The following is a 142,092-nucleotide window of genomic DNA, read 5'->3' as shown; positions in this document are numbered from 1 at the left end:
CAGCGCGCCGTGTCTCGACAGGTGCCAACCCAGCCAAGGCACACCGCAGAACATCGCCATTCTTGGATCCGGACTTCTTTAAGGCACTCGCAACGACCCCTCCCGAATATCAGCTTCCTCCTAGCAGCGCCCTTGGCACCGCTGAAGGTATTGGTGAGAGCCCAGGCGTGATCTCTGCCGGCGCGTCCTCGATGCCATCTCTTGGTCCACGAGTGTCAATACTCAACTCAGCTTCCACCTCTGCCATCACCCCTACTGAGAGACTTCGGGACATTGGTTTCCAAGCAGACTTCGGCTGCGGCTGCACTGCGGATCCTTCGGCCTGGTGTCACTCCCGACATTGCGCTTTCTGCGTCCTGCGACGTGCCAGCACCCCACGTTGTCTTCGCCAAAACCACACTGGCTGCCCGGTGGGTCTTTCAGCCACTCCTGACGTCTCTCCCAGCCATCAAACGGCCTATCGTCGACGACCTTGTCGCTCCATACTCTCCAGCCGCTCGAACTACCCCGGCCGCCGTCTGTCCGTCGCAGCTCGTCTCGCTAGCATACGCCACAGGACTCGTCTCAGATGGTGCTCACGGGATGCAAGGAACGTGCTACCGCCGCTGATCGCACCGCCATAAACCTCGCAGCTCACCGTACGCAGGCAGCAACGCCGGCGCAACTGCTACCGCCGCGGTACCTCCAGACCGCTGCATACTATATGCAATTGCAGAGCGACCTTTCCAACTCTGCAATCCGCCGCCCTCAGAGCTTGGCGCTATGCCAGTCACAAATGAAGCTCGCCTGTGTTTCGCCCCCATGCGCCAGCTACGGTCTCGCCTTTACCTCCAAAACGCTACTCCTCTCATCTCCACCTCGATCGCGGCTCCTACCACTAGCGTGACCTCTCGAAACACTGTTGGGTCCGCCAAAATCCGCTCACCTTGCCGTCTTTTACCGAAACCAGCCGGATCGCTACTCGCCAACAACATCCTCTGTTATCCCACACGACAACGTTGAAGTCGTCTACCTTCAACAATGCACAGACCAATGATGGCATTTGGGTGCCCGCCCAAGAACTCCACGTCAGCCACGACGACTGCAGCCACTGGAAAACTTCTCACACGACGACGACTCAGATCCTGCACAACATCAACGTCCGCTATTCTCACCATTGCCATTCGCCTTGCGTCAAGCGGTCTTTACAAATAACTGCAGCAAGATCAGGCAGGCCCCTTGTCTCCCATTCGAAGGAAATGAACACGTCCTTGCATCCCGAGATCGGACGAGATGGTTCATCTCCATTGAACCCGCGTTCTCCGCCCGATTCTGCGAGCTCTCTTCTGATATTCCCATGCTTTGCGACTTCTCCACTACCGTGCACCCACGTGTCAAGACTCCCCACACCGATGCTGGCATCAGTCGGACTGGCGCATCTCAGCTCTACGTCATGGCTCCGTGCGACTGCCTTTCGCAGGAAGATGTCGTTTGGTGATGTTGGGCAGTTGGACTCCGGACCACCCACACCCTCGAGACGACGGCAGACATCATCGGTCCGCTGATCCCACAGAATGGCCTACGGTTTTGCATCGAGACAGAGACACAGTGAGTATCCGTACCCTGCTGCCCGGTCAGAGCCGATAATGTCAGGACCAACAGATTCAGGAAACCCGATCTGGCCAACGTTCACGCACACCGTTCGCAGCATGGCTGCCCTTTGACACTCGGGCATCGGTGACACAACCCGGCAATTGCTTCGCTCCGATCAAAGCTGGTAAGCTATGACAACCAGGCTCGTTGCACGTATGTATGTTAACACCACCCTGCAGAAGAAGCATAGTCACAGGCTGTCGATCGCTTCCTCATGTCGATACACGATGTCTCCCACGAATCGGCCTGCATATTCATTGCACGAAGTCAGTATCCGACTATGGACAACGACTGGATGACGACGGATGACGATGGTGTGCCGACAAAATCGGCGGCACGTCTTGCTTCAAGGCAGGCTGGTCATGCCAGCACAGGCGGATCCTTCGAAACGCTCGGCTCCATTTCCGTCATCCAGGAAGCCAACAACGTCGCCCAAGACACAACAACCTCACAGTCTGATCTCGTCAGGTGGAGACGCACGCATAAGTACGAGCACAATCAGAAACGAAACCGCACCGCCGAAACCGCCGCCAGTAGCCTCCTCACGAGCACCACGCCCAGCCATGACGAAAAGCAAAATCATGAGCGAGCACTGCAGAAAGAGACTCGATCTCGTTGCGTAGTCCAACAAAGCGCACCGACCGCCGACGCGCAGCATGCTACAACTACTGTCATTAAGCCTTCTACGAGCACGGTTATCCGCTAGGCGCTAAGCACCGGTTTCGAGGTTATATAGCACACCGCTTCAACGACTTACTGCTAGCACCGACTGCTCCTAACTGTCGACTACCGCTATGTACACCGCTACGCTATTCACATTCACATATATAACCTTCGCGCCTTACTACCGCTAGTTAACCGCACCGCATGTTACCTCGCTATCGACGGCTAGGAATAGGAAGTCGCTAGTAGAACAATCAGATACGTTATCACCGAGAACTTTAGAACTAACGACACTTTTAAAGTCTCCTCGACTCGCTTATGCACTTTTTACGTCTTAAGACCGCACTACTAAGACCTAACGTAGCCCTCCTCTTACCAATCCTAGCCGCTCCCCGCGCCGTAGCAGCCGTCTTCTCTGCCGTCTCCCTAATTGTCGACTCCGCGCCCTCTCTCTTCTCCTACAACAACGCTACTAGCTGTTCGCACCCGTAACTCGCCGCAACATAGCCCTACCCGCCGACGTAGCCGACATTGTCGAATACGAACCCTATAAGCTCGCCAGCACTGTCTCTATCGTTAATAAGTCCGCGGATTCCGTAACTAGATCGAACAATCCCGGAACGCGCTCTCCGTGACCAGCTATGCTAGAAGCCTACGCGCTAGGCAAACAAGAGATTAATGTAACCGGTCTCACCTACAAATCGTCTAGATTTTACGCATCACTTATCGCCGAGGTATAGTGCGGTGCTACTGTCTCGTCCTCTACTATATCCGCTGATTTGTTTCTACTAGCAACTCTTAACACCGATGCCCTCAATCCAATGCCTGTCTGGCTCGTGTAGCCTACTAATCTCTGCCTTCGCTCAACCCGCGTCATCTCCCGCTAAAGTGTCCGTACGCGACCGACCGATTCCTTCTAGCTATCTTGCTTGTTCTCCGTTCCACCTTAGCTATGTCTTTCTTCGACCCGTCTCGATACTGCAGCCAAAGCTCTAGACCTAATAGCGTAGTACTTCAAGCTCCTACGCTAGAAGCATAATGGGGCTACAGTTGATGTAAGACCTACTACGACGAATCTTTCTAGGACTGCAAAGCCCGCTGTGCCACCTCGATCCCTTCCCACAAATCCGCCGTCGCCAATAAGGACTTTCCTCCAGCAGTTCAGCCGCAACAACATCTGCCGTCGGGACTTCGAAGACGACCCTCTACGCGTGCGACCGGCTTTCTTCGCCTAGTGTCGACCAGACGGGCATCTCATCGTGAGTACCGTGATCATTACATTCCACCGCCCACCTCCAATCCCGCTGGATTATTCCCACAGCGACACACTCGCACACATCAAGTCCGCTACCCTTTACCTCGAGCAAAGTCAAGACCACTACACCAAGGCTATTGTCCACGAAGCTGACGATGACGACGGCTAGCTGTCCCCGGCCTACGATTCTCTAAGCTGAGTTTGACGTCTGTTTTACCCTCTGCATTGCCGAGCGTCCGAGACAGCGGAATAGTTCTTTACGGCAGCGAGTCATGCCATCTACTCGTGCCGTCCCGAAGACGAGACTTGCAACAAGGTCGACACTCAATTTTGATCAACTTCACTGGTACCTTTTGGGGATGCAGTCGCTGCTCTGATGCAACTTGACCTCCATCGACGCTCAGCACACCGATCTCCTCTTGCCAGGGGTCGTCATTCCCTTGGAGGCACTAACTTCCTGCCGTATCTACTACTCTGTCTCAAAGCACGACATCTCCATCTCCATCTCCATCGAACCTGCGCTGCATCGCGACATAGTGACCATCGCTGTGCCTAAAGCCGTGTCCGACTAACATTCCGGTTCAATTCCTGTCTTCCACCGACGCAATTTCCGCCCACGGCTCGCATCTCGAAAATTCTACACCAAGCCACCAAGCCATTACGAACAAACAGCAAGCGCCTGGCCGGCAATGTTGAGAACGTTATTTGAACCATCCTCAAGCCGCTTGACATCAGCACAGTCACCTCCAGGGTTCGACCGCCTGGGACACCTTGCTTCCCTCGTGGCTCGTACACACTGCCAGATAAATGCCAGACACTGTATCGCAAGTTGCGCACGTGAGGCTTCCAGTCAAACCTGGACATGGCTTGTCCTGTGCAAGGCCACTCTCGCTCCTCGGACTGCATTTTTGGCACGGAACGTTACTGTCTCCATACGCAATCACGACAGACTGATACGCTCTCCTCAAGACATACGCGTTTCTGGCCACGCAATCTCGGGAGCAGGCGGCCTCGCACCGGGCGACTACCGTGTATCTGTCCGAATAACGACAGGCGATCCCACTCATGAACGCCGTCCTGTTATTAGCTATACGGCAGCGATGTGACTGCGCTTCATCCAACCACCCGGACGACCTTGAGAGTTTGCGGTTCTTCTATTCAGAGACGGAGGCAATACTCGGCCAGCTGCGACTTCAGTCGAGCGGACTACTACGAGGTCAGATTAGTCTTATCCACTGTCGAGCCAGCCGCCGTATCGGGTTCACCGGACGATACTAGCCTTGAAGCAGATCGTGGAATTGGCCGCCGAGCTTGTCGCGGCGCCTTCACGAGATTGGGGAATTCAGGCCCAGCCTCCACAGACAGCGACCTTCCTCCGACCATCACAACCTTCCCAATCCTCAGCCAAAAACGACACCTCCCTCCCGCCGAGAATCTCCTATCGCTATTACTACCAGCACTACTAACACCAGCACCGCCAACTCGTCCCAGCGAGGTCGACAACAACCCACTCTTCTGGTCCCACGCTGACGCCATAGACACCGCCCTGACCTCCCCATCCCAAACCTCCGTCCCCCACAATCCCATACGCGAAGACCTCTTCACCGACGAATGGTTCGCCCGCTTCTATTCCGACCTCCGTGCGAGAGGTACCCCGATATAAATCGCCAACTTCCACGGTGCCCTTGCGACCATTCGCCAAACCCTCTCTTCCACGCTCACGCCTTCGACCGACCGGCCTCAGTTCCGCCATCGCCCCTCTCAACGCTATTGCTCGCCCCAAATCGAGCTTCCGGAGATATCAACACCCCCCGCTCCATTCGAACGGCACGCACGCACGACCCAGACCGCCATTCGGAGAGTAACAATCCCGACCGAAGCACTCAGCTGAGCCCAACGAAGCAGCGCCCTGCGAAGATGCGCCGCTCCCTGCCGGAGGATTTCGAAATCGGTCTTGGAGAGATAGGGGAGGGATTTGGGGACATCGAGTAGTCCCAGACTCAGGATCGAGAGCCGAGCCTTCGGAACCGCTATGCCGCCTTTATTGAAAAGAGGTTGGTAGGAAGGACATGGACATTGGCAAGTTCGACTTCTTCCCTGAAGACACGGCGACCCGGATGATCTAAGAGTTCGCATCGAACTTCCAGACCTCCCGGCTGTGAAGCCCAGCCTCTGCACCCTGTCCGGATTGACACGCGATCGGCCAGTTCCGTCGAACCTTAGCCATGCTAACGAAACCTCCGGGCTTCACTTCACCAGCCTGGTCGACATGTTCATGGACGAGCAATGCGCCGAAGTCAATCGAGCCGGCAAGGCCTCTTCCTCGACATGGACGACCTAATGCAAGAGGAGAAGGAGTCGTTCGCTCAATTCTACCTCTGCCACCTCCCTCTTAAGGCCCATATCGACTGGAAGCCGGCCACAGCAATAACCGAATGGCCTTCAACGGTCTCGGACTTTAGCCGGACGTTCTCGTTCTTAACCTAGGCGAGAGGTGACTGCAGACCCTCATACTTACGCAATAGCGCTTTTTCTTCGCGCTGGAGCCTCGCTCAGCCGTGTACGCAGCGCAAGCATGCAACCTCAGTGGCAACGCTCTGGTAGCCAAAAAAGGTGCTGGTAGATCTTTCTCCAATCCGGTTCCTCTTCGTCATTTCTCTTCATTACTCGATGCAAGCCGTTGCTGTTCGAACTTATCTGCGGTGGCCGTGAAGTTTGTATTGATGTCCATGGCAACGACGTTCTCGGAGGGTAGTCGTCCGATCTTGGAGGGTATATCAGCGCGACCGTTCCTCTTGGACCGTAGCGCAAGCGCAAGATTGTTCTTATTGCGATGCGGTGCGTTCACCCAAGGCTGATTGGGGGCAATGGGGCGAGGAGTAGACGTGGTGATCAATGGAGCGAGCAATAGGGTCGAGGATTTTGCAAGGGTTCGTCCTGGCGGAACGGCGGTGCACTTCCTTGAGATCATAGTTCATCTATGATCTTGGCGACCAAAGTATTGGACTGATGGCAAATCTTGCACAAGCTTAGTATCTTAAGGTAGGATCAACTTCTTCGTAGTGAACGCCCAGAGCATAATTCTTGCGTCTGGCGACTCGATGAGTTTTGAGTCCAACGCTCCGTAGTAATCCAGAACCTCTTTCACGCGTTGAGTTGTGTTGTGGCGTTCTTCGGTGCTGATGTCTTCTTTGATCGTGAACATATAGTCGTTTGTTGATGAAATGGAGGATGATCCCAATCGAGTCGATTGGGCAGAGTTATATATGAACAACATGCTGCGCGGTGTTCTGGAGGAGAGGTTGTGTCGATGTTGGGAGATCGTCAATACTGTAAGTATACTCCGAATTTAAGCACTTCCTTCAAGCTCGTAATTGCTCCGTTCTTTCACCCGCGATTTTTCTGTTCTTTCATGTGCTTTCCCGCGATTGCTCTATTCCCTGAGATGCTTCTACGGTTGTGGTGGACATTGCGATGCAGCGAACGGCAGACATCTCGGAGCGGAGCAGTTGACAGAACGGGTGCCAACCCCGAAGCGATAAGATTGGCTGAACGCGGGTTCTTCGCATTGATGTTGAACATCGAGGTACTTAGAGGCGATTTAGAGATCCGTCGTAGCTCTCTTCCGTTATATATATATAGCTTTCCTCTACCTCGTTAGTATTATAAATCTATCCGCTATTAGATTATCGCCTCTAACTACCTAAATACGTTCCTCTTTATAAGTGCTATTAAGTTAAGGTTACACTCCCGCTAGTTATTACGATATATAGACTGTACGTACGTTAAGCGTCGTCGGAACGTATATATATAAGCATTTCTTTATTATTATCTCTGTCTGTTAGTTCCGTTTGTAATTAACACTTACTGCTGCAACGTTTGATTTTCTTTATAAATAGAGTAACAATAGAGCTAGATGCACGAACTATTAATCGGCGAAAGGACATAGTTCGGACTACTATTTCTCCTTTCCGGGCGAACCGCCGACGACGATGACGCAGGAGACACCATGTCCACAGCATCCACGTGTTTTACCCTCCATTACCAAAGGCTACGCCTCACGACCGGAGGAGGAGGAGGAGGCCGACGAGGACGACGACGACTTGGGAGGACAGCTCTCCGCCAAGTATCGCATCATCCCAGGATGACACTACCAACAGATCATCATCGCATGTCGCGGCCGCTTCTATTCTTCTGTCTCTCGCCCGCTGTTACAACTTGGAAACCCAGCAGCGGCGGCAGCAGCAGGAAGAGCAGCAACACACCTTGACTCCCAACCCAGATTCCACCCACAGCTTCCGCCAGAATGTCCGAATGGCCGTGATACTCGGAACTCTCCAGAAGTACCACCTTCTAAATCTATCCTTGTCGTGGCCGGGATTCCAGATCGAGCAGCGGGTGTCCAGCAGCAGCAGCAGAAATTCCTCGTTAAGAAGAATAAAGGGGAGGAGGAGGATAAACAGGAGGAGTCGTACAGCCGGCCGCTATCCCGAGACTAATAATAAGACAGGAGTCTTCTTCTTCCTCTAGCAGCATCGCGACAGTGAGGACCAGGCATAGGAAAAGGAGAGGATGATGTGTCGGTATGGTCTTCTCGATCCTACTACTACTACGGCGCATTATAGTCGGCAGAGAATCACTGCACCACCACCATTTACCTTCGGATGCGTGGAGCACACTCTTCCTTGCACCTCGGGCAACCTCGAAGAGATACAAGGAGAGTTGTTCAAGATCTCGCATGTGGAAGAGGGGTGATCGACGGAGCTAGTCTCGAGCGCCGAGTCGGCTGCCAAGCTGCTCGAATGTTACGTGGCCACCACGTCAAAGTACCGCTTACTTTTTGCATTAAAAAAACAACTCACATTCGAAAAACGTTGGGCCCGAACCCCGTCTTACTTGCGATGATCAGGACGAGCTCGTTGGAGACATCGCCACTACGACCAGCTGTACGTGTGAAGACGGCGTCTGCTCTCCCGGATCTCTGTCAACCTCTCTGGAGATCCACACATATCTGGAGGAAGCCGCTTTTGTAAGCCTCCGTCTCTAAGTTTGCGCTTCAGCTTCAGCATTGGCGATCGACTGCCTTCAGACCACTAAAGCACACAGCACAGTTCTTGAAATCCGCCTTTGAGTACTTGCACGCAGCGTCCTCGACGCTTTAGGCCGAATCCGCTAGTATCAAAGCCCAAGAAGGTACAGCCAACTATTAATCACCGAGACGGAGCGCTTCGTGCAGTATATAAAGCGAAATCAGCAGAATCGCCGCTTCCCCACTTTCCACGTTCCATGGACCTGCGTAGATCTCAATCTCCTCGTGTACGTTGGACTCTATTCGAAGGGAGAGTCGTTTGGACAGCTTGCCGGGAGAAGTCGCGGGTTTCTGGCTGAACCACGAACACGATCAACAAGTCTGCCTCGTCGCTGCTCGACTTGTTGAAGCACCACGCCGCCGATGGAGTTGAACTTTGATGGCTATAGCCATGGCCATGTTTTCGACCGGTCGGAGGTGAGGCGGTTGGCGGAGTAGCCGGACTTCTGTCAGGGTACAGCAGAACGGAAACGTTTGACACATCCCATCTGTCTGGTATGATGAAAACGGATGGAGTGACTGCCATTTGCCCGATTCCTCTGCTCTCCTCCCCACGCTCAGGCTCCTCTATCGCTTCCGCATCCAGCATTCATTCCATCGCCGCCACTTTCACCACCGCCATGTGCCCTCGACCTCGTCATGGGGATGCTGTAGATCGAAAACATGATTCTGCTCGATTGGGCATTCCTCTGTGTCGACCTCATGCCTGCCTTATAATTCCTCGGACTTAGGCTTCGAGTGGCCGTAGCGGCGTCGGCAGAGGGAGTGGTGGCGACTCTGGTTGAGGTTGCTGCCAAAGACGGGATGGTTGATCGTCAAAGGTACGAGCTCCGGGAGTTCGCCGGTGTCGTCGTCGCCGTTGGTCAGGATGAAAGTCGTTGTTGTTAAGGATGAAATAGCCCGTGTAGCGATGCTCTAAGGTATAATGTCGGACCAAGTGGGACGTTGATGGTGTACACGACCACCATGCACGCCGGTGCTGACAAGTTGACTGTTGATCAATGCCGTCGCTCTGATCTGCTACCGCAGCATCTCCGGCTTTGAATAATGCGAGTGTCCCTAGAGGTCGCTGTGGGCTGCTGTTTTGGAGATAGAAAGCAGTGTCCATGTACGCCAAAGGGAACTAATGCTCGCGTTTGTGAAGCCTGAACGAAGTCTCATTTCGCCTCTGCTCAGCCGGGCCGTTCCCTTCCTCGATCGCTTTGTGACCATCTCCGCTCATCGCACACCGCAACGGAGCATTGAACAGGGAGCAATATATTCCAGTCCTCTACAGGACTGCTACACGATCTCCCTTTCAAGCACTGCACACCCCATTTGTGTTGGGTCGGATGACGATTGTGGTTGCTCCACAGAGATTCAGATGTGACTCTGAACCTGTGCTGAAGTCTTGAAGTCTCGAAACTTGGCCGGTTAATGCGAGAACGCCGTTGCGAACATGTTGAATTAAGGTACAGAAGTCGAGTTGGTTCCATGCTTCGTGCTGTTCCACTGTAGACGGCGAAGGCTCCGATGGTATGAAGGCTCTGGCTGATCTTAACGAAGACTCTGGCTGATCTTCACGAGAACTCTAGTGCAATTAACGTGGTGACTCCATCAAGATGAAGGCGTAGAATATCGTCTTCGAGAGCTGGCTCTTGCTACTCCTCGCGCCCACTGCTTCTTGCGACCGGCAATCTGTAGCGCATTCCAACTTCCGACTCCCAACCGCTGCGATCAACGCCTGCACACTTGTATCTTGGAGGATGAACGTGCTAGACTGAAAGTCGAATTGGTGTAGCTCTGCCTTCTCCTCTCAGCTTCCTTTCCTCCGCCTCCTTCCCTCTGCCTCCTCCCCTCTAGCAACAAATTCTCCGGCAACAAATTCTCTAGCACCAAAGTCTCTCCTCGGTCGGAGTCTTGTCCACCTATACCTCCTCCATCTTGCTCGTCCCGTATAGCATAATCGTATGCTCTACTCCGAGATTGTTTAGGAATTCGCGATCGGAGATCTCGTAGATAGGCGTAGTAAAGGAGTCGTACGGGACGCGGAGTAAATAGAACGGATTGTAAGTAATAGTAGAGTCTATTAGCGGTGTAGACGAGGTCGTTCCTATGCAAGGCGGACAGTTATATAGAATCGGTAAGCTACGGTAAGTAGAGGTACATCCTATACTATAGTCTTAGCGAAGTTCGAATGTACGTCACATTTGAAATCTGACCTAGTTCTAACCTGATTGAGATAAGTTGTCTTCCCTTCCTCAGATCCTCCCTTCGCCTTCGGTGCATCGTCGCCAGCCCGTACGTTCGTCCAAATTCCCTCCACGGAGAAAGGCTCCATCTGGTTTTCTCTTCTTTGCCATAGCAAGCAAAACTTCTCGGACGAACTATCCTAGGCTTCGTCGGCCAGCCATTCGACATGATTGACCGCCTCCATAATGGCCCGCTGCCATCGAGTTTGGCCGACAATGTCTTGGTCCATTCCCTTAACTACCAATTTTGAACTCATCCGGTGTAGCTGCTGCACATAGCAGTTCTTCAACGACTTGGTATGCGAACTGCCGAATTCCAGGCATGTCGTACGTGTCTCCAGACTCCATGATACGGGCTTTGAATACTGTATCATCTCCACCAGCACGCGCTGATTCTCTTTCGATCGAGCTTGGATGTCCACAAGCAAGCAGTCGAGGCTGGCCAGCTTGTGGGATCTGGATGCAGGACGCATTGTAATGGGCGATCTGGGAATATACGAGGAGTCGAGAGAGAGAGGATCGAGTTGGTAAGATATAGTCAAAGGCAAAGCTTACGGAGAATGGTCGCAGCACTCACGGCTGGTACTCTTACCATGCACCACTTTCCCTCGTCTCCTCCCCCTCAACCATACATACCGTCCACGACATCTGCGCCATGGACAAACACCATCGTCCACATCACCCCGACGCGCGGCCCGACCGACCTCAACATTCATCACCAACCCCCTCAACCCCGCTCGCTTGCGCCGATGACCACTTATCCCATACCTCCCCGGCTACCAGAGCCGAGATGCAAGCCATGATCAAACACTTCAAGAAGAAAGAGCGAAAAGGCCGGGGCGACCGCGAAGCTGCCTCTTCTTCCGCGCTGACGACGCCTGCTGCGATCAATACCGGAAAGGCCATGCGGAGAGAGGAAAGAAGGAAAGATCGTCGTCAATGAGACCAAGAAGGAGAGCAGGACGAGGAAAAAGAGCACGATGGAAAGGGAAGATGGGGTGAAAACGGACAAGACCACGTTGGGTGGCTACCCGACTCCTTCTCCTGCTTCTCGGCCGCAACCCGGTGATTATCCCACTAACCGTCGAAACATGGAGCCCTCTCAGCGACCTGGCCGGATTGGACACGGCCCAGAGGAGTATGACCGCCATGAATACAACCACCGCAGTGGACACGACCGCAGTGGATTCGATCGCTATGAATACGATCGCTATGTATACAACCGCAGTGGACCAGACCGCAGTGGATACGACTCAGGCGGCTGGCGAAAGGTACATTTGGTACTACTACTCCTACTGCTACTGAAGAGGAGAGGACTGCAAAACCACCACGCCCGGAAATCCCTCGAGCCTCTTCTCCTTCTCGGCATCTTGATCATTGCATTGATCCCCAACCCCGAGAGTCTCCGCCGAAATCCTTCCATCACGAAGGCCTTGCCCCGGAGAAGCGGCCGCACCAAGAATTTGGCCAGCACTTGCCAATCAACGCCCAAGCTCATCAGCAAAAAGTCTCCTCGACGTTGGTGTACTATCTTGTGCTTTCAGTCTGCTTCCTTGTCTTCCTCCTCTTGTATTGGTTCGTCTCGCGATTACCGACCTCTACCGACCAGCCTTTCGATGGCCTCGTCAAGGCAACCTACTCCACAGCCTCTGCGCTCAAAGAACTCAAGAACACGGCCTCTTTACACGCCGAAGCCCGGCTATCTGCCTGCCTGCTGATGGACGTCTCCGCGGAACTCTACAGCGAATCGTACTCCCATGCCTTGCTTGCTCGCGCCTGGGAGGCCCCGCCATACGGATGGGGCTGCCCTGTGCCTCAGTGGTTGAAATCTCCTGAAATTTATCCTCGCTTCAAAACGACATTTGACGAGAAGCTGGGTTATCTCGGCGTCGAAGCCGCGGGGCAGATGTGGTATGTTTTTTTGTGGTCGTTTTTCCTCCCCGCTTCCATTGTTGAGAGCTAACACTGCCTCTTGCGGCACGGACAGGAACATTACCATACTACTCCTCCAATCCTCCTCCGCCTTCCTCGCCGTCGCGCAAAAGGCCGCCCACGCCGCCGCGCAGATCCAACAAGACGCCTTGAACTCTAAAGTCTGCCACAATTCCTACGCGCGGACTTTTCTCTGGCCCACAGCAACCCCCACCGGTCCTGCTCCGCTCGAACTCCTTAATACCCGCCTCTCCATGTTCAAATCTACCCTCGCAGTGTTCGTTGCTTCTCAGTCCTTAATCCTCGCTCAGCTGCCAGTCAGCATAGACATCTTTCGCTACCGCTTCGACACCGCTTCGACACCTGGACGCAACATGCGGCTGGACACGGCGCCGGCGACGAGCTCGGCCTCACCGAAACAGCCGGTGAGGATGTGAAACGCTACGTCCGCGCGGTATCCGCTGCGCTTCACGGGTTGAGCGAGGAAGACGAAGTCTCTGATCTATGGCGCGAGATAAGAAGGAAAAGCGTGCATACTCGTCCTTCCCCGCCGCAAAGGAGGAGGAACGTCTATCGTCATCCTTCCTCGCCGCGAAGCAGGCCTTTAACAACGCTCTTGTCCTGTTGACAAATCATACGTCGGCCGGCCAACCCGTCCAGTGGATCGATCGTCCGGCTTGGCAGTGGCTCTCCTGATTTGGGAGTAGAGGAGGACGGGAGGCGGAGGCGGCTCGGGCTCAGAGACGCCGATGCTGGTTGCTAGACCAGGGTGTTGACGATGACTGGACGGACGAGGACATTGGGACGTACGACGAGGTCGATGAGGACACGAACAACTCGGGAAGCAATAGGCAACTGCCGGACACACTCCCTTAGATCGCCCGCCGGATGTTAAGAGCAGCACTGCGGGCGCAGTCCGTTCCGTTCTTGGGAAAACGAAGATGAAGAGTGAAATACTATGCAGAATGTGCTGTATCATCAGGGAGAATCAAAGGTATTCACTTGTCATGTATTTCCTCGCTTGAATGGAGTGGTTCTTTCTTACCTTGGCTTACCGCTACCATTTTCCATCTCCCCCGCCTCGCGGACCCAACTCCGGTCCAGCTTCTCCGCATCGCACGCGCCTCGTAACCTTATGGACCTCTCCCATCACCGCCGGCTCGGCCTCCACCTCCATGGCCTCCACCACCCCCCTTAACGCCACCAACACGTCGTCCAACACCCGTAGTGCCCCGGCCAACTAACCAAACTGCATGTCGATTGTTACTACCTGCAACTGCCTCGTCCTCCGCGCCTCTCCGACCCCTTCCTCTACTACCGTCGTCTCCGAATCGTGTACCTACAACGACGGCTACCTACTAATCCGCTACGCGACGCTCCTTACTAACTACCTAATAACTCTTTCCCGCTCCCTCGCCCGCTTATCGCCCTCGACTACCTTACGTATTCCTGCCTCCTATATCTCCTACGCCTCCTCTACGACCCTGTCCCGGATTGCATCGTTGTCCTCTTCATCACTCGCCTCATCGGCGCAAAAGCCTGGATGCTTTGAATTGTCGAGGTGGAAGTGTAAGACGTGTTGCAATCGAGATCCACCTCTGGGAACTTGGGTACCGCGGGGAGTGTCGTGATATCGAAGAGATATCGTGACGAATGTGTGGCTCCGAACGACAGTCCGTGATGGTCAATGCATGCGAGGCCGCAGCCGAGGATGAGGACCAGCACCAGAAAGAGCATGGAGATGATGCTGGTGGCGGCGTAGAAGCCATGCTTGGGTAGTACGTGGTGAGGAGAGATGGTCATATCCGGCACATCATGGACGCCAAAGTTCGTTGATGCCTTCTTCCCGTCCGCATCCTCTTTCTGGTGTAGTTTGATGTGACGATGCTCTCGCTGCAGTCGCTCGGATCTCGGCAAAACGCCCTCGCGGTGGAGGTGGCGCTTCTCCCGCTCGACTTCGTCCGGGGTTCTAGTATTGCCGCCGATATCGGTTTGCTTCGGGCGAGAAGGCCCAGGAGGAAGAGGACTCTTCGCCGGACATAATGTCGTCTCCAGCCTGGATCTGGATCAAGTGTTAATAGTGTCGCTGTCGCTGTCGAACATGGAGAGGAGACAATCGAGTTACCGTGCGGCGAAACTTAGAGGAGCCTGGGACGTGGGTAACTTGCACCATCTTGGAGTAGAGGGTAGGCGGTCTGGCTGGTTGGATCGGACTCATTTTGCTGGCGCTGGAATGTCTGTCGTTGCTGGATTGATGCTGCACGATTGTTGATGCTGCTGGATTGATGCTGCACGATTGTTTAATGTTGCTGAAACGAGCCCGTCGGATAGGTGCAGGATTCATTCTAAGGTACGATTGAACATACACCCAGGCTTCTTGGCACTGTGCAGCATGCATCCAAGGATTATTATCCCTCCGACCGGACCAAAACATCCCCATTCCCGCCGTTCGGCCGTGCTCGGTCTGCCTTTACACTACGTCGCATGTTTTGCACACTGGCCAACAAGATCCGCTCACAAATACCACTACACACTCGTCTCTACAAATGAGCTCGTCGGGATCCCCCAAAGTTCAATCGAGAACCAACCACCTCTGTTTCACCGAGTGGCTCGAAACCCCCGAGTACACCGCCATCTCCGTCAAAGCCGCTCTGTCCTCAACCAGAACTCCTCGTCTTACTACGAAAGATTGGGAGTCTTTCCATCGCAATCTCGACAGTGCAGAGATTTCACAGACGACTCAGACCGACTGGAAGAACGTGAACTCTACAGACCGACAGACAGATCGATACAGCGATACCATACACGACCGGCCAACAGACAGAGACTTGTACGAGCCTACGACTGCCTCAGTAAGCGCCCGCCTCAAGCGACTACAGGATCAACAGTCCACGCTCCGAGGAGCCTACGGAAGACCAGCCAGAGCATCTTTGTGGACACCTTCCATCCTTCATTTGATGATCTTCGTGCTCCTTCTTCAACCCATCCATCTTCTCCACCACCGCCGCAAAATCTACACCGTTCCCATCGATCATCCTCTTTGTCCAAGGCACTCACCCCTATGGCCGAGCATCCGTCGCCGACAAGGTCCGATCCTATATCGAGCCCAGAGCGCTGCTATCCCGGCGCTCGTCCTCTCTAACGACGGTCTCAATAATTCGCTCGCCGCCGCCAATCAACCCTACCCTAATCCACCTTCATCATCCAACGAATCCTCTTCTCCGGCTTCACCTTTAGACATACCTAGTATGTAGGATCCGCTCGAGGAAGAATTAAAACAGAAGGAGGGTAAAGAGCTATCTATAGAGGAGAGAGAGAAGTTCGCGCATTTACAAAACTAGTAAAAGCTGTAAAAGGTGCAGTTAAGAATAGAGTAGCAGTATGAATCACTTTAGAACAGACTCGATTCGATACTCTCTCGGAAGGAGGAGATTCTACGTATCCTTATACTACGGGCGCAATCTGGCTTAAACGAGCTCAAAAGGCCCTAGTAGGGGTGTATATGCCGCTAAGGTAGGGGATTAGATGCCGATTGTCGGTATTCGGCGGAGGCAGATGTAATATAGCCCCCCTCCTTACGCAGAGCGTCGCGCTCTAAACAGTTTTACCTCGAGTGAATTCTTTTTAGTGTTTGCTAAGTTTAATAGCCTAAGGCCTTAATCGGGGTCTACTGCGGCTTTAAAACCTAGGCTCGGATCCCTCGAGTTCTTCTCTTCTTTAACAACCTTGTGCAGACTTAGTAAGTGTGACTTAACCCTATCCGATGGCTAAATAGGTCTAAAAGTGCCCCCCTAAGGGGCATTTGTAGCCTGTATAGTGCTAACGTAGCGTTTAGTTCCCTTTTAGCCCTATTTTCTACCGGACGACCTCGACTTTTATCGAAAAACCGCTATTCTTACTAAACGACCCTATCCGCGACCGAACGAGCCTATTATGACGTAACCCGCCTCTATCGCGACCTAACGCAAGCAATTCGCCGCTAACGGCATCTTTAAGGGCAATCCGTGCGTTAACTGCCTTAACAAGCCCTTAAACAAGGCCGATTTGGCCTAGTTCTGCCTCTTTGCGCGCGAATCGCCGGACAAGTGGGCAACTAATAATAAGGACGAATATTACCTAAAGTGTTACAATTGCTCCAACCGCGATTGTTTCTAGGTATGTACGGGTTTAAAAGGGGGCTTTCGGGGGCTAATGTAGTTAAAAGATGCCGGAACTAGTTAAAGGCGACATTACGAGGGCTAATAAGCTCCGTAGGGCCGCTATTGCCGCCGATAGTACCGGAGCGATAGCTGCGGCGGCTTGTTCGGCCTATAAGGCGGTCTACGTACGCATTCAGGGGTATGTGTAGTTAGTTCGGGTCTGTTTGGCTCCGTTAACCCCCTTTTAGGCGCTTCAACTCCTTTACTAGTGTTAACGGCCTCTATCTGTACTAAGGCAAGGCCGAATTCGACTAGAAGGGACCGCTTATGTTCGGAAAGCGCGAGAAGTTGCTCGCTAAGGAGGCTGTAAAGCGAAAGAGGGAGCTTATAAGTATTTAGGTCCCTTCTTGCCCAAAAGTGCCCTACTAACCCTAACAGGGTAAAGACATGCCTAACACCCCCCGTAAGCGACTTATTCTAGCCTAAGGATCTACCGAGGACCGCCTACGGCGTCGCGTTTAGGCCCTTTCGGCCGCTCTAGACACCGTCTATACCCGTGCGGGCGCTAAGAAGGGCTCGAAGGCCTCCGTTATAGAGGGAGTGCTCCGTCCGACCGAGTACGACCTCTCTAGGGACCTTAAGCCTAAGGAATAAGCATATAAGCGCTTTTTCGTGTTTCTTTTATCTCTTTTAGCCTCTTTTAGGCTCGTTTTAGGACTAATAGGCGCGGTAACGCCCGGGTTGTTTCTTTTTGCTACGACTTGGCGACTTATAGATCAGATAGAATTAAAATGACTTCACTGTGCTCGATTGTCTCTCGTTGTGTAATAATGTCGTCCTTAGGGGCCCGTTTAGCCCCTAATTTCCCCCCCTAGGATTTTATTAGATTAAAATTCTTCTAAGGTAGAGAAAAATTTTAGGTAACTAGGAACCGGACTAAGGAGTCTATATAGTGTTAACTAGTGTCTTTTAGGCCTTAATAGTAACTAATAACGCGTTTGTATATCTATCGTGCTAGTCTACCGCCCTTAGTACCTCCCGTGCTTTTATTAAATGCTCTTATCGCAGTAGGGCTAATGTAAGTCGTAGGTTCCTAAGTGTTTTTAGACGCGGGCTAGCCCTTCCACGCGATCCTGTATATCCATCTGCCGTGTTGTTTCTTACGCTTTAGGATCTTGTCTACTACGTAAACGTTAGGTTCCTCTAATCGGATCTCCTTTAGGCTATTCTAGGCCCGTTCGGTGATTTTAGTAGGTTTTTCCTCCTCTAGTAGGGAGATGTAGAACGTAGGATAGATATTTATCGTTTCCGGCAGTTCTAGCGTATACGCGACGTCGTTTACGGCTCGCTTAATCCTATATAGGCCGATATACTTGTAATCGAGCTTTTCCGACGGCCGGATAGACTTCAAATATCGAGTAGAGAGGTACATACGGTCGCTAACCTTGTATGTTTTCGCAGTTTTGCGAGCATTGTAGTATCGTGCGTGTCTCTCCTGTAACGTAGCTAGTCTTTTATATAGCGTTTTCTATAGGCCGATTACCCTATGCGCTATTTCCGCCGCACTAGGAGCTTTGCCCTCTAATTAGGGCAGGTCGGGCCATCTGGCGGCAATTAGATCGCGAACGTTATATGCTTAGAATAGTGTTACCCCTGTTGTCGCATAAACGCTATCGTTGTAAGAGAATTCGGCTACCGACAGCATCTATGCCTAGTCGTCCTGTTCGTAGTTGTAGTACACTCGTAGGTATTGCTCTAGCGTTTAGTTCTAACGTTCCGTCTAACCGTCCGTTTAGGGGTAATATGCGGTACTTAGGCCCCTTCGGACCCTAAGGTAGTAGCAAAGCGTGCTCTAGAACTTAGATATAAGGATTAGTCCTCTGTCGGACGTAATTAACTTAGGAGTTCCGTAAAGGCGGAAGATTTCTCTTAGGAAGACCTCCGCGAGGGTTTCGGCGTTAATATCCTTCCGTATAGGAATATAGTAGGCTATTTTGGACCACCTGTCTATAACGACGAGGATTAAGTCGTATGTATGCCCTATAAACGTACTTAGGGGCAGATCGGTAATAAAATCCAATGTTAGGTCCTCCTAGGGCCCGTTTAGTAGAGCTTCCGCATAGAGTTCTCTATATAGGCTATATCGCCGTAGCTTCGCCCTGTCGCATATCTAGCAGCTGTTTACGTAGTCCTTAACGTATTTTCTTATGTCTAGCTAGTAGAACGACCGTTGCAACAGCTCTAGGGTCCGTTCAAAACTAAAGTAGCCGGCTAGGGGATCGTTATAGCACTAGCGGAGAGCTGCTAGGCGTACTAGGCCCGCAGGCACGTACAGTTTCCGTTCGTAGAAGAGGAATTCGCCTTATATAGCCTACCTTTAGGTCTATTCTAGCGGATCCGGGTTATTTATAGCTAGTTCGACTGTTAATGCTATAGGGTTATGTTTCAGGCTTTCGCGTATTGTATTAATTAGCGGGGAGTCTAATAATTCTTCTATTAGAGTGCTCGCTATTATATACGTTTTGCTGTAGTAGGTCGTGGCGAGCTGTAGATAGTAGGTTATAACTGCTATTATAGACTAAACGGGGCTAGATTCGGCCGTTATTCCCTCGGATAGACCTAGTTAGTGCCGAAGGGTGTCTAATGTAGGAGCACTGTCGCTTTCGTTAATCCACCGTTCCGAGTAGTCCCTATCTTCTAAGTCTAGGCGTCTACTTACTCCGTCCGCGGCGGCATTAAGCGACCCCGGGTTGTACGTTATGCGGAAGTCGACGTTTAACAGCTACTCTGCCTATCTTGCCTATCTTCGGCTTAGTTGCTTAGTTGTTATAAACTATTTTAGGTTATAATAGTCTGTTAAGACCTTAATTTGGTGCGAAGCGCCCTTAACGTAGTGTCTCTAGTGCTTAAAGGCCTCGACTATAGCGAGAAGCTCTTAATCGTATATGTTATAGTTCCTTTCGGCCGCGTTTATCTTGCTAGAGAAGAAGGCTACTAGGTGCTAGTGCATTTTGCCCTCCGTTTTATGCGGTTGGGACAGTACTGCCCCGACGGCGAACCTAGAGGCATCTGTTACGACGCGGATAGGCAGTTTTGGGTTAAAATGCCGTAAGATAGGCGCTTTAATAAACCTAGTCTTTAACTGCTAGAATGCTTGTACTGCGTTAGGTAGGAGTTCGAGGGGAACTAATTCCTCCTTTCTCTGTCGGTGTCCGCCTTTGGCACTATTTAGGCCTCTCTCTGTTAAGCAGTTTAGTAGGCTAGCTATGCGGGAGAATCCCTTAATAAACTAGCGGTAGTAGTTCGTAAATCCGATAAAGATGCGAATGTCCCTAACTAAGGCCGGAAGGGGCTAGTTAGCGATAGCTTGGATCCTTTCTGCCTCTATTTCGACCCCTTTTAGGGTTACTACGAACCTAAGGTAGCCGACTTGCCGCTTATTGTTTTGTTTGTTTGTTTGTTCCATTTACGTCCTGTAGGAGTCTATGACTATGTAGGACGGCTGTCTCGCGACAGTAGTCTATCTATGTACAATCGTTGTTCTCTCGTATCTCTTGACCTTAGGGAAAGACCCGTACCTAGGATAGTAGCTAGCTAGTATCGAAGGACTTTAAAGAAAGACAAATAAGGAAAAGTAAAAGGAGTGTAGGCTAGACGGTCTCGTCTTCGCCTCTTGCTAGGTGCTAGGACCTAGAAGCAATCTTTGTATCCGAGAGAAAGGTAGTAAGGTGTTTCCGGAGTTCCTTATCTTCTACTATTTCTAGTAGAGATTGTGCTTGTCGTAGCGGTAGTGGCCTAAATACATCGTAGATAGGGCAGCTACATACGAGGTGTTCTACTGTTTCTCGTCGTCCGCAAGGGCAGTCTAGCGTCGTTACGTGTCTAAAGCGATAGAGATAGGACTTTAGGTATCCGTGTCCTAATAGGATAGTATAGAAGGCACTAGTTAAAGCGCGTCTTCCTCCTATTCTATGTTTTCCTAGCAGGCTCTATAGAAATCGACTAAGGTAGCTATTTGTATTCCTAGGTACCTTATTAATCTCCTATTGTCTTACTATTTCGTATCGGGTTTTCTAGACGCTAAAGAGATCGTCTTTTGCGTAGTTAGCCCTCTCGTGTTCTACGAAATGCTTATATTGTCGGAGTCGATAACAGAGTAGTTATATCTATGTTCTCTATCGTTTTTGCGGAAGTATCTCTCTCGAGTCCTCGTGTTGGACTTCTCGCGTATCCGAAGGCGCGCTTTAGATAGCGAGTCTTACAGGGTAGTTTTCGGGTAGCTTTGCTACGCGTAGAGAGTATAAAATTGACTGTCTCTCTAGGCGTAGATCCGGGGGGAAGAGATTTGACTCTACTTCGGACGGGACATTTGGGGCGGTACGGAAAACGCCTAGGATCTTTCTATAAGCTTTACTTTATAGAGATACTAGAGGTTTTATACTCTTTTTCGACCGCTACCAAACCGGGGCCCCGTAGTCTACTATTATAGTAACGTAGGCTAGGTAGATCTTTCTTAACGATATAGAAGATAGACCGCGTTCGGTATTTGCTAGTCTTTCTAATCGATAGAATGCTGCTTATGCTTGTGCCGATCTTATTGCAATGTGCTCCTTAAAGGTAAGACCGGCGTCTAGCTAAATCCTAAGCTACCTTATCGCTTTCTTTGCCGGGCGAACAATATCGCCGTTTAGAAGAATTACCGGGCAATCGGACCCTTTCCCTTTTAAGAAGTGTACTAGGTCTATCTTTGCTAGGTCGAAAGTAATCGAGTTCTTCTTTCCTAGGTCTATTAGCCTTCTTGCCTTACGTTCTAGTACCTTAGAGTTCTTCTTAAGGGACGTAGACGAGGTAGATAGTCTAATGTCGTCGACGTAGGAACTAGGAGTAACTCCTTATAGCGAGAAGAATATATCGCGCGTATAGATTAGAAAGAGGATAGGAGACATCGGGCTGCCTTACGGAACGCCGATCTCTACGTCCTAGAATTCCTATATCTATCCGTCGAATGCTATTCGTAGGCGTCTATTGCTTATAAACGACTAAACCTAATATATAAGGCTATGCGGAAGCCTTAACTAGATTATTATTCTTAACAGTCGGTTCTTTGCAACGTAGTCGTATGCTCCTCTTACGTCGAGGAAGATAACCGAAGTCTTCTTTTTCTTTCTTCGATTCTCCTCGATTTTATTCGTTAAGAGAAGTACCGTATCGATAGCCGATTTCTTCTTTCGCCCTCCTAACTACGAGTCGTGTAGAAGGGGCTTCGTCTCTACGATAATCCCTAGGCGTTTTGCGAGTATTCTCTCGCTAATCTTACTAAGGTAGTTTAGGAGAGAGATAACTTGGTAGGCCTTAGGGACCGAATAGTCTAGTTTTCCTAGCTTTGCTAGAACTACGCCTGTCGCAACTTTCCAGCATCGGGGGTAGTGTCCTTCGTCGAGTAGCCTACTATATATACGTAGAAAGGTAATAGGAATAGCGCCGTACGCTTTACTAATAATAGCTTGCGTAATACCGTCTAGGCCCGGCGTTTTTTCTTTTACTATCTTCGTACTATAGGCGGTAGCGAGTTCCTCTTCGGTTAGCGTAGTCTAGCCCTAATCCCCGGCTGTATACGCTTCCTAACGGCTAGGTAGAGGTTCCTCGGTAGGAGGGCGCGGAAATAAGGCTTCGGAGAAGGCCTTACATTTCCCCTCGAAAGAATCTTCGTTGTTTATCGTAGGTATCTGTCTTCGGCTGCTATTCCTAGTATAGGACATAGCTTTAAAGATAGATTTCGAGTCTTCTTTTTCGAGGAAAGCGTTCTAGTAGTTCTTCTTAGCTGTTTTAATAGCTTAGAAGTACTCGTTTCTCGCTTTCGTATACGCCTCTTTCTCGTCTAGCGTCGGCGTACGTCCGTAGGTAAAGGTCTGTCTATATGTTCTAGACATTGTACGGCGTAGCGTGCGTAGCTCTCTATTCTACCAAGGTTTCGCGCAGGCGTATACTACTTTCTCTAGGATTACTCCCCGCATCGATTCGGTAATACACGAGGTAAAGGAGTCTGCAATGTCGTCGAGGGAGTTCGTATAGTTAATAGACGTCGCCTTGCTTATTAGGAGATCTATAAACAGTTCCTAATCCGCGGAAGCTATATCTAGAACTACTTTCTTCTGTTGGGCTCGATCTTGCGCGCTAATAAGGTCTATAGATATAGCCTTATAGTCTGAGCCTGTCGGAATCGTTCTCTAGTCGATTTCTTTCGTAGATAAGGATCCTCTTATAAACGTAAGGTCTAGGACCGACTCTGCGTCTAGGTGCGGCCTATAGAAGGTCCCGACACCTATCGTATTACGTAGAGTAAAGCCCTAGTCTTCTATCTACTCTATAAATTCGCGGGCGCTAGTAGTATCCTTTCCCCTCGGATCCTAGGACGGGTGTCTAAGGTTAAAGTCTCCTACTAGTAGAGTGTTTAGAAGGAACGTGTTGCGTAGAGAGTAGAGGATTCTCTCTATTGTTCGTCGGTTTTGCGGGTTCTCGGTATCCCGAAGGTCCTTCTCGTTATAGAGATTAACTATCTAGATCTTATTGCCCTTCTTGTCTAAAATAACAAAGGAAAGTATGTCGCTGTCGTCTAATAAAATAGGAGAGATATTAACGTTAAGTCTTGTGCTAATATATAGCATTGTTCTTAGCCGGATCGTCGAATCCGTAGTCGTTAGGAATAGCTGGTTGTATTCCCGGTGTGCAATAGATCTTGTCTCTTTGTAGCCTGTTATCGGGTCTTCTATAGTCCACGGTTCCTAGACTAGTAGAAGGTCGGCTTTCTGCTTAACCGCGACGTCTAAGGTAGACTCTATAGCCTCGATAGATTAGTTAAGATTAATATAGAAAATCCGTAGAGAGTATTCTAACATGTAGAACGTTCTAGGGGCCTCCCTTTCTGTTATATACGATCCTTCGCCTTCTCGACTCTTAGGCTGTCCGCGCCTACGTATAGACGGTTTTAAATAGCCCTTTTTGCCTCCTCCTCGGTAGCAAAACCTACTAGAACTGTCGCCCTAGTAAGAGTCCTTCTTCTCTCTTCGTTTGTTAGCCAAATCGGGGTGCCTACGAGTTTAAGACCTCTATTAAAGGTCTTAATTTCTCGTTGAATGTCCTATAGGCCTGTTAGCGTGTTAAAGTTCGCGGTCGAGACGCCGTAGACTACGACCTTGTGCTAGAGAGAGTCCTCTATTACCCGTGCCTCGCCTACGATATCGGTAACCTTAGTAAGGCTATTAATCGTTCGTTAGCGGGCTTTCTCTGTTGCAAAGTTTAGGACAATATTACCCCGAAATAATTTCTTTATCGCAAGGACAGCTAGCTCTTGGTCTTCGCCTTTAAGAGCGTTGTTAATTTTGTCTCGGGTTGCGATCTAGTCGAGTTCCTTCTCTTTATCCTTTAGTACAAGGATAAGAGGCATCGGTTCTGCTTGTTCTTTCGGCTTACTAGCCCTCCGGGAGACGGTCGTCTACTGTTGTTGTTGTTATTGTTGTTGTTGTTGTTATGTTGTCTTTGTTGTCGAGGAGGTAGAGGTAGAGGTAGCGGATCCGCTGTCTCCCTTAACAACGTCTGCGAAAGTAGGCTTCTTCGCCTATGCTGCTAGTTTCTTTGTTGTTATTTCTAGGTTCGAGACTTGCTTTGCGAGGATTTGGGACGTTGTCCTAAAGTCTGTACGCTCGGTAAAGTGCCGAAAGACTTCGAGAAGGTCGAAAACCCAGGTTTGTTCTCCTAGAAACCCGACTAGATCCCCCGCCGCTTCGACTAGTAGCTGTCGGGCTTGTAGGATCTTCTCGTTCGCAGGCGTGTAAGAGAGTGTTTATTTCTTTCCGAGAGAAGGGCTGCGAGTCGGGGAGTTACTAAATTTAAAGGGGTTTTGCCTTTTCCTAGGTAGGAAAGGAATGCCGGTTCTTTTTAGTAGTTCCTTCGGCGACGGCAGGGTCTTAAGAGACTTAAACGTAACTTCCTCGTCCCCTCTAGCCGTAGCTTTTGGAGTCTAAGGGGCTAAGCTTGCGTCTGTTATTTCCGTCTCGGTAGACATTGTCTTATTGTTGTTATTGTTTGTTGTTTGAAAAGAGGCTCAGTAGTCTTACGCCGAGAGGGCTGCTTGTTCGTCTCTATTTCTAATCGCGTTCGGGTCCTAGCCTACTTGCGACACTAGGGCACTCTTCTCCCTACTATTAAGTAGTATAGGAGAAGGTATACTTTAAAGAGGAGAGAAGAGATATATAAATATACCTCTGCTTCTAGGAAGTACTCTGGCCTGCAGCAACGTGCGTCTTTATAGCAGGCTTTAGAGGCGTTCTGCGGGTAGCGGTAGCAGGTTCGGGACAACCTTTGTCTCTAGGGAAAGGTAGGCCTATACTCTATATAGAGTATCTAGCTATACAGCTAGTACTACTACTCTAATCCCTAGAGGTGCAAATTCGTCCTTACTAAACTACACTGCTCCTTTAGCTTCCTCTCTCGGCGGCGTAGGACAACAGGTAACTCTAGTATAGAGAGAACTAAGTGTATATGTATATGTATGTTTATGTATCCTAGGAACACTGCTCTTGTTTAGCCTTTGGCTCTTCCAAAATTCGACTAAATCAGGCGTTTGATAGCTAGAATAAAAGCTCTCGTCGAGGGCTTTCAAACGGGCTACACGGCGTCCGAATCGGCGGCGTATTGGTTGTGTTGTAGTGTGTTAAAGTGTTGTAGTATAGGTTGTAAACCTTCCTTGTGTAATGCCCTAAACAGGGAATGTTTCGAGTGTAGGGGAGGTAAGGTCGGAATAAGGTTTCGGAGGTAGGGGCCAAATCCCGGAGTTTAGGTTCAAATTTGCACCCTAAAGGGGGCAACAAGGTGAATCTTTGAACTCCAGTAGCGGCGTGGGTTTTGAGGGTAGCGGGGTGAATGCGGGTTCGTTAGAACGGCCTTAATAAGGGCTTTCGAATGGTGCGTGTTTGGTAATGATCGGGTCAATATTAGGTGTGCAATGGAAGTGCGGATGTCGATGGACTTGCCGCTTAAAGAACTCGCACTTTAATAGTTTAGCAAAGAGTCGGTGTCTTCTAAGTCTCTCGAGGACTATCCTAACGTGTTTCTTGTGGCTTTCGGCGTCTTGTAAGTATATTAAGATATCGTCGAGGTATACTACAACATAGTAGTCCAGCAGGCCCTAGAGGGCGTAGTTTATATATCCTTAGAACACTGCTAGGGCGTTAGTTAGCCCAAACGGGACTACAGTGTACTTAAAGTGGCTATACCTCGTCCGAAAGGCAGTTTTCTACTAGTCGCTCTCCTTAATTCGGATGCGATAGTACGCGTCTCGTATATCTAGCTTTGTAAAGAACTTTGCCGGCGCCAACTGGTCTAGAGATTCCTAGACGAGGGGCAGGGCGTATCTATTCTTAATAGTAACGGCATTAAGGGCCCTATAGTCGACGCATAGATGTAGGCTACCGTCCTTTTTCTTTATAAAGAGGATGCCTGCCCCCGCTAGGGAGGTCGAGGGGCGGATCTACCCCTTCTCTAGGCTATCGGCGAGGTAGTTACGTAGAGTCTCTAGTTCTGTTATAGAGAGGTTGTATAATAGGCCGTATAGGGCCTCCTTGCCTTCTTCGAGGTCGATACTAAGCTTATTCGGCCCCGTCTTAGGGAGAAGGGACTCGTTTCCTTCTGCGAAAACGTCCGCGAAATCCGAGAATTCGCTTGGAAGTTCCGGTTCTTTTGGCGCGTCGTCTGTGCGTTAAGCGGCAAGGGCCTAAACGCGCCCCGAAGGGATGCCGGAGGCGTCCTTCTAGAACTCTTCGGGTAAGACGAGCCTAACCGGCCTCTATTGTCTGCCTTTCGTCCCCTTCTAGGTAACGCTTTTGCGGATAAAGTTTACCCTCGGGTTCTATCGTTCTAGCTAGGGCATGCCGAGGACTAGTTAGAACCCGTAGATTCTTCCGACTACGAAGGTTTCTACATATCCTCTTGTGTGTCCTTAAGTGTCCGTTACTTTAAACGGGACGCGGCATTCTCCCTAAATAGCTATCCTCTAGCCGTTTAGTACTACGTATTAGGCCGTTTGCCCTAACTTGGGGCTTAGGCCTAGCTCTTTAGCTGCTATATTGTCTATAAAGTTGCTTTGCGCTCTGTAATTAAGCAGTGCTTAGAGTATCTTAGTCCTATTAGGACCCTACATCTTTACTTTAAGGCGTATTAGCCCTTCCCCTGTAGTTCGGGGAATTCCTCCTGGCTCGGCAGCCTTTCTTTAGGCCTCTAAGTACTAGACTTAACCCGCAGCGGTTAGAGGAGATCTACTGCGGGCTCTCCCTTTTCCCGACTAGTCTTTGTTAGGGCATTCCTAGCGCCGGTAGCCCTCTTTGCTATATATCTAGTAGGCAGTGGCCGACTTCTCCTTATTAGCTGCCTTCGGGGGGGTTTTAGCCCTTCTCGGCCTACTTAGGGGCTTGTTGTTTTTGTTTAGGCGCCTTCCGTTAGTCTCGTCGACGGAAGTCTTTGCTAAGCGCTTTTTGTTAAATTCCTGTATCTGTTAGTACGATATGTTAGCTTGTTCCTCCGTATCTATAAGGGTCGTAAGGGTAACTTAGCCCTGTTCGAGCCTGTTTCTAACTACTAGGGTAAGAGCTCCCTTAAATTTATAGATTATCCTAGGAATGTTAGTGCAACCGATCTTATCCTACTGTTCTTTTAGGTAGTTTATTAGCCTAGTTAGGGTCCTGTCGCCCTATTTAGCCTCTTTAATGTTGTCTATAGCTCTTTAGGTGCGTTCGTCTTTTGTACCTATAGAATCTAGCATTACGAGCTATATGTCGCTCTATGTTAGCCAAACAGGTGCCTTGTCGAGAAGGTAGCGCTTCTAGTACTACTTTTAGGGTCTCGCTATCTATTCTTTAGCGAATTCTATCTTTTCTTCGTCGGTAGCTATACTAGCCCGGTTAATTGCTCGGTTAATGTCTTCCTACTACTATTCCTAGTCGGCGCGGTTCTTTCCCTCGAAGATGTAGGGATTCCGGGCCTTTAGGAGCGCGTTCTTAGGGATAGATAGCTAAACTAGGGCATCGGGCAGGATAGTAGGGATAGATCCGTTCTGTACCTAGGCGATGCGGTCCCTTATAGCCTTGTTGCGTGCCTAAAGAAGGCTAAGCTGGAGGAGGCGCTCCTATCTGGCGGTAGCGGCCTCTTCCTTACAGATTTGTTTATTAATATCGTCTTCTTCTCCCTTAGGTAGAGTGTCTTCTTCCTGTAGAGGGTTCTCCGGTTCTTCTTCGCCCTCGTTAGCGGTATCCTAGTGCCCGATAGGTTCTTCCGGGTTTTTAGGCCCGCCTTCGGCGTCTTCGTCGTCGCTAACGGCAGTCTAAGTAGAGGTTTCTATAGTCTCCGGGTCGTTAGCGGGTTCGTTCGTATAGCGACGGGTGCTCTTGCTCCCTAATAGGCCGGGACGAGACGAAGCTATCTCGGAAGTAATTCGTCGTACTATAGGGTAGATCGAATCGTATGTAAAAGGTGTAGTTAAGAATAGAGTAGTAGTATAAATCACTTTAGAACAGACTCGATTCGATACTCTCTCGGAAGGAGGAGATTCTACGTATCCTTATACTACAGGCGCAATCTAGCTTAAACGAGCTTAAAAGGCCCTAGTAGGGGTGCATATGCCGCTAAGGCAGGGGATCAGATGCCGATTGTCGGTATTCGGCGGAGGCAGATGTGACAAAAGCTTAGGAGATATAAGGTAGAAGATAGTACGGAAGATAGAGTAGAAGAGAGGGAGGAAGATAGGGAAAACGTATATAGGTAGGATAGTTATAGAGGGGATTATAATTTATCGCCGGGAAAAATATTGCGACTAGATCTATCTATAACTTCCCTAATACCTCGGAACGCTACGTCGGAAACCTCTCTATCTAAGATCGCTACGGTTCCCGCCCTCCTTCGATACCCCGCTACCCTCCTTATTCTCCTCGCCCTCTTCCTCCTTATCCTCTCCTTCCGCGCTAATCTCTATATCGACCTAAGGCTCTCTCCTTTCTCCTTCCTTCTTACCCGCTACCCTAATCCCTCCTACTTTATCGGATGCCCTAGTATTATACTTTCTCCCTCTACCTCCTTACCTCTATCCGGTCTTATAGAGGCGGACCTACTTCTAGCCTACTACCGCCCCGTTAACGAAACTTCCTACTCCGCTTACGATTACGCTCCGCTATTGTCGCCGGCGGCCCCGCGTACGACTATTTCCCTTATACTATATTTACGTAGCGTTACGGCGAGCTATCGGGCCTACCTAGCGTAGACTAGGGATAGGGAAGCGATAAAGTCGGATTAGGGGAGGGCGTTAGAGGCATTAGAGGTTGTTGTTTAGGGAGTTAGATAAATTAGGGCGACGCGTTCGTCTTCTTACTACTTTACCTCTTCTCGCGCTTATAGAGCGGGAGAGAGAGAGGGTTAGACTACTAAGGGCTATTACGGGGTTAAGTACGAAAAGGGAGGCGGAGGAGGAGGAGGAGGAGGAGGAGGAGGTTAAACGAATTAGGGCTAAAAGGGAGGGAGTGGACGGTGCGAAGTTGTTCATCCTCATCATTCATACTGACCGACAGCAATCCATCGAAAATGTCGCCATCCTTACCCCTACACAACTTAACGACCTTTACGATCAACTTTCTTAGGAGCGCAGTATCACTGCCGAGCCCCGCCACAAAGGCAACCTCCTCAAATAGATTCGCCGCAATATGCCCGAGTATGACATAGCACCGGGAGACCGCTTTGCCGCCACCAGCTTGATTAATAAGAGTATGGTGGAGCGGACAGCGAACCCGAATACTCCATCAACTTCTGCGTTGTCCTCGGACATGGTGGAGCGAACGGCGTACTTCAATGCTCCATCACTCTCTTCATCAGCTGTGAACAAAGATGTAATAAAATAGGGGATGTTTATGAGAGCATCGAGGATTCCAACCCTCACGACAGCGTCTCCATCAAAATTGATCAACATGACCAAGCGCAGCAGATGAGCACGATTGAAGCTGGTCAGTCTGGAGCAAGCAGGGATTTGGCGTACCTTCTCGACTTTTCCGCGGAACACTTGGAGAGACAGGCCATACAATCGCTGCATGGACGTTCGAAAGGTCCGGGTTGATATCATGCCCGAGAGGGGTTCCAGACAGCGTGAGCTGGTAGCACGAGTTCGCCGCATACAGGTGGGCCTTCCTGTGACGTCGATTTGCTGTGTACAGCGACGTGGTACTCAAGATGGCGAGCCAGGCGTGAGGTTGGAGGCGTTGGCGTCGGTGGCTGCTGGTGCGATTAATGCGCCAGGCAGTATGGTGACATGCCAGCACTGCAGGAGTTGAACGAGATCCACGACTTCCGTCTCTCGCTGGCGCTGAGCCGTACACACACCTGTATGAAGCTGGTCGTGCCAGCTCATAGCTTGGTCATGCTTGCAACGTCTGGTTTCTACAATGTTTGGTTCTCAGCTTCACGTGTGAGTCCGATTCCAGCACCAAATCATCCGATCTTCCTGCACGTCATCTGCCGCCGTTTGGTCTTCCTGCACTTCCGTCCGCCCCTCCCGCGCTGCGTGGTTGCTTCATCGGGCGCTGCCTTCATGTGTTGCGTTGAGCGCTGCGGTATGTTGTACCATAAGGTCCCTCGATCATTCTGTTCACGCTGGCCTAATGTTGCGAGGAAGGAGGTCTCTCTGGTCATTTTCCGTTCCGCCTACTGCAGCTTGGTCGACTTCCTGGACTCGATGACTTGGGAGATGTGCGGCTTGTGTTCTTTTGCCGTTGGCTCGTCCAGATGAGATCCGGTCCGGCTCCTCGTCGAGTGCGTTAAGCCGCTGAAGTCGTCAGTCAGGGAGGTTAAGAAGCTAAGAGTACTCGGTCTCATAGTCGTGAGGTATGACGAACCACAAATTCAGACTGACAGTCGAACATTGGATTCGACTTTAGCAACGGTCGGCTTTCCTCTGCATCACCTCCGCCGGCATGACCTCCGATATGTAAGATGTCTGCGTCTACGACTTCTCCACTCTACCGCTCCTGAATGCTATCTCGATCGGCACGACCTACGCCCTTGTGTCTAAACTCCGTCGCCTTGACTATGACCACAGTTACAACCCACGTACGACGACCCTCTCCCTAGGTGCGTTGACGACCCAGCCGCTACAACATCAGTCGCCTCTTTCGAGTAGAGGGCGACGTATTAAGCTAAGGGAGATATAACGAGCTTTAATCGCGCGGCTACCTTATAGACTACCTATTAGAGTTAAGCCGATATGCTCCCTAGAGACAGCGATAAGTTTACTAGCTTCCTCGTATAAGACCTCGAGTTTATCTCGTTCTTTCTACGTCCGCTATAGGTAGGAGTCTAGGCGAGGGCGGTTACTAACAATTTTAACTATAGATTCCTATAAGACCAAATAGAACCATTAGAGAACTTCTTAGTCGCCCACACATTTACGAATTCCGTTACTCACAACCATTTCAAACCAGCCCCGCAGCCACGACTTTAACCCAGCGTCACGAGTCACCGCAGCATTGTGAAAGATTCCTCTATGGACCGCGTTGTAGGCGATAACGACACCCAGCGCGACGACACACAGCACAAGCTGTCCTCCGTGCATTGATTCTGCTGCCGGTGCAGCACAATGCACAGGTATTGCTATGACACTCGATAATGAGCCATACGCCAAGTAGCCATTGGAATCAATTCGCTTGCAGGCCGACTGTTCTACAGCTGTACAGTTCTCGCAACCATTTCGGACCCACTTATACAATCTACTCGTTACGTAGCCAAGTCGATTGGCGCCTGGGAATTCCTCTTCTGGCCGAGAACTCCGAATCAGCCTTTACAATATCCTACTTTCCAACTCGCCCTCCAAGCACTGCGAACGTTAAGTCGACCACGATTATTATTAAGACATCTACGTCGGAAACGCGACTGGGACGACGATATAGTAAGGGCACCTACTCCGACGTGTAGTAGACAACGCTCATTGTGGAAGCGTAGACAACCTACCAACTATCGCCTCCGCCTTAAGACGATTCTCGTTCCTACCGAAGTCTAGGAACTCGTCCTACTTTACCTCTCCCTACGGGAAATTCTGCGCTGCCTCGGCCTCTCTACATTTCACGGGACGATTCGTGGCTCGAAGGAACTCTAACGCCGACTCTTCCTCGGGGCAGATTACCGCTTCCCTGCTAGCAAAGCTATAATAGGTCCGTAAAAGCTCGTCCGAGTTCCGGAGGACGACCTCGGTCGTATCTATTCTAATTCTTTCGCTATTACCGACATTATCCCTATCGTACTATTCTCCCGTACCTTCTCCGGCCCCGATAGCACTATACGTATTAACCTTAGACTCTTAAAGAGACTGTAGCAATACCTCGACATCTACGATCCTAAGCCTCTTCCTTCTTCCTTCGGCGAAATGTTCCTTACTTAACTACCTATCGCGAAAGTAAAACTTACCTATTCGGCTATCCTTATTATATATACGGCTGCCTCTTCAAACGGAAGGCCCACTTCCGTAGCTAGTTGTACGGCAACGTAGTAGTACTTAGAAGTGTAGGATAGGGTAAAAGTTAAGGACCTAGTAAAGAGCTTTTATAAGAGCAACCTAAGGATAGTCGATAAATATATAAATGTAGGTAGAGATATAAAAGTATTAGATAAGGGTGTAGACATTTCGTCCGGTAGGGTCTTTCTTATTAGTAGACTATAAGTAGGGAGTCGGAAGGCCGAAAAGGAGGCGGTTTAGGAAGAGGGTTAGTGTAATAAATTCGGAATCGAAAGAGATAGTTTGTTAGAGAACAATAATAGATAGGAAGCAATTATGCAAACGAAAAAATTAGAGGTGACAACGTTAATAACCTTATAACCAACTTCGTACGATTGTTATATGTCTACGGTATTAGCTACCGACTTTCTTTCTCCTTTCGTAATAACTTTTATAAATAGCTACCTAACACTACCCCTACATATATAATACTACCTCGCTACCCTGTCCTTCTCGGAGTGTACCTTACATAATTAATAAATTAATTATTAGACCTATATAAACTACTTAAGTCTCGACCTTAGTAGCGGTAAATACGGTAGTAATCGCTATAATAGCCTTTACCGATCGGATCGTATAGCGTTATCGTCGGGCTAAAAAGGAACTCGTAGATATAGGTACTACTAGGCTAGGTATATCTATATAGGAAAAGTATCTACTTCGCATCCGTAGTAGTATAGCGCGCTAGGAGAAGTCCGACCGCTAAGTATACTACGGCTATCTCCCGCCTTAGACCGCTAGTCTCTTCCCCGCTCGCCGTCTCGGACTATCCTTACTACGAACTAGGTAAGATAGATAGTTACGGTAAGTTCCTTTATATATGTCGCTCCCTATTACCTCCTTACCGGTCTAGGTTTCCTATTATATATCTAAGCACTCTTCGTTCTAGAAGGCAACTCCTCGCTACTATACTTCGTTCCGCGCCGGAATAGAAACCTACTCTCTATAAGTACCCGCTAACCTATAATATAAAGAGGTCTACTTAGACTAAACTCTATAGATATTAAAGAGATTAGTCTTAAATTTCCGAATACGAGGTTTCCTCGCTATTTCTATTACTTATCTACTTATAAGTAGACTTACGGGTGTCGGCGTAACGCTAAAACGGCGTATAGTATATTAATCTTTTTATAGCTAACCTTAGACCTTTCTAGCTAGCGTTCCTTCTCTCTTTACCGATACTATTAATCCTTACTATATACTTATTCACCTCTATATCCCTCTATTTATAACCGCTAGGCGTTCTAGTTATTAAGACTCTCGTCCTTAGCGCTATATAATAAAGTTCTAGTTATACGTTAGACGTTTAAAAATCGCGAACCGATATTAGAATTATAAGTCTATATATCGGGCCTCTCTTTATCTAAGTCTTTTTTTAAATACTATATCGAGATATAAGCCGCCGACTTAGTTAGGAAGATCTCGTATATTTACGGTTAAAGATTATAGTAAGAATCTAGCTCGCGGACTAAACTAGTATTATATAATATATATAAGAATATATCTATAATACGGTAGGCGAGATAAACTAAATAGAAGCAACTAGTCTATAATCTTAGCGGATTATTAGTATCTATAATATCGCCGGAGAGATAATAAAGAGCCTACTTTTAGGGCTTTAGGAGGTAAAATGTAATATATATATATAACTTAATAGAATAGGTAGGTCCGGTAGGTAATTTTCTATAGCTAAAAATAGTATCTATAATTCTCTCTAGCTATTACGATATTTACTTAAAACCTTATCCCTTTAATATCGAGCTAGTATACCTAAGGTATACCTATTTTCGTATCTATAATAAAATAGGTAGCAATCTTACTAGCCCTTATACTATAGTCTTAGAGTAAATATAAGCCTAGTATTCCCTTAATATCCTTCTTTTCTATAAGTCGTTTACTCTATTTACTAATCGCGGTAGTAGAAGCGTCCGTAATAGCTTTAGAGGATAGTACGTTCTAAGTTATATTATATCTACGTATAGATATAAATATAATAATTTTTAATCTAGAAGTAGGACGGTTAGTCGACTATAGACGAGAATCCTTAAAGGAGTAAAGAAGCTCCGTATAGATCTAACCGTAATAGTATCCTCCGCTCTAAACTCTACTTTATTAGCTTTAAATTATATACTCTACTATAAAACTTTAATATAACCCTTACTAGCTCCCTTTTAATAGATACTCTATAGTACCCTCCTATCCTTTACCTCTCTACCGCCGCGCCGTCCGCCCTATAGCCTACTATCTTATCTTATGTTTAATATCCCGCGACCGTTTCTAGTAGGAGATTACGTTAAGACTAAAAGACCGATTAAGCTAGTCTAGAGACCGTTATAGGGGAGCGTACTTATACTAATCGATGTCCGGGAAGTTAACCTCGTCGGTAAGCCGGGCCTATAGCGTAGAAACGTTAGTACTTATATTAGGCTAAGAAGAGGCTATAAAGACGTTATCGAGTTTAGATAAGTCTTATAAGTAGTAAGGCTGTTTCCTTATCGATATACTTTTAATAAGTATTACGCGATATAGATTAATAGGAGTACGATCGAGAATAGAGCGGACGTTAGTAGAGCGGAGGTAGTAGTAACGCCGGCGATATAGCGGATAGGCCGGTAGTAGTAGCGGTATTATCCTTTAGGTAAAATTAGAAGTAGCGCGGGTTTAGCGATCGTCTTCGCCTAGATAAGTTATCTTCTCGGAGTATATCCTAAATATAGGGGATATATCGAGTGCCTCTAAATGCCTACTAGCGCTTACGTAGCTAGCGTACGAGAGCTCTATATTAGGGACTATAGGATATAGTATTTATAAGGGCGATATTTATATTAGGGTACTTAGTATACGTCTCGGATACGAATAATAATTACTCGATTATAGGCTAGGCGAGGAAGGCGTTGTTTTAATAATTAAGAAGTTCTTCGATAGAGGAGATTGCTGGCGCGGACATGCTCCGCAATCGACGGCGTGGTTGGGACCACATCTGACGTGGTTGTATTGCCGCTGTATGCTGGTACGTGATTTCCTGGTAGAGCCAAGGAATGTACATAACGTTTGCCGGAATCTCGTAGTATTTACGCGGTAAATTACGATTTAATACGTAGCATAGGAGATTAATGTCTACTAGCAACGACTAACCGCGGTTACGATTAGAGCCTTAGGAAGGATGAAAGTTGACGACCGCGCTCGCGATAGAAGCCTTAGACCGACATAAGGTGGCCACAGTACCTACACGTGCTCGCCTGTGTCCTTCGCGTATCCCGCCCATCTCCTTCGGCGAGTAATACGTTACTCTAGCTAGTAGTCCATCAGGCTTCTTCGGCGAGGTGAGTGGGAGTGAATCCAGTGCGGACCGATCGTCGTTCAGTGTTATGAAGGGTTAAACGGGTAGGATTATCGTGCTTGCGGTCTACCCACAGCCCTACGAACAAGCGAATTCCCTCGGTCTTCCAAACGTGCCCAGCGCCACCAACCCCATGCAGGCCCAGCCCAGACCCGATGATCAAGGGACTGCCTGAACGCGGTCCGGAACCACGTTGTCGATTGTGTTTCCCGTTACTATAAGCTGCTTCACAGGTCTTTATCCTGCAGTGTGTGTGTGCCTATCTTCGTAGGGTCAAGCGCAACGTGCTCAATAAGCTCGAACGCAGCAGGTGCGAAAGCTTGCTGCATAATTGGGTCGATCTTGAAACGCATGCTAGAAGGCTGCGGAAGAAGTTAGCATGTATGAATAGACACACATGTGCAAGTAAACTGACCTCGCCGGGGGTAGAATGAGGGTAATGGAGGTCGAAGCTCGTGCCTGTGCGCAGAAGTTGCATAGTGACAAAGTGCATTGTGTCGCCGTGGTCAACTTCTTGTGGAAGGCCAACGACGCAATGGCGGTTGCCCAGGAATATGCCGATATCATACACCTTCCGCTGAACACCATTCGGTCCATCATGTTTCGGATCGGGATGGTATCGGAGTTTGAAGCAAGCTTTGTCCTCTGAATTGGCCACTGTTGCGTCGTTGGGAGAGCGACCGATGGATCCGGTGAAGATGTAGCCCTCGCGAAGGACGTGAGCATAACCATTGCTCGCTTTGGTACGAGAAGTACTGATAGGAGTCGTGCTCGGCAGAGGAAGCTTGGATGCGGCATTTGACGTAGCTTGATGTGTGGAAGCAACAGTATTGTGCGTCGAGCTCATGGCCTGCAAATCCATCGTCACTCGTCAGGTCAAGACGTGCAATTGCGCGGCGTTGCAAAGCCGCATGAGCCCTTGGCTGCAATGTCTCGGGCCCTTTTGAAAGTCGGCAGCTTACACCGTGTCTTAAGGCTGGGCCAACGTACAGCTTCCTTGACAATCTCTCTGGCACGTAAAACCTCGTCCTGAGGCATCATAAACGCTGGCCGGCGGTGTGATACTCCGAACGACTTGAAGGAGAAGTTGGGAGAGGAGCGCGATTCGGTGTCGGTGTCGGGTTGATGGAAAGGCGAAGTGTATCGTGCTGTTTGTTTGTTTTGGTCATGATGTGTCTCGAAAGGGTCCAGAGGGAGAGCAACTTGGAAGAACTTTTTTCGCGTACAATCTGTCACGACGGCGTACAAGAACAAGCGACGGGAGCGTTGAAGTGCGCAGGATAGAACGAGGTATCCGAGTGTTTTCGCATCGCAGCCAGAGTATGTAGAAGAAATAATACTTAATGTAATGCGCACATGACAGCCATGAAGCTGTTTGCTCGTGAAGCTTCGTCGTGTCATTAGCAAGTCGACCTGCCACCTTCCACATTAGTTACAAGCTTCATTCACTTCCCAGCCTTGGCATTTGGCAGTTGAACTTCACCTCACCCGCGCGACAGCTCACCCTCCCGACAGCTTACCTCCGCAACAGCTTACCTCCGCAACAGCTCACCCTCCCGACATCGCACCCTCACGACATCTCACCCTCCCGACATCGCACCCTCGCGACATTACACCCTCACGACAGCTCACCCTTACGACGTCTCACCCTCGCGACGTCTCACCCTCGCGACGTCTCACCCTCGCGACATCTCACCCTCGCGACATCTCACCCTGATAGCATCTCACCCTCCCGACATCTACCTCCGCACGTAAAGCATTACCCTAATTGTTATCACCACCAAACTTCTCTAGTCCCCCCTTCTTTCCGGACAACAACATTACTTCCTCGTCGGCAGCAGCCATCATGTTCTTGTCCTCTTCGCCCGCACAGGAAACAGGTCTATCCAGACTCCCGTTCCACAACATTGTCTTACTCCCATCACCCCGTCCACCACCATCATAGCAAACATCCCACCACGACCTACTACTGCTGCGTCGTCATCAAGTCACCCGGCCGCATTACAAAGCGCCAGCATGAAACCCCTATCTCCGCCGCTGCCTCCCACATCGCCCTGTCTGCAGTCCAATCCCGCCCACGTGGTCGCCACCGAATTCCTCTCCGGCGTCCTCTACCCCTCGTCAAAGCGGTCGTAGAGCGCCTGGGCATCCACTGCGAGAAATGCGTCTCCAAATGCATAACTAAGCAAGAGACAACATGTACGCGAATGCTGGGCAACCGACCAACGTCCCCGCTGATGTCTTCCACTCACGTCTGATGTTGGTCAAGGATTATCTCCTCGAACAACACGTCGATCAAGCGTGCTTCGTGTCCATTTGGGTCATCTATAAGCGTTTTCGGCGGTGTGGGGTAGTAACTGCTTTGCGACTGCCGTGAATGCCTTCTCCTGGTGTACACCCGGATCTACAGTTTCCCCCCCCCCCCCAGATCAATTCGCCCGAGGAAAGTCCCACCTCCCTTCTCCGTTCGATGGAGCCCCAGCCTGCTGCGTCGATCGCGACTTACTGTCCATCCATGAAAATATGGGTGCAGCATTAGCTGGCACTGGCTCAGGTCATGCCAAACCCGATGCCCCACTGCTCGCCCGTCAGCATGAGCATAAGCACAAACAGTTGCCAAACCCGGATATTCTCGTGGATATACTTAAGGATTCGGAGGTCACGCTGCTTGAACCATCAACGACCACGCTTACAAATCGTGGCCAACCGTAGCAGCCGCTCTGGACCGGTGTGTACAGAGCCAGCATCCAGCTGCCCCGTCCATTGACAATCCCTCGTCAACCCTCAGCCCCCGACCTCGATGACTAGGAGGACTACTTCGTTCCATGCCACTATCCAGTCTGGTGCGGAGACTCCGTGATCTTCACGACGTGGAAGTAGAGGATAGGTGGAGGATGTGGGGGAAGGGGGTTCTTGTTAGCGAGGAGGATACCTATATCATTCCCTTCCTTGTCATTGACGGGGGATATAGTTGTCTTTCCTCTTTCATAAGTCAGAGGTCGGGACGGCGATGAGATGAGAAGACATGAGACCACCGCCAAGGGACTGATACAATACAAGATGTGTCCATATCTCGGAGTTAAAGCAGCCAGGCGATGCTCTTCTCGATGAGAGTTGTGGACTAGAAAGGACACATCGCATTTCGAGCCATCACGACGTCTTTCAACTTCAGGCCAATAACCAGAACCGTGACCTACCGGCCAGGCTCTTACATTTACGACACTGATTCTGGAAACAACAGGCATCAATTCATCAAGGTACTAACCAGCGACACGAATGCAATCAAGACCGCGGGAGACTCTTCCTCTTCACCCGGCAGGTCCCAATAGCTTATCTCCTCTCCTTAATCCCTCCACCACGGTGACTGTCTTCCTCCTCTCCGATCACCGTCGAAGCCGAACCTCCTCCGCTCCGCTACGACGCACGCAATACGATCTGGTCGACCGCTAATCGGCGGGTAGGTCGGAAAAGGGAATTAGAGGAGCACTATAAGGTAAGGGAGGTCGTTGAAGAAGTACCCCAAAATGGACGAAGGGCGAAGTAGTAATGGAAAGAGAAGACGAGGCAAGGGTGCTAGTATATCGTAGTGCTCCGACGAGTAATAGAGGCGGCGAGAGGGGCGACATGGACGCGGGCAAGGGAAGGACAGTAGAAGAGCTATGAGTTTAGTGTTACAAATTGGTACTATAGAAGCAGCTTATTTCTATCTCGAACGACAGATAGCAGTTATCTACTCCGGCGACTCTGTCGAACACTGCGAGACGTTCGATTGCGGAACCTCGTAGGACCAGACAACGTCCTATATGTCCAGTCAAACAAGACAAGCTATTCAATTTCGGGCGTAGGGGATATAAGGACTAGGATGTTATTAAGATAGCGACAAGGAGGATCAAGCTCGAGGTTTATTGTCGTGCGGGAATGGAAGTAGGTGTGGAACTAATTGATTCGCAGGTCCGGAGCTCTGTCCAACGAAACAAGACATCTATCTCGACAACCTTCGGCACGGGAGATTAGGACTAATAGCAACCGAGAGTCAAACTCCAGGTCGGTTCCGCCGTGGAAGGAGCTGACTAGTTTACAGATCCGGAGACTTCTTCAAACGACCCAAGATGTCAATCTCGGGAGCCCGCAACACAAGAATCCGGGTATTCCGTTACGCAGCATGTTTAATCTCGGAAAGCTGCATAGACATGTCAAGTCGACGTCCAACCCTGTTACTCCCGTCCAGAACCCCTCTCGTTAGAATAATTATTAGATTCGTATCTCTGCGCTTAGTTGCTTGTCTTGTAAATCGAAGCTCTTTACCATCAACTCCCCATCCACTCCTTAATTATATCAACTACTACTAACTAGCACAACCATGACTTCCATCACATCCTCTAGCAGCGATGCTCCAGACCGACCTATCGGTAGCAAGCGCAAAGCATCTACAGAGGCTCCAGACAATCCGTTCTCCCACCTCGATTGCGATAACAAGCATCCTGGAGTAATCCTGTCCGCAGTCAATCGTCAAATGATCGAGCTACGCCGCAGCAACTGCTACAAGCGCACTCGACATGCACCTACATTACAAGGCGTGTCTCCCTTGGACGTGTACCCAGTCGACAACGATTCAGCGTCTTCACCACCACACCTCGTCGTCTAGCAATCTCGCCGCTTTCATGGAGATATCAACAACCAAGTCGAACAGCCCGCATCGCCAATTTCAACACAACTCGTCATCCCGTCACATCATCGCTCTGGTGAAGACGATGACAAAGACATACAAGCCGCCGGCGCACTACCCACTTCCCCGCTCCCAGCCGTGCCCCGTTCCCAGGCCGTAAGATCCCACATCCTCCCCTCCTCCTCGACAGCGATCAGACTAATATCGAGAAGAGCTTAACCTCCTCTTCCGCCTCCTGCTATTACTACCGCCATAACACCCACCCCGCACCCTTCTCCTCCTCCTCCCCAGACCCTATTATCGGCCCCAGCCCGTACAAGCCCGTCGCGCATACCCCGTCTTCAGCTCGACACGGCAACGGGAATGTCGAGGAAATAGCTCAGCGAAGTCGGTCGCGGAATAGGAGGGATGGACGAGATGGCCGGGATAATGAGGAGCAGCGCTCCTCGCCGACGAGTCGAAGGGCGTTCGTAGTGGCTTGGAGGAGGCCGGAGGCTGCTGAGGAGGAGGACGAGGAGAATGATATTGAGTCGGGATGTAGATTGAAGAAGGGAGAAGAGGAGGTTTAGTTAAAGGGGGAGGAGGAGGTAAAGTAGGAGACATTGAAGCCGAGTGGAAGATAAGGGCAGGGGAAGCGCGCGAAGATGATGGATGGATGATGGTAGTGTACAACAACAGCAGCCCGACGAAAGAAAGATTCTTCGTGCCAGCGAGAGGGGCAGCTAAGGAGAAAACAAGACCACCGGAAGCGGCCATTCTGGAAAGGACCGGGTCACAAATAGGAGGTACGTGAATGTTTACATCGATGTAAGATGTATTTGCAGGTTGCCGACGCTTAATGCTTGCTCGATGGAATCGACACGTCTCATCGTCCTGTGACCCGCTAGGGAGCCTCCGTCGGCCACTGCGTAGTAGCTATTGTTGCGCCTGCACCGTGATCTTAGCAGAAGTAGCATATGATATACATAGACTGCTGCCGCAATCTGCTATTGTTTGGAGAGGTAACGTTGGTAGTGAGTTTTGAGGCTGCATGGCAGCCGTCACTGCCACGCGTAGTTCTACATGTTGCAGAACCTCGTCCCATCGTTTCATCAACGAAAGAATCCCCCGCATACACGAACCGCAGCAGCAGCAGCTGCTGCTGCGAGACCAACCTGGGCAAAATGGCGCTGACGCCGCCCGCTCTGATTCGGTCTCTAGCGGTTACTTCATACGTCTCGGCCTCCTTAGGACCGTAGGAGTTATAACCGTACTAGCTACATCGATTCCCTCGTGGTTACAGCGCAGTCACGACGACATGCACGTTGGCCAAGTCCGGCCTCTTGCTAGAGGTCGCAACGACGGAAATCAGAACCAGCCCAACCCTCGACTCTACTTATCGTCGCCACACTTCCCCGCTGGAGAATCGGCAGAATCTGCTCGGCCCAACGAATCTCGGAAGGTAAAGAAGAAAAAGCCGGGAGACACGCGCCGAGCATACTGGAGGGATACCGGCGTGGGAGTTGGGAGTTGGTCCCGCTGCGAAGGCGACACACGGTGATGGGGCGAAGCAACGTGGAGATCGGAGCGGTAGGTAGGAATTAGCTTGTCAGGTTCTGGAAGGGTCTGTTGCGGCTTCGGTGATGGACTGGACGCAGATGAAGCAGCTTTCACCCTAGCCAAAGATCAGCTCAATCGGATGACAAGGAGATGATGCTGTGCAAGATTGAAGACTTAAAATCTCCTCCACGGGCGTCCAGCGTTTGATATGCAAAGGTATACGTATATAAAGAAGATGTGAATCTCTGTACTTCCAACCCCGTGCTTCCATTAGTTTCTCGTCTGAATGCAGATATAATTCGTCACCGATCAGGGCACTCACAGATTACATTCTTTGGAATAATGTAGAGAAGAGTGTATCACGACTGAGGGTTGGTTCGTATGATGCCCGGCAAACACCTGTGACCTTCCATTTCGCCGACGAATATCCCGCCGATGCATTCCAACTCTAAAGCACTTATGCATCTTCCTTACCTCGCTGTTTCAGTGCTGCACCCTCGGCCTCCCTCTCCGCAATCGTCTTGTATAGCGCCTCGCGCTGCGCGCGGAGGTCGATCCACTTCGCGGTCCATACGCGCATCTTGTCGTTAGTATCGTCGGCTGTAGCGACGGTAAGAGGTAGCAGAGCTCATGCCTCCAAGAAGAAAGGTTTGAAACAATCTCCTAACTCTGCTTTTGGGTAAGACGCATTTTCGTGATGGGCGGCGCCGGACGTGTCTCCTAGATCTGCCTGGTCGGCATGTTAGTAGTGGAGATTGCTAAGGAGACCGATGCAGTCAGAGTAAGGTAGAGGCGACACCAACCAGTCGGAGGGAAACGAAGGCATGATGTAGAGAAGATGGACGAAGTGAAGGTCAAGGTAAATAATGAAGATAAAGATAAAGTGGCTTTTCGCGTAAAGTGCTGTAGTGCACCGCCTCCACCGCCTTCACCACCTTGGCACGTCCAGCTGTACAGCGAGTCCGGACCCGACAAAGCCGACGAATAATCCGTCAACCCTTCCGACTAGAATCGCGACGACGAGATCGAAGATTCATCCTCCCACGCCTCCACCCGGGAATCGGACAGTTGTGTATGGCGCAGAAGACCTTTATCACTGACCGCTTGCGCGTTGTGGGGAGATCGGCTCAAGTGTGTGTTTTTTCGATGAGCGTGTGCAGCTGACGGCGGATGAGGCTCCAGCTAAGGCGCCTAGGGGAGCGACATTCAACATGTCGGCGGAGATGTGGATTGCATCTTCGAATCGGAGACTGAAGCTCCATGTATACATGTTCTTCCCCGAGAAGCGCAATTCAACGTCGAAGGTTCAGGTCTCCAAGCTCTTCTCCCTGACCTGCTGGTCTTGATATATCAAGGACCCTTCTTGTTGCATTCTCCTAAACCCCCCGTGCCATTATGCATATTGCATTGTACCCGGGTAAAGAGCATCTTAACCTTCAGAATGTAATCGCCGCCGAGTTGTCGGGAGTGTAAGTGATCTTAATCCTAGGGTTAGCATTAGCGAATTGTTCGCGGAAGTGGTAGACATAGTGAAGTCTAAGATTGGAGACGGTGCAGGAAGAGTCCTACACGAGTGCGATCGGACGAGGTGTGGTGTTGGCGGTGGGACAGCGGTAGGACTGTATAGACAGAAAGAAGGAGTGAAAGGATCGTTAACTCGTCGGAAGGACGGACGGGGCAATGAGTCCCGGATTCGATAGAGCGCTAGAACTAAAAGAGGATACGCAAGACTAGAGGGGGCGTCTCGGTTCGGCGCGGCGCGGCTCGGCTCGGCTAGACCAGCGTCGGCGATAACGAGCTCGCGGGCTAGACTTCTTAACAGCCGAGACAAAGCGATAACCCGATAATGGATTCGCACGAAGCATACATCCAAGCGAGTTACTTTGAGCTGCATCAAGGTTTGCATTGGTGCAGTAGTGGACAGAACAACACCCACTTCGCGACCACGTTAAGGTGGCCCGACTTCGCCAGCTCGACCCGCCGGCAGACGAACTTCTTTGACTGTCGTCGTTCTCGGCGGCATCAGCGCTGGCAAGAAAAGCAGAGGCAGATCCTAGCATTAGTCCATGATTCGCGGCGATTCCTGGCGCCGATGGAAGGACGCTTGCGACGAGATCTCCCCGGTCTGATACGACTGCCACTATATGGATCGCAAGTCACAAGCCAGTTTTAAGCAAGTCGATCGCCGGAGCAGCAGAGCCACAGTCCAGGAGCGACTAGTTCTCTCCAAAACTGTAAATCACCAAGAAAGGCGAAGATGAGTTCAAAGATGATGATGGTAATGATCGCGCCCGTTGAAGACATCCATTTAATCAAAATGCAATCTGTGTTGAGTCTTGATGCCGTGGATGTGTTGCCAGCAATACACCTCCGCTTGCACTGCCTCCTCCTTCAAACGCCCGCCCGGACCTGCTCCGTTCCACCGCCGATTGCAGTGTTGATTCGAGGTCCACGGTTCGAGCCCGCGTGAAATCACCAACCTGTTCCTCGAATTCAGACGGACGAGAAGGTTGCGATCGAATGTTGCTACACTCCACAACCAAGGTCATGCTTTCGGCCCTGCCCAGGTGGGAATAAACAGCAGCTGCCCTAGCTTCGTTGAAGAGACCTTTCAGCACACCGGCCGGTGTCATCATTAAGACGTGGACGTCATGAGCGCCCACAAGCTTCGCTGGTTTTCGGAGCCGTCTCCGCTAGCATTGCCGGTTCTGTCGTATGCTTTGCTGCTTAGATCGTGCGCATCGGGCCTCTGGTCGAGTGAGAATAGAGGCCGGGACATCATCGTCGTCGTGGCAGAGCGTTGTAGGAGGACTGGTTGGGGAGTTCTCGTCGACAGACGGGTTGGTAGCGGAGGTCAAAAAGAGGTCCGCAGCGCAAGCGAAGCAGGGATGGGCATCGAGGAAAGGATCGATGTCGATCATCTCCGGCTTGACCGCACAGGTGTGGGAGGTTATGGTATCAGCCTGCCCTCCTCCCGGAACATGTCGCTTGAAGATAAGCCGCCTTCGGACAGGGTCGTGCCGTCCTCCATGGTCCCACTGTGCGATTCCGCGGAAGCGGCCAACGCGGTGGAGGGTTGGCGGGTGTGGTGTTGCGTCATTGTCATTATGCAGAGCACGCTTAGTGTTGGGAGGGGTTTTGGGAGCGTCGACCGTCGGCAGCATGTGGGATCTGAGCTGGTATCGATGGTGCTGGCCGCGAGAAGGGCGGTGAGGATTCTTTGGCCGTGCGCCTGTCATGATGAGGTTGGGCGGCAGATGGGAATGAAAGTAGGAGATGACGAGTAGCTCACAGAGCGAGGAATAGTTTGTCCGGCTGGATGTGAAGAACGAGGGGAATCGGGGAGTGGGAAGCCGATCGAAGGCCGTGATCGCTTTCAGTACATATGCGTGGCATTTGTCCTCTGCCCAACAGGAAGTGAACGGCAGACAAGTCCTCTTATATCTTTCCTGACCAGCAAAAACCCTCCCAGCAATAATCCTGCCAGCAATGCTGCTTGGTAGTAGTATTCCTCCTCCTACGGGTAGGTGCAGGAAGAAGATGACCCTGGGACGGGATTTCGAAACGTGCAAGTGGAGGACAATTAACTTGGCTATATCCTCTAATGGTTCGATCAAGGTCATCGATTCCCATCTTCCCGGGAACGGCATCGAGCGCGGACGCATGATTCACAAACAACGACAACTCCGTCCTTGCCAAAGATCGTAAGCAAAGACAGCTTCAATCGCTATTAGGTCTCCGGCACTCGCGGGGCAAGTGATCGGTTCGAAGGGAGCGGTCGCGGAACGAGCAGATTATCGCCCAAGCACGCTTCAAAGGAAAACATTGCAAATTAGACCAAGATATAGCAGGAATCAGGCAAGTAGATCCGCTGACAGTGATGTCGAGATCCGACCTGCGAGAGCAGTTTCACTGCCTTTGCTTGCCCAAGTTCAAGCATGTCCGTAGCGATCGCCGACCTGTGTCGTCTCCTGCTAGGAGTTTCCGTTCGATGACGAGTGCGTAGCTGCGTGTCGCTCGTTCAGGGCATGTTCGAGTCCGTCGGACTTACGCTCGGAGCAGCATGGTAGAATTTAACAGCCGGATCTAGGTATGGCGGTAACGTCGCATGCTATATAGTTCTACTTAGAAGTCGAAGTCGGAGCGGGAGTGTTTCCTATTGACGCATCCTGCTCTCATAAACTACAGCAGCCTTTGCTCTACTCAGGGCCTTGCGATGTGTGGAGCTCGATCCGATCCGATATCTTCGGTATCGAAGTATTCTGTCTGTATGTAATGTAGACATCTGCTCGTGCGCACAGTATCAATTCTGGCTTAGAGTATGTTGTCCTTATTCTTCCGACTCTCCACCATCACTTACCCCGACAGCTGATGTGTAAAGCTGCCGGTAAAAACATCCCATCGCTTGAACTGCGATAGCAGATGTTGTTATTGTGTGGGCCCTCGGCGATGCTCCAGTACGCACGCCATCCTTCCGGCAGCGCTGGCCATGGGCACAGTGTCGGTGGTAGGCGCAAAGTGTTCATGCTTGGCCGCCGAGTTGTCGCCGCTGCATCGCCATTGCTGCGAGGAACGTTCCCTTTCGGCCTGCTGTGATCAACGCTGTACATCGATTAGTTCGGGGCATGATGACTAGCGTGCGAAGAGCTGCTCTGCACTGTGTCATGGTGTCACGGAGTTTCGGCCACTATCGAAATTTAAGCTGCTAGCATGCGTCGAGCTAGAAGGGATCCAGGCCGTTGTATGAAAATGTGATGTTGGCAAGTGCTCTGCTGGGTCCGAGTGCTTTTCTTAAACGTTTCGCTGTCGATGTGTCGAATGCAGGTGACGCGAATCCCAATGCAGGAGAACGTCCGAGCCTCGAGCCGGCTGTTGTCGGTTTTGCAGCTCGTCGCCCGACGTTGAAAATGACTTCCTTCCGCTGCTGCAATGTAGTGTGAGCCAAAGCATCTGAATAAGCATCGTCGAGAACATTGCTAACGCGTTCGGCACCAAGATTCGCGTGTAGACCGAGAGAGTTGCAAGAGGATCGACAACAATATTTATCTCTGGGAAGGGCAGGCGGTGGACTTGGTAAACATTGGACGAACTGCACCGTCTTGGGAAGCTAGAATGTCCAATGCTTGGACACTTGCTGCGTGCACCACGGGACACTCATCGATCTGCGTGCAGGTGCTACCTTGTCCGACGAGTGGTCTTGCGGCGTGTATGTTGGAACGTCCCGTTGACGTGCGCAGAGGATCAAGCGGATGTCCCAGCCTGCTGCATATATAGTATGTCAATTCTCGAATGCTGGTCGAGTCACGCATCAATCAAATCGTGCATAGTTCTCCTGATCCTTCATTCTGCCTGCCACTCGGCTTCGTCCTTGCAGCTCGTCCCGCCTGACACCAGTCGCAGCACTTTTTCCATCGTACAGTGCCCGCACCCGGCCCAATGCTGTCTTGTCTGGTCGAGGCCTTCTTCGACTAGACTCTGCGACTGTCCCGGCTCTCCTGAGCCCCTGAAGGCGCCGTCCAGCGCGACATCGTCCCCTGATCGAAAGTGATTGAGATGATCAGCAACGACGTCGACTTCCGCTGTTTCGGGCGGAGAAGCAGCATGTCTCTATCCCTTCCAATCCATTTCCCATCATAATTAAGTTGAACAAACGTCCTGGCCGTTGTCTAGTGGTCTTGTTAGTAGCTTCAGCCTTAGGCAACCATCAATCTCCATCCGCAGGCCGGTACACTACTACCACCAACACGCATCCTCTCCCTATTATTCCCTTCTCCTTCCGGATCACCTGTTCCAGCCACTCCACCCCCCACCATCATCCACTTCAACCCTCGCCGCCTCGACGTGCCCCGGGGCGCGCTCTTTACAATTTCCGCCAAACGGGATTTCGAAGCGCGTGCAGCGCCGCGGGAGGACCAGGTGCTGAGGGACATCTTTGGCGAGGCCGTGCCGCCACTCCGGACAGTGGACCAAGGAGGAGAGACGTGAGCTCGTAGGCAAGTCAGCGGCGGTGCCAGTGCACAACTTGAATCGGGCGGTGCATTGGACGCTGATCTGGGATGTGTATTGGCAGTGCTACTTGTGGGACGGACTCGCAAGGGCGTGGTCAGAAAAGCGGCGAGTCTGTGCCGAGACATATAGGCCACCATCCGAGACTCATCCAGTCAGCGTTTTACTACCAGCGAGCGAGAAGTCAACGGGAAAGTCTTTTTTTCACCTTTTCGGAACGACTCAGTCAAGACTCCCGGACGGATTGCCGGATTAGTATAGCCGCGCTCCGAACCCTTCTTGCTCTACTACCAGACCGACTAACGTCGACCCGACCCCTTTCCTTGGTTCATCATTACTGTGGATTCACACTTCCTTGCGAATGTAATGCCGATGGAGTATCTGGGGGATGCTTCCTAAATCGCACTAAGGATCCCACGAGAGTGAGGTGGTGGCTTCGTGTCGCTCATGGACTCGTTTTGTTGCGGCGAGCGCAAGCCCGCACGTCTACCGCAGAAGCGTGTGCGCTCTTCTGGACGATCGCCAACGCTGGCGGAAACGGGAATGCTCGGGAACACTACCTCCTATACTCTTAACTTACGATTTACAAATCTTCTACCGAGCTCTTAGGCTAATAGTAGTCTACACGCATCGGATTTTCTATTGCACTCGACTGAAATCGCCTGGACAGCGAGCCGACGCTCGCTGGCTCGAGAATCGCTTCCGAAGCTGGACCTTTCGCCTTCTACAGCTTGTGCCGCCGGAGTAAACACGAGTAATTACATGAAGAGACATGCTGTCCAGTCCGTCTACACTCAATTCTCTGTGACGGTTTCGACATGTACCGAGTTTCGCCGCTCGCTCGCTCTCTGGCCTCTGCCGCTCGTTTGCTTGCTCGCTTTCACCAAGTACATGTACTCCCGCATCTAGATGGCCCTCTCCGCGCCACTTGTCTCGCCCAGCAAGACAATGTCCTACAGACGAGTGACCCAAAAATCCCAGCACCGATGGCATATAGAGAAAGCCGACGACGACGAACCGTCTCTGAGGCACCTGCACTGGACAAATCACGTTGCGCGGATTGGCTTGTTAATGGAAACACCGTCTCATGCCAGTGACGGATGAAGAGGGACGAGATTAAGGAGGAGGAGAAGGTGGGATTGGGGTGGTTACGTCGCGATCAGGGCACGGCGGTGGACATGATCGCCAAACGACGTTCAGAGACCGTGGAAGGAAATTGATCGCGATCGGGAACCGTGGAGATTCCAAGATCAAACACTTGAAGAGCATGTCTCCGTTCCAAGAAACCTCGCCAGGCCACCATCTAAGACGATGCTTCTCCGGTCGATCGAGAGACTTGTGGCGATGTCCACATTTCAAATGGTCTGCTTCTCGCTTCTCACCTGGCCCGGCCTCGTCTGGAACCGTTTAACCTAGTCCCACTTCTCGAATCTTCCTATTTCGCAAGTGATGCGGATAGAGAAACGAAAGCATCAGGCTTTAGAACCTTCGGATCAATCACAAAACGTATCTCTCAGCCCTGCTCTTTTCGACATCAGATCCTCAAATACCTTGACCTAAGCACACTCGAGCTGACATACCGTCGACCTACCCATGATGTCAGGAGTACAGCACGCCTTCCGAGCGCTTCTACTCGTTCGGCAAGCACGGCCGACCTGTTCGAGGACTATTCGGCTGTTTCCGAATCCGCGGCCACGAGCACGGGCGCTGAGCAAGTCCACCCTATTAGGTTGTCCGCTGGAAAAATTCATGGAGGACATCAATGTCAAATTATGGACTATGGGCGCAAGCCGAAGGTTCATCCGCCCTTCCTCCGTCCGAGGCAATGCCATGTCGGGCCGCGCGATAGACAGCTCGGCTACGAGTCCCAAGTCTGCGACCAAACTACAAACCGCACACGATACCTCTATGTTTGCGCTGGAGAGAACATTTAAGGCGGCAAAGCGCATTGGACAAGAGTGTATCGATGCCACAATCAGTGCTCAAGCTACGAGGTCCGCACTCTCGACCATCGACTGCAAAATGACGTGGCCTGAAGTCTTACTTGGGACGACCTCGGTAGAATCGGATATACCGTCGTCTCCAAGCTGGGCTCCACCAAAGCCCAGCTCTGCTCGCCTACGATAGCACTGCACAGATGCGCCCAGCTCTTCGACCAACTCAATTCCTCTACTCGTCGCGGACGAACTTCCGTAATTGCGCGACGTCCAGCCAGTCCTGGCACAGGGCCCCTCCCTCCCGCTCCTCCTTTCTAACTGGATCGCCGTCGACATCGAAACCGCCCGTACTCGTCTCCCCCTCGTGCTGCGGCGCCTCCTCGTGCCCAACTCCTTCACGCTCCCAAATCCTTCACGCGTACACATCGTCCTCCCATTGCCCTTCCTCGCCATCACCCTCCCACTCTCCCTCGTCCACCCCATGCTCGTGCTCATGCTCATGCTGATGCTCATCCTCCTCCACCCCGTTCCGCGGGAGTCGACTCTCATCCCTAACAAAAGGCACCACCAACGCCATCGCGCGGGAAATCTCAACGACACAACGTACAAAGTCTCTCTCCCGCCAAAGGGTTTCGGCGGTAAGGAAGGCGCGGTGTAGAGCTTCTGTCGTGAAGGTTGTTAGGATGGTAGTAGTGGTAGTAGTGGTAGTAGTAGTGTAGCCCTGTTTCCGAGTTGGCTGTTGATTGGCGGGTACCTTGCTCGAGAGTTGGGGAGGAAGAACACCGTTCTTCTTTTTCTTGGGAGAGGAGGAGGACGAGTCCATCCACGACACTCTGGGAGTGTGCCCTCGTACCGTCTCTTCCCCAGCCGCACGTCTAGCGTCCTTTGCAACCCAGGAAGAAGCGACGACCTTTTCGCTCTTGGGCATGTTGTTCCTGTAGCTCGCCGTGGTCTCGTGGAGAGAGTCTCTCTCCCGTGCGATTGGCTCGGCCTCGGTCTCGTCCTCGCTTTGGACGTATATCCCACCACCATGTTCATAAACCAACCCCTCGCCTTCATGGTTAGCGTCCGCCATTGTCACATCCCAATGCAGCTTCTCCTCCTTCTTTACCTTCTCCTTCCCCTTCCTCTCCGCCTTCTTCGTCTCCAACTTATCCTTGCCTCTCCCTACTCCCTCCTCCTTTTTAGTCGAAGCCGCAGGAAGAGGGTTCCGCTCTGCCATACTCTTCCGAATCAAGGCCGCCGCACCGAACCGCTCTCCCGGGGGAAGATTGAACTCGGGCAAGTTCCTCCGAATCCATTTCAACAAGTTTGCTTTGTGTCGGGGCTCGTCAATGTCACTCTGCTCCCATAAGAGGAGGTCGTAGAGGGAGTTGAGATTGGTTGAGGTAAGGTCGCCGAGAGTCTGGAGGTAATTCTGGAAAGACAGGGGTCGGGGTTAGTTAAGGTGAAGATTGTGAGGGAGGGAGGAGGAGGAGGCACATGCGGTAGTGAAGAATTGGGTAATGATAGGTTTCGCGAGGGAGTAGTTGTGTTTGGAGGTCATGGCGAGGTAGAGGAGATGAGATGATGTTGAAGGTAAGATGGTGTCGGAGGAGAAATGGTTTCGGAGGTAAGGTGGTGTCGGAGAAGAAATGGTGTCGAGGAGAAATGATGCCGCAGGAGAAATGCTGCCCATCAAGAGGAATTCCATTCCATCAGGTAACACGCCAGGAGAAATGTTGTTCATGAAGAGAAATGTTGCTTATTAGGAAAAATGTTGTTCATCAGGAGAAATGATGTTCATTAGGAGACATGTTGTTCATCAGGAGAGATGTTGTTCATTAGGAGACATGTTGTTCATCGACCTCAACTCGGCCCAAGCACCTCCTGACTTTCTGCCTAAGGAGTCGAACATTCGGTAGGTGGGTGTGAAAGAGACAGCCTTCCATTTAGTGAATAAACACGCTACTGAATCCCGAGCAGGACCGTGGACGTCTTGAACTCGGCTCTCGTTGACTGGTGCTGGTCAAGTATAGTTAAGCTGCAGCCTAGCGGTAAAAGGAGGCAGAGACGTAGTAGCGGGAAGAGGTGGTGTTGTTTAGAGTAGAGAAGTCTGTCGAGGTCGAAATACCGTAACTTTTAATTGACTTCAGATCGCTATTCTCGCTTACAAATAAGTCGGGAAATGCTAAGCTAAATTCGAGATCAAACTTTTCTCTCTTACTAGGCTAACTAAATCTTCTAACACCTATAACACTACTACAATACTATAAACAGCGACGAACTTATATTACTATTATTACCTCCTATGTCGTCTCGTTATTTTGACGTATTAATATTGTCGTTACTATTACGGACGCTTACGTAATCGCTCCTCTAACTTTCCGGTTACCTATATTAAGAGACGTAGCCGAGATTCTTCTACTAAGACTCCTAAGACTCCTAAACACGCGTTTTCGACGAATCTACGTACGGTAGCGACGATATAGGCGATAGCGAGCTATCCGACCTTCCTTAGAGCCTCCCTAAGGACGCGTATTCGTAGTTTTAGACATAGTTACTACTATCCTTAGATATACTAGAGCCGGAGCCGTAACTACTAATAGAGACTTAGGTTATTGCTCTAAGTAATAGGGACCCTACTAAGGAGGCTATATAGCGCGACGGCATCGACGGCAATACTAGCTATATAATTATAAGAAGGCGTATAAGGGCGTTGTCGACTAAGGGCGTAGAGGTAACAATAACGCCGGCTAAACGAACGAGAAGGAAGTCGGTAACCTTTACGCTTCCTCCTAACTATATTAGTAGCGATATAGTAGTGCCTCTAATAGGCGGCATAGTAGCTTAAATGCTACCTAAAAAGGCACCTTAGACGGCACCTAAGGGCACGTCTCGTACTACTATAAATACTATTAAGAGGAAGGCCTAAGTAGCTAGTATAGCTACTAAAGTAGCCGTTACGAGGGCTATAGAGGTCGCCGCTAATAAAGGGCCTAAACTAGCTAGTAAGCCGACATCGAAGAGGGCTCCAAAACTACTACTACCGTCGTCTAATATTAATAGCAAGTTATACGAACTATCTATTAATATATTGTTTGTTTGTTTGTTTGTTCCATTTACGTCCTTTCGGAGTCCAAGACTATGTAGGACGGCCTTGCAAGCAAGGCAGTAGATCTATTTACAATCAAATTCTTTCGGTATTCTTTGACCTTAGGGGAAACCCCGTGCCTAAGGCAGGACCTGCAAGCAGAATCTGCCGAAGGACTTTAAAACAGCGCAAGACAAAGGAAATCAAACGAGTGTCGTTGTCTACAGCCGGGGCTGCAGAATTTTCGCGCCAAGCTTTTTGCAGAATTTTCAGCGGATCCTTCCGCTTCGCACACACGCTGCAAATTTAAATGCAAAAGCAGTGCAAAAGCAGTGCAAAAGCAGCTGTCTAACTCGCTGTCTTCTCTTGTCCTCAATATGCCTTTGTGGAACTGTATGCCGCTTCCAAACGTATACAGCTACGTAGGTTGATCGCAGAGTTGTAGATTCCACCGAGTTCTAGCTCTTTGAAGTGTATGTATGCTTCCTTCGAGGGCGACGAAGTCTCTAGAGAAGGGACATGCGATTTCGATTCGGATTTCGAGGAGGTGCGCGTATAGGGCAGAGTAGACTGCTTCTTTCTTCTTCTCGTTCGTAGCGTAGAGGGCTATTCGTTCGAATCGTGCCGTTGTTCTGTAGCTTATATTTCGAGGCGGATTTCGAGAAGGATTTCGGGCGGATTTCGAGAGGTTTTCGAGGAGGTTTCTTCCAGACTGTCTTGGTTTCCCTTCCGAGGAAGGTACTTACGACGGCCACCGCGTGAAGGTGCAGTCTGTTCGGCCGTCTATCTATTAATATAGCTAACTAACCTCGTCGTGTTTTTAGTGCCGTCCGATAACTATAGCGTAGAGTAGACGTAGTCGAAGGAAACGTTAAGCTAGCCTTTATAGGACGCTTAGCCGTAGTTAACTCCGGTGCCCTCGTCGTCCTTAAAACGCCTTAAATCTACCCCTACGCTATTAGAGCAATACTCCGTCCTTGTTACCTATAGGGTAGTCTTTAATAGTGTTAAGCTTAAGGATCTTAGCTATATATACACCGGTAACCGAGTACTACTCTATAATATAGTTATAAAGGTAAGGGGTTTAGTAGTAGGGCATATACAATAGCATAGCCTTAAAAAGCGGCTTATTAATCGCTCTATAGAGCTAACCGCTTATAAGTATAGTAAGGGCTAAGAGAAGGTAGACATTAAATACAACGAGGATACTAGTATCCTAACCTTTATAAGGGTAATAGATCTATATATTAGGCACTTTATAGGTTATAATATAAGGCTCTTAATAAACGAGAAGTAGTAGAACGTTAAGCTAAACAACGCTAGCTCTACGCTCGAGTCCGACGACTTTATACTATTAGAGCCTAGTTAAGAGCCGACACTATAGAAGGGAAGGAAGCTAGCTAATAACCGTTTAAAGGAGGCATTTATTACTACCGAGGGTATGTTTAGCAAGTTGTTAGCTACTTATAAGTGCTATAATAGGCAGTGTAGTACCGGTGCTAACAAGACTATATAGTAGGTTAGCTATCTATAGTTTCGTAGCTATTACTATAGCCTTAAGGCTAAGCACCTTATAGACTAGTATAATTATATTAAAGCTAATACTACTACGAGGGATAACATGCCGTAGCACATCGTAGAGAACGTACTATAGATAAATAAGGATGCTATAAGGGGCAAGAAGAAGGTAGTAGTTGTAGAGCCGCCGCTACTAATAGCACAACAACCTTAACCGTAGCCGCCGCTATATTAGTTAATGCCGCTAATGTAGCCTTAATAGCCTACCTTACTAGTAGCTACCGCGGATACCTTATAACGTAGCAGTCTACTAGCCCCTACTATAAAGTAGGCTATAGATAATCTAACTAACGTTAAGAAGTACTATTAATAGCTTAGTAAGAGGCAGCCGCCTATAGCCGAGCGGCTAAAGACTATTAGCGGTTACCTTACTACTAACTTCTAGTATATTACTATGCTTAAGGAAGAGCCGGACTCGGTGTTAGCTATTAATATAAAGGAGACTAGCATCCGGAGATAGCTATAGAGTAAGGACAACATCTTAAAGTATGTTTACTTATTAGAGGCTATGCTAGAGGCAGATCTATAAATATATAAGGTAGTAGAAGTAGTAGAAAGTAATAGAGTTAGCGGCGTTTGTAGTAGAGTCGTTGTTCGAATTCTATTAGGGTTAGTATATTTCCTCCTAAGCTAGCTCTTAACAACTACTACTCTAATCGCTTTAATATTGTAATATGTTATAGCCTAATTTATTCGCTTAGCGCTCGTTTAATTTTTATATCGATTAACCGTCTACTTATAATGTTATCGTCGTCGGCGGTGTATATAGTTATTTAGAGTTTTCGAATTCGAGCTTATATAAGCTAAAGTTATACTTACTAGTCGGTAGATTCTTACGTACGCGATATCTCTACCGCTACGAGTCCGATTATGTTCGTTCTTTTTTAACGCTTTACCGATAGCGATAAGCTATAACATAGTATATATATGTTAATAGATAACAATTATCTTTAATAGACGGTATTAACGTAAAGTCGAATAATATTCTCCGTAGCTAGCGCGACGCTAGCGTACGGACCCTTCTTTTTAGCGTAAAATTCTACTTAGCACTAAATCTAATACTTTCTACTACGACCGCGCAACTATACTCTATAGGCGTTAGAACAGAGGCACTCTATTACTAAGATCTATAAGCGCGAGCGCCGGCAAAAAAGAAACGAAGAGAATTAACCGCGTAATAGTAAAGATATATATATCCCTAGTGTTTATAGATCGAGGGGTAAGAAATCCGGGCCGGATTTAAGAACCCTAAGAACCTTAAATTCTATAAATTTCGATATAACTAACTTATATTAATTGTTGTACTATAATAATATAACTAAATTCGCTAGTTGTTTTTTTGTTTAATAGTACGGAGCGCGTTCTATACGATAAATGTTATTTTAAGACTATTTAATATATACGTAACTACGCGGTATAGAATCTAGCTAAGAGCGGGTACTCCCGCTTCCCCGCGGAGGTAACGGATTTAGGGTTTTAGCCTTAAAGTTTATATACTTAGCAAATTCTTACAACTACTAACAACTCTTTAAGTACTAGTATCGCGACGACGGAGGCTTATAAAAAATAAGTAAGCATAAAGGGCTTTAAGAGCAAGACGAGAGCTTTCGATTACGCCTACGAAAATAGGAATCGGCTCGTTAGGGGATAAGATATAAAGCTAGAGGGCTACTATAATATATAATAGGCTTTAAACAACGCTATATAATTAACCCCTCGGTCCTAATGCTTATAAGCTATAGTTATAAACTCTATAAACCTCGGAATCTAGTCTGCCTCGCTATATGCCGGCATTAAGTCTACGTGCTTCCTTATCTAATGCTTTATAAGTCTAAACGTCTTCTTAATAGGGTTATAGTCTAGTAAAGTAAATAGGGCGGAAGGAAGAGTAGCCGTACCCCTTGTACTATATATATGTCTTATATTACTAGTCGATCGTATGTTATATAGTTGTCTATAATAATAACACTACGTAGAGTAGGAAACCGTCTATAGCGTAGTAATACTAACGTCCTTATCTAGTCGATGAAGTCCTTAGAGGTAACACTACCTTATTTAATAAGCGGCTTAGCGAGATATCCGTCTACTATATACGCCGGAAGGATACTAAACCGCTCTAAATAATAGAGGTGTTTAATATCTCTTACTAGTATACCCTTTAGTGCCTAACCTCTTCTTCTTAATACTACCTTATTACTATAATATGTCTTATCGACATAGACGAGCTAGTAAGCGAGTAGCTACTAGAGCTACGCTTAAAACATAGCCCTAGCTATGTCGTCTCGTTAAGTAGTAGTACGTAATAACTGCTTGTTCGTAAAGTCTTAGTTATTAAGGTACCGGTTTATCGTACACTTATATACCTAGAGTATAAATCGCTTATATAATAGCTCTTATAACTCCTCGCACTATAGCTATAGCTTCTCGATTATATAGTCTAGAAGGAAGTCCCTATAGTGTAGCTCTATTAGTCGTAGCCGGCTACTAGGGCATAGGAAGATAGAGCTAGTCTCCTTAAATCTCTTAATACGTACGTAGATAGATGTCGAAGAGCCGCGGCCGTCGTTTAGTAGTAGTTTTACGATGTCGGTACTATTCTATCGGTCTCGTAAACAATGTTATATAAGGTTCTCGTCTTATCTCGTTAGTCGCATCGTAGATAGTCGCGCCGAGGGCGGTTACGTAGCGAGTAGTCGACGGTTTCTAGTAAAAAGTAATTTAGCGGATAGGTAACGATTAAAGCTTTACAATAAACTACTTTTGTACGTAATTAAGGTAGTGTTAGTAATGTTATAGTTGTGAAGGATATTAAAAGCTATAGTAGTAAGGAGGAGGTTGGAGTTCGAATTTAGTTTAGCATTTCCCGACCCTTCTGCTTCCGAGAATAGCTGACGTAATGAAACATACCCGGAAGCAGTGCTAGGAAGTTGTTTCACATCATAGAGGCTAGGATCGCCGTGCAAGACCTGTTGTGACCGAGAGGCCGTTTAAGCCGTTAAGCCGCTGCAGGATATCGGAAAACGCATGTTCGCCGTAGTAGAGTCCCGAAGCTGCGCCTGCTCTAGATGTATTCATTCCAGTCTGCTTTATTATGCGCGTGAATTGCGACATCTCCGGATCCAAAGCGCTGCACCAGCTTATATGCATTTAATCTCGTCTTCTTGATCATGCCCGTGAACGCGAGGTCTTCGGATCCAAAGCCGCACAGGACGAGCGTGAGGCTAGCGAGACAGAGCGCGGACCTGCACTCTGTCCGTACCTCCAGTCTGCTTGTGGGTCATGACTCTTCAACATCGCTGTGCCGTACTAGCTTCCATTATCTTTGGTCTCCACTTGGTCGATCATCGTCTTGATGGGGATTGAAAGAGGCTAGAGCTTGAGTACGTCGGGAGGCTCGCCGGGCAGTGGTAGTCGTTCCAGGATCGTGTCTGTGAGGGCTATGCATTAGCGACCTGCGAAGAGAAGATGGAAGTAGTACCGAAGAGGTGCCACGTGCGTGGCGACTTGAAAGCCTGCGGGAACATTCCAAGGTGAGATGGGTTGTGCGAGCTGGCGGCGGCAGCCTTCTTGGACGCGGCGGTGGAGGCTTTCGTGGGAGGCATCTTGGTGATGAGTTGATCGAGGTAGAGCTTGATTCTTCTCAGCAAGGAGGTGGTCGAAGTTGGTGATGTTGTCGTTAGCAAGGATGTTGTTCAGTTGGATTGAGGAAATGGCGTGATTGATAATGGCCTCACTCCAAGCATACTATAGGCTCGGGGTGGCCACCGGTTGCGTACGTCCAACCCAGCTCACCCCATTGTCTTGGTAGAAAAGAAAGAACCAGGTGGTATGCCGTACCACAGCTTCGACCGTGGAGCGATCCGGCAGATACGCTCGCCAGCAATCGCGTTGCCGTACGTGAGATCCAATGCCTTCACAGCCGACAAGATCACTTAGTTCGAGGTCTCCAGATGCAGCGTTAAGCGAGCTTTGACGCCGCAGTTTAAAGGCTCACGGGTTGAAGCGGAGAAGTTGTGAGCTATGGCCAGATCTTGCGCTTTCGTAATGACAGATTCCTCGCCTAACTGTTGTCCACGCCCATCTCTCGAGCTTGCAATTAGTCTGCATACTTCAACAGCTCTTTCGGAGTGGCGCATAGCATGCCCAAGCTGGTGGAGAGCAAGTCGCCAGTCTGCGCCGTCGGAAGGGCGGACGACGTAAAGTGAAGCTATCTCTTGCGCCCGGCATGAATGGACGGTGTAGAGCGAAGCCATCCCGTCTCTTGCGCCCGACATGACCATGGTCATGTCGCTGTCGATTTGCCGTATGCTACAGTGACGCCAATGCCAGCCTGACTGCCATGATCGTATTCGTGGTCGTGGCCGGAGTTGGGCGGCTGGCGCGGAGCGATGATACAGAGGGTCGAGTCAAGTCCAAGTTCGTGCTTGGGAATGGATGAGATAAGGTTGGGCACGCGCAGTTTTCGTCGTGTCCTTGTTTGATGACCACGACGCACGGCGACATATGCGCTGTTGCTGCCATTCAGTTTGGGCGTCGAACAGTTTGGGCGTCGAAAGTTGACGCCCAAACTAAAATGTGCCCGAGGCGGAGCGTGCGCTGGTCTTTCTTCTCTCCAACATGTCCAGCCACGTTGCCTTGATTATAGTGCTATGTAGACTCTGCAACCAACATCCACAGCTCTCACCTTCGGTTCGCGGAAATCCTCGGTTTTAATGCTGTACGCTTGTACGCATCTGACAGCATAGACATCGCTGCGATCACTGAGCTGTCTGACCTTGAGACTTTCGAAACTCGCACAATGGCTTTTTGCAGAATGACTTTTGCAGAATGTCTTTGTTAAGAATACCTTTTTGCAAAATGACTTTTTGCGAATTGACTTTCTGTGGAATGGCTTTTGGTAGGCCTTCTCTGGCTCGATTGCTCTGTTGTCGGCGGCGGTGCTGCAAGTGTTTGTTGCTGCTGCTGGAACGGGGAGGAAAGGTCTCCGAGGCGGACGCCGCCGGTGCGGCAGTACCGAACGAAGGGTAAATGCTACGACTCTTGGCAGAGGAGGCAGAGGCACGAGCCGACAGAGACAGACGCTCAGGTGTTGCGGGTGTTTGCACAAGAGACGGTCTAGACTGCCGAAGCGCTGTGGTTGAGATGATTACTTGATAAATTCTCTCCTTCGGCTACGGTATTAACTCACTGCCTTATCTACTACAGCTGCTACATCCCTGTCATCCGACTCAGGCCTGACAACCGCGAATCCTTGCGCATTCGAGGTATTCGGGGCTAAGGCCTTGGAATGAACGGGAGAACTGGCGAGGGTTAACGGACGAGACGCACCGGCTGGTGCCCGGAGTCGAGCCAGAACCGCAATGAACTGGCCTAGCAGTGTCGTTGAAGGGCATGGCGCCGAGACTGGAGCTCCTGGACGAGGCGTGGTTGCTGCATCCGTTGGTGGCGGTCGACCAATATCCCAGACACGCCACTGATCCTTCTTATCCTCCTCATCCTCTCTATCCTCCTCATCCGCCACGTCCCACTCGTTGTGGTCTCCTCATACGTTGTCCCGCTCTCTCCGCTCAGCCGTGGTTGTCTTGTTGGCTCTTTCTTCGCTTGTGGTCGCGTTGGCTGCGCGTTGGCTGCGCGCTGTCGGCGGTCAAGAGGAGAACTTCGGTGCACTTATGCAAGGAGCGTAGCGATTAATGCTTTCGGACAAATTTGTCTCACAAAGTTTGGATGCCGTTGACGTAGTGGAAAGGCAGATCTATCCGGAAGGAATCCAAGATGTCGAGATAGGAGGAGAAGAAGAATTCTAGGATCTCGAGATGGTTCTTAACGTAGAAAGTCTGGATGTTGGTTGCGAGTACGAGATGCGTAGCGAGGATGATGTCGAGATGGATCTGGAGGGAATATTGGTTCGGTCAATTACCTTCCTATGGAGATGGTGGCCACGTAAGATAGGCCGCGTAGCTACTTCGGTGGGAGTTTGATGTCGTCGCATCGGGTGGCCGAGCACTGTGGTCGCCTTGGTCGCATTGGTCGCCCTCCTCCACATCGTTGAAACATGGACAAGCACTTGCGTAGGTTTTGACTGGCGTACTGCCGCAACACCAAAATGCCGAGTACAGTCCACAATGTCTGAAGGATGCGAAGGACGGTCTGCGAAATGCGATGCAGGCGTATGAGGGGATAGAAGAGGAGTAGCACCTTGGCTGCTCGCCTCGAATCCTTCAAAGCCAGTGAAGCGCGAATCCTTCCAGAAGTCGAGGTGTGATTCAAAGGTGTGCTCGTGGGCCAGTGCTCCTGAGAGGCTTGCCTTGTGCATTCATTGAACATTGTTCTAAAGGTACATGGTCCGGTAGCTGGCTGTGTCCTCGGTGCATTTGAACCACATTCCACTCGTACAGTCAACGTGCGCGCCGGATGGCGCGTAGAGGAGCTTCGTCCAGCAAGTTCCAAGGCGCTCCGGTGCTGGTGCGGCGATTTGTCACAGGCGATTTGCCGTCCTCGTGATTATCGTGCGCCTCACCCTCGTATTCGTGGCCCAGATCTTGGACACATGGGGCAACAAAACAATGATCAACAGCTCGACTCGTTGTCGCTGCTTCATCAATGATAGGTCAACGATGACATGCGACAAGGATAGATCGCAGGCGTAGCGAAGTCTCCGACGAAGGATCGAAGTTTGGATCGAGGTATTCTTCCTTGAGGTCTGATCTTGAGCATCCATTGCTTCTCCACCACTTCCCGTTCGAAACTAATTTTCAGGTTCCTATTGTCCAAGACCTCCTTCGACTCAGGTTTCTAGCGGTTAAATTCGAAATGCGCGATAGGAGGTGGCCGGATCTCAGGGTTACCTGTTGTTACGCTCTGGGCCCACGGCCCGATGATCCGTATGTTCTCGGTGTCCACAGTCTGTCGGTCTCTAAAGTCAGTCGCAGAAGGGACCTGTCCTCCGCGATGGTATGGATTTGTGCGTCGCGTACAAATGCAGCGGGATAATGTCGCTCACAACATTGCTGGCGACTCGGGCTGAGTATCAGTTCCTTGTCCACCAGTTCCCGCTCGCAGTTGATATCCGATGTGCCATCGTCTTCCAACTCTTCGACCATGCCGCTTGGTTCCGGATCACTTCCAACTCTTCAACCATGCCGCTCAGTTTTGCATCCGCCTTAACACGCTCAATCGCTACATGAGAAGCCTGCCGCATCGCGCCCGGTAGCTCATTCTCCGGCCTCAGCACATGGTCCCGAAGTTGCGGATTGCTCGATCGCCAAGGTTCCAGATTCTCCTGCTCGGAGGCGGCGGCGGGAGGGGAAGGCGGGTAAGGGCGGCGATGCTCTCGATCGAGTTCTGCGAGGGCGGGGACAATGGACAGTTTGTCAAGTCACGATTGACGATGACCTCTTCTTCAAATTACCTGGATTTGCCTGAGGCGTCAACTGTGCGGACCACCCCCGTCGACTCCACGCCCGAATTCTCGATGAGCAAAGAAGACGGCTACAGGTACAAGCTGCATCTCAATGATATGTTACACACGCAGCGAGACCATCTTGGCAGCCATGACCGAAGACGAGAAGATGATGACGGGAGTGCACAGCGATGGAGAGAAGGCCTTTCATTGTCCACACCTCTCACCGCCGCCGCCGCCAACGCCACCGCCATTGAGTGAGACAATGAACGTCCCATGGACGTGTCACCACCGGCTTCTCCGCTCCGCTCCGCTCCGCCTCGTCTGCAAGCAAGTTTCTCGCCTCCTGCCACCCGCCATTATGCAACGTCTCCCTCCTGGTTCCTCATGCGAACGGTACCCCCCAAGCACGCACCCACCCGCCTGTGTTGAAGCACCCTCCCACCCACCCGCCTCTGATGAAGCACCCTCCCACCCATCAAGCTCGCATCAAGCTCGCGTCAAACTCGCGTCAAACTCGCGTCAGGCACATATCAAGCGCTCATCAAGCACTCGTCGAGCGCTCATCAAGCACTATCAAGCACTCATCAAGCACTCGCATCAAGCACTCACATCAAGCACTCATCAAGGTCTCACATCAAGCATGCTCCGCTACCCCCCAGCAATCTATAGTGTCTACATCACCAGCCGCAGCTCCGAGCAAGACTTTCCACAGCAGTGCATTACCGGCGCAGGATCAGCAGCAACCGTTGGCACGAGCTCGAGCACGTCTGCTAGGAATGCGCATGCTCAATGCTCACCCTTATGCTACCCGTATCTGGATCCGCTTCCGGAACCTGGCAAACGAAGCTATGCGAACCGGTTCGTGCTAAGACGGCAAGGAAGCTCCACATACGCGATTCCATCCAATGCTATTCATCCTGCTTCCCTCTTAACGTCGGTCCTTCCAATCCAACGCCAATGGTAGACGTTTCATACCTCGTCAACGGTGAGAAGAATCCTGCCCGGGCTACTGATTCTGAACATCACCTTAGTATTAATCCTGTACCTTCCCGCGGCGGCGTCTCGTCCCTGCGCAATTACCCAGCCTCTGCTATGGCGACATCCGCTTCGCCAGCGCCAGATGTCCTGCTTGAAGTCTGTAAGCAGCATTGCTGGAAGGTAAACCTCTCTTACCGACTTACACTCCCTCTCTTTTCGCCCTCAATCTCTCACTCTCTCCCTCACTTACCCACTCACTTACACAATTACACTCTCATTCTGCATCTACTCCTACAGTCGAACCCCGCTATGGCAACCCCATCGCTGGAGCCTGGTCACGCATACTATAGCAGCGAGCTGGAAATTCTATCCGCACTATCACACCCTAAAGGCCGCTCCTGCCCGGTCGTGGTAGGCCGGACACATACCGCGTGCGAATGGTCAATCGGTCGCCCTCGTACTTACCGCATTATGTACTTGCTCGAAGACCTACACTTTCACAAGTCCAACATCGCCGATGCATCCCATTACAACAACAACTACGACGACAAATTCTTCACCACGCCCATCGCCCGCATCGCCTCGTTGATCGCCCAAAATACCTTTTGCTCCAAGCACGAACCGTACTTCCACGAGGCGGTGTTGAAGACGCGGTTCAACGACATCTACCACAGAGCTCTCAAGTGTACCCTCTTTTCTGAGCCGGCGGGAGGCCGGGTATCCAACTTCAAGCCCTTTGACCAGACTCTGCCGTCATTATTCGACTCTCCTCACACTCCTCCCAACCTCAAGCGTGCTCGGGACGACCGCACCACCCCTCCGCAGCAATCACCCTCGGCGAAGCGGGCTCGTCGTAGCGTAGACTAAGATGCGCCGGCGTAGTAGGATTCGACCTTTTACTAGTCGCTCTACGTCGGCACTCCCTAGGGAGAAGATATTCCGGCGGGAGGGTATACCGACGTTATAAAGGACTTAGAGAATGTCGATTATAATCCTCCTCCTCTATTTAACCCTACCGCCCTCCCGGCTCCCCTTCCTCTCGGTACGCCCTTCTACGACGATACCTAGCTCTAGTCGCCTACTAATAATTAGCGCGCCTACGATATCTTAAGGAAGGAGCTAGACTCGAACGACTACGTAGATGTTCTAGACTCGTAAGCTTAGTCCCCTTCGGCGGCTAAGCTAGCGCGTATCTACTCCGTCTAAGCTTCCTCTACCGAGTAGCTAATCTAGATTATATACCCCTCGCCGCCGTTGCTTAACGACTAGTAGGATCCTAACGCCTTCTTCTCGAGCGACGTTGCTTAAGACCCTCCCCTCCCTCTAGCTAATGTAGCGGACATAACGATTAAGGAGCTCTTCCCGGACTACGTCTATGTTCCGAACTACTCGTAAGATCTCGAGTCTGGTGGACACAACTCTGTCCCCACGTCCAACCCAGCGGACCACAGTGCCGACGATGAGGCGCAGCAGACGGAGTGCCCACCACTCCCGCCCCCGGGGCCGAACGACCCATCCTACAATGATCTCGAAAACTTCGACTAGAACATCCGCTGGCACATGAGCTGGGACATCGATCTCACAAACCTTCCCTTCCTACTATCTGGCGACGATCTCACTATTCCACAACCCGACCACCCTACACAGGCGGTGACACCCCTCCCCTCGGCTGACGGCTCCGAGTCGCAGCAGCAGATGGTGGAAGGTGCCGGTGAAGAGGAGGAGGAGGAGAATCCCACGTAGTCGTCATCGTCGTCGTCCAGTAGCGACAACATGTCCACCTCCCTTTCTTCTCCTCCGACCGAAACCTCAACTGCCCAGAACGAGGCGGAGTGGGAGCCGGCGGAAGGCTGGATGGCAGACGATTGGAAATGACTAAGAAGCTTAAAGGACGTTCGTTTTCTTTTAGGGAGATTAATAACTAGGAAGCTCTTAGGGAGATCGATAACTACGAAGCTTAAAGGACATACTATCGGGGAGATTAATAACTAAGAAGCTTAAAGGATGTTCGTTCCCTTTAGATTAATAACTAAGAAGTAATAGTGAGCTTATTGGTCTGGCACGCTGTTAGCATGTGTTCAAAAACACCAAAAACCTCGCTCAGGTTTACTTGAACCCTTGAAGCCTTAGGCACCGTTTCACTTGAAGGCTCGTTATTATCACATAACTCGCTCGTTTTAGTTAGTCTATATAGCTTAAGGGCCTTCGCCCTCATAATTAGTATTATTCTTTTTCCGCTTTTTGATTATATAGCTAGCATTATCGAAGTTTAGCTTTTCTAGCAGCGCCTTTTTCCTTATTAGCTAGCATTAGCACAGCTGTCTATGCTATGCTAATGCTAGACAGATGCTAATAGCACGAGGCTGCCGAGCAATCTGTACGCGCATATCGTATATCGACGTAGTATATCTAGTACGTACAGCTTTCTCGGCGGTGTTTAAGTCTATGCGGCTGTTATTAGCATCTTCTAGCAAGCCGTATTTGATCTAGCATGCTACTAGCATACTAGTCTAGGCTTTTGGCATAGCATAGATTCGACCCCTCTGCTAAACTATGCTAGACTATTAAGCTTACTAAGAAGCAAAGGACATGCTATCGCCTATAAGACTTTTCCTATGCATTATTCGTTGTATATATGTAGTGTAGTGCACAGGATGTCACGTATGAAGCGAGGAGATGTGTCTAAAGTGAATAGGATCCTAGCTGCTCGTCACATGTTAACAAAATATTCTGCCTTAGCGGCTAGGCAAGGGAATAAACGTTCTTGCGCGTAGGATCAATTACGTCTGCGTAGATATCAGACCAAGCTGGAGTGGGGGCTGGACGAGCCGAACGCTCAAAATGGTTTCGTCGACAACATACCCTGCGTAACACGTTCCTTCCAAACACTCTACTAGTAGGAGACTTTAACCTTAGACACCCGTCCTAGGATCCGAGGGGAAAGGATACTACTAGCGCCCGCGAATTTATAGAGTGGATAGAAGACCAGGGCTTTACTCTACGTAATACGATAGGTATCGGGACCTTCTATAGGCCGCACCTAGACGCAGAGTCGGTCCTAGACCTTACGTTCACAAGAGGATCCTTATCTACGAAAGAAATCGACTAGAGAACGATTCCGACAGGCTTAGACTATAAGGCTATATCTATAGACCTTATTAGCGCGCAAGATCGAGCCTAATAGAAGAAAGTAGTTCTAGATATAGCTTCCGCGGATTAGGAACTGTTTACAGATCTCCTAATAAGCAAGGCGACGTCTATTAACTATACGAACTCCCTCGACGACATCGCAGACTCCTTTACCTCGTATATTACCGAATCGATGCGGGGAGCAATCCTAGAGAAAGTAGTACACGCCTGCGCAAAACCTTGGTAGAATAGAGAGCTACGTACGCTACGCCGTATAATGTCTAGAACATATAGACAGACCTTTACCTGCGGACATACGCCGACGCTAGACGAGAAAGAGGCGTATACGAAAGCGAGAAACGAGTACTTCCAAGCTATTAAAACAGCTAAGAAGAACTACTGGAACGCTTTCCTCGAAAAAGAAGACTCGAAATCTATCTTTAAAGCTATGTCCTATACTAGGAATAGCAGCCGAAGACAGATACCTACGATAAACAACGAAGATTCTTTCGAGGGGAAATGTAAGGCCTTCTCCGAAGCCTTATTTCCGCGCCCTCCTGCCGAGGAACCTCTACCTAGCCGTTAGGAAGCGTATACAGCCGGGGATTAGGGCTGGACTACGCTAACCGAAGAGGAACTCGCTGCCGCCTGTAGCACGAAGATAGTAAAAGGAAAAACGCCGGGCCTAGACGGCATTACGCAAGCTATTATTAGTAAAGCGTACGGCGCTATTCCTATTACCTTTCTACGTATATACAGTAGGCTACTCGACGAAGGACACTACCCCCGATGCTGGAAAGTTGCGACAGGCGCAGTTCTAGCAAAGCCGGGAAAACTAGACTATTCGGTCCCTAAGGCCTACCGAGTTATCTCTCTCCTAAACTGCCTTAGCAAGATTAGCGAGAGAATACTCGCAAAACGCCTAGGGATTATCGCAGAGACGAAGCCCCTTCTACACGACTCGCAGTTAGGAGGGCGAAAGAAGAAATCGGCTATTAATACGGTGCTTCTCTTAACGAACGAAATCGAGGAGAATCGAAGAAAGAAAAAGAAGACTTCGGTTATCTTCCTCGACGTAAGAGGAGCATACGACTACGTTGTAAAGAACCGACTGTTAAGAATAATAATCCAGTTAAGGCTTCCGCACAGCCTTATACGTTAGGTTCAGTCGTTTATGAGCAATAGACGCCTACGAATAGCATTCGACGGACAGATATAGGAATTCTAGGACGTAGAGATCGGCGTTCCGCAAGGCAGCCCGATGTCTCCTATCCTCTTTCTTATCTATACGCGCGACATATTCTTCTCGCTACAAGGAGTTACTCCTAGTTCCTACGTCGACGACATTAGACTATCTACCTCGTCTACGTCCCTTAAGAAGAACTCTAAGGTACTAGAACGTAAGGCAAGAAGGCTAATAGACCTAGGAAAGAAGAACTCGATTGCTTTCGACCTAGCAAAGACAGACCTAGTACACTTCTCGAAAGGGAAAGGGTCCGATTGCCCGGTAATTCTTCCAAACGGCGACATTGTTCGCCCGGCAAAGAAAGCGATAAGGTAGCTTAGGATTTAGCTAGACGCCGGTCTTACCTTTAAGGAGTATATTGTAATAAGATCGGCATAAGCACAAGCGGCATTCTATCGATTAGAAAGACTAGTAAATACCGAACGCGGTCTATCTTCTATATCGTTAAGAAAGATCTACCTAGCCTGCGTTACTACAATAGCAGACTACGGGGCCCCGGTTTGGTAGCGGTCGAAAAAGAGCATAAAACCTCTAGTATCTCTATAAAGTAAAGCTTGTAGAAAGATCCTAGGCGTTTTCCGTACCGCCCTAAACGTCCTGTCCGAGGTAGAGTTAAATCTCTTCCCCCCGGATCTACGCCTAGAGAGACAGTCAATTTTATACTCTCTACGCGCAGCAAAGCTACCCGAAAACTACCCTGTAAGACTCGCTATCCAAAGCGCGCCTTCGGATACGCGAGAAGTCCGATACGAGGACTCGAGAGAGATACTTCCGCAAAAATGACAGAGAACACAGATACAACTACTCTGTTATCGACTCCGACAATACAAGCATTTCGTAGAACACGAGAGGGCTAACTACGCAAAAGACGATCTCTTTAGCGTCTGGAAAACCCGATACGAAATAGTAAGACAACGGGAGATTAATAAGGTACCTAGGAATACAAATAGCTACCTTAGTCGATTTTCATGGAGCTCGCCAGGAAAACATAGAATAGGAGGAAGACGCGCTTTAACTAGTGCCTTCTATACTATCCTATTAGGACACGGATACCTAAAGTCCTATCTCTATCGCTTTGGACACGTAACGACGCTAGACTGCCCTTGCGGACGACGAGAAACAGCAGAACACCTCGTATGTAGCTGCCCTATCTACGATGTATTTAGGCCACTACCGCTACGACAAGCACAATCTCTACTAGAAATAGTAGAAGATAAGGAACTCCGGAAACACCTTACTACCTTTCTCTCGGACATAAAGATTGCTTCTAGGTCCTGGCACCTAGCAAGAGGCGAAGACGAGACCGTCTAGCCTACACTCCTTTACTTTTCCTTATTTGTCTTTCTTTAAAGTCCTTCGATACTAGCTGGCTACTATCCTAGGTACGGGTCTTTCCCTAAGGTCAAGAGATACGAGAGAACAACGATTGTACATAGATAGACTGCTGTCGCGAGACAGCCGTCCTACATAGTCATAGACTCCTACAGGACGTAAATGGAACAAACAAACAAACAATAAGCCGACCTGCTGCTGCGAATGTAGGCTTAGGCCCTACTCGTTTTAGCGAGCATATGGCCGCCTTAAGGGAGATAGAGGAACATATTAATCAACTTAAAGCGGACTCTGTCCGACTTTAGGCCGAGAACGCCCGCTTGTCCCAGGAGCCTGTTCGAGCAGGATCTGCTAACAGGCCTATCCGGGGACTAAGCGAGCTAGGAGCCGTACGGTTTAAGCTATCCCTATATCGAGGAGATAACCTTAGACACGGCTTAAGTAACGATAAGGGACCAAGTCGTCCCTATCGCCACACGTCTAGAACACTAGGTAGGGATACAACTCCCCTTAATTCCTTAGATACTTTTATTAAGGCTTCCGTCCGGGCACTAGAACTATACTAGGGAGACACTCGAAACAACGCTGCTAATATCTGGGTCAGGTCTATAGAGCGTTACTTAAGGTCTTAGATTGCCCTAAGATAGAGGGGTATCCGCCTATCCGAAGCTAACCTTATCGAATTAGTAGGTAGCTAGATGTAGCGTAACGCCCTTACTTAGTAGGAGGAACAGGAAGAGACTTGTAGGCTTAAAATTATCGAGGGAACCTATACTCTTAACTTAATGCTCGGCAACCTCGTCTCCTATTTCTAAGATTATTATTACTAAGAGAAGCTCTAGAGACAATACCGAGCTCTTAAGCAAACAGGAGGTGTTATTACCTTCTATTACAAAATCCTCTCTGTAGCTCGCATACTTAAGCTAAGGCCTAATAACTTCTCTAATGCTACTGTCTTCTTTAATAGGCTTAAGCTGTCGATTCGAGCGGAGCTTATTCGACATAAGCTTACCCCTTAAAAGGCTAGACTATAGGAGATTATAGACTAGGCTTAAGCTATCGACGTAGCTAACTAGGAGGTCGTAGATTCTTAAAGGGGCCTAAGAATAGATGCCCCTGCCTTTAAGGAAAACCGCAATGCTCTTGCTAGGAAGGCTTTTAAACTAAGAAAGGTAAACAAGACTACCGTAGAGTACGTTGCCGCTGCCCTTAAATATATAGCTAACGACAACAGCTCTAAGCTACCGGCTTAGGAGTATTCCTTAAAGTGCCATAACTGCGGAGTCGCCGGACACACCTAGTATCGCTGTTAGAAGAAGCTTAAGCCAGACTTGCAGAAGAAGTAGGACGACTATAACAGACGTAAGGGGGGCTTAAGCAAGCCGACAAAAAAATAGACAGCGACTTAGATGCTAAGGATTCTAAGTCGTCTGTTGCGTCGCCCTTATTGCTTAGGATCCCTCCTAATGCTTAACTTAACTACCTTAACGCTATAGGACCAAACCTTTTAGTTACCTCTAGACGCTTAGGTTTAAGTAAGCATTCTGTTAAGGCCAAGTTCCTGTTCGATACTAGGGCTACGCGTATATACGTCTTACGAACGATCGCGGACTAGTTTCCGGAGGCTTAAGTAGCTATAGATTCCTAGACCGTAGTTCTGCCTAACGGCACAGCAATAGAGACAACCCTTAGGGTTAAGCTGCCTTACTAGCTGCGTAACTTTAAGGGGGAAATCACTGCCCGAGTGCTTAATCTCGCTAATCACGAGGTAATCCTTAGCCTTAAATAGTTTAGGCAGTACTGCCCGACTATTAATTTCTTTACGAACAAGGTGTACTTATACGACAACGGTGTTAAGTATGCTATACTATGCTCTAGATACGCTCCTAACTTAAGGAGCATTCCGGTAGATAAGGACCTCTGTTCCCTTAAGGAACTGGAGGATTTACTTAACGTTAATCCCGACACGCCTTTATATCTCTTAAACATAGATAAATACCAGGAGCGGCAACAGGAGAGGGAACGCGATCCTAAGGACGACCCTATGTCCCTTAAGGAAGACGACGTTCCTCCTCCCTTAAGTAAGGAACCTAGCTTAAGCCGCATTATCCTAGACAACAGGGATCTGTTTAGATCTTCCTTACCTAACAAGCTACCGAAGGACCGGTTTATTATGCATTTAATTAATACTAAGGACTATAAGCCGATTAATTAACAGCCTTACTAGCTGTCTTATGCCTAATCGCTTGAACAGGAGTCTTAAATCGAGGAACTCTAGAAGCGTAGGTTAATTAACAAATCCTAATCGGCTTAGGGAAGCTCTGTGTTACTTGTACCTAAGCTAGGAGGGAAATAGCGAATGTGCGTTAATTTCAGGGCTCTAAACAACGCCACCGTTAAGGATCGATTCCCCCTACCTCGGATTTCCGACTGCTTAGATGCATTTTATAGTTTAAGCTACTTTACCAAGATTAACTTAACCTCCGGGTTCTAGCAATTAAAGGTAAAGGAAGAGGACTAGCACAAGACAGCGTTTAACACTCGCTAGGGCAAATACTACTTTAAGGTAATACCCTTCGGCCTGTGCAATACACCGGCAAGCTTCTAGAGCTTAATAAACGAAGCTCTAAGAAGGCACCTTTACAAGACATGTGTAGTTTACTTAGACGATATCGTGATTTTCTCTAAGACCCTAGAGGAACACGAAGTCTACTTAAAGGAAGTCCTAGATGTCCTGCGGTCTTAAGAGCTATATTGCTCCCCTAAGAAATGTTATATTAGGGTTAAGGAATTCGACTTCTGTAGACATCGAGTAAGCTACAATTAAGTTAGGCCTATAGAAGACAAGATCTCTATTGTCAGAGATTAGCTATAGCCGACTAACGCGCAAGAAGTTCGGCAGTTTATTAGGCTAGCTTCCTTCTATCGCAAGTACGTTAGAGACTTTGCTAGGTACGCTGCTCCGCTGTTAGACCTCCTTAAGGAAGATAACTTGCTACTGCGTGCTAAGAAGAAGCGCCCTATTAAGTAGACTGCCTAGTACACTATCGCTTTTGCGAAGCTTAAGGAAGCCTTATACAGCGAGCTAGTGCTAATTATGCCAGACACTAAGAAGCCCTTTATTATTAAAACGGATGTAAGTAAGTAGGCGCTTAGTGCAGTCCTGCATTAAGCTAACTCTAATAGGAAATTGCATCCGGTTTCTTTCGAGGGCCGCAAGCTGCAAGGGGCAGAACTAAACTATCTAGTGCACGAGAAGGAGCTCCTTGCTATTAAGGAAGCCCTTCGAAAATGGAACTACTATATCGACAATAGGACTAAGACTTAAGTAATTACGGATTACTATAGCCTGCAGTACCTAAAAACCTCGAAGACTCTAACTAAGCGACTTGCACGCTAGATTAAGGAGTTTTAAGCTTATAACATCGACATCCGCTACCGCAAGGGGAATAAGGCTATAGTCCCTAATGCCCTCTCCCGCCGGCCGGACTTAATAGAAGGTACCCTAGCTAATATGGCCGGGGAGGGTTCTACATAGCCTAGGGATTAATTACTTAAACCCGCGGACTTCTTAACCGCTTTGCCTCGCTCCTTTAAGGAGAACGCTACAAGGGGGACGATTATACGAGGATTCTCCGAGCGTAAGGTAATTAATAGAGTAATCTATTTCAAAACTATAGGGGAGATGCCCGAGAACAAGAAGCTAAGCCGCTTAATTAAAAAGAAGGTGTCAGATCTTGTCCTTAAGGACGACCTCCTATATTATCGCGAGGCTAATAGAAGCCTTGTACCCTACGTAGATCCGGAATTCCGGTAGGACTTCCTTAAACGCTGCTACAATAACTACAGGCACTTCGCACTGCCCGGCGTCTGTAGCATTCTTCGAGCGAGGGGCTAGTAGTAGTTACTTAAACAGGATGTTTATAACTACGCTTCTACTTGCCCTTAGTGTTAAGCTACGAAGAAGAAGTCCCGGAGTCCCCTATAGGAGCCGCGATTCCACTAAGCTAATTCTAAGCTTAAGCTATTTAAGCACTAGGCAATTAATGTTGTCGGTCTAATGCCTGTTACACTTAATAGTAACAAGTACATTATTACAGCCGTGGATTATGCTACTAGTTGGCCGGTTGTAAGGGCTACCTCGAATTAGGAAACCGAGACGGTCGCTCGTTTTGTTTAAGAAGAGATCTATGCGAACTTTGGACCCCTAAGGGAAGTCCTTAGTAACAATAGATCCAACTTTATAAGCAAGGCGTTTAATATCCTTATAGATACCCTTTAAGCTAACTATAGGCTAACGACGCCCTACTATCCCCGTACGAACAGGAAGGTTAAGGCCTTAAACGGTGTTCTCGGCCGGATCCTCTCTAAGATGTGCTATAGTAAAAGCGTGCACGCTTGGGACTTGTACCTTCCTAAGGCGCTGTATTCAAGCCGAATCCGGGCCTAGTCCGGTTGTAGATACAGCCCCTTCTTCCTCTTGTTCGGCCAGCAACCCCGAATACTTGAGGATTATCCGTACCTGCGTCTAATGCAGCTTAAGCCCGAGGATCCTAAATCTGGGCATTAAGTAATGTAGAACGCTAGGACGATTGCCGCAGAAAAGCTGCTTGCGAAAGCAGTAAGAGCCGGCGCTATTAGTAGACACACCTTTAAGGAGACTAATAGCAAGTTTATCGAGGGAGACTTTGTTCTTGTCTTAAATAAGACTAAGACGAAGCTCTAGCCGACCTTCGTAGGTCCCTTTAAGGTAATTAAGCGAAGCTAGCTTAGTACGTATACCTTAGAGTCCTACGACGGGTCTGTAGTTAAGCATTAGGTGCATAGTAATCGCCTAATCCGCGCTAACTGCACTAGTTTTAGGGACTAGCAGAAGCGCTGTAGATAGGAGATTTTACTTAAGGCCGCTAGCTAGGAGTTTAAGGACTCCTTGCGTAATAATCTAGCACTTAATCTATGCTTAAGTTTCTCTACTCTAGCGACTATCCCTAAGCAGAAGTAGGACAAGTTGTCTTTATAGCAGCTTAAACGGTTAGGAGCCCTTCGATTCCTTTTAGGGGAGGGCAAACCTTTAGATTCTTTAAAAACTAACGATTAGCCAAAGTTTTAACATAAGCTTAAACTCGCTGCTAATAAGATCCGAAGGAAGTATAGAGATGTTTCACGCGCGAATCGAGACAATGCTAAGGAGGTAGAGAAACTTAAGGCTACTCTCGAAAAGAAACGTCTTAGGGAGCTGAAGAAGTTAGCACCCTTAAGTTAGCCGGTTATATATCCGGTAAATGCAGCAGCAACATTAAGGGAAGACGCTTAAGTTAACCCTGTTACAGCAACTGTTCCTATCCCTACGGAGCCTATTATAGAAGAAACGGAAGAGGAACTACTTGTGATCCCTTCCGAGCTCTAGGAGACTCCACTTAAACCCTAAGGGGAGTCGGGTAATAACGAGGACACTATTGTAGTTATGCCCCGTCGACGACTACCCTAGAACATAAGGAAAGCTCCTCGTAATCCTGCGGTGCAGCTACGAAGGAAGCTAACCTTTAAGTCTAAACGAAAGGTTAATGCGAGGGCCTAAGTTTAATAGATCCCCCGGAGGGTTTTCATTTTATGTTTTTTATACTTAAGGCTAGTCCTTAAGTGCTATTATACATTCATTTCGCGCTAGCTTCTAGCGTCGTATCGCATTACATCGCATACACAGCCTAGTAGATAAGGGGGCTTAGAAAAAAAGAAAAACAAGAAAAACAATGCTTTTGGTGCTCCTGCTTAAGCCTACGAATTTTCTACCGATCCTACTTAGACCCGAATTAACCCTTCTTAGCCTACTCCCTCTTAGCATCTTCTTCCTTCTTAGTAATAAGCTGCGTCTTAAGGGCTGACATTACCGCCTACAAGTGCAGCATCTAAGGAGTAATGCCTTAATTAGCTCTAAGACGCACTTAAGCCCGCGAGAGAGCTATCTAGACGACTTGATATACGGAGTGGCGCTTGTTAAAGCGGTTGCGGTAGAGCTGCTCGATGTGCTCCGTGTACACGCGCGTACGTTAGCTTCCTAGAGGAACTGTTAGGCCCTCTGCGCCGTATGCTTAACGCCTATTGTTAGCCCGAGGAGCCGTGCCAAAAAACAGGTTCCCCTAGGTAGCGAAACCGCTTAAGGGGAGCACTAGCTCGTATACAAGGCAGCCGGAGAAGGTTGGAATTAGGTCGTAATTATTAGTTAAGCCGGTCCGTGCTAGTATCAAGGTCTAATCGATGGCGTATAAGAGCCTCTCTCCTTCGTACATTAGATCTACGAAATCCTCCGCCGCATTATAGAACGGTAGGCTTAGGGATTAACGAGCTGGAGCTAGTGCGTTTCGAACCGGAGCTTAAACCGGAGCGGGCATGGTGCTCGGCCGAGGAGGCGGGCCCCGACGAGTACTTAAACTAGAGGGCACTAGCGCTAGAGTACCTTAACGATCGCCTGTCGGGAAGAGGGTAGGGCCAGGCCTAGAGGAGCCTTATTGCCCTATGCGGGAGAGTAGAGGTACGTTAGCCGGACGGGTCGTACGCCTAGCTTAAAGGTTGTCGCGGCGATACCTATTATCTATAGTTATAGGCATTCCTTAGGCGTAGTTCTTAGGAAGCTAGAAGGACAAAGGCCTAGCACCCGGAGATCTACCGAACCCCCTTAAAGGATCCAAGTAAGGACGCTCTAGCCGCGAAGGAGTAGTGTCTATCTCCTTACGAGCAGACAAAGGACCCCTTAAGTTAGGAGAACGAGCTGCGACAGCTATTAAGTTAATGTCCTCTATGTCGGCAAGATTCGTCTAACTAGTAAGAAGGGTAATAGCAGCTAGGTGACCCTACCGGGTCCAGAATCGAATAGTCTAGGGCTGGAAGGCGGCGGGCTTGAAGGCACTTAGATAGGCTCTTCTAGGAGCGGAATTAAGACTTCCTCCTTAAAGTCTACCTACTCGTCCTCTACATCGTTATTACCTTCCTTAGCCTTCGGGTTCCTCTTCTTAGTCCTAGTCTTTCCCTAGAGTTTAGAATCTCCAACCGAATAGCGATCGTAGTAGTTAGTATAGCTGTAGTTAGCACAGTAGCTAAAGCAGCCTCTACTACTGCGACATAACTTAAAGGGACTAGCCTTACGCTTGCCGGACTCGCAGCTACAGTTGCCTTCTTAAGGGCTGCCACCGAGAGCTTAAGTAAAAAGAGAGACTAGACGCTATTGCTTATAGGCCCTAATAAGGTAACCGTCCGATTTACGCTAGTCTAAGCTACGCAGATCGCCCAGCTCGAACGCTTAAAGTCTATTAATTAAGGCATTAAGTTAGGAAATCGTAAAGGTAGCTAGGAATTGCCGAAGGTACTTAATAGGCGCATTCGACACTATAATCAGACAATACATTACTTCCCTTATCTATGCGTCCGTAACCGCGATGCGATTAGAGGCTAGGCTAGGAGTAAGGAGAGCTTTAAGTCGAGCGCCGACAGAGGCGTGCATAGTAGTGCTATTAATGTTTCCTTAAGGGTCGAAGCGATCTAGCTTAGGGTACAAGCTACGAAGATCCGGAGAGCGGTTAAGGACGTTACGAGGCATCGTAGGGTCCTAACCTTGTACGGCAGTGCGACTCCTTAAGCCGCGGCCCTAGTTCGCTAGTTAAGGGTTACGCTAAGGGATTTCGTAATTGTTGCTTGTAGGGGCGCGTGTGCCTAGTAGCTTAGACCTAAGGCTTAAGGCAGACATATTAAGCCTATCTCGATAAGCATCGTATGCCGACTTATAACCAGTAGCTTGCTTATACCCGAATTTGGTATACTCTATATAGTTACGCCGAGATATAACATTAGGCTAGACGTAGAGTTTCCTTAAAGCGAACTTATCTATTAATTCTTAGGTAGCAGCAGCTCGTAACGGCTGATTCTTGCTACTTAAGACCGAGCTAAATGCTTAAGTTAACATCCTTGTATCTAAGTATCCGCGCTTGACTGTCTTAATAGCACTTTGAACAGCCTTCGTAGGAGGGAACTTAGGGGCTAGTTTACGAGGAGATCGGCGGAGCTACTTGTCGACCTTGTCGTCCTTGCTCTTATCGTCTTTCTTACGCTTGTCTTCGTTACCCTTCGCTATAGCGACTATTGCTTAAGGTGTGTTGTGATGTTATAAGGTGTGGTAATCGTAGACTATATAAAGGTCTAAGGAAAAGGGAAGGAAAGGATTACGGATGTTAATAAAAGAGAAAAGGTTTAAAAAGAAGAACGCAGTCGCTTTTGTGCCCTTAGAGGGGCGACCTACTAGTGAATTCGACTACGTGCTAGCAGTTACCAGCTTAAGGCTTGTGATAGTACGTGAATTAGATTATTCACCTACTAGAATTAGCTAGACGATTGCACTTAAACCCTTACCTTCCGAGCAATTACGGACCTCCTAGATTACGCTCGTTTATTCGAGGTCACGCACACCCACTTAAGAGCATTAGCATATAACCTGAGCCTTTAATTAAGGTTGTTACAAACGCTTAAGGTTACGCATTTACTAAAGGGGAGGATGTTCAAAAACACTAAAAACCTCGCTTAGGTTTACTTAAACCCTTAAAGCCTTAGACACCGTTTCACTTGAAGGCTCGTTATTATCACATAACTCGCTCGTTTCAGTTAGTCTATATAGCTTAAGGGCCTTCGCCCTTATAATTAGTATTATTCTTTTTCCGCTTTTTGATCACATAGCTAGCATTATCGAAGTTTAGCTTTTCTAGCAGCGCCTTTTTCCTTATTGGCTAGCATTAGCACAGCTGTCTATGCTATGCTAATGCTAGACAGATGCTAATAGCACGAGGCTGCCGAGCAATCTGTACGCGCATATCGTATATCGACGTAGTATATCTAGTACGTACAGCTTTCTCGGCGGTGTTTAAGTCTATGCGGCTGTTATTAGCATCTTCTAGCAAGCCGCATTTGATCTAGCATGCTACTAGCATACTAGTCTAGGCTTTTAGCATAGCATAGATTCGACCCCTCTGCCAAACTATGCTAGACTATTAAGCTTACTAAGAAGTAAAGGACATGCTATCGCCTATAAGACTTTTCCTATGCATTATTCGTTGTATATATGTAGTGTAGTGCACAGGATGTCACGTGTAAAGCGAGGAGATGTGTCTAAAGTAAATAGGATCCTAGCTGCTCGTCACATGTTAACAAAATATTCTGCCTCAGCGGCTAGGCAAGGGAATAAACGTTCTTGCGCGTAGGATTAATCACGTCTGCGTAGATATCAGACCAAGCTGGAGTGGGGGCTGGACGAGCCGAACGCTCAAAATGGTTTCGTCGACAACATACCGTATCGCCTTGATTAACGCAAGACGAACCGTGCCCATCTTCTACCTGTTATACAAGCGACATCCAGCTCACAACTATCGCAGCATTTCCATGGTGTCGATGTGTCCGTCAAGCACGGCGTGATGATTTGGACATGGGACTATTTAAGATAAGGCAGGGCCCTAACGGAAGCACTTGATCTGGACGGAGCACTTAATCTGGACGGAGCACTTGATCTGGACGGAGCATTTGATCTGGACGGAGAGATCGATGGCCCTTCGTTTGACTCTTCCTCCGAACGAACGCGAACCTTGCTGAGAAGCTGAGACCTTCCCGAGAAGAGCACAGAGATCATATGCCTGCTCACAGGCGGCTCTGCCTACTAGGTGACGGTTCAAACATGGCGACCAATCCGTTCATCACATGGCCTCTCCCAACCTCGTCTTGATCACAGTCAGACCGCCTACAACCATTGGAGTCGACGAGATGACCGCCTCATCGCTATCTCTCGACCAGCTCCTACAAATTCCCTTCTCGAACCTCGATGATAACAAACTCCCACAGGACTACCAAGACATGGACGTTCCGTAGCCTGCTTTAACACGAGGAGGACCGCCGATCCCCACATGGGAGCTCTATGAGCACCAATGGCATCTCCTTCGAGACGAGCCGCTACGACAACACGAAGATCCAGCGATCAAATCAACGCCATCGCTCCCGTGGCCAGCTACACTACAGCCTCTAACATAGGCAACACCGCGAATTCCCCACACCCCGACAAAAGCAATGTCAACGCCGCCTGTGCCTGCTCTGAACTCAACATTTCGCCTCTCGTCAACCACATCCCCTTAACATTCTCTTTTCGCCTACGCAAACTCCCGAGGAGGCTCACGAACCCGTTCCTAAGCAGCCTCTGAGGAGGCCAGTACTCGCCTAAACTACCCCTCCAAGACCCGAGCCCCTCGCCACGGCCACAGATCCTCCTACGGACCAACTGGAACCGTGACGACTACCTCGGTAACGCCCAACCACGGCTAAGATTTGTCGTGTATACCTCGACCAGGATTGCACGCATCTACTCAAAGACGGGCGTGGGAAACGGGAACAAGAAGTTTGAGATGGAGTTAAGGAAATTGGCCCATCGCCATTGTCGGGCCGAAGACTAGCAGGATTGGATGGTCTTAAAGGATGGGCAGGTATGGAGTGATGAATGATTACTACGAAGGAGGTGAAGTGGAAGTGTCATGGTATTTGAGCACCATGGAACCGACCGTTAACAGTCGGAATCGTTCAGGTCACAACTCTTGCCAGTAGAGGAGTGGCAACATCAATCACGAGATAATATTCCGAAATTGGGTCGGCGTTATTGGCGGGTTCGTCTTCGGCCACGACCTGCAGTTTATCACGTTAACAGCGGCCGAATCGGTAGACATCTTCCCTCCAAGGGGTTGTTTTTAGACTCCCTAGTACACTTGCTACCCGACAATTAGTCCTCTACTACTGCACCGATCGTGGCGAGTTCGGAACATTAATGTCTCCATCCCTCTTCCTGTCTGTCCCATCGTGCGGACTAGCAAGCTCCCACCCGCCCCTCCACGCTGCACTTACTGCCTATTACCGCGGGCTCCATCTTCTCTTAACAGGATGTTCACCGCCCGTCACACCGCCGACTCTTCTTACAAGCCAGTTAACTCGTCCTGCATCCTTTATCTGAACCTCGTCATGTCTCCCCCATCGTGCCGAGGGTATCCTCCATCACCTTTACCCTCCCCAAGTCGAGACAGACTCCTCCTTCACTTCTACTCTCCACGCGGCGACGACCGACCCACTCACCCACGATGCTTAATCCTCCCGAGTTCACTATCGCCCATTCTCCCCCAACCCGCACCGCCGGCGCTGGTCTGCTGCAATAGAAGACTAAACACCTCCCACCCGATGGTCCGTGACGAGATGTGGTGTCCGCCAGTACCACCACGTCGAGACCATGACCATTCAAAAAAGCATACATCCGCCTTGTCGTCCCCGTTCCACGAGACGAGTCCCAAGGCCGCTCGCATCGTCGCCGTCCGTCCGTAGCCCTAACAGCTTACGAACAATATTCCACGATCAGATCATCGCTCTTAGAGTGAACCACGTCGGCATAAGACACGAGCAGGCAAAACTCGCTACCCGTCTTTCGCAGGACGGACACACCGCGAAGATCTAATAGCGACAGGCAGGGCGACTAACATCCTCCACCTCATTAACGTTTCCCATCCTTCTCCCTCGATCCTGTCCTCTTCTACCCTCCTACCGGAGACGGTAATCGCCCCTAATCCTAACTCCGGAAATCTACGTAAGTAGGCGTTATTATTAGTCTAAGCCGGAGTCGAAGCCTTAGTCTCGGGGACTACGAAGATCCGAAGCGTACCTAAAAATTATAGAGGTCGGCGCGGCGTCGAACATAGCTACTTTTTCGTCTCTAAAGCGGAAAAGCCGTATAATATCTAGCGCTAACCCTTCGCGATTATCGAGGGTAGACGTAGAGCGCGCGATTTCTAAGCCGGTAGTTTTTAGTTAGGCCTAGGGTACGTCGATATAGCGGTTCGGAGGTCGGTAATCGTATAGGGTTTAGAGGAGATAGGGGGTAGAATGTTACGGGCATGCACGAACAGCAGAAGAACCAGGGTGCCCTCGGCCTTATTGGACGAGAGACCCTTCTCCTCAGTGATCCCTCTAATCTCCCGCTTGGCAAGAGATCATAAGAGAGCAGCTTAATCTCTCTGCTCTCCCTAATCCCGAGAGAGCGCGGAGAGCATAGAGAGCAACGCTTGCAGCGATAGGTATATAGACCTTAACGATGTTCCTTCTGAACATCGTGTACAACTCATTGTTCAATCTCACTAATTGGAATTCCCGCCTTCACTCGCATCCATTGTAAGAACACTTGTTTCTTAAACTGACGAGCACCAACCCGTGCCTTATACCTCTTCGGAAGTGTGAGACATAACATAGAAGCGGGACATAGTAGTAAGGATAATAGAGGAGTAATAGTATACCCTATAGATTTAGGAAGCTATAGTCGAGATATATTAGCTTTCGAGGAGTCTTAATAGCGATCGAGAGGTAGCTAATCTATCGATAACGAGTTATCCTACCGTATAGTTAGTTTCGTCTAGCGTACGCATAACATAATAGTATTCTAATATCCTTTTCTAGACCTAAATGCTCTATTACCCCTATCTAAAGTAGAATACGTCTAAAGTAATGTACCGTTGTATTAGCGATTAGATTAATGCTGTTCGGCCTGGTTAGATTATTCTATCTCGCTATTCTGCTGCTTCAATCTCGATCCTAACAAAGCTATCGAAAGAAGTCGTAAGGAGTTTCTCCAGCGAGGACGGACAATCGCTTGCGAAGACCAACGTGACATTGGACAGGGATACTCGAGGGAAGCGCAGCGTTGCAAATTAAAGAAGGTATTTAGCTGATGCGTAAGGTAGTATTATGCGCTCGGACAAAAAAAGACGTGCAATGCGCTCCGTCATGATTGCGTTGCGGTCTCTGATTCCGATGCGGTCAGCTGTAATGCCCTCCACGGTGGCGCATGTCGAAGGCCAACCGAGTGCAAGCGCATTGACTTGACAGGCCCATGGCGGAAACGTTGTGTATGATGATCCTTCGCTTGTACTCCATCCCTCACCACGCCCATGTTCCCACGTGTACCTCACCTCCCGCGCTTCCAACAAAGCTGGAGAAACTCCACGGCTTTGCACGAAGGCGATCTAGGAGAAGGATGCGCCGCCAGCAGGAGCGGGTCGGGTAATGCGAAGAGTGGATGACGAGGTGGAAGTGAAGCGGATCTAGTGTCGCTGTCGAAGTTGGTGTCGCTGTCGAAGTTGTCGTACTGCAATAATGCTACTGTTAGTCGGGCAACGCCATTATGGGATTAGGATTAGTGTAGTGTAGTCGTGCCGGATCTTTAGTCCCTGTCATGTTGTTATTGTATGCTCGAAAAGGAATATGTAGGAGTAAAGTCGGAAGATGACAGGAGGCTGATGTGTGATGGATGCATAAGGGGACCCAAGGAGCAACGCACGGAGAGGAGTCCGGTGCCTCGGCCCCTTAATGACTAACTGGACCCTTGGATCTTTCTTGGATCCTTGGCGTCACTGTCTGGAAAGGTGATGAGACCTGACACCACACTTGACACCGACACCTCACCATCGACACTTGACACCGACATCTCGACACCGACATCTCACCACCGACATCTCGACACCGACATCTCACCACCGACATCTCACCTCCGACACCTCATCACCGACACCTCACCATCGACCCGCAGGGTGCAAAGCGTTGAAGCTAGCTCGCAAGTCAGCAGAGCCGACGCCTTTGTCGAATTCTTTGATTCTGAGAGAACAAGTCCTGAACCCAGGACGGCAAGACCAAACGTGTCCGAATTCGAGCGTTATAGTGAGTCACCCTGTCGAAGATTCCATCCTGGAGCCGGTCGAATCGCCTGTTGTCTAGCCGGTAGAATCGCCCGACCTCAAGCCTATCAGAACATGGAGCCTCAAGCACGAGGAAGCGCCTGTTCTGAAGCCGGTTGGATCGGATATTCTCGAGCCAGTCGAAGCACCCGCCCTCACGCCTATCAGAACGCGCATGCTGAAGCCTTTGGAAACGCCCATCCTCGAGCATGTGGAAGCGACCATCCTAAAGCTTTTGGAAACGCCCATCCTCAAGCGCCGCTACGGCGATCGAGCACTGCATAATTATCGCCGTTAACAACGACCAGCACGATCTACATGCTCAATTCTCGCAGCAGCAATCCAACCCGCCGCTCGCTTTCAAAAACGACCATCAAACCTCACCTTAGTGCATCTCCCTTTCTCCCTTTCAGCATCAACCCAACCCACCTCCTGTCAGGGCCGCCGCCAAAACCTAATCGAGGACACCTGCTAGCTTCCCGCAGCAGCACATCGAACTATTGCGTGCGAACACCACCGACAACAGCCAGCACATGCGACCTGCTCACTTCCCGCAGCAGCAAGCCGATCCATCCCCGGCTAACGGTCTCGGCGTCGACTTCCAGAGCTCTTACACCGATTAGCAGCAATTTCATCCATCGCGTGCGAACACTACCGACAACAACTAGCACAAACTATCTGCTTACTCCCTGCAGCAGCAAATCGATGCGTCCCTTTACGGCACTACCCTAGCCTCCCTAGTCCAGCCCATAGAGTCGGACCTACCTACCTACTAATCTCCTTACGTTACTACTCCTACATCCCCCGTGTAGCCCGGCTCTTGCCAACGACCCTAGCATCGACTTACGACCCCTTCACCCCCTCTTAACTCCTCCCGCACTCCTAAAGAAAAAGGTAACAAACCCGAGACCTAAGGGTTGGTCGCCGGCCTTACTAAAATTATTAACAAATCCGACTACTCCGACGGACTAATCTCCGCTTTCCGAAAAGCACGCCGCCCGTATGCTGTCTAACACTACCGCTATCGCCGAAGTCCTACCTAGTCCCTAACTCTCCCGAGTCCTCTAAGCAAATTCGATCTTACGTATAATAAACCTACGTACGTACGTACGTACGACGAAGACAGTATACGCATAGTTATACGCCGATGCCGTTACGTTACGTATATTGTTCGATACTACGGCTATCGTATGTTGTCTAACACTACGGCTATCGTAGAGGCTTAGTCGGCTCTATCCTACGAGTTTCGATCGATCTTATATATAGTAAGTACGCTTTCGTCTACTAGAATCCCGGCTAAGATATAGAAGAGGTAGGCATATAGTCTAATACTACCGTTATCGTAGAGGATTAGTCTACTCTATCCCGCGAGTTTCGATCTCGATCTTATATATAGTAAGTACGCTTTCGTCTACTAGTACGTCGGCTAGGGAATAGAAGAGCACTAGTTCTCCTACGCTCGCGAGGAGTTAGATACGCTTCGAGCGCGACTATACGAGGTTATTAGTTGCTACCGACTCTAGAGTACGGATCGGGTAGTGTTCTTAGGCTTTCCCTCTAACATCTTAAACGACGTTCCTATAGCGCTAAAGGCGAAGCTGTCGGCGATAATAGTGTCGGGCTACGATTTTCGGATTCCGGATATCGTAGTACTAGCGAGCCTTAAGACGTAAGACGGTCGTTAAGCACCGAGGTAATAATTATAGGAGGATAAGAATGTCCGGCGTACGTAGGCATTAATTAAATTACATTATATAGAACTACCTTAGTCGGTGAAATGCTTGCAACACGAGTATTACAAAAATGCCCTCGTCTCAAGCAAACACATGATCGAGCGTTTTCGAATCCGATCGAATCCGCAGGGAATTGTTGTCCGATCTGGGATGGGTTGTAGGGTGCGAGAGAATGGAGGCTTGGGCTTGCTCCCTCTTCTCCGCTGTCGATGCCGAGGAACAATCGCGCTTCATTCACACCGGGCGAGAAGCCATCTCCGATGTATCGATCGATACCCTCCTCTCATCCGACCAGCAATCTATCGCGCATCCCCATCTACCCCGCAAAAATCAACGCATAATCCGCCAGCGCACTCGAGTCCCCCGCCAACTGCAGCGTCGCAATTATGCGGCCCTTGCCAGCCGTCTTAGGAGGCGGGATTCTTGTTATAGGGTTTTAAGGGTAGCCCGGGATCGGAGGCCGGTCCTTACTACTAGGAGAGGACATATTAGTAGTAAGGAAGTAAGTAGGAGTAATGTTAGAAGTAATGCGGAGGAAACGGACGATACGAAGAGAAGAAAGGTCGAGCTAGGGCCCTACATAGAACGAGTTAGAAGCCTTCTTCTTACCGTCTTTACTAGAGATTGTGCAAGTATCTAGGATCGTCGCATCTCTATCTTCGATAAGCGATGTGCTATCCTTCTAAGCAAGTCCTTATCTACAATCGGTAGCGGTAGTAGCAAAGCCTTCTTTTGGCTTAGGTTGTAGGCTACTAAACTCGAAGTGGGCGACTAGAGGTGCCCTGGGCACAGGACTAACAATTGCCCCGCTCTGGTCCGACAGCCTAATCGCTGCGGGTCCTAGCTATTAAACTCGAAGTAGGCGAGTAGAGATGGCCGAGATCAGGACTGCCCGAGTGAATTGGATGTCAACCAGAATTGCAGTGCCTTCTCGGATAATGTAGACATCCCCGACGTTAAAAGGCCTTGTGCGTGATTCAATGGCATATCCAGATCTTCGGTATGCGCTGCTGCTCTAACAGCCAGGGCCGTCGAGTATGCTCGTAAAAAGCTTCTCCCAGACGTTGATTATGCTTTGCAGTGCACGCCAGCCAGAATTGCAGTGCTCTCTCAAATGGTACTTACCGCGTCTTTGACGATAGCACACATTGTGCGCGATCTGAAGATACGCCGGGGCTTTCGTGGCATGCGCAGATCGCAACACGGTTTTGTGTGTCAGATACATCCAAATACAGCGCCATCCCGGTCTACAACGATCTAACGATTAACGGAATTAACTGCTCGTCCCGAGGCTTGTCTAGACCTAAGAAGGCATTAACGCTCTTACAGAAGCTGTACAGACCGATCCTTCCCCAAAAGGCATCGTTGACACGCTGAAGAAGCACCATGCCTTTGAATGCGATCACTTACTTGGGTTAGAAAGAGTCTACAGGCCAATCACTTATCGGATAAGGAGCGACGAAACTACAAGACAAGTGCAACAGCCAATCCATGCACTACAGATCTAGCCATCGCAGAGATTTTAATCACGGCCCGACGAGAGCTGCATAGTTTACTTCATACCACTACTGGCAGAGATACCACTACTGGCAGAGTCGCCATCCACGAACCCAATTCCCGCCTACTGCCTCGGGAAGAGAAGAGAGTAAGGAGTCGCCAGCCTGGTCGCAGTAACAACCTCTATAGATCGTGTACGGACGGATTATTACTAGTAAGCACTATCGTATACGTCCTACAGTCCTTAAGATATGCAGCTGTATCGACTATAATAAGTAGATAGAAGAGTTTAAAGACCTCGAATATTAAGGCCTTACGAACTCGATCTTATCTAGCTTTTAAGGTTAGATCTTAATTATGCGTCTATTACTAGCTCTTTCGACCGCTATAGCCTTTTCTCGATACGGTGTAGTAGGTAGTAGCGCTATATAGCTCGGTGTTTTGCGTTACTAACTTAACTTCGTTCGGCCCCGGAGCCCTCGCGTATAACGTATTCTAGACCTACCGCGAGCGGCATAGCGACATAATAACTACGCCGGCTATACTAGATTATCCGCCGTAGTAGAGCTTCTTCCTTCTCCTAATACTAACTATTATCTCTAGCCTATCTACTAAGAGAATACTTATAAGTCCTATAAGTAAGGCGATCGAAAACCTCCCCGGCCTCGGTCTATTACTTGTCTTACTCCTCCTTAGCCTTACTCTTACCTAAGATACCTTATACTACGTAGGAGTATCGTCGGTATAACCCTATATTACGTATACGTTTTTTTACTACTTATATAGCTAAGCCTAACGCCCGTTAATTAGCTTTCTTAGTTATATAGTCGGTCGATAGCTCCCTCGTATAGCGCCCTAGGCTACGATATATAAGGTAATATATACGATGCTCGAGATATCCTATATCTAGCGGTCGTCTATAGGCCGAGGAGGAGAAGGAGGTAGAGCGGATACGACGGCGACGGTAAAAAAAAAGACCGAAGCCCGTCCGGAGGCCCGTTAGAGGCCTAAGATAACTATAAAATCTTCGCTGTTTACCGTCTTATAGCCTTTAATACTAGATATAAGGTCCCGAATTTAATACCTAAGTAGGTAGTAATCTATATTAAAGGTAGAAGAGGAGGAGTTAAAGCCGATAAGGGTTAATATAAATAAAGTTACGAGCATTATAGCGCTCTAAGTAAGCAAAGTATAAGCCTCTTATTTGAAACGATTTATACTATCCTTCGACCGTACGATCGACCGTAGCTCCTACCTTATATTTTACCTTACTACTAAGATATAGTATACTACTCTCCCGCCTACTCGTAGCCTTAACGATAATAAGGAGCTATATTATACTATATAATCGCGAGAACAAACTTATCTATAGGTACAAATCTTACGCCTCGCTATTAACTTCGATATCGATACTAAAAGAGATAGGTCGCGCTAGTAGATTTAAGAGTAGTATAACTAAAGGAGTAGAAGGTTATATTAGATCTAAGCGGAGCAATCGTTTTTAATAGGCAATCTAAGGAGGTTAGGACGGATAAGATAGTTCTATGTATACTTAATACCCTTATCGTATATCCGCCCCTTCGCGCCGCGTAGTATACCGAATATAACTAAAGCCGAGCTTATACCTACTCCCTCCTCTACGATACTAAGGCTACTATATAACGATTATATAACGTCTCCCTACTTGTTTAACTACGGCTCTATACTACTATTGTTATGTCTTTTAAATAGTAGCTCCGAGCTACTAGGAGCTCTATTCCGCGCGCGGCGGAGATACCGAAGTACCTAGATATAGTAGATTAGCTAGCGTAAGCGGAATATTAGCCGCCTAAAAGATCGACCTAATCGGGTTTAGTAGTACTACTTCCGACGATAAATACTTTCGAAACCTATTAAAATACGAAGTATTTATAGTCTCGAAGGAGACTACTAGGTTATCGATTATATACTCGAGGTTTAGAGCTCGCTTAAAGCTCGGAGGCGGTAGAGGGCTCGACGATCCGGGCGGAGGTCGTATAGTCGTCGTTATAGTAGCGTAGTCGCCGCCGTAATTAAGAGACTTAGGATCTTTCCTTATACTATTACTAATATCGCCGAGGAAGGCTTCTAGGTAAGGGTAACGGCTTATAAAGCGAGTCGAGGGGTAGGTACGCTTTTAGTCGATAATAGGATAGACCGTTCGGACGATAGACGGTAGAGGGTAGACGGCGGAGGATAGACGGCGGCGTAATTTAATCTCGTATCCTATCCTAAACTCTAATATACCTCCGAAAGTCTATTATTTAACTCTACTTTATTACGACTAGACTTTCGCTTCTTGTATATGCCGTCGTTGTCGTCGCCGTCAAAATTCGCCTCAATGCCGTCGCCCATGTGGTCACGATTTCCGAGCTCTTAATTGGGGCCAGCTTTTGCATCATCGTCTCGCTGGAGATTGTTGCGGCTATCATCTCGCTTCTCGTCCGTGCCATCTTCACTATCGGAGTTCGAATCTGCCATGATTTCGTCGTTCGTCATATCACCACTCCCGAGCTCTTCTTTGCCTTCGTCATCATAACCCGTTCCGACAACAGCACGCTTTCTCTTCTGGCTGGCGAGAAGAGGAGCAAGTACCGCTGCAGGTGCACCAGAAAGCTGCAGCGCAACTGTCACATCCTTCGCAGTGCGATGGCTCGTCTTGCTCACGCTACGCGCCGGCGCACTTTGTCGAGAATCGCGAGCTTGATTAAGGAAGCGAAGGGCGGTTAGATAGTCGAGTACATCGGTCATTTTGTTTAAGGCTGCTATGAACTCTCGGGAGCGTAGACTGCGAAGATCGAGATAGGCACGCTACGGCGGCAAACACCATTTGCTGCTCTGTAGGGCTCGCATGTACTGGCGCGTCTTGGGGTCCGGTACTATGTTTATAACAATATCGTTGAAGGCGCTTAATGTAGCAGCCGGCATGAGACTAGCCAGGTCGGTATTAGGCTCCGCACGCTTAATGTTATCGCACAACGTAGATAAGGCGTCGAGGGTGGTAGGCAGGAAGTTTTCCGCCGTCTGGCGGAGTTCGTCGGAGAGCATGGTTGTGAGATGTGCCGGTGTGATTAATCTTGCCAGTCAATAAGGCCCAGAAGACGTCGACGGATGCAGGAGGTGATTTCGGTGGTCGTTGTCGTCGTCGTTGTCATTGTTGTTTCTGGTTCTGAGCGTCAGGCAACAGATCTTTCCGCTGACGCCACCTTCCAATTCTGGTCTGGCGACTGGTCGGATCTGACCACATATTGGTCAGATCCGACCAGTCGCAAAGGCTTCTCAACCAGAGTATGCGCCTTTCGTCCCTTCTTCTCCGGATTATCTTTCCTGTCCATCGGCTCTCCGCTACCCTCCCTCTTTCTTCCTCCTTTCGCCTAGATGTCCTCAACCCCTCACCCGAGCATCATGTCATACCTCAAACCTCCACATCTCCATCGCGCTGTTGGCGAATTCCTTCAGCTCAGTACGGTCGGCAGGGGAAGCAATAATTTGGCGAAACTGAACGATTTTGTTAAAGAATAAGAGAATATGAATGGACCGAGACTTGTATAAGAACAGGGAGAGAGTGAGAGAGAGGAGAGGGAGACAAGGAAGGACATATGGCATACCACATACACGTGGACACCACCGACTCCTCTTTCAGTATCTGTACGAACAATCCGGCACCTCTCCGTTTCCTCCACATCGTCGCTTATCTTTCTGACACCCACCGTCTCCTGCACCCTACCGTCCAAGAGTACGACCGCATTGCCCCACCATGACCTACGCGGATTGCTCCTCCGATCTGATCTTCGCTCTGTTCTCCAATAGTCGTGCTCCCTCTGCCTGGACCTGCCCGTACAACACGGAATTTGCCTCAGATGTGACTGGGCAGCTTGCTCGATGCGCGCGGCCGCAGGATCGTGAGACGTTTATGGTCCTTGAGCATGCGCTAGAACGGGTCAGTCTCCATGCTCGCGCCTCTCGATCACATCCAAACGTCGGAGTAGGGACAGATCTTCGTAGAAGCGCAGCGCAGCCTCGAAATTTTGTAACTGGTGGATTTCTGCACCAATGCGATGCTGTACGACTTAACTGCTGTTAGTCTCAATCATGTCACTCTTCTTGCGACGACATGAGAGGTAACTCGGCATGTACCCAGCCTTTTTCAGAAATGTACCCAACATCGAAGTATTGACTGTCCGTTCTTCTGCGCCGATCCGGCGCGCGATCTTTCTCCTCCCAGACTGCTGACACTAGCGCACCTCATCTCGGGATGTGGAAGGCCCGCACTGCTCCAACTATACAACTCTTTACATTCTCCTCGGCCGCGAATGCAGCATTGGCGCTTTTGGGTCGCCGCAAGGTTTCGATTTGCTTTTCGCCAGCGTTGCATCATCTCCGCAGGAATTAATCGTTCTTGCTGAAGACATTCGAGGGTTGATTGACGTTGATTCCGACGCGCACTAGGATCGAGATGTTGTCGTACAGCTAACACGAAGGGAGTCGCGCTGCGGTTCGTCGGCGTGCTGTGCTGTCACAGTGGAAAGGAGATTAAACAATGGAAGGACGAAGTAAAGTTCGACCGAGGAACGGGCCGTTGTTGAACTAGTTCTAAGCCTGAGGCACACCGAGAACCCCGAGATCCTACGACATGGCCTGCGCCCTTTTAGCGACAATCGCCTCCGGACAGAACACATAATGACGAGAGCGCCGACGGGCCGATGCGCCTCGCCTACAAAATGTCCGCTCGAAGTTCCGACACGTCTGTCCTCTTTTCCGGACAATTTGCAATGCCGACGACGAGTAACACTGCACCTTTGGACGGCGTTTACCAAGTGTATTATCCAACGTTTTATCGAACAGTTCCCGTGGTGCCGCTTACCGACGAATAGCATATGCGCGGAGCAAGGGATGGGATGAGACCTATAAGTGGATCGAGAAGACGATCGAGCAGGTTGACGAGCAGAGGGAGAAGGCTGTCAGATACAAAGAGCAGCTTGTTAAAGAGAACCAGCAGCTTGACGAAGAGAAGAAGAAGGTTATTAAGGAGAACGAGAAGCTCGTCCAGGAGAACAACAAGCTTATCGGCTGGAACACCTATTTAACCAAAGATTGGATAACCAACTCTTCGAAGACTTGTTCGAGCAATCTGGGTCGGTTCATGGTCTTCTGCAAAGGTCAGTAAGTGTCGGCGCCGTGCGGCAAGATGTGCAGGGGGGAGGGAGGTGCCGCACGGGGTAGCATAAGAGGTGGAGAGGAGGTGTTTTGCTTACCAACTCCGGTGCAGGTTTTTCCGCTAATGCATCGTGCAGCCGTACGTTTCGGTTGGACTGGACAGCTACGAAGTTATGAAGAGATAGAAAACGCACAGATCAGTGTTCTGTGCACAGGAAATTTCTCTCACAATACGAGTATTAAACCAAGCGTGTCGTAAAGATTGTCAATGGACGACCCTGAAATACTTTACCAGAAGCTTGCCAGCCACTACCCGCATCCAAGGTAGATCCGAAGGCATCTCCGAATACACGCGCCTAATCTGCGAGCACGAGTGTTGTCGCAGTAGCGGTCCATTGAATGGTATCTAGGTGTAGTCTATCTGACTACGTCCCAGTAATCGCCCTATCTACCCAACTACGACAATGCCACTCTCGACTCATCGCGACAACTCTGTCATCGTCGAGCACCGCGATACCACCCTCGACTCATTGTGACGAGCCGACGACTCTATCACCACCGACTACTACGCTGTCTCTCACGAACGAACGCCAACATGTCGCCCCCATGGCTGGACAAGAAGAAGAAATCGGATCTTGTGAATGTGTTCAAGGAGGCTGCATTGTGAGTATTCGTACCAACTGCGCAAATGGACACTTGCAGTTTCTGCACTCAGGCTGCCCACAAGATCCTTTCATCATCCATCGTCGCCTAGTACTCAACCTCGCCGCCCTCATCATCCTCGGCGGAGTCGGCAGCGACCTCTCCGTAGTCGCGCTCGAGCGCAGCTAAGTCCTCGCGAGCCTCCGAGAATCCGCCCTCCTCCATGCCCTTGCCGACGTACCAGTGAACGAAGTCGCACTTCCCGTACATGAGATCGAATTTGTGAAGAGAGAGACAGCCAAGTCCTCGCGAGCCTCGGAGAATTCGCCCTCCTCCACACCCTCACCGGCGTGCCAGGAAATACCAGGACGTACCAGCATGAGATCGAATTTGTGAGAAAGAGCGGACCGAGCCTCGGCGATGGCGTTGGTGTTGGAAAGCATGCACACGGCGCGGTTGCCTTGGCGAGATTTCTTGGTGAAATCGCCTTTGGGTACGTTCTGTGGTGGCTGGTAGTAGATACCAAGTTTGAAGCCGGTTGGGCACCAGTCGATGAACGGGATGGTGCACTTGGTCTTGGGGCAGCAACGGCCTGGTGAACCTCCTTGGGGACGACGTCTCTGCCGGTCGTCGTATTCCATGGTGGCTGGTAGCAGATACCAATTGAAGCCAGTTGAGCACCAGTCGACGAACTGGATGGTGCGCTTGGTCTTGAGGGTGGCAACGGCCCGGTGGACGTCCTTGGGCACGACGTCTCCATGGTAGAGCAGGCAAGTGGCATGTACTTTCCGTTGCGAGGGTCGCACTTGATCTGGCTGTTTGGCTCGAAGCAGAACATGCTGATCTCCTGCACGCTGTTGGTCTTGTAGGCAGCCCAGAGGTGGATACGCGGGTATGGGACCAGGTTGGGCGGAACTCGTGAAGTAATCGGTTGGTCGGAGGACGTTGAGGTAGTATCAGTTCTTGGCGTGGCAGAGGAGCGTCGGCTTGCCTAATTGCTCCTCGTCTGGAGAATTGTCCGCAATTGAGAATTCCGGCTGCGTAGGCTTGAGGTCAGGAAGTTGGCGGAGCAGTGAGAAGTAGGGGAACAAATACCGCATCTTTGCCACATGACAGGATATTGAGCGAAGGTAGAAGGTCCTGCGTTGTGTGTGTGTGTATGTGTGTGTGTGTGTGTAAGAGAGAGAATGAAGGTTCTTCCGCGACAGTCTGACAGCGAGTCGTACGTTTGGGGATGAAGAAAGGGCCACACAGTAGTCGGAGGAGGAACATCGTAGACGAGGTGTGCTGTGAAGGGCAACAGCAACGACTACGATTGTAGCGGAAAGGTTCTTTCCCATACCATGCCTGCCGTTAAGATTGACGTGAAGGATCGATGGTACAGCCGGGCTCACTTTCCCATCTAGACAGAGCTACGCGGGCTTACACATCAGGCCCGATTCAGTTCACGCGTTGACAGAAATGATGGCACCTATGTGGAACGCCTGCGTAGTCGTGATGAGTTAGTGGTAGACGGCTGGAGTAAGAGCTACAATCTCTTCCACCGCTCACTTGTTTGTTCTTGACGCGGTCATGTGTCCGGTCTTCGACCTTGGTTACGAATGCCATCACACTCGTGGACACTCGTTACCCTCTGTTCAAGTTAGGTAAGTTTCGAGTGGTTGAGATGACAATCGCTCGAAAGCCGCTGACCCGACGTCCCTTCAGATTCACCCTAGTCGTAGACTATCGATCAGCTCCCTCCCCTCACACGAGCCTCATCTCCCCGTCAGAACTTAGCCTGCGTACATCTCATGCATGGATCGACACTCAAGAAGCCAGCACTCGAAGCTGCCAGCTCCGACTAATCCATCGAGTCTAAGTCCGGCCTGCAAGTCCTTAAGTCAGTGGAGCCGCAAAAGAAATGTCAAGACTCGAAGCTGTCAGCAAGATACTACAACGACTTCCAGCCTGAACCCTGCAACGGTGCTCAACGTTCGTGAAGCGACCCTTCTAGCAAGTGCTTTACCATGGATGGCGGTGTCATCGCCAATGCTCCCCACGCAGGCTATTCGCCCAGTCTACAAGGCAAGACAGCCCACCAGTGTATGATCATGCTCCGCCATCGACTCCAGACTAATGCCTTCTCCTAGTGGTTTCCACACCTCCCCTCTTCTGTTGCTGGATCAAAACATCTTTAGTCAGGCCTTCACTCAGCGGGCGGACATGCCAACCTTACAGAGTCTCGACCTGCTTGTTCTGCCAACACCGCAGCACGTCACAGTGGCCATCGCTCTTGCCGTGCAACTGGAATCCTTCAACGCAGGCCACGCATGCAGCTTTCTGCTGCCCGCCAGTGCGCAGGGCCAAGATTGCTTTCTCGGATTTTGCGGAGTTACACGGAACTCATCGGTACGTGATCAAGTCGCAGCCTCATTCTCTACCTCATCCGCCAACTGACTGTACCAGCATCGATCATTTCCATGCTTGCAAGGATCTCACACATGTCTTCTACGCTCAATCTGGTCCTCTCTAGGACAGCTGGCGCGCTTCTCAGACTTCAATCTTGTGCGAGGAAGAACTGTTGTTCCCATGCATACGACTGACCGGTTTGCGTTCTCACAACATCTGCTTTTCGGTCCCTTCATATGTTAATCAATCACCTCGCCCAGCGCGGCAGCGACGCCCTCTCGAGCGACATTAAGCACGCCTCACAACCCTCATCACTCAACACCCACCGCTACAGTTACTCTTGGCCAGCCTTGATGTGTCTCTTGGATCTTAACTCTCGCCTTTCCACCATCAGTCAGCGCTATCTCCGGATTGAGGGCAGTCCGTTTCTGCAGGTGCACTCTCGTTTCTTGGAGAATGTCCCTATCTGAGCGGGCTGTGGTATTGCACACCTAGGTCGGGGCCGGGGGACACGTAGAGCCGGACGTGTGGTAAGAACGGACAGAAGCCGGGACTCGTTATGCAAGAGATGAAGCCGTGGTAGGTTGCTTGTTGCGTTGGAATTGCCGGACTTGCGCTGGGTAAACCATTCGATCCAGAGCCGTCCGATGCAAACGATGCTGCGAAGCGCTAAGAGATACTGACCAAACGCAACGATTAAGCACAAAGGACTTCCAGATCCAGCAAGAAGTGCCTATCAAGCCGGTATGGCGAGCAACCGGTTGTGTCCATAGGGTATAGGTGTAGCGAGGGCTTCAGAAAGAAGAGTTAACGGTCTCTACGGCATTCTCTTTCTCGCCTAGCTTTGACTTCTTCCGCTGAGCAAATTGTGGCAGGCGAGCCAGGCAAGCCGTCGGGACAGGACAGCAGCCATATGTAGCATGTCCACTGGCGAAGCTATCTCGGCGGCAGTCACAGCCTCCGCTGAGAGTACCAGAGGTGGAGGGGTCTCCGCGTGCTGCTCGGATCAAAGCAGGTCGCATTGAACTCTTGGCGGGCTGTAATTGTGGCTGTATGCCTTTGTCGCAGATAGCTCACGACAGCCATCTTCGTTGCACGAGACGGGCACATGCGAAGCTTCGCCGCAAGTGAGCTGTGAAAAAAAGAATGACTCGGTCGACTGCAAGGAGCAAGCGTGCCTTGCAGCGGTATTGCGGTGGTTGACCTCGCCGGAGCGCATAGAGTGTAGCGGAGGCTTCGTCGCGGGTGTGCTGGGAACAAACTACTGACTCGGCATCTACAGAGGACATCTGGCTTGCGGTGGCGGATGCTGAGTGCAAGCTTAGCCAAGTACCACATTGTAGTGTGAACGGCATCGGGAAGGATGCCTGTTGGAAGCCAGCCTTAGCCAGTCGTACGCTGCTCCACACGTGCGAGACGTCGCAGAGCCAAGCCGTGGCAGCTCCGAGACGTGTACGCCTAAGTCCATCGCCTGTCTTGTGTCCGCAGAATACTTGTTCAAGCTTTGATGTGCTCGTAAGCACGAGTTGCGAGCTGTGATGGTCAAAGCTTCACTCTGATCTGTGCATTCGCCGGCATTACCATTCCCGTGTTCGCCGCTGCTCGGAAGTCGCTGCTTGGAGTAAAAGTGGTGTAAGGCAGTGCCTGATCGCCCATCAACACGCGCGACGGGAGACCAGAGGCCAGTGGTCAAGCAAACGTGACGATGAACGGCGTGGACCCGGTCGTGCGCGTGATCTTAATTGTCTCGCAGAAGGACCGACTCCGCGGCTGTGACTCGCTATTGTTGAGTGAGCCAAGACTCAAAACCGGGCTGGGAAGCCCTTTGGGTGATGACTCGTGAGGGAGCTGAGCTCTACCTCTGGTGGTGAGGGCCTTGTAGACTCCTGAGTCATGCGCAGACCACAAGGGCATGCGAGAACTCGATATTGTTCGAAAAGTGGTGACATCTTCGCTTAGCGAGATGAGCGATCGCGGACGTCTCGTTGATGCGGCAGTCGAGCTCAATCACGCGCACCCGGTGCCGGGAGTAATGATCGTCGAGCCGTGTCGAGGCAGTAATGGCGTGCGAGAACTCGGTGTCGCGCAAAATGTTGTGAAATAGTCGCTTGGGTATGGGAACAGCAGAGACGGGTCTTGTGGGTGCAGGAGTTGATGTCAAGGTACGAGGGTCAGTCATGCTTGCGATGACCGCCGCGCGATACAGAGACTGTGAGGATGTGCAAGGCGTCGATGTCGCATAGAGAGTAGGGTCCTGATCGGTCTGCGGAATGAACGAGTGACGACAGTCTGAATGACGCGAAAACCGTGCTCAAACTCCGATCGCCAATGGTAACAGAAGAGGTCGCGGTGACTCGCAAGGGCTTTTTATTGCTTGGAAAAGCAAACGTTGTACATCGTCGCTCTGCAAAGTCACTGGCAATCTTCTCATGGCAAGAGGGCATCTGGCAGATCGAGCTACTCGGCTTCAGCGGCGTTCGTGGGTGACTGATCTCGAATCGACCAAGTGAGGATGTGCCCGATGAGTTGGTCGCAAAGTGGATGACTGCTTAGTGTGGGTGCAACAGGAAAGAGTCTTCATTGGGCACGTTGTTTGGAAACGGAGAACGGTGTGCCGATCTACTTGTTGTCTTGGTGATAGCGGTGATTTGAAATCGACTCGTCACAGGATCCTTTGTTTCTGGACGCTGGTCAATCAGGTAAAGGTAGTGGAATCAGCACGGTTCATGACTTTGAAAATGACTGTTAGGTTGTAGATCTATCCGGGTCCATCCGAGTCTATCCGAATCTTGGTCTGTGCTCGATAGAATAGTAGTTATAGTTCTAAGATCGACGGAATATAAGAGCCTACTTATGCACTTATTCGTGTTGCGAGGTGTTGGGAGGCATCTCGCCCTCTTCTCGAGAAGAAGGATGACTTAGATTACAGACCTAAGTCTAATTAAATGCTCTCCATGCCCGAGCACCTGTGCCGCTTTGCGTAGGAGCGAACACCACGGTCGCCGCGCTGCCTGTTCCTCGTCGCGGCTCTACCGGCGCATTCGTGACGCGATGCAATTGAGCGACTAGTCTTCGGTATTGCGGTAGTTGCGGGTTGAAATTCTTCTCCTTCTCGATGGCCTGGACGCCATGCTCCAAGCTGTTTGGGGAAGGGACGACCGTAACAGCAGCGAAGTGTCTATTCGTAAGTATGGGGGCTGTAACTTGTCGGGCGCCCGCGCGCTCGGTCGATTGTTGTTGATGGGAGAGAATGTGGAAATCTTTCTGATGGCAGCTAGCCTCATATTATGTGTTCACCACGATCGTCGTCGGGGGCGCTGGCGCCTCTCCGTTGGCATTCCGGGAAGATCCTCCACTGCTGCTACCTCGGCTCGCTTTGCATATCAATTAACCCGGCAGTGTCTTCACTGCGACGTCGGCCTTCCAGGCGGTCTGCCTGGAGTCCTTGGCAAGATCAGCAGCATTTCGACGGATCTCCTTTCACTGCCTCCGACACCGCCGGCGAATCCCTTTGTTCCTTTGCGTCGCATCTAACAGAGCTAATATCTTCTACTGTTAAGATAACCGAGAGACGGTCTCTTTGTACGGCCGATTGGCCTTGCTATTAACAGCTTTGCCAGCCCATTTGAGCATGCCACTGTGTCGATGTCCCGCTCGTGATGAGAAGGCGACGGTCGGAGGTAAAGGCGCCGAGGTCGTGAAGCCGTCGGAGTTGCGAAGCTAGCAGCGGGAAGAGCCCAGGAGTTGAGGCGCGGGACCGAGAGTGTAGAGGTAAGAGGTGTGGCGTAGATCCCAGAGGTTTGAACTTGGAGCGTGGCCGCTGCATCGGAAGAACTCGTGAAGTGCGTTCAGATCAGATTAAGCTGTGGACATGAGACTTTCAATCTAATAGAGGATGTCTGAAGAAACCCGGGAATAGGCGTGGCTGACCTCAGCTGGGAGCGTCGTTTTATTTGTCCTCGACAGCGAAATCGTCGAAGGGGTGGTGGCCATGGAAGAGTTTGACAGCATTCATCATTGGGAGTACAGCTCGTGTTGTAGTTTGCCGGGCGGCAGCGAACGAAGTCGAAGCTGTTTAACCGTGTCAGCGATTGTACACATGCGTCGAAGCGGCAGGCCGGATAGTAAATTTTACACGTTGGATGTTGGATCGAAGGAATGGAGTTCGATAAGGTTGTGCCGAGCGACACATTGCGGCCAGGGCAATAATCAAAAGCGTCCGACTCCAGCTTCTCTATTTAATCAAGAACATAACTATAGCCGTTTCTGGGCCAATAGGTCTTTAGGAGCGATGTTGGCGATGTTGGCGTGTTAGTAGATGTAGCAGTAGTATCTTGAAGATGCGAAGAGGGTTAGATAAGGAGAGACACTTCAACTAATGCGCTCACAGCAGCGACGTTAAGGGTGTGTTTGCAAGCAACCTTTCGGAGCTCAGAAATCACTAGAAGATAGTAGCACCGGCATGCGCGATGAGAGAACAACTGTACCTGAAAGAGGAAGCTATGTGTTTAAAAGTATGGATTCGTAGAGATTGCACAAGCGGATTGATCTGATGGCTTTCGTTCTGCAGTCGAGACCGAGTTGGAGTTAAAGGGGAAGGGTAATGGTAGAGAAGCACACCATTGTCCATGTCCTCACCGTAGTAACCATTATGTTCATTATCCCTGGGAGCACTTGTCCTTGCATTGCACACCGGGTTTGCACATTCCACTCCTCCGGGTTTGCCACTTGTGCCCATGAACAACCGCCAGATCCCTACTCCGACTATTAGGAAACGTCTCCGAATCCCAACGCCTGTAAATCCTCTATAGGATGCAGTTTTTCAGAAAGTCCAAATGTCCTCTATTTAACACCTTTCTTCTCGGGCTCCGGCTCCAGCTCCATCTTACGGATAAGCTGTTGCTCCGTACGGCTCTTGACTCGATTAGAAAGAGCTGCAACTCGCGTGAGTGTGCGTTCGTGTCGAGGTTCGTATGATCGGAGGGGATAGCGTCGGTCTCCACTTCGGAGTTACTCGTTGCAGGTGAAGCACTATGCGATAACGCTGCCTGCGGAGTAAGGAGCTGGAATCGGCGGTGCGCTGGAAGCTGATGAGCGTTAGTGTCGGCGTGCGAGACAGGATTGAAGAAGGGACTGACTTTTGCGCCACGGAAACGATTCGATCTGGCCTCAGGCAGGAACTCCAATGACGTGATGCTTCAAGAACATGCTCCCTTTCCTCACTACTGACAACACCGACCTTGATCATTGATGCGACATGGTCTCTGCAGCAGAGACTTCGCCTGACGCTTTTATGATCCCATCGATCTACTTGGGCGCTTTTGACCATGTCGACCTGCACTCGCTCCAACTGGCCGAGTTTTCCGTGCATTGATGATGGATCGAATGAGACCCAATCGTCCATCACCCTGCAGGATCTGCAATATCTGGGAAGATCCGCGTTGCACGACTCCATTTCGTTGGCCGTTGGCGAAACGTCACATCGCACAATACAACTGCCGCGCCTGTTCCACGGGACCACAGCAGCATTGTGGCCCGGCAACCGAGAGGGCATGTTGTGACTTGTTGCACCATGGACACGAGGCAGCCTCCCGCGAGAGCGGCGAAGCCCGGATGGAAACAACACACAATGGCATTCTGATACACATTAACGGTAGCTCATTTGAGATGGGACGGATGCTCGTCCAGCGTTTCTTCGCATCTCATCCGTCAAAGTGCTCGCACCATCTTCTCACGACGGTCTCTCCAACGTGTGGACGACGACGACGCACGACCATTGCCATGCCTCCGTTCGTGTGGGTCTTCGACGACTCTCACCAGCCTCATCATCATCGTATCATACGTATGCACTTCCTTCTTTTTGTTATTAGGGTGAACTAATCTCGGTCCGTACAGCGCCCACCGTCGACCCTAGGCAGACTTGGCTGCCATCTGGGACCGTCCAAAAGCAGCAGCCGGATGCTAGCGATGACCTGGGTGGATTGCAGCTCAGCGACGACAAGACCGTGTTGTCCTTCTTCACCTCTCCTTGGGAACCCGTGACGTCATTGTCCTGGCTGTTCGACGACGCCGCCGCAACAACTTCTGCGACCCATATCTCCGCCAGACCTGCCTTCGCCCAAAGCGCCTGCGCTCCAAGTCGTGCAGCGCACGCTCCCGCCCCGCACGACACCGCCTACGATGACTCGGCATCAACAGAAGCTCGTTCCGAAAGCACCCTTCAACCGTGCGAGTACAGCAACGGCGCAAAAGGCGGGTCTCGGGAGGAGTTCAAGGCATTGAGAAAGCGGACACGCGAGTCCGAGTAACATACCCAAAAGCTGCTGCTCCAAGGGCTAAGACTCCAGGCTGTGAACACCCGTGCATTGGCTGAACAACTGGAAACGATGGTTCGGTCGCTGGAGCAACTTATAGAACAATGATGTCAAAGCAAGAGAGGATAGAGAAGGGAAGAATCTGCCGAGTTCAGATGTAGCTGGCAGGATAGTCGTCAGTGAGAAGGTTATGAGGGAAGCAAACAAGAGAGGGAGAGACGAGACTTGTTCGGACAAGGACTACGCTCCGACTCTGGCTCGACTTTGCGAGCGGCGGCAGGAGATTTTGAAGAGCTTGCCGGCAAGGTATAGAACGGCGCAAGTGATGCGTCGAGCGATCTCCGGAGCAGCGGGCTTGACGACCGGCTGCGGACGAGCGTCTTCGTTTCCTTTTCGGCGGTAGCACGAGACTTAGCCTTTTTCTTATCGTTCTCTCTGTTCCCGTTCTCTTCGTCTCCCTTACCTCCCTCTGCGATGATCTCCTCCTCTGCGATGTTCTCCTCCTCTGTGAAGTCCTTATCCTCTTCCTTCCCATCTTCTCCATCCTCCTCCTCTTCCTATCTATCTTCGACGTTCTCCGCTGGTGCCGTTGGTTCGCCGAGGGTTGGTCGCATGGCGGGATGAATCAGACGCTGTGGGGTTGAAAGGGAGGGAAATAATGAAGTAGATAGAGAAATCGAAGAGATGCTGCCGGCGGAAGAGCTGCTGACGGCGGAAGAGATGCTGGCGACGGACGAGATGATGCTGCCGGCGGCGGACGAGATGTGCTGGCGAGAGACATGCTGTCGGCGGAAGACCTGCTGGCGACAGTACAAGAGAGGTACTGGCGGGAGAACAGAACCGAACAGAAGGCAGAATCGATGCCGCTTTTGTGCCTCATCACTTGACCTCAATTACGCTCTTGTTCTTCACTCCTCTTCTCTCCTTCCTCGAAATCACGTCAAGGCACCCACCGACACGTCAAAGCCTCGCGCCTCCTCCCACGAGGACATCACCGCGCCCCGCCGCACCCTCGCGAGCCTTCAGACTCAGCAGCAGGAGAACCAGCGCGCACTGGCGGCCGCGAGTAGAATCGTCTGGAGTGATGTTGGTGGGAATGGGAAGCCATTCGGAGGCGGCTAGGTCGAGGGTTATCTTGGTGCTTCCGTGGGTGCGATCGTTGGCATCGGCACTTCGACCTGGGTGTTCCGTTTGGTCGCCATGGTAAAACAATTGCAATGCAGGAGATAGGGAATGGGGTGCAATATGAGTGAGTTCGCAAAATTGTTGTAAGTCAGTCGATCCAGCCCCTCAATCCGATCCCCGCTAGCTTGTTGTTGACACCTCAGGCTCACATCGCCATCTCCCTCTGCACCTCATCTCGTTGCACACCGACTGAGAAGACTCATCCTTCACCGAAATCCTACCCTCTTCCGCCGAAGAAGTCCTGTCCTCCAGCGACGACGTCTCGCTCTATTCCGAAGCCTCCACAACGCCGCCCTGGTGCTGCTGGGTACCAAACAGCTCGCCGCCTTCACCGCGCTGTAGGAGAGAGGTAGTTGTGCGAGATGCGGCGGACTGTACCTTGTTGACTGTGGCGGCGGAGAATATGAGCCTGGATTGAGGATAGACGGTGAAAAAGGCGAGCAGACCATGACGGCATGTGGCAAGGAGAGAGTGATGGAAGTTGTGAGAGCATATACATCGTCGTAGCGTGATATAACAGGATGTAATGATGGTATGCTATATTGACAGAACTTTGTATATTTCAATGGGATCCGCCACAGTTGTTCGCAGGAAGATGAGAATGAAATACTCTGATCATTCAATCGTACAGCGTGCAATGCTCCCTCCTCGGCACCCTCGGTTCCTTATGGGAATGATTTCATTGTGAGGTGCATGTCACCTCATCACGACTGCGTTGCCGATTAAGGTATGTATACATCGCAAGCTGGCTGAGATCTGGACAAGCTCGTCTCTAGGTCGTAATCATCTGGAAGCCGGCCCTTTTATCCCATGGGCAAAAGAGCACTCTCGCCAAAGTTATTTACCTATCTATTACTTCCAACGCTCGAAAGTGTAGAAGCCAGTACGCCCAACAATGCAAAGTCGGCGGGATCGGCATATAACTTGGGACCGTTACCGGCCCGGATTAAAGAACGGGACCCCTCTTACTACTATCGTTAAGGATAGAATAATCGACTTCGACGGGAGTATAATGCGACGTAATTTTAGAGTTACGAGTTGTTGTCGGGGTCGTAAAGAGGGAGGATAGGTAGAGAAAGCGAAACTTAGCGAGGGAACTTCGACGTAAGGAGAAATAAATAGTTAATGTTTTCTAGCGGCGCTACTTCGGAAGAGGAAGCTTATAGGTAACTAACGACGTTATTAGGAAAATAATAGCTAGCGATAGTATCGATGTTAATTAAGCTTAGGGACTCGTCTTTGAGATTAATTCTTAATGTTAAAAGTCTTAGGCTAATAATAAAACTACTACTACTATTAGGTCTATTACTACCGGCGGCTTAGGTAGTAGTAGTAATAGCGGTGGTCTCGCTAGTCTATTCGGTACGGACGAGGACGTAGGTAGCGCACCGAATAAGGACGTAGGTAGCCTCTTCGGCGTAGGTGCTATAACAGCCGCTTAAACTAGCGGACTTAGAAGCATTGCTAGTAGCAAAGGAGGCAATTTAGAAGGAAGTAAAGACACCTAAAGCTTTAGCGCGAATAGTACTACTACTAAAACTAGTACTAGCCTATTCGGTAGCTCGACTACGTAGAAGCTAGCTTTTAGAGGTTTTAGTACATCCTAGCCGGCGACTTAATACTAAGGATACTAAGGACGAGGAGGCTTATTCGTACCGAACGACAACTAGTAGTCGTATTAGAGGCTTGTTCGGCGACATCGCAGCTCTCCGGAGCCATTGTTTTGACGAGCTTCGTAGTGAGCTTGGAGACCAAGTCTTGCTAGGGACAGGAGATGTCAGCGGTGAGAATGTGGAGAAGGATAGGGATGGGCAGGCACCGGTGAGTGTTTCGGCGAAGCGGCGATGATTTCGAGGTGATGTCGAGCTTTCGTGCTTGAGATGGAAGGAGGACTAGAAGCAATCCATGTCGTGAGATGAAAGAGAAGGGAAGAAAATATCTGTTCCAAGGCATATCCAACGATCGTAAAACGCCTCGCCCGGGCGTATCTCTCGAGAGACACTGTTTTCTTCTCGATGTTGCGCTGGTCCAGTGGAAGTGCTCCCAGACAATGCTCCAGATCGTTCAGATCTCCATATGTTCAGAGCGGACACCTCACTGCTCTTCCAGAACCCGGGCTAATATTGCGCTCGGCAGCTGCGAGAAAGACTTAGGCCTGGAGGGATGCTGCTATTCATCTGCTAGTCAAGTTCCTCGTGGAGGTGACTGCTTTCGAGCGGCAGACCGCAACGAGTGTGGTGGGCAGAGCATGGAGGTCGTTGGAGTAGAGCGAGCGGAGTGTGAAGTTGGTGACGGGATGGTCTATGCGATTCTCCCTTCATTAGGTCCATGAGAAGGGGTTTGCTAGTCGGCGTGGACCTAAGTTTATGCCGAGCGAACTTGCTCCGCGATGAATCTGATTGGCCGTCCAGGCCCTGTGCGATGTTCTATAATGCGTAGCCGTAGCAGGTTTCCTTTGATATTGCGATCTGAAGTAGTTCTACCGACTCGAGGCGTGGCGGCTGCTGTGAGGTGAAAAGAAGAGGACATCGGTATTCGGTCCTACCGCCGGCCGAGCTGCCTCGAACTTGTAGACGATATCTTCGTCAGATCGCCCAACTCTGCACGCAACTGTCCGAAAACGCAAAGGGGACATCTACATTTTCCTGACAAGTGCCAGTGAGGAGCAAGTCAGGCTCTGAAATATTAATCTGGTCTGACAGCATCTGGTTTGGCTAAGCTCCCGAAACAATTTAGGAGACGGCAGATTACGAACACCTACAGAGCATTAGATCTCGTGTCATCTGACCGTTTTTGTTGTAACACTTCGTCGCCTGTTCGTAGGTGTGGCTGGTAACGGCGGCCAGGTGGAAGACTCCCGGATTGGACTGAAGACTCACCGTGTTTCTGATAAGCGGTCTGTCTGAACCTGGTTGTGATGCAGGAGGAAAGTCGATCGGAGGGTAACAGTGAGGGCTGCTGATCAAGATTTCCAGTGAACACAGCAAGCTTGCTGCAGAATAGGACGGAGCAGCATTGCGGCGCGATCTTCGTGATCAGGAACAAGTTAAAGTCGGAACGAATTCTGCAATGGCGGCAGCATCAATGTCAATGCCTTCGCAGTAGGATGGACCGGCAGTCTCGTCACCAGCTATCACCCAAAAGTCATAAGCGTCGGTGGCGTCAATGTCGAGAATCGCTCTCAGAACTCGATGCAATTTTTCTAGAGCCCGAATTTCGATTCCCAGAATCTGTGCCTTGGTGAGCACATCGGCGGAATGAGATTGTTGTCGGCGGACTTCGGCGCTTAGATGTGACACAGCAGTAGCATGCTCGTAGTGCGGCGCTGGTATGGCGTGAGTGAAGCTGTCTGGAGTATCCTGGGCTGCGTCGTGTGACACTTGACTTCATCGTCCGGGCTCTCCCTAATCCCCGCCTCCAAACAAGGCCTCTCTGGAAGCCAGCAACATCCGTCCTTCCCAACCTCGTCAAGACGTGCGCCTGCACTACGTCAAATCCTGTTGCAAGTCCTTGTAGGCTAGATTGGTGCCGTTAGCGACGCCAATGATCGTTCAGGGCAATCTCAGCGGTGAAGTTGGAGACCGGGAGTGATCATTTGGGAAGTCTGGCGGCCGGAATATCGAAGGAGAGGAGGGTTCAGAGATGTTGCAGATGATGGCAATGCGGCCATGGGTCGGAGAGGCTTACTGGGTGGCACTGCGATCGACGTATCCATGTAGTTGGCAACAGAACATTTCTTTACTCCGCTGCAAGTATGACATGCACAGCTCTTCCTCGCCCGGGCAGTCACCCTCCACACCGCACCAACTTCCTGTCCGCTCGTCCAGAACTCTTCCTCTTGACGATCCGGTCAAATTGCACGGTGATGGGGATGTTGAGTTGTGAGGCTTTGAAGTCGGATTCCGCTTCGACGCTTTGTTGCTCGGCGATGGGCTCGAATTTTCCCAACGTGCTGGGATTGCCGCGCGCTGTGGTGGAAAGTATCTGCCGTCCTTTTGCGAGGAGAGAATGGAAGTCATCGTGTGTGTGTGTTCGAGATTGTCGGCGCCCGGAACAGTACGGAGAGCAGGAAGAGCAGGAAGAGCAGTCTTTGCGTTAATTCCGAGATGGTCGAACAGACGAGGGTCATCTTTGTTGGAGGCGACGGCGACGCAGCCCTTTTCTGTGGTCGCGGCGGCGGAGAAGTCGTTCTTGCTGACGTACTGCTTGAGTTCGCTGTGGACGAGTTTGTTGCCGTTGAGACAAGGATCGACAGGGTAGAAAGCGTTGTTGGAAAGACCAAGGAATGTCTGCTCGGGAACATTCGAATCCCCAACAACCTTGCCGATTGAGATACATGCGATAGACGGTGTGGCAGGATCTTGGTCGAGACTTGTGGTGGGAGGAAGAAGAGGCCTGGCGATGGGCCCGCGGCGACGGTGAAGGATGTGGAGGGTTTGGCGAGGGAGGTGGCGGAACTTTAGACAGCAATGGGCCAGTGGACGGGACGAGAGGATGGCGAGCTGGAAGAGGGAGATCGAGAGGGAGCTGAAGACGGCTCCCCAGGCTCTGACTCCTCGGAATCAGACCACGGAGAAGCGTGTCTTGCTCGAAAGTGCGTACGCAACGCCTGGTGCTCTGGTGCTGCTATCGCCGCCGTGCAATTTATGGCTTCTCAGCGAAGAGCACTCCTCGTCCGAACAAGTCTGGTGCGTCTCCTCCGTCACCATCCCTGTGTAATACATTCCCGCTCACGACTGTCCTGCTAGCTCCACCCCGTCTCCCAACCACCATTTTTCCCACCGAGACGACACCCTGGCAGGCCCGCAGGCAAGCACTCTACGCGCAAGGCGAGGCGCTGAGAAGGAGGAGCATCGCTGAGCGGGAGGCCGAGGATCAGAGGCTGGAGATGAAGGTGAGGGTTCTCTTTGAGAAGTTGCTTGTGTCGGTGTAGGCGTGGTGGATTGCCGACGAGGCGGTTGGAATGTTTGAGCGGCAACGGAGGGGCTGAGGTGGTGTGGACCGAGTTGGTGTGTTGAGAATTTGGAGACGTGAATTGTGAGATTGAGGGGTGTTGAAATACGGTGGCTGGCAATGGCTGGCTAGCTCCAAATGGTGTATATTAGGACATCTCACTCTCTGTTAGTAGTTAGTTCTTCAATTAATTACTTTATTACTTATTCAATTTTAATAGGTTATGAGCCCGGGTTTTGCGCACTAAAAACTCTAGTTATCTTTTTACGTACTCTACTACGCTCTTATATAAGCAAATATCTCTTTAAAAGATAACACCTTTTAAAACCCTAAGATTAATAATAGATTTAACCTCGGTTACGGGTGTCCCCGAAATTCGGAGGCTAGAATTCGATAGCTAGCGTAAAAACCCTTTACGCTAACTTAACTAGCTACTCTAATTAACTTACTAACCTCCTCCCTTTTTATAATAGATTAAATACTAATATAGATATTAGACGCGATATAAGAGGCGTTCCTCTTTCCCGTAGAAAGAAGTATAACGTATAACTTATATCCTTCTTCGATTCCCTTTAGGTTAATTACTAACCTTACCGTCGTAATCGTTACCTCCTTAGGAGTCGTTTCCGCCTTAAGAAGCCTTCGCTAGGTCGATACCTCGATAAGCTCTCCTTCCTATATATCGTCGAAATAATACGTTAAGAGGTTAAAACTAGTAAGCTCCCTAAGCTTAATATCGATTTAATCCCTTTTAGATACGAATCGGACTTTATTCCTTATAAACGTCCTCGGAAAGAATACGGTTCTCCTTTACTAAGAGTAGTAGTATTAGATATACCGGATCCTCCTTCTCCTACCTTTCGAGACTTCTTTAGTCTTACTCCTCTAATACTACCTCCTCTATACCTTCGCGTTAATAAAGATAGAGATATAGACAAATAACACCTCTATTTCTCTCGCGCCGAATTAGCTCCTCCCTACGTAGGCTACGACATTCTATAACGAGAAACTAGGAAGATTCTACGAAGAACGTCGGAACTCGTACCTTTCTCGATTATTTAGCTATATCGACTATATAAGCCGCCGAGAAACTACTAACCCTATTAGTACCCGTACTCGAGGAAAAGGACGACTAGAGCCTATAGAACGATAAGATTCGTAATTAGCTAATCGCACTCGGATATAGCGCTATTATCGAGACCGCTAAAGCGATTAACGACCCCGATCTTCCCTACGAGGGAGTTAACTAGACTAACTACTAGCGCGACTTTAAGGCTAAGTAGAAAAGAGCCCTTAGAATTATTAGAGATAGATACGGATATAACGCTAAATAGCTTATTTTAGCGGATACTATTCCCTTTAATACGCTTAATACCCTCGTAGAATACTTCGCTAAAGGAGGCGCTAGGGCATTCGCGAGGATCTCGAATCTCTAGAACTTAATTACTATAGATAACGTTAAGGGTAGTATCGGACTCTACGGTTCTAAAATTCGCCGCCTCTAGAACTATTTCGCGGAAATCGATCTAGGTCTTAAAATCCCCGAGCCGTACGCCGTTTAGAAGTTTATTACCGGCTTACTAGAATCGTTCGAGCCGTTTATTACCTCTTTTAATTAAAACCGCCCGTTAATTCCGAAGACCGTTAATAGACGGGAAGAGAAGGTAGCTATTACGCTAGGAGAAGTAATCTCTAGCGCCGAAGACTTCGAAATACGTCGTAACGCCTCTAATAGCGCTAACGAACTCGGCCTATATAGCGGATATAACCGTAAACTAAAAAGTCGCGGCGATAACCCTCGAGAATAGTATAAGTACTATAACCGCCGCTATAACGGAGAGTACTTTATACTAAACCTAAGTAAGGTACCTAAATAGTAGAAGAAGAAAGAAGCGGAGCGTAGAGACTTAAAGCGAAAGGTCGACGACGAAGAAACTACCCTAGTCTATAAAACCGCCCCGAAGAAAACTAAGGGACTTATTGTCCTATCGAACGACTACGCTTTTCGAGCGGCAAACGCTAACGGTAAGTCCTTCGCCGTACATAAGGGACTAAACCTCTTCGATACTTAGATCGTCGACTCTAGCTACTCCTCCTACCTCGTCGGAAGAAAAGACGTCTTTACTTTAATAACTCTAATCGAAGGATATAGCTCGCGAGGAATTAGAGGAAACGCTATTACGCCTATATATATTAGCACTATTCGAATACCTACTAAAATCGGCGACAAACTATACTAGCTAAACATTATAAACGTTAAATACTCAGTATAGGTAGGCGTTAATCTCCTATCCCTCGAACAAATATAGCCTCTCTTCGATAGCATCTCCGCCCTACTAACCGGCCTTTCTCTTATTAAAGGAAACCGCTCTTTTATTACGCGTTTCTAAGACGGCCTACTCCTCCTCGATACTATACTAACCGAAGCTAAGATAGACTTCTATATAGCCGCGTACGAGGTAGATAGGTAATAGGCACAACTCTAGTATAAAAGAATAGGATACCTCGGTTAATAAAGCGTTTACCGTCTAAAGAATATAGTTACCGGAATAGAAGCTTCGAGTTTGTCGGGATAGTATATCTACGAAAGCTACGTATACGGTCGTTTCTACGCTAAACCTTACTATAGACATATTAAACCGGCGTCGTTAAAACTCGAGCTTCTATATATAGACTCTAAATATAGCCTAAAGGACATAATCGGCTACGACGGATCGAAGTTTTAGCTTACTCTAGTTAACGATTATACGACTAATACCGACTACTTTCCCTATAAGTACGTTCTCGACGTATTGCCTCGCCTATAGTAGTACCTTAAACGATATTAAGCTCCTATCTATAAGTGCCGGCGCATTCGACTCGACTAGGGAAGCGAGTTTGTTAACAATGCCTTTAAGGACTTCTACTACGATTAGGATATTAAGCTCGAATTTACGTCTACCGAGCAAAGTTAGTTAAATAGAGTCGCTAAAGTCGTTAATCGAGTAATTCTAGAAAAACTTAAACTAACGCTACTCGCCGGTAAACTTTTATTAAAATAGTAGCCGGCGGTAGTCTCTATAATAGCCTACTTACGTAATAGGTCGCTAAACTTAAGGTACGCTATTACTAGATACGAAGCGTTTTACGGCGAGAGGCCGGACCTATTAAACATTCGTAAGATCGGCTCTAAAGCGTACTATCTCGTTAAAGAGCTAAAACACCGCGTAGGATATACGGATAAGGCGGAAGAAGGTAAACTCCTCGGATTTAAAGGGAACTATTAATATCTAATAATCTGCCCGGGTTAGAAGGAGCCTAGATAGGTCTATAACGTTATCTTCAAGGAACATCGGAAGCACATTAAAGTCGAGTTAGGCTTAGACTCCGACGAAGATAGCGTACTACCGCTAAAGCGCTTACGAATAAAGAAATACCCCGTTAGACTCCTTAGTCCGGTTATAGATTTAGGGCCTATTCTAGTATAGGGCGACTTAGTATCTACCGCTCTAGGGGGCGAGAAAACAGATAATAAATCGATAGATACTAAAAGCACCGATTCGGAGCTTACTACTCTACCCGAATCGCTAACGCCCTTATCGTATACCCTATCTCGAAAACTAACGCTAAAGGAACTAATACCGCTACCGCCTCCTACGGAAACTATCTAGGATACTATACCGGACGGACTTAAACGAGTCCGAAAGAAGAACTCTCTCTTCCCCGAAAGCGAGTACGTACTCCTTTACGCATACGCTAATCTACTTACTAAGACTCTTAACTATTACCTAGTATTATAGTAGACGATAATGTACGCCTTCCTTATAATAGCCGTAGCCGCCTTCGAACTATACGAGCTACGTATAGTATAGGACGCTAAGGGTACTACTATCTAGAGTAAGTAGAAAGACGCGATAAGCGAGGAAGTAAAGTTACTCCGGAAGAACAAAACGTAGCGTCTTAAGAAACGCTTATAGATTTCTTCGAAAGCGAACATCCTACTAGGAAGGTAGGTATTTAAGCTTAAAAGAGGGCTAAACGGCGAGATCCTTAAGTATAAGGCGCGATAGGTAGTAAAGGGATACCGATAGGAAGAGGGCTCGGACTACACCGAAACCTTCGCGTCCGTTGTTAAACTAATAAGCTATAAGGCTATCTTCGCGATCGTAGTAGTACTAGACTACGAGATCGAACAAATAGACGTTAAAACCGCCTTCCTCTACGGCCTTATTAAGGAAACCGTATACGTTAAACAACCCTACGAATTCGAGGAACTAGGGAACGATATCTACCTCCTTAAGAAATTACTCTACGGATTAAAGTAGTTACCTCGTACCTAGTACGAAACTCTAACCTCTTACCTCGCGGAAATCGGGTTTAAGCCTCTAGACGCCGACGCTAGTATCTTTATCCGAGGGAATACGTTTATCGCCGTATATATAGACGATCTACTTATCGTCGGACTACGGAAGAAGGAAGTTAGCGAAATTAAAAGCTAACTAGCGAAGAGATTCGAAATGTCCGATCTTAGGCCGTACGCCTACTATCTCGGTATAATAGTACGTAGAGACCGCGTTAACCGAAAGATATTCCTTAGCTAATAGGCCTATATCGAGAAGTTCCTCCGATAGTATAATATATAGGAACAGAAAGTTAGAACGATACCGATAGACTCCTCTACGAAAATCTAACCTACGGAAGAAGGCTATATTACCCCGGACGAACTCCGAGCTAAGTATTAGTCGGTAGTAGGCTTACTAATATACGCTATACTCGGGACTCGACTAGACATCGTATACTCCGTATCTATAGTTAGTCGATTCTACGCTAATCCTACCGAAGAATACTAGAAACTAGTCGAAAGAATTATAGCTTACCTACGTTATACTATTTAATTTAAATTAGTATACTATAGAGATCTATAACTACTTAGCGGCTATATAGACGCCGACTAGGCTAGGGACATCGAGATACGCCGCTCTACGTCCGGCTAGGTATTTAGTCTAAGTAGCGGAGCTATTAGTTAGTCGTTAAAGCGACAAACGAGAGTAGCGCTATTAACGGTTAAAGTAGAATATATAGGTAAAACGTAAGCTACTAAGGAAGCTATCTAGCTAAAGTCCCTTCTCGATTAAATCCTCCCCGACTCCGAAAAAGGACTATAGGTAACTATTATATACTACGATAACTAAGGCGCTATAGCTCTCGCGAAGAACCTAGCGTTCTACTCGCGATCTAAGCACTTTAGTATCGACGTATATTTTATTCGCGAGCGAGTTTGGGAAGGAGACATTAAACTACGCTAGGTTAAAACCGACAAAATAATCGCCGATAGTCTTACTAAGCCGCTTCCGAATCGCTAGTTTTACGTATTCCGGAAAGCTATCGGTTTAACACTCCCTAGTACCGCTATAACGCTAAAATAGCTAGAAGACATAAAATAAGTTATTGTTTGTTGTTTGTTTGTTTGTTCCATTTACGTCCTGTATGAGTCTATGACTATGTAGGACGGCTGTCTCGCGACAGCAGTCTATCTATGTACAATCGTTGTTCTCTCGTATCTCTTAACCTTAGGGAAAGACCCGTGCCTAGGATAGTAGCAAGCTAGTATCGAAGGACTTTAAAGAAAGACAAATAAGGAAAAGTAAAAGGAGTGTAGGCTAGACGGTCTCGTCTTCGCCTCTTGCTAGGTGCCAGGACCTAGAAGCAATCTTTGTATCCGAGAGAAAGGTAGTAAGGTGTTTCCGGAGTTCCTTATCTTCTACTATTTCTAGCAGAGATTGTGCTTGTCGTAGCGGTAATAGCCTAAATACATCGTAGATAGGGCAGCTACATACGAGGTGTTCTGCTGTTTCTCGTCGTCCGCAAAGGCAGTCTAGCGTCGTTGCGTGTCTAAAGCGATAGAGATAGGACTTTAGGTATCCGTGTCCTAATAGGATAGTATAGAAGGCACTAGTTAAAGCACGTCTTCCTCCTATTCTATGTTTTCCTAGCGAGCTCCATGGAAATCGACTAAGGTAGCTATTTGTATTCCTAGGTACCTTATTGATCTCCCGTTGTCTTGCTATTTCGTATCGGGTTTTCTAGACGCTAAAGAGATCGTCTTTTGCGTAGTTAGCCCTCTCGTGTTCTACGAAATGCTTGTATTGTCGGAGTCGATAACAGAGTAGTTGTATCTGTGTTCTCTGTCGTTTTTGCGGAAGTATCTCTCTCGAGTCCTCGTATTAGACTTCTCGCGTATCCGAAGGCGCGCTTTAGATAGCGAGTCTTACAGGGTAGTTTTCGGGTAGCTTTGCTGCGCGTAGAGAGTATAAAATTGACTGTCTCTCTAGGCGTAGATCCGGGGGGAAGAGATTTGACTCTACTTCGGACGGGACGTTTAGGGCGGTACGGAAAACGCCTAGGATCTTCCTACAAGCTTTACTTTATAGAGATACTAGAGGTTTTATGCTCTTTTTCGACCGCTACCAAACCGGGGCCCCGTAGTCTACTATTGTAGTAACGTAGGCTAGGTAGATCTTTCTTAACGATATAGAAGATAGACCGCGTTCGGTATTTGCTAGTCTTTCTAATCGATAGAATGCCGCTTGTGCTTAAGCCGATCTTATTACAATGTGCTCCTTAAAGGTAAGACCGGCGTCTAGCTAAATCCTAAGCTACCTTATCGCTTTCTTTGCCGGGCGAACAATATCGCCGTTTGGAAGAATTACCGGGCAATCGGACCCTTTCCCTTTCGAGAAGTGTACTAGGTCTGTCTTTGCTAGGTCGAAAGCAATCGAGTTCTTCTTTCCTAGGTCTATTAGCCTTCTTGCCTCACGTTCTAGTACCTTAGAGTTCTTCTTAAGGGACGTAGACGAGGTAGATAGTCTAATGTCGTCGACGTAGGAACTAGGAGTAACTCCTTGTAGCGAGAAGAATATATCGCGCGTATAGATAAGAAAGAGGATAGGAGACATCGGGCTGCCTTGCGGAACGCCGATCTCTACGTCCTGGAATTCCTGTATCTGTCCGTCGAATACTATTCGTAGGCGTCTATTGCTTATAAACGACTAAACCCAACGTATAAGGCTGTGCGGAAGCCTTAACTGGATTATTATTCTTAATAGTCGGTTCTTTGCAACGTGGTCGTATGCTCCTCTTACGTCGAAGAAGATAACCGAAGTCTTCTTTTTCTTTCTTCGATTCTCCTCGATTTCGTTCGTTAAGAGAAGCACTATATCGATAGCCGATTTCTTCTTTCGCCCTCCTAACTACGAGTCGTGTAGAAGGGGCTTCGTCTCTGCGATAATCCCTAGGCGTTTTGCGAGTATTCTCTCGCTAATCTTGCCGAGGCAGTTTAGGAGAGAGATAACTCGGTAGGCCTTAGGGACCGAATAGTCTGGTTTTCCCGGCTTTGCTAGAACTGCGCCTGTCGCAACTTTCCAGCATCGGGGGTGGTGTCCTTCGTCGAGTAGCCTACTGTATATACGTAGAAAGGTAATAGGAATAGCGCCGTACGCTTTACTAATAATAGCTTGCGTAATACCGTCTAGGCCCGGCGTTTTTCCTTTTACTATCTTCGTACTATAGGCGGCAGCGAGTTCCTCTTCGGTTAGCGTAGTCCAGCCCTAATCCCCGGCTGTATACGCTTCCTAACGGCTAGGTAGAGGTTCCTCGGCAGGAGGGCGCGGAAATAAGGCTTCGGAGAAGGCCTTACATTTCCCCTCGAAAGAATCTTCGTTGTTTATCGTAGGTATCTGTCTTCGGCTGCTATTCCTAGTATAGGACATAGCTTTAAAGATAGATTTCGAGTCTTCTTTTTCGAGGAAAGCGTTCTAGTAGTTCTTCTTAGCTGTTTTAATAGCTTGGAAGTACTCGTTTCTCGCTTCCGTATACGCCTCTTTCTCGTCTAGCGTCGGCGTACGTCCGCAGGTAAAGGTCTGTCTATATGTTCTAGACATTATACGGCGTAGCGTGCGTAGCTCTCTATTCCACCAAGGTTTTGCGCAGGCGTGTACTACTTTCTCTGGGATTGCTCCCCGCATCGATTCGGTAATACACGAGGTAAAGGAGTCTGCGATGTCGTCGAGGGAGTTCGTATAGTTAATAGACGTCGCCTTGCTTATTAGGAGATCTGTAAACAGTTCCCAATCCGCGGAAGCTATATCTAGAACTACTTTCTTCTGTTAGGCTCGATCTTGCGCGCTAATAAGGTCTATAGATATAGCCTTATGGTCTGAGCCTGTCGGAATCGTTCTCTAGTCGATTTCCTTTGTAGATAAGGATCCTCTTGTGAACGTAAGGTCTAGGACCGACTCTGCGTCTAGGTGCGGCCTATAGAAGGTCCCGACACCTATCGTATTACGTAGAGTAAAGCCCTGGTCTTCTGTCCACTCTATAAATTCGCGGGCGCTAGTAGTATCCTTTCCCCTCGGATCCTAGGACGGGTGTCTAAGGTTAAAGTCTCCTACTAGTAGAGTGTTTGGAAGGAACGTGTTGCGTAGAGAGTAGAGGATTCTCTCTGTTGTTCGTCGGTTTTGCGGGTTCTCGGTATCCCGAAGGTCTTTCTCGTTATAGAGATTAACTATCTGGATCTTGTTGCCCTTCTTGTCTGAAATAACAAAGGAAAGTATGTCGCTGTCGTCTAATAAAATAGGAGAGATATTAACGTTAAGTCTTGTGCTAATATATAGCATTGTTCTTGGCCGGATCGTCGAATCCGTAGTCGTTGGGAATAGCTGGTTGTACTCCCGGTGTGCGATAGATCTTGTCTCTTTGTAGCCTGTTATCGGGTCTTCTATAGTCCACGGTTCCTGGACTAGTAGAAGGTCGGCTTTCTGCTTAACCGCGACGTCTAAGGTAGACTCTGTAGCCTCGATAGATCGGTTAAGATTAACGTAGAAAATCCGTAGAGAGTGTTCTAACATGTAGAACGTTCTAGGGGCCTCCCTTTCTGTTGTATACGATCCTTCGCCTTCTCGACTCTTAGGCTGTCCGCGCCTACGTATAGACGGTTTTGAATAGCCCTTTTTGCCTCCTCCTCGGTAGCAAAACCTACTAGAACTGTCGCCCCAGTAAGAGTCCTTCTTCTCTCTTCGTTTGTTAGCCAAATCGGGGTGCCTGCGAGTTTAAGACCTCTATTAAAGGTCTTAATTTCTCGTTAAATGTCCTATAGGCCCGTTGGCGTGTTGAAGTTCGCGGTCGAGACGCCGTGGACTACAACCTTGTGCCAGAGAGAGTCCTCTATTACCCGTGCCTCGCCTACGATATCGGTAACCTTAGTAAGGCTATCGATCGTTCGTTAGCGGGCTTTCTCTGTTACAAAGTTTAGGACAATGTTACCCCGAAATAATTTCTTTATCGCAAGGACAGCTAGCTCTTGGTCTTCGCCTTTAAGAGCGTCGTTAATTTTGTCTCGGGTTGCGATCTAGTCGAGTTCCTTCTCTTTATCCTTTAGTACAAGGATAAGAGGCATCGGTTCTGCTTGTTCTTTCGGCTTACTAGCCCTCCGGGAGACGGTCGTCCACTGTTGTTGTTGTTGTTGTTGTTGTTGTTGTTGTTGTGTTGTCTTTGTTGTCGAGGAGGTAGAGGTAGAGGTAGCGGATCCGCTGTCTCCCTTAACAACGTCTGCGAAAGTAGGCTTCTTCGCCTATGCTGCTAGTTTCTTTGTTGTCATTTCTAGGTTCGAGACTTGCTTTACGAGGATTTAGGACGTTGTCCTAAAGTCTATATGCTCGGTAAAGTGCCGAAAGACTTCGAGAAGGTCGAGAACCCGGGTTTGTTCTCCTAGAAACCCGACTAGATCCCCCGCCGCTTCGACTAGTAGCTGTCGGGCTTGTAGGATCTTCTCGTTCGCGGGCGTGTAAGAGAGTGTTTGTTTCTTTCCGAGAGAAGGGCTGCGAGTCGGGGAGCTACTAAGTTCGAAGGGGTTTTGCCTTTTCCTAGGTAGGAAAGGAAAGCCGGTTCTTTTTAGTAGTTCCTTCGGCAACGGCAGGGTTTTGAGAGACTTAAACGTAACTTCCTCGTCCCCTCTAGCCGTAGCTTTTAGAGTCTAAGGGGCTGAGCTTGCGTCTGTTATTTCTATTTCCGTCTCGGTAGACATTGTCTTGTTGTTGTTGTTTGTTGTTTGAAAAGAGGCTCAGCAGTCTTACGCCGAGAGGGCTGCTTGTTCGTCTCTATTTCTAATCGCGTTCGGGTCCTAGCCTACTTGCGACACTAGGGCACTCTTCTCCCTACTATATAAAGTAGTATAGGAGAAGGTATACTTTAAAGAGGAGAGAAGAGATATATAAATATACCTCTGCTTCTAGGAAGTACTCTGGCCTACAGCAACGTGCGTCTTTATAGCAGGCTTTAGAGGCGTTCTGCGGGTAGCCGTAGCAGGTTCGGGACAACCTTTGTCTCTAGGGAAAGGTAGGCCTATACTCTATACAGAGTATCTAGCTATACAGCTAGTACTACTACTCTAATCCCTAGAGGTGCAAATTCGTCCTTACTAAACTACACTGCTCCTTTAGCTTCCTCTCTCGGCGGCGTAGGACAACAGGTAACTCTAGTGTAGAGAGAACTAAGTGTATGTGTATGTGTATGTTTGTGTATCCTAGGAACACTGCTCTTGTTTGGCCTTTAGCTCTTTCAAAATTCGACCAAATCAGGCGTTTAATAGCTAGAATAAAAGCTCTCGTCGAGGGCTTTTAAACGGGCTACACGGCGTCCGAATCGGCGGCGTATTAGTTGTGTTGTAGTGTGTTAAAGTGTTGTAGTACAGGTTGTGAACCTTCCTTGTGCAATGCCCTAAACAGGGAATGTTTCGAGTGTGGGGGAGGTAAGGTCGGAATAAGGTTTCGGAGGTAGGGGCCAAATCCCGGAGTTCAGGGTCCAGTATCCTTAAAAATTTGCACCCTAAAGGGGGCAACAAGGTGAATCTTTGAACTCTAGTAGCGGCGTAGGTTTTGGGGGCAGCGGGGTGAATGCGGGTTCGTTGGAACGGCCTTGATAAGGGCTTTCGAATGGTGCGTGTTTGGTGATGATCGGGTCAATATTGGGTGTGCAATGGAAGTGCGGATGTCGATGCATAAAATAAGTTAGCGAACTAGGGGAAGTATTCGCTAAGGCTACGATAGCGACGTCGATATTATCGCTATTAATTTTCTTCGACTACGAGCTCCGAGCTAATACCCCTTAGGATAAGTATACTAAGTTTAAGGATAGGTTAACCGGTCGTTTACTAAGATATCGCCGTCGACCTTAAATCCTTATATAAAAATCTAGGTTATATAATCCTCGGCGCTAACCTTAGCGCTAAAGTATAAGGATTTTCTAACTTTAAGACTAAACTTACTTCCTTTTACGAACATCTATAACTATAGAAGACTTCTATTTCTACCGAAATTATATATATAGCACTAAGTCTAGACTTAAGCTTACGGAGAATAAACTCGGCCGCCTAACTTTAAAGAGAATCGATTTAGACTAGTTACTCCCTCTTTTAGATATAGCTAGTTTCCTAGTAACCGCTCTAAACCGAGTTCTTCGTTAAAGGATTAAATAGAGACGTCCTCTACTACCGGAGAACCTCGGTAGCGTAGATTTCTCTATCCTTAGTAAGGAAGTAATTAAAAGAATCTACCGCGACTACTTTACTACTACCGAGTAATTAAAGGACTACCGCGAAATAACTAGAATGCTTTAAGTATTTAAAAGTAGATCTAAAGAGAAATACGAATCGAAAGGGCTATATATTTATCTAAAGCTACTCTGTTTCCTAACGGATTAAGAACGTATAAACTAGTCTACTACCTATAAAGACGTAGAATACTCGGATCTCTAGAGCGCTTTCTAAACTACCTCTAAAACTAGAGACGGATATACCCTAAGGACCTAGATCGCCCTCGTAAAGAGCCCTTAGGCTAACTAGATTACCGATAAGAACTAGCGTTAGATTCTATAGTATATATAGGCCTTTACGATTATAAGCGGCCCTAGTAAATATAGAAAGAACCTCTTTATCTACGACTATAATAGCGGAAGCCTTATGCGCCGCTACTAAGAGGTAAAGTTAAACGAGGTCTATAGAAGTATTGTCCGGTTCTATAATAAGATTAGGTCTACTTAGCGTATTAAACGAGTCTTTATAGGGAACATTTACGACGACTTTATTAGCGACACTATAGAATAGGCTTAATACGACGACATAATAATCGAAATCGATAAAAACTACTACATCGGCTATACTATGCGCTAGATTTATAAGATAAGCTAGATAAAAGATAGCTACTTCGATCCTAAGGATAAGAAACATAGCCTTAAGGACCTACGGTAGGAATCCTTTATTAAAATAGAATACTTAACGGAACACTACACCGCTAAGTAAGATTAAGATAGTACTCTTCCCTTATAGAGGGTTTAATAAGGCTATAGAATAGCTAACGAGGGGGAGTATTAAAATACGGTAGCTAGTAATAGCTAGCTAGCTCTAAATAGTATATATTAGGACATCTTACTCTCTGTTAGTAGTTAGTTCTTCAATTAATTACTTTATTACTTATTCAATTTTAACAAGGGGAAGGTAGAACTAGATCTACGGTCTACCTAGAATTGCCACGACTTTCGACCTGGCCAAAGTTCTCGTCAACTTTGGTTCCAACCTCACACACCACCTCACTGCCTTACCCACCACCGCCTCACCCCTCCACCCCATCACCACCTTACGGGAGGCTTTGGAGCGAAATGTGCGGGATCGAGCAGCTGGACTGTTGAGCATCGACGTGGAGGACGAGAATAAAGCTGCAAAGTCGCTGCGGCGGAAAATCGCTCAGGCTGGTGTCGCCCCGCCTGGCTGCGAAATCCGGATGGTCTCGGCGTGGATCTCACCATGGAATGCTGGTACGTCCTAGCCGTCCTCCTCTGCCAGTCCTCTTCCGCGTCCCTCGCCGCCTACCTTGCATCTCAAATCCAGCGCCAAGCCCACCGCTCTGCTGTCTACTACATTTCCCAAGCTTGGAGTCTCGTATGGCCTAAGTTCAAAGCCGGCCACCCGTACTCTCTCCTTCTTAACCTACATCTTTTCAGCTCCACTCTACCCTGCCCGCCTCCGACGCCCTCAGAATGAGCACACATAACTCTCGACACCACCATGCTATCTGGACGCATGCGTCGGGCAAGAGACTTGAGATCGAGCGCGGCAAAGACCTTTCCGAATACGTCCACGCGAAGTTGGAAGCAATCCGCTGGATCGGAGCGAGGAGGGAGGGAACGACGAGGGAGGGAACGACGAGCTGCTGCAGATGGTGCGCCGGGTGGAGAAGTAGGCGCTACAGGCGGGGACTGTTCTGTTGTCGGACCAACCCGCCGACGAGCAGGACAGGTTGTGAGCGAGGACTGTAGGAGAGGAGGTGGTGGTGGGATGAACGTACAGCTGGAGCCGGAGTTCTGTACTGTTTCTGGCAATGGGACGTATGGATGTGATGTTTCGACAACACTGATAAGGCAAAACGCTGCCGCGCAGGACAGGCAACTGGAACAATGAACTTTGGCCGGGAAAATCTCTCTGACAACCTCGAGCATCGGTGGTCCGCTCCATCAACATCCACGCACGCAAAGGCGTCATCCTCCCAGCGACGAGATCGTACGTACGTACTCTGTGCATCGACAGACTTTGCTTCCCTCTCCGTTTTGCATCCGTTCTAATCTCTATTATCCCCTATCTCCGTCGAACTGTCCTACAACGCACATATACATACACACATATACAGTCTTATCGACCACACTATACTAATTACTCGCACCATCCTCGCAACTACAACGGACTTAACAATTACCGCCGTCCGCGCCTTAACCGCTAACACGTTATACTTATGGCTTAAAAAGAATTCTTTTGCTTAAAAAGAAAGAAAAAAAAAGTAGGAATTAATTAATCTTTCTAGAATAGCTAGGCTCGAATTATAAGTACGACGCTAACTCGTTATAGGGATGCGGCTCTTCTTACCTCGCCCTACGTATACTCTCCTATTAACTACGTTATACCGTAAGCGATCGTCCTAGTTATTTTCTGCTAGATAGACTTAAGTGCGGCCTACCGATCGGCTTACGGTTAGGGTAGAGAGCGTCTTGCTAGCTAAACGTAGTAGACTACGGTCCACTATAGATAGAGAACGCTCGTAGGCTTAATAAGGCGGTCGACTAGGCTTATGCCTCCGGAGGGAATTTAGGAATGCATTTCCGCGACCTAACCTCCGAGCCGGACGAGGACGGCGGTTTATTCTCGTACGGCGAAGACTTAGACGTGGAAGACACGTAGGCTATCGACGACGCTATTAAGGAGGCCACCACCGTGACACTAGCCGAGCCGACGCGACGCTGCAGCTACAGACACCAGAACCAAAGCCCGCCAGCCAGCTAGTGACCGCCGCGAACATCGTGGATCCGGCCGGCCATTCACGCCAAGGTCAGCTGCGCCCTCGCCACGGCACAGCTTGCGGTTCAATCCCAGTACGGCGCTTAGAAGACATGTCGCCTAGGGCCTGATGGATGACACGACGAACCTCGCCACGAACACTGCGATCTTGGCCTAGCTTGCGGTCATGCCTTCCCTCGACAAGTAAAGGAAACGGTCGACGAAGCTCTCGAATTGCCGTTCCTACAATAAACCAGCTCCGTAGTATAGAGACGGCAGTGTCAGGTACGTCGCTTTGCACAGCTGGCGACTGTTCTAAGATTGCTCTTACGGGATCGATCCTCTGTATCTTCCCGAGTCACCTGTCATCGGGAGTAGGCAAGTTAGCAACCCCATCACAGGCCCATCTTCCGCACCCGGCGCATTCAGAAAGGACTCCTCAGTGCGGCTCGACCTCTCACATGTCGTCGTCCACTAGAGCGGATCTTCCGAAATTTGCTATGCGCACGGAAACTCACACCAAGCATAATCGTCTCGCTTCGATCTTGTCTTACAGAATGTCGTGCTCGGCAAGTTCTTATGGCGGTCCTACGAGGCTGAACAGGCGCATCAAGTCCGATCTGGCTTGTGCACTGCAATCCGCCTACTTATTGGATACGGTATCGATCAACGAAAAGAAAACATGGCCACTCGTGATCGTCCGTGAAATCATTATGTTGAATCTCTTTCTCTCTCTATCCGCGAAACATGGAGAGTTGAATCTCCTTAATGAAAATCGTCCTAGTTATTCATCGTCGTTACTCGTTCTCGTCGCCACTCGTTCCTCGTTTGCGGTTTTTTTTTTCTTAACCGTATCGAAACTAATTAAGCTCTACTTTAATCCTCTAGACCCGACGAAGCGGTATCCTCCGTAGTCTAATTCTTCTCTACTACTATTATCTAATCTTCCGTATAGAGCCTACTTTTTTATTACCCTTATACGTATCTTTCCTCCGTTACCCTAAATTTATAGCGACGGTAAGACGGGGCCTAGTCCCTCCTCCGTCGTCTACTCTTCCTCCTCCGCTATCTACTCTTCCTCCTCCGCCGTCTATTCTTCCCCCTTTACCGTCTCCTCTTCCTACGCCGCCGTCTGCTTCTCTTGTCCCAGCACCTCCTGCAACCGAGCTTGCAAGCCCGGTCCGCTGTTCTCCTGGACAAACTCGGCGGCCTCGGTAGTAGTCTTCCACTCCACCTCCATCCTGCCCTCCGACTTCTTCTCCTCGAGCATCTCGGACATCCGCGACATCAACTCTTCCATTTCTTCAGCTGTGAACCACGTCGACTCGTAGTCCTTTCTGATTCGGTTGTTGGCGGCGTTAAGTGAGAGAGGGTCTCGGACGGTCGAGGACGAGCCTTGCTCGTCTGTCACGGGTTGCGAGCGTTTTCTGTAGGTGTTAGTCAGAGAGCGAGAGCAGGGACCTCAAGAGAGGCGAGGCGACGCATACTTGGTCTTTGCCATGGTCGCGAATAGTAGTGTGGAGTGTCGAGGGTGTGGAGTGTCGTGAGAGAGGAGTGTCGTGAGAGCGGAGTGTCGTGAGAGCGGAGTGTCGTGAGAGCGGAGTGTCGTGAGAGCGGAGTCAGTGAGGTGTGTCGTAGCAAAATCGGCGTTTGGTGGTGGTCGAGAAGATTCGGTAGATGTGTTTCGGAGAGGAAGCAGCGATAACTGATGCCTGAGGCCTGTAGAAGCACGGCCCGAGCAAGTGAAGTGTAAAAATGAAGTTGAAGATTTGTTTTGGGACTCGCGTGCGGAGGTGGGAGAAGAAGGTGAGGTGGTTGTTAAGAGGCTTACCTCTACAAGCAGTGCATCAATCGTATGGAGCATCTTTCACCCTTCCGAGCTTTTTTTCTTTCGCCGGCGGACTGCATCTTCCCCTTTCCCAGCATCTTCCTTTGGTGCAGAAATCTCCTCCGATCTGCCACGCCGTGTCCACTGTCTCTATTATGATCAAACGCCATGAATACCACCAGCATGAGATTTGACCCTCCATGTACGCAGCGAGCGAGAGCCGTGCTGCAAGTTACCTTACGCGACCACAAATGAACCGCGAGCCGCCTGCTGGACATCCCAGGCGGTCAATAATGTCGTCATGTCCAGTTTCCCTTCAGCGAACCTCCCCCGTCTTCCTATTGCCTACATCCTCCAATCTACCGACAGATTCCTCCCCCTACTCATACTCCTCCCACCCCTCCCCACGTAAATCTCATACTCCCCCTCCACGTCCCTCTCCTCCACACCTTGCTCCCACCTCGCCCCATCCTCCCCCTTATCCCCATTTCCATCCCACCTCTCCTCATGCCCATCAACCACGCTTCCACCCCGACCACTCCCCGCCATCTCCCTCTCCAACCGCCGTCTCAACTCCTCATTCTCCACCCTCCCTTCTTCTAACCTCTTCACCCGACCCGCTCCACATCTCTTTGACAGCATCGTGGAGTCCCGCCCGGAGGAGACTCGAGTGCGCATGTGTTATCGATGGCGGATGGGTCGGCGGAGTTGCTGAGGGACTGCTGTTCTGGAGCGAGTGGGCGGGTGAGGGTCGCGTCGTCGTGGGTCGCGTCGTCGTGGGATCGTGTCCTATAGTTACAGATAGGTCACTACACCTCATTTCTCATTTCTTTAATAACACCACTACTACTATTGTCGCTAATTGCTTATATTGTCGCTATACAGCTGCGCCAGTTACTACGAGTTACTCTAATTATTAACAATTATATATAAGTGCGCGCTAATACGCCGTTTAGTTAGATAAGTATTATTTTCTTCGACTCTTAAACCTCTACTTAATACTACTACTTCTACTACTCTACTGCGCGCGCTCGTAGCTCGCTCGTTATATAATATATATAGCTCGTAATATCGTACCCTTACGCGTATATAAAAATAGCTAGTTTTATAGTACTTAATACGGAACTTAATAAGGCTCGCGACCCTAACCGCCTACGCGGACTCTCTCTCTCCGACAATAACGACGATAAGCTAGCGACTATATCTACTATAGCTATCGCTCCTACTCCTTAGCTACCTACCGACCTCCTCGTCTACGATAAGTCTACTACGGCTACCTCTAAAGACTTCTAGTTTATCTCCGACCTCTAATAGAACGATACCCTCTTTAGAGTATAGAGCGTATACTATAATACGAGGAAGAGCGGACGTTAGATACTTATAAGATACGATTATATACGTAGAGTTATAGAGACGGACAAAGGTAATATAGCTCGTATAGCTCTTAGTAAGGCTCGTAGACTAATAATAAATAATAGGCATTCTAGTAGTTACTACGTACGGCTAGTATAAGGATCGCGGACTCGAGTATAAGACTTCTACGACTCTCCCTACCTACGCCTACTACTACTATAAGGGTAAGCCTCCGTATTTTACTAGAGATTAGGTTAAGATTAAGGAGGAGCTAGTAGAAAAGAAGTCTATATTAAAGGAGGTAGTTAGTAGTATACGAGGTAAGATAAATAAGGCATAGGACAAGATCGCTACGTTAGAGTCGGAGGTGTCGGATTTAAAGCGTAAGATTAGCGGTTTAAGGGGCTTAAAAGGTTAGCTAAAGGAGGAGCTAATTAAGGAGATTATAGACGAGGTTAATAACGTACGGAGTAAGTTAAAGGCTACTATTACTAAGATTAAGTAGTCGGTGTTATAGTATTAGCGTACTATTAACGAGAAGTTCGGTAGACTAGGCGTAATAGATTAATAGATAGATCGATTTAGCCTACGAGCTCTCCGCGAGCCTTACGAGCCTATATATAAATATCTAAATAAATGCGTTAGTTACTATATATCCTATTAAATCCCTCGTTTTTACGCTTATAAGCTAGCCGTTTTAGCCTACGAGTACGCCGCGAGCCGTTTTTAAGAAAGAGAATTAAGGTATTAAGATATTAAGATATTAAGATATTAAGATATTAAGATATTAAGATATACGTTTATCGCTCCTTCTAGCTACGAGGTAGTCTACTTAGTCCGCGAGTACGTAACGAGCGACCCCTAAGAGTCGCTAGTTATATATATTCGTTAGATTTATATATATTAGTCCTTCTAGTTAGCCCTACCCTTCTTAGTAAGCTTAATAGTCCTTTCGCTCCGTCTAGTACTAATAGCTACTAGCTCGTTAACCTTCTTCTTCTTCTTTATCTTCTACTACTAAACGACTAGCTTAGCGACCGGCTCGGCGACCTCCTCTAGTATCTCTAAACCCCCTTAACTAGCGGCGTTAGTAGTAGTGCTAGTAGTAGTGCTAGGCGCCTTCGACTTTAACTAAGGCGTTATTATCGTTATTATTACTAATAAAGAGGGCATTGTCGACTCCGAAGGGATTACTAGCGTACTAGCTACTATAGAGGAAATCGTCGAAGCGATACTATTCTCCTTAGCTCGGTTCGTAGTAGCTTCCTTAGCCCTTACTATATCTCCTAAGCTATCCGTATTAGGGTCGAGTATTGTTTGTTTGTTTGTTTGTTCCATTTACGTCCTATAGGAGTCTATGACTATGTAGGACGGCTGTCTCGCGACAGCAGTCTATCTATGTACAATCGTTGTTCTCTCGTATCTCTTAACCTTAGGGAAAGACCCGTGCCTAGGATAGTAGCAAGCTAGTATCGAAGGACTTTAAAGAAAGACAAATAAGGAAAAGTAAAAGGAGTGTAGGCTAGACGGTCTCGTCTTCGCCTCTTGCTAGGTACCAGGACCTAGAAGCAATCTTTGTATCCGAGAGAAAGGTAGTAAGGTGTTTCCGGAGTTCCTTATCTTCTACTATTTCTAGTAGAGATTGTGCTTGTCGTAGCGGTAGTAGCCTAAATACATCGTAGATAGGGCAGCTACATACGAGGTGTTCTACTGTTTCTCGTCGTCCGCAAGGGCAGTCTAGCGTCGTTACGTGTCCAAAGCGATAGAGATAGGACTTTAGGTATCCGTATCCTAATAGGATAGTATAGAAGGCACTAGTTAAAGCGCGTCTTCCTCCTATTCTATGTTTTCCTAGCGAGCTCTATAGAAATCGACTAAGGTAGCTATTTGTATTCCTAGGTACCTTATTAATCTCCCGTTATCTTACTATTTCGTATCGGGTTTTCCAGACGCTAAAGAGATCGTCTTTTGCGTAGTTAGCCCTCTCGTGTTCTACGAAATGCTTGTATTGTCGGAGTCGATAATAGAGTAGTTGTATCTATATTCTCTATCGTTTTTGCGGAAGTATCTCTCTCGAGTCCTCGTGTCGGACTTCTCGCGTATCCGAAGGCGCGCTTTAGATAGCGAGTCTTACAGGGTGGTTTTCGGGTAGCTTTGCTACGCGTAGAGAGTATAAAATTAACTATCTCTCTAGGCGTAGATCCGGGGGGAAGAGATTTAACTCTACTTCGGACGGGACGTTTAGGGCAGTACGGAAAACGCCTAGGATCTTTCTATAAGCTTTACTTTGTAGAGATACTAGAGGTTTTATGCTCTTTTTCGACCGCTACCAAACCGGGGCCCCGTAGTCTGCTATTATAGTAACGTAGGCTAGGTAGATCTTTCTTAACGATATAGAAGATAGACCGCGTTCGGTATTTGCTAGTCTTTTTAATCGATAGAATGCCGCTTATGCTTATGCCGATCTTATTGTAATGTGCTCCTTAAAGGTAAGACCGGCGTCTAGCTAAATCCTAAGCTACCTTATCGCTTTCTTTGCCGGGCGAACAATATCGCCGTTTAGAAGAATTACCGGGCAATCGGACCCTTTCCCTTTCGAGAAGTGTACTAGGTCTGTCTTTGCTAGGTCGAAAGTAATCAAGTTCTTCTTTCCTAGGTCTATTAGCCTTCTTGCCTTACGTTCTAGTACCTTAGAGTTCTTCTTAAGGGACGTAGACGAGGTAGATAGTCTAATATCGTCGACGTAGGAACTAGGAGTAACTCCTTATAGCGAGAAGAATATGTCGCGCATATAGATAAGAAAGAGGATAGGAGACATCGGGCTGCCTTGCGGAACGCCGATCTCTACGTCCTCGAATTCCTGTATCTGTCCGTCGAATGCTATTCGTAGGCGTCTATTACTTATAAACGACTGAACCTAACGTATAAGGCTATGCGGAAGCCTTAACTAGATTATTATTCTTAATAGTCGGTTCTTTGCAACGTAGTCGTATACTCCTCTTACGTCGAGGAAGATAACCGAAGTCTTCTTTTTCTTTCTTCGATTCTCCTCGATTTCGTTCATTAAGAGAAGCACCGTATCGATAGCTGATTTCTTCTTTCGCCCTCCTAACTGCGAGTCGTATAGAAGGGGCTTCGTCTCTGCGATAATCCCTAGGCGTTTTGCGAGTATTCTCTTGCTAATCTTACTAAGACAGTTTAGGAGAGAGATAACTCGGTAGGCCTTAGGGACCGAATAGTCTAGTTTTCCCGGCTTTGCTAGAACTACGCCTATCGCAACTTTCCAGCATCGGGGGTAGTGTCCTTCGTCGAGTAGCCTACTGTATATACGTAGAAAGGTAATAGGAATAGCGCCGTACGCTTTACTAATAATAGCTTACGTAATACCGTCTAGGCCCGGCGTTTTTCCTTTTACTATCTTCGTACTATAGGCGGCGGCGAGTTCCTCTTCGGTTAGCGTAGTCTAGCCCTAATCCCCGGCTGTATACGCTTCCTAACGGCTAGGTAGAGGTTCCTCGGTAGGAGGGCGCGGAAATAAGGCTTCGGAGAAGGCCTTATATTTCCCCTCGAAAGAATCTTCGTTGTTTATCGTAGGTATCTGTCTTCGGCTGCTATTCCTAGTATAGGACATAGCTTTAAAGATAGATTTCGAGTCTTCTTTTTCGAGGAAAGCGTTCTAGTAGTTCTTCTTAGCTGTTTTAATAGCTTGGAAGTACTCGTTTCTCGCTTTCGTATACGCCTCTTTCTCGTCTAGCGTTAGCGTACGTCCGTAGGTAAAGGTCTGTCTATATGTTCTAGACATTGTACGGCGTAGCGTGCGTAGCTCTCTATTCTACTAAGGTTTTGCGTAGGCGTGTACTACTTTCTCTGGGATTGCTCCCCGCATCGATTCGGTAATATACGAGGTAAAGGAGTCTACGATGTCGTCGAGGGAGTTCGTATAGTTAATAGACGTCGCCTTGCTTATTAGGAGATCTGTAAATAGTTCCCAATCCGCGGAAGCTATATCTAGAACTACTTTCTTCTGTTAGGCTCGATCTTGCGCGCTAATAAGGTCTATAGATATAGCCTTATAGTCTGAGCCTGTCGGAATCGTTCTCTAGTCGATTTCTTTCGTAGATAAGGATCCTCTTGTAAACGTAAGGTCTAGGACCGACTCTGCGTCTAGGTGCGGCCTATAGAAGGTCCCGACACCTATCGTATTACGTAGAGTAAAGCCCTAGTCTTCTATCTACTCTATAAATTCGCGGGCACTAGTAGTATCCTTTCCCCTCGGATCCTAGGACGGGTGTTTAAGGTTAAAGTCTCCTACTAGTAGAGTGTTTGGAAGGAACGTGTTACGTAGAGAGTAGAGGCTTCTCTCTATTGTTCGTCGGTTTTGCGGTTTCTCGGTATCCCGAAGGTCCTTCTCGTTGTAGAGATTAACTATCTAGATCTTGTTGCCCTTCTTGTCTAAAATAACAAAGGAAAGTATGTCGCTGTCGTCTAATAAAATAGGAGAGATATTAACGTTAAGTCTTGTGCTAATATATAGTATTGTTCTTAGCCGGATCGTCGAATCCGTAGTCGTTAGGAATAGCTGGTTGTAATCCCGGTGTGCGATAGATCTTGTCTCTTTGTAGCCTATTATCGGGTCTTCTATAGTCTACGGTTCCTAGACTAGTAGAAGGTCGGCTTTCTGCTTAACCGCGACGTCTAAGGTAGACTCTGTAGCCTCGATAGATTAGTTAAGATTAACGTAGAAAATCCGTAGAGAGTGTTCTAACATATAGAACGTTCTAGGGGCCTCCCTTTCTGTTGTATACGATCCTTCGCCTTCTCGACTCTTAGGCTGTCCGCGCCTACATATAGACGGTTTTAAATAGCCCTTTTTGCCTCCTCCTTAGTAGCAAAACCTACTAGAACTATCGCCCTAGTAAGAGTCCTTCTTCTCTCTTCGTTTGTTAGCTAAATCGGGGTGCCTGCGAGTTTAAGACCTCTATTAAAGGTCTTAATTTCTCGTTAAATGTCCTGTAGGCCCGTTGGCGTATTAAAGTTCGCGGTCGAGACGCCGTAGACTACGACCTTGTGCCAGAGAGAGTCCTCTATTACCTGTGCCTCGCCTACGATATTAGTAACCTTAGTAAGGCTATTAATCGTTCGTTAGCGGGCTTTCTCTGTTGCAAAGTTTAGGACAATGTTACCCCGAACTAATTTCTTTATCGCAAGGACAGCTAGCTCTTAGTCTTCGCCTTTAAGAGCGTCGTTAATTTTGTCTCGGGTTGCAATCTAGTCGAGTTCCTTCTCTTTATCCTTTAGTACAAGGATAAGAGGCATCGGTTCTGCTTGTTCTTTCGGCTTGCTAGCCCTCCGGGAGACGGTCGTCTACTATTATTATTGTTATTGTTGTTATTGTGTTGTCTTTGTTATTAAGGAGGTAGAGGTAGAGGTAGCGGATCCGCTATCTCCCTTAACAACGTCTGCGAAAGTAGGCTTCTTCGCCTATGCTGCTAGTTTCTTTATTGTCGTTTCTAGGTTCGAGACTTACTTTGCGAGGATTTAGGACGTTATCTTAAAGTCTATATGCTCGGTAAAGTGCCGAAAGACTTCGAGAAGGTCGAGAACCCGGGTTTGTTCTTCTAGAATCCCGCCTAGATCCCCTACCGCTTCGACTAGTAGCTGTCGGGCTTGTAGGATCTTCTCGTTCGCGGGCGTGCGAGAGAGTGTTTGTTTCTTTCCGAGAGAAGGGCTACGAGTCGGGGAGCTACTAAATTCGAAGGGGTTTTGCCTTTTCCTAGGTAGGAAAGGAATGCCGGTTCTTTTTAGTAGTTCCTTCGGCAACGGTAGGGTTTTAAGAGACTTAAACGTAACTTCCTCGTCCCCTCTAGCCGTAGCTTTTAGAGTCTAAGGGGCTATGCTTGCGTCTGTTATTTCCGTCTCGGTAGACATTGTCTTATTGTTATTGTTTGTTGTTTAAAAAGAGGCTTAGCAGTCTTACACCGAGAGGGCTGCTTGTTCGTCTCTATTTCTAATCGCGTTCGGGTCCTAGCCTACTTACGACACTAGGGCACTCTTCTCCCTACTATACAAAGTAGGAGTATAGGAGAAGGTATACTTTAAAGAGGAGAGAAGAGATATATAAATATACCTCTGCTTCTAGGAAGTACTCTAGCCTATAGCAACGTACGTCTTTATAGCAGGCTTTAGAGGCGTTCTGCGGGTAGCCGTAGCAGGTTCGGGATAACCTTTGTCTCTAGGGAAAGGTAGGCCTATACTCTATATAGAGTATCTAGCTATATAGCTAGTACTACTACTCTAATCCCTAGAGGTGCAAATTCGTCCTTACTAAACTATACTACTCCTTTAGCTTCCTCTCTCGGCGGCGTAGGACAACAGGTAACTCTAGTGTAGAGAGAACTAAGTGTATGTGTATATTTGTGTATCCTAGGAACACTGCTCTTGTTTAGCCTTTAACTCTTTTAAAATTCGACCAAATTAGGCGTTTGATAGCTAGAATAAAAGCTCTCGTCGAGGGCTTTTAAACGGGCTATACGGCGTCCGAATTGGTGGCGTATTAGTTGTATTGTAGTATGTTAAAGTGTTGTAGTACAGGTTGTAAACCTTCCTTGTGCAATGCCCTAAACAGGGAATATTTCGAGTATAGGGGAGGTAAGGTCGGAATAAGGTTTCGGAGGTGGGGGCCAAATCCCGGAGTTTAGGGTCCAAATTTGCACCCTAAAGGGGGCAACAAGGTGAATCTTTAAACTCCAGTAGCGGCGTAGGTTTTGAGGGCAGCGGGGTAAATGCGGGTTCGTTGGAACGGCCTTAATAAGGGCTTTCGAATAGTGCGTGTTTGGTGATAATCGGGTCAATATTGGGTGTGCAATGGAAGTGCGGATGTCGATGTGTGATTAGGGTCGAGTAGAATATAGTCGTTAGGCTAGCTTACTAGCGATAATTAGAGGTCGCGGCTAGTAGAGCGTTTAGAGCTAGAGCGTTACTAAGGTAGAGGGCTAGAGCGCTCCGGGTCCTATAAGGAGCTAAGGGTACTACGAGCGGAACGAGAACGGCTTACGAGCGCTATAGACTAGCCTACGAGCGTCTTACTATTACTACCGGACGGACCTACTTCTCCTATTACTATTATAAGGTAGCGTACTTCCGGTACGAGCTAGCTTACGAGTAGGTAACTCTAGCCTACGAGGACTATCTTACTATCGACGCTAGTATAGCTATTAGTCTATATAAACGGATAGTAAATAACGCCGTCCTTATCTTTAAATATACGTCTATTAGGGTATAGGATAGTACTATTAGTCTATATACTATAGCTAATTATATACTTAAATATAGGTCCGCCGTCCTTCTTTATAGAGCGTTTAAGGTACTAATATATCTAGCCGCCGTCGTCCGCGTTCTTAGAGCTAGGCTTAAGGTTACCTTACTTATTAGCCTTCTTAACGTAGATAATATAAGTAATCCGGACGTTTATAGAAGGAGTCTTAAGGCCTATCTTCGGATTAAAGAGCTATAGTATCCTAAGCGTAGTGTCCGCCGTAGCGAGGTTAGTATTACCGAGCTTAATAGGCTTACCCTTACTATACTCCTTCGTAAGGTAGATATCGTAGTAGGGCTTCTATAGCCGCTTCCTCGTAGTTATACTCTCGTTTAAGAGATACTATAGGAAGACATTACTACGTTTCTCCGTAGTAGCGTCCTTAAGAGCCGTATCTATTATAGTAATAGTACCTTAGGCTAACTATATATACTCGTTACGGCGACTAGAATATATAGCTACTACGTCCTCGTCGTTATCGCTTAGATCTTCTACATCGATAGTATTAATAGTATACTTAATAGTAAAGACGACCGGTAATACTACGACCTTATCGTCCTTCTTCTTAGGGCTAGCCCTATTCCTACTCTTACTCTTAGTATTAGCTAATAGCTCCCTAATACGCTTAGCCTTCTTAGTCTCCTTAAATAAGTTAGCGGTAGCGTTAGGGGTCTTACGAGCCTTCGGCTTAGCCTCCTTCTTTATCTCTATATTAGTACGGCTCTACGGAATATAAAAGCCCTTACGAGTACTAAAGCTAGGAGGGGTAGGCTAGCGCTCGTAGTCGCTCGTAGGCTCGTCGTCGTTACTTACCGGGGCTCGTAAGGGTAGAGGGTAGCCGTAGAAGCTATAGTTTTTATCGCTAAGGTTAGTATAAGAGGTATAGGGTAGAGCCGTAGGATTATAGTAGAACTAAGAGGTAGCTATAAGAGCGCTATATATATAAGGGATAGTAGTAAGTAAGAGTAAGAGTAAGAGGAAGGGTAGGAGGGTATAGCCTATATATCGTTTAGTCGAATATAAAGCTATTAGTACGGAAGAAGTCCCTTATACGGTTACGTAGCTATAACTTAGCGCCCTTCGGAGGGGTCTAAAACTCCGTAAGGTTATTACCGGTAGTAAGATAACGAGTAGTAGCATCGCGGAGGTAGAGATATATATCTATATAGATCCTATTCTTATTAGCGTCTAGCTCGCGACTATCGAGCGTCGCCGGATAGCTACTAGCTACTAGGATATTAGAAGCCTACTATAGAGTCGGCGGGGGAAGGTATATAAGAAGATCTATTAGTAGTTAGCTCGTTATAGTACGTAAACCGCTCGTAACGCTAGTAGCTTAAGAAGTAGGCCTATAAGCTAATAATCCCTATACCGCCCCTAAACCCTAGTAGGCTCGTAACCGCTCGCGAGCCGCTCGTACGTAGGGGGAATACTCGTACGTAGAGGAATACTAACCGAATTAAGCCTACTAATCTACTATCCGCTTAATACGCGGATACTCTACGTTAAGGTATATTCTACGATCCTCTACGCTATTAGGAGGGTAGTCGTAGTTATAAGTAGGAATACTAGGTAAGTACCCTACGACTTTAGCCTACTTTCGAATAGCGTAGTTATTATAGTTATTAATAAACTACTCGACCGTTAACCGGAGGATTAGAACGTAGACCGTAAGGAATACTATATAGTTAGCCCTACTATCCTCGCTATAGAGCTCTTTATCGCGAAGCCGGTAGAAGGCATTATACTATCGATTCTATACTATAGCTATACTAAGACCCTAGAAGCGCTCGATCGTTTAATTACCCTTACTCGTTATATACTAGAAGCTATTACGGAACTTAATACTCTAACCCTTCTAAAGTTTACGGTAGAAGAGGTATATATTAGCTATTAAAGGAGTCTCTACGCTATAATCTACCTATATAATCTATATATAAATAGAGTTAGTAGAGCTAGCTATAGAGCTACGAGTATAGTATAACCGGTTACGAGCCTACCTTTAGTATAAAGCTAAGTTCTCGGACTATATCTAAATACTACTTAGAGACTAAGAAGATCGTCTTAGCTATAGTACCTACGTAGATCTAAATAATCTTCTATATATATATATCGAAATAGGCGTAGAAGTAGATACTAAAGATCTTAAACTTATAGTAGGTATCTACTAACTATATATAATTAGGGCCCTTAGCCTTTAGACGACCGCGCTAGACGTCCTTACGACTACCCTTCCGGCGGCGAGTATTATAGCCTATAGGATTAAGGGAATACGAGATCTTAGCTATATAATCCCTACGAGTAAACGAGCGTTAGCGTACGAGCTAGGCGAAGGAGTTTATAAGTAAGGGAAGTAGCGTAAATTATAGTTTATAAGCGGACGGATCTAGCCTACGAGTAGACGTATCTAGCTTACGAGCGGACGTATCTAGCTTACGAGCAGACGTATCTAGCTTACGAGCGGACGTATCTAGCTTACGAGCGTATATATAGACCTTCTAATAATATTATATTCTTTCTATAGGTGCCTTACTAATCGTTTATATCTAAAGTTATCTAGTATACTACCCTTAATCGTCCCCTCTAATACTATCTAAATAACCTTATTATACTCCGGCTACTCGGCTCTTAGAGTTAATTAATATAAGCCTAGCTTCGCTCGAATCGTTCTTAACTACCTTAACGATAGCTCGAAACTATCCTTCCTTAAGTACCTTAAGAGCCTCTTATCCTTAATGTCCTATTACTAGAAGAGCTCCTTAATCCTTGTATATAGTAGTACCCTATATTCCTTATCTTAATAGACCTTCGGTCGCGTTAATAGCTCCTATCTTACTAGTATTCTTTAGAAGGTATAAGGCTCGATATTTACGTTCTTCTCTTACCTTAGCTAGTCGATAACCTAGCTATAAGTCTACTCGGAGACTCTAAGTAGGAGCTTAATCTCGGCTTAGAGGTAGTCGATATTAAGGGTAGTTTAAGGCATTATAGGGCGGCGAGGGTAGTAATTAAAGGAAGAAGAAGAACGCTATTATAAGTAAGAGAGGTAGACGTTGCAAGCGCTTAGTAAGCGTTGGCAGAGCAACATTGCAATAGCGTTAAAACGAGGTTTTGAGAAATAAGGTGTAGTAACCTATCTGTAACTATAGGACACGATCGTAGGTCGCGTCAAGGGTCGCGTCGTAGATCTAGATCGCGTCGTAGATCGCGTCGTGTTGGCTTTGACTCACTTGAAGTGTTTCGCTTGATTCTTCGGCTAGTAGGAGATGTCAGTCGCTTTCTTGGCCATTGGGCGCCCGACGACGATGTCCCGGAATGCAATCTCTGCCATGGTTTGTTTGATCAGTATCTTGTGCATGCAAAGTGACTTTTCGCACAATCCAGGCAGGCAAGGATGGAATGGCGAAAGAGGAAGGGAAGATTCGGTGATGAGCTGATCAACTTGCTGGAGAAGATAGGAGGGATAACAAGAAAGAGGAGGAGACAATACCTCCGTGATTCCGCTCAAACTGCACCGCATGTGTCTGACTCTGTGGGCTTGGACTGTGCAATCTGCGCCAGAGAACGGAGATACAGTTCGAGGAAGGTGCGTGTCTTCGGGAGGAATAAAAGCAACGAAAAAAAATTCGTCCTTCGAGCTCACACGATACCGACCAAGCTGAGCTACTGGAGTGCGAGTTGAGTGGTGCGGTTTGAGCGGAGCCATGGAAGCACCAACCACTATTACCTCATGCGCAATTGGAGAATGACGTCCATTCTTGAAGCAGAGATAATAGCGAACGTTGACAGCACATCATTACTGCACGCACTTGCTTACATCCAAGTCGATGCAATGGCTGCACTAGAATAGAACTACCTATTCCGATTGATTTCAAGCCCGCCCGTCAAAATTTCATGGGTTTGCTTTCAGGGTGTAAGTAGGTGTACTCCACCTTCTCCTTCTTTCCTGAGGTGAACACGCACTCTACCTTACTTTCTCGGATGATGCCTCCCATCGGAGATGCGGGTGCAGGTTCGTGGTGGCCTCTTTCTGCTCGTTTTTCTGGTCCTCTTTCTGGTCTGGGTCTATGGCGTCGCTGTCGTCGCTAGAGGAGGCGAGGGAGGATTTGGCGGTGAGGTGCTTTGGGGGGGTGGTGCTGTCGATGTCTGTTCGCTTGGCTGCTGAGGAGGCGCTGCTGTTGGAGTTGGCCGCATCGTCGTCATCGTCGACGTCGTCTTCATCGTCAGAAGAAGAAGAAGAAGAAGGCGAAAAGCGACTCTGCTTATTGTTACTCAAAACTCCCATCACACTCATACTGATCATCGCACGCCCATACCCGTCATCTCTAACGTTCCCACTCCCAATGAGCGCATCCTTAAGCTTATCATCGAAAACCGAGAGCCGACTCTACCCCTCGTCAGAATCCACGCTCAAACCTCTCATCGCCCTCTCTCTCATTCATACTAACCATCACACGCCCATACCCATCATCCCCAGCGACAACGTTCCCACCCCCAACAACCACATCCTCACGCCCATCCTCAAATACCTGTCCACTAATCCGACCACGCAGTCGTCGTCGTCGTCGTCGTCCAGCAGTCATTGTCTCTATTCGACTATCATCCGCAACACTACCACTACCATCCTCGCTGCCATGCACCTCCACACCCGCCGTCGCTTGTGCATTGCTTGCGGGTGGCGGAGCGACCTCGATTTCGGAAAGGTGGAGAGCTGCGGGGATGTGGTGGTTGAGGAAGGGATTGTCGGTTGTGAGGGGTGAGGATGGGGAGTCCCGTGGCTGAGACGAGGTAGATGGGGAGTCGAGGGGGGTTGGCATTAGTGCGGTGAGAGAGAGAGAGAGAGAAGGGGTTGGGTTAGTGGGGAGGGAGGGAGGGAGGGAGGGAGGAGGGGTGTTTGTTGGAGGACGGCCTAGGAGAGCGAGTTGAAAGTGAAGGCGAAGTAAAATGTGCGATGGTAGAGGATGGTGGGAGAAGCCTAGAAGGCTGCAAGGACTGTCCTGAGTGCGGAAAGGGATTGGAACTTCTTACTGTGTTGCTTGGGGAAAGACGCTCTCTCTCGAGCAACATCACACCTCCTCTCCAACCATGCCATTGACCGTGAGAGGCGAAGCGAGGCCTTGCTTCCTCGACTGCGTTCACTCCTTGCTTCGGTGGAACATGCCCGGCGAGCTTTCCGTTTGAGGAAGGCGTCTTCAAAGGACAGTCACCGCCCACTGCCCTTCGTCATCCGCTGAATGCTGGTACGGACCAATCGTATGCGAAGTCTAGATCCACAGCATACCGACGTGCAGAGATCCTTGCGTGCGATCCTTGCTATGCTAGTAGGTCAGCGGAGTCGGCAAGGGGAGAAAGAGGTTGGACGTGTCAAAGGTTCGATGTGCATGGCATTAGCGACGAGACCGACATATTATACAACACGTCGTTAGTAACACGACCACCTCAGACAGTCCCGACGGAGTAGGCGTTGTTCCTGTTGGTTATAGTGAGGGAGGAGGTGTTTGTCCGCATAGGGTAATGTTAACGTCGAGTTTTTTTTCGGAGGGAATATGTAATGTTGACCGGCAACTGTTGTGCTGGTCTATCGATCGTCGTGGTCGACATTAGTGTATACCTTCCCTTCCGGTAAGACCCTCAACGATATACCAGCCAACCAACCATTCCGCAAGACGGCGTCCAGAGGACCAGAGTGTTCTCCTTCTCCTTACAAGCGGTGCTGCGTCCCTTGTCGCCCGTACTACCACACTCCCCGTCTGGCTGTTTCTCTGCTTCAAGAGGAGGCCTTTGCATCAAGGTCTACTCCCTTGGAATATCCAAGGAATGGAGTCGATGCCTGATCCAGGCCCTGATCGCCGATGTCGAGCTTCTCGTCATGTGGATCGTCTTCCGCAAGGTCAAGCAGCAAGCTGGCGGTGCGGTTCCACTTCAGACAAGCCGCTTGACATTGCCGCGGACAAGCAGACTTAACTCGTTCTAGCTTCCAAGGTCGCACGCAAATGTCATTGACTGCGACCGGGTACTTTCTGGTGTCTCAAGCCTGTCCGACCATGGTCGCGATCCACTTGCTCTCATCGCTCCGCAGGGCGCTGGACATATTTCGTTGGCCTCTCTCTGGACGCAAAGCCGACGAAGTGCGTTACTACATTAATGATGGTTCTGATGAAAGCCAGTTCGATGGAGGTCATCATGCTAATTGGGATGAAGTCAAACGGGTCGCTTGCCGTGGGAGTATTCAGGTGTGCCATGCCCATCACCTTGCGTTGATCCTCTGTGCACGGTCGTCGCTGAATTGCCATGGTCCTCGATGTCTTTACCGCGTACAAAGTACGCTCAGACCTCGCCAACCTAGGCAGCGCTTGCGCCATTCTCGATGTATGTATGGCTGCTTGGACTTTGTGGCTGAATTGTAGGATCCTTGGGAGGTGTTGCTTCTTGACAGTGCTGTCCGAAGTTCGGTAAGTTGTTGTTGTCGTTGGGTTGGGAGGAAGCGCGGGAGTCGATCTGCTTCTAAGCAGCTCCTACTTCTCACCATTATTCTGTGTATCCACCGCGAGCGGCTTGCGAATGAGAGAAGGATGTAGCCAGCGACACTGCGAATAAGCACGAGGCTTGCCGCTGCTTCGACACAAGGATCTTGCTATAGCAAAGACAAGAAGCCGTAGCGGAGTAGCGACACTCCGAGCAGACATGGATGAGACTACACCCGACGAAGAAGAAGATCTTCTGCACTGCGGGAATGGGCTAGATGGGCAGCGATGGAGAGGGATTCTCGTAGAGACGTAGTGTGGAAGTGAAATTACCTACCGTCATGGAAGTGAACATGACTGGGTAGATGCCCGGGCCAATGTGTCGAAGATTGACGGCGGCTGAGGGCAGAGACCCGGGCGGAGAGGTGCATACGAATTTGCTGTTCGCATGGGTTCGTGCGGATGTCGCGTCGCGAGCAGCGACAGCGTGGGTCGATGCTGAGCGCTGGAAGGCAGGTACTATCTAGACGTGCGCGTAGATCTGTGATAGAGATAATACCCACATACCAGCATCACTAGCGATGCGTATAAACTAGACCTAGTCGATGGCATGCTACTGGGGGATGCGGGTCGTTCATCTTGAGTTGTATCTACTAGTCCGGCGAAACATGTTATATCGGGTAGTTCTACCGACAGCGTAGGTGGCGCCGGGACATGGCGAAACTTGGTCGCAACTCTAGTGTTTGCTCGATGATGCTGTCAAAGTCGGGGTCGCTGCCGAGGAGACGGACGGACATGCGAGTGAGGAGTCTTCCGAGAGGAGGAGATGACACCGATCACCGAACGAAGGGCAAGTCAACGACTGATGAGACTCCCGTGGGCCATGACACTTGCACCGCCACCGCAGAGAAGCACCATCTCCTCGCCTGTATGGACCGGTAGCACACACCTGTCGATAGCCGAGCGGGAAAATGGCGTTCGCGGACGGGTGCACGGGACGCAGCGGACCTGAGCAGAGTAAGGGCCGGAAGTCCTGGCGAATGTTTCTCGAAGATTTGGCTCGTTGGAGGGGGAGGGGGGGTGCAGAGGGGAGTGGGCGGAGCGGGACGGCATTGCATGGTATCAGGGAATGAGGTTGGCGGAGGCGATGATCATGGGGCGGAGGAAAGGTTCCTTGGTATCCGCGGTTCGCCCCGTCCATCCAAGACCGAGACCGAAACCGACTCTACATATCGCAACTCATCAACGCACTCATCACGATGGCTGGCCAGACCACCGCAGCTCGCGCGCAAAGGAATGCGGAGAGCGAAACACCAACAAGAATCTACGCGCTGCTTCTCTCTCCTCCTCCACCGTTCCACCTGTTATGGCCCAACTCCCCTGCCCACGAAAGATCTCGGATACCACGTCCCTCTCGTTCTCGTGGCAATTTGCGCCTCGCAGTCTCACGATCTGCGATATCTCCAAGTGTCGCTCCATCTGCCTCTCCATCTGCCTCTTCATCTGCCACTTCATCTGCCTCTCCATCTGCCTCTTCATCTGCCACTTCATCTGCCTCTCCATCTGCCTCTTCATCTGCCACTTCATCTGCCACTTCATCTGCCACTCTCCCATCGTACAAGGCTTCCCTCTTTATCAAAACTGAGCTGCTTGAGGCTCGGTGATCTCTGGGTTGGCCAGGTATGCGCTCAGGTATCATATGCGCAAAGCAACGGATTATTGCTTGTTGTGCATTCTGATCTTTCAATCTCATAAGCCGACGCTTTACCTCAAGCATGCCAGTCAGGAGAAACATGCGGATTTGGACAAGGTGCGGCAGCAGCAGGAGGAAGAAGGAAGGGCGGAGAGAGAAGGTAATGGAAGGTCCTCTTCATCAGCAGGGCGAGCGCGAAGGAATTCCGATCGGAGTGGAAGACTCGTGTGGTTGACAAGTTGGATGGAGGTGCCGCGGTCGCTGGTCTTGGAAAGCGATCGGTCTGATAGTCGAGGTAGGAGCACCTCTCTTTCCGAGTGATGGAACTTGTCCAACGTCAGATTTTTCGAAGAGGTCGACTTCTTGAGAGATGTATCTGAGAATCAAATGTCGGGTCCTGAGAATCCCGCCACCTTCGGCCGGAAGCGGTGAGTCCGCATGCCCATTCAAATGTGGAATGCAACGAACCCTTCTCGACATTACCAGGCAGCCATCTCCAAGATCTTCCCCCCCCCCCCGAGCGCATCATCTTCTGCTCCGGAAACCGTAACTGGCTGCAGTCCAGCACACTTTCCGACTCATTGGATGATGCACGGGGAAGAGAGGACTCCGGAGAGGATGAAAGAATGACGATGAGTCCATACCGCCCCTCTGAGCTGGAAAGTCTCGGGACGCCGCGCAATTTGACCGTTCTGCGTCTGGGCCGTGTTTGTTTGAGGTGGGAATACTCTTGAGCAGAGAGGTAGGTCGGAGGCGTGGAGGAGGAGGTGGGGCACGCCGCCCGCTGGAAGTCGATGCGATTCAACGCGTGGTGTGGTATCCGGACCTCCAGCACCGGGACAGCTGTCCCCTCCCTCACGACGATGGGTAGCCGGCGGTGTGATGACGTCGAACGTGCGTGAGCTGATCCGGTGGTGTGGTGCTGTTGCAAAACTCAAGAGTCTTCGACTTGAGGAATCCGCCGAGCTGTTTTCAATGTCAGCCGAAAAGATCGATTATACGTGCATCCCGCCGACAGAATCCTCACTCACTCAAAAGACGGCAAGAATAGAGCCGGAGCAGCCGGGAGGGTCTCTCGGTGCTGGGACATCTCCCAACGTTAATGTCCTGGCTCAGGCCTGGAGGCGAATACTCCGAGAAGTCCCGATCGGCACGCCGCGGCGAGGTACTTGACCTGCCCGGTCGTGCAATGAATCGGACGGGCCAACGGAAGTAGACGAGAGGGACCCCAAGCGATCTGACAAGACGGACGGCGCCGTGGTGCAAGCAAGTCTCTCTGCGAATACAATCAGTCCGATGGTCGTAGACAAGGATGGGGAGGAGGAGGAGGAAGAGGCAGGCACCTACCTACAGAACTAGTCTTCCAGCGCGCAACACCTGTAAGAGAGGTACAGGAAAGAAAGCAGACACGGCGCAAAGGAATCCAGTAAATAACACAGTACCCAACCGACGGAGCTCGACGACCATCAGCAACACCCGCGTCCGGGCGTTCCAGAAGGTCGACGAAGAAAGTCCGGGGATCGTTTCGTTCGAGAGGGAAGAAGGGGAGGTATTCCTTTTGGGTTGGAGAACGTTGAGTCTTAAAGAGGGATGAAGGAGGAATGAGATAGAGTATAAGCTCTTTATTTATCGAACTTCGTTAGCAAGAGTACGTGATCAGATGCCTCGTGGTGAGGAGAAGCAGCCATATATTTCATCGGTATTGATGGGATCTGTGTACGGAGAGTCCTTGATAAAAGGTTGGGAGTATAGTAAATAGGAGGAGAAATTATGTTTAGGACGCTTCGTGGTAATAAGGAGAAGCAATAATATAGTTCTATTTCATCGGCGTCGATAGGGTCTGTCTACGGAGAGTTCTTGGGAGTGTAGTAAATGGGAGGAAAAAATCATGTTCAGGACGCTTCGTAGTAAAAAAAAAATACGGGGTTCTGACAATGTTTCGACACCTGGGATGCTTCGCTCGGGGACCGCTTCTCTAGGGGAATTTTGTTTCTTAGGAGTGCTTCTGATGTGTAGGACAGGCAGCTTCCTAGAGATGGAATTGCAATGTTGGCGTGTGTGTCCGGGATAGTTCTATGTCGTCGAGTCTTGAGAATGGAAAGTATATTGGAGTAGTTGGCATATCTACGCTCATGGAGCCATGACTAAGCATGCTCATGCCTCAGGCACCAACAAACATCAACTCACCCAAAGGTTGGTCGTGAGGCCTCAAAATAAGGTGTCAACGCATACAACCAAACATGCTCCTTTTTTCTCACTATATGAACAGTTTCCGAGTGTCTGTTTATCCGTGCGACGTGTGGTTGTGGTGGTAGAAGCCCTGAGGGTGGTGGAGTGGCTTTTCAAGTCGAAACAGCCGTGTGGTGCAGGAACGAGCACACCGCGCGCAGTTCTGAGACTTGCGGAAACGACCCGCACGAAAGCTGGAAACGCTGAATCCGGTGTCAAATCGTCGGCCAATGAGGGGCCGAGAAACTCCTTCAGTTTTCATAACTCAGCAAGATACACTGGCCGGTCGGTAAGGGCTGCTTGTGCAGCGTTTTGCGAGGCAATGGCCTGGTCGCAGTCAACGAGGCCAAGCTGACGCACGAATTTGGCTTGGTGAGTGGCGTCGAGAGCTTTGGTAAGGCCGTCGGCGGCTTGATTCTCGGTGCTGATCCATTTAATGGTGACGTTG

General features: G+C 49.1%; 13 protein-coding genes across 13 annotated transcripts; 6 read left to right on the top strand and 7 right to left on the bottom strand.

Annotated features, from left to right (window-relative positions):
- Positions 1 to 1,846: 1,846 nt before the first annotated feature.
- Positions 1,847 to 2,338, top strand: MYCGRDRAFT_97637 (uncharacterized protein; the record flags this gene model as incomplete). The annotated part of the gene is made up of 1 exon (XM_003847336.1): positions 1,847 to 2,338. One exon carries the CDS (start codon positions 1,847 to 1,849, stop codon positions 2,336 to 2,338), a length of 492 nt encoding a protein of 163 aa, XP_003847384.1.
- Positions 2,339 to 11,961: 9,623 nt separating this feature from the next.
- MYCGRDRAFT_97636 (uncharacterized protein) lies at positions 11,962 to 13,678 on the top strand (the record flags this gene model as incomplete). The annotated part of the gene is made up of 4 exons (XM_003847337.1): positions 11,962 to 12,388; positions 12,517 to 12,781; positions 12,858 to 13,227; positions 13,571 to 13,678. 4 exons carry the CDS (start codon positions 11,962 to 11,964, stop codon positions 13,676 to 13,678), a joined length of 1,170 nt encoding a protein of 389 aa, XP_003847385.1.
- Positions 13,679 to 14,278: 600 nt separating this feature from the next.
- Positions 14,279 to 15,288, bottom strand: MYCGRDRAFT_97635 (uncharacterized protein; the record flags this gene model as incomplete). The annotated part of the gene is made up of 3 exons (XM_003847266.1): positions 14,279 to 14,864; positions 15,169 to 15,185; positions 15,277 to 15,288. 3 exons carry the CDS (start codon positions 15,286 to 15,288, stop codon positions 14,279 to 14,281), a joined length of 615 nt encoding a protein of 204 aa, XP_003847314.1.
- Positions 15,289 to 36,082: 20,794 nt separating this feature from the next.
- Positions 36,083 to 36,717, bottom strand: MYCGRDRAFT_97634 (uncharacterized protein; the record flags this gene model as incomplete). Its single annotated transcript, XM_003847265.1, has 2 exons — positions 36,083 to 36,217; positions 36,271 to 36,717. 2 exons carry the CDS (start codon positions 36,715 to 36,717, stop codon positions 36,083 to 36,085), a joined length of 582 nt encoding a protein of 193 aa, XP_003847313.1.
- A 686-nt stretch (positions 36,718 to 37,403) lies between these two features.
- On the top strand, positions 37,404 to 82,817 carry MYCGRDRAFT_51688 (uncharacterized protein; the record flags this gene model as incomplete). Its single annotated transcript, XM_003847338.1, has 3 exons — positions 37,404 to 37,606; positions 40,343 to 40,431; positions 82,567 to 82,817. Coding segments are annotated over 3 exons (543 nt in total), but the record flags the coding sequence as incomplete, so codon positions are not given.
- Positions 82,818 to 88,143: 5,326 nt separating this feature from the next.
- Positions 88,144 to 88,518, bottom strand: MYCGRDRAFT_97628 (uncharacterized protein; the record flags this gene model as incomplete). Its single annotated transcript, XM_003847264.1, has 1 exon — positions 88,144 to 88,518. One exon carries the CDS (start codon positions 88,516 to 88,518, stop codon positions 88,144 to 88,146), a length of 375 nt encoding a protein of 124 aa, XP_003847312.1.
- A 1,006-nt stretch (positions 88,519 to 89,524) lies between these two features.
- On the top strand, positions 89,525 to 91,049 carry MYCGRDRAFT_97627 (uncharacterized protein; the record flags this gene model as incomplete). Its single annotated transcript, XM_003847339.1, has 4 exons — positions 89,525 to 89,707; positions 89,852 to 89,888; positions 90,642 to 90,930; positions 91,037 to 91,049. The coding sequence occupies 4 exons, from the start codon at positions 89,525 to 89,527 to the stop codon at positions 91,047 to 91,049; spliced, it is 522 nt and encodes a 173-aa protein (XP_003847387.1).
- Positions 91,050 to 91,674: 625 nt separating this feature from the next.
- MYCGRDRAFT_97626 (uncharacterized protein) lies at positions 91,675 to 92,207 on the bottom strand (the record flags this gene model as incomplete). Its single annotated transcript, XM_003847263.1, has 2 exons — positions 91,675 to 91,824; positions 91,941 to 92,207. 2 exons carry the CDS (start codon positions 92,205 to 92,207, stop codon positions 91,675 to 91,677), a joined length of 417 nt encoding a protein of 138 aa, XP_003847311.1.
- An 8,748-nt stretch (positions 92,208 to 100,955) lies between these two features.
- MYCGRDRAFT_97625 (uncharacterized protein) lies at positions 100,956 to 101,393 on the top strand (the record flags this gene model as incomplete). Its single annotated transcript, XM_003847340.1, has 1 exon — positions 100,956 to 101,393. The coding sequence occupies one exon, from the start codon at positions 100,956 to 100,958 to the stop codon at positions 101,391 to 101,393; it is 438 nt and encodes a 145-aa protein (XP_003847388.1).
- Positions 101,394 to 104,491: 3,098 nt separating this feature from the next.
- On the bottom strand, positions 104,492 to 106,180 carry MYCGRDRAFT_97624 (uncharacterized protein; the record flags this gene model as incomplete). The annotated part of the gene is made up of 3 exons (XM_003847262.1): positions 104,492 to 104,741; positions 105,144 to 105,983; positions 106,059 to 106,180. The coding sequence occupies 3 exons, from the start codon at positions 106,178 to 106,180 to the stop codon at positions 104,492 to 104,494; spliced, it is 1,212 nt and encodes a 403-aa protein (XP_003847310.1).
- A 13,061-nt stretch (positions 106,181 to 119,241) lies between these two features.
- Positions 119,242 to 120,144, top strand: MYCGRDRAFT_97623 (uncharacterized protein; the record flags this gene model as incomplete). Its single annotated transcript, XM_003847341.1, has 4 exons — positions 119,242 to 119,376; positions 119,439 to 119,656; positions 119,985 to 119,998; positions 120,122 to 120,144. 4 exons carry the CDS (start codon positions 119,242 to 119,244, stop codon positions 120,142 to 120,144), a joined length of 390 nt encoding a protein of 129 aa, XP_003847389.1.
- A 1,738-nt stretch (positions 120,145 to 121,882) lies between these two features.
- On the bottom strand, positions 121,883 to 122,893 carry MYCGRDRAFT_97622 (uncharacterized protein; the record flags this gene model as incomplete). The annotated part of the gene is made up of 3 exons (XM_003847261.1): positions 121,883 to 122,189; positions 122,250 to 122,474; positions 122,832 to 122,893. 3 exons carry the CDS (start codon positions 122,891 to 122,893, stop codon positions 121,883 to 121,885), a joined length of 594 nt encoding a protein of 197 aa, XP_003847309.1.
- Positions 122,894 to 135,222: 12,329 nt separating this feature from the next.
- On the bottom strand, positions 135,223 to 139,336 carry MYCGRDRAFT_97621 (uncharacterized protein; the record flags this gene model as incomplete). The annotated part of the gene is made up of 8 exons (XM_003847260.1): positions 135,223 to 135,645; positions 135,707 to 136,036; positions 136,540 to 136,571; positions 137,577 to 137,696; positions 137,785 to 137,845; positions 138,060 to 138,245; positions 138,672 to 138,730; positions 139,111 to 139,336. 8 exons carry the CDS (start codon positions 139,334 to 139,336, stop codon positions 135,223 to 135,225), a joined length of 1,437 nt encoding a protein of 478 aa, XP_003847308.1.
- Between the last annotated feature and the right edge of the window lie 2,756 nt (positions 139,337 to 142,092).

The sequence above is a fragment of the Zymoseptoria tritici genome, chromosome 15, assembly GCF_000219625.1.
Source record: "Zymoseptoria tritici IPO323 chromosome 15, whole genome shotgun sequence".
Lineage (NCBI taxonomy): Eukaryota > Fungi > Ascomycota > Dothideomycetes > Mycosphaerellales > Mycosphaerellaceae > Zymoseptoria > Zymoseptoria tritici.
This window is presented reverse-complemented; position numbering and strand designations above follow the sequence as displayed.